Raw genomic sequence first — 144179 nt, 5'->3', positions numbered from 1 at the left:
GATAAGCAGGGTTTTTATTAGGAATAGCAACAGGTAAATATAGCTGAACATGACAGCAAAAAGTGGGAGCAGCTAACTGTCTTCCATACTACATAGAACGTTGACCTAAAGCTGAGAAACCATACAACTTTGTCTGTCTCTCATGCCCATGATGGAGGAGACATGATAGGTGAGTGCCTCGGGTAGACAACAGTTTTAATCACCAGAATAGAGCTTTGTCCACTGAAGTGATGGGGGCTGAGACAAGACTACAGCCAGGGATGCTGGTGGTCATGGCAACCCTTGTATTTAAAAAAGCTGATTCCCAACATTCTGTTAGCTCTAGAATGAAAGAGGGAGAGCTCAGGAGAGGGCTATGGAACTTGGGGAAAGCTGTCTACGACCAAGAGAGGGGGGAAGCATGCTTGACTGCCAACTCAGTGATATCCACGAGTGCCTTCTCTGATTTCCCCCCTGTAAGTGAATGATGGCATTCACCCCAGTGTGGGAATTAGTTTGTCCTTGTTGAAAAAAGGAGAAGACCTGTGTCATAATCCATGAAACTGGGTTTCCTGGATTTTTTTTAATATCTACCCACCCACTCACATACCTGGGATCCTTGAAACAGACAAATCCTCTCTTATTGCATGATTCAACTTCATTATGATTTGCATTTTCCTGGCTGATAAAGAAAAGCAAATAATGACAAGCAGCTCTAGGCAATAAGGGGCTTTACCAAATGAATGTGCTTAATTGGCAAAATGAAAGGATTTGCTCCTTTTCTGAAAGCACACTTCTAAGGCCCGAACCTTAGTATGCCATCCTTAGTATGTCACATAGGCAGGGATTTCATCACAAAGGGATGTGCTGGTGAATACCTCTAGTCAAGACAAGGAGAGTCTTCATTATGAAATAGAAAAGCATGTAATCCTGTGTGCTGCTGGCATGAAATTTAAAACAAATATCTTAAGCTACGTGCCTTTAAGGAAACCACATTTCAGTACAGTACAGCCCTGAGCAGCTTGTTACTCCCCCACTAGTGATTAGTGCTTGACCAATTTCTTTTCATAGGAGCAGTTCAGCATATGCTCCCATAAATCCTATTAGGGTAGCCTCCAACTGCACAGATAGAAAGACTGCACAGAGTAGCAACACAGTTTGTGTGTTTTACACAGTTCCAGTGGCAGTATATGCTACAGGGGTCCCTGTGCACTGTTTTGGAATGGATCTACCCTGACTATGATTCAAAGGCTTCCCCTAGGCAGATCTTTCTCACCAGAGACTCTTGCAAAGTGACAAGAAAAAGAGGATCATGGGTTCTTAAAATTCTTTTCAGAAGAGGTTGTGTTAATCTCCTGTGATGGCAAGCTGGATTCCAAACAAAGATAGCATGAACTATGCATGCCTGTAGACCAGAATATATAGCACTGAAAATTATGATTAAAGGAGAGAGAGCAGAAAGGAGAGGAGTTCTTGTGATTACTGGAAATGACATTTACTCAGCCATTCTACTCACTTCCCTTATATCCTTTGCAAGCCTTGTACCTGCACACAGACACTATTCACACTCCTACATCCTCTCTGATTGCATTCTTCACCCTGGGTGACTTTTATCTGAGCAGTTTTGCTATCTACGAGAATCCTAATAAATCTTTAATCTACAGCCTTCATTAGAACCAACCATCTACTGCTCTAATGTTGATCCCCCAGCCCCTGCAATTGATAACTCAATTATATATGCTTCTAATAAATCTTCGTAAAACAAATTAGAATACATAGGATCATGAACATATTTTTTAACAAAATAAAAAAATTCCTTCCAGTAGCACCTTAAAGACCAACTAAGTTAGTTCTTGGTATGAGCTTTCGTGTGCATGCACACTTCTTCAGATACACTGAAACAGAAGTCACCAGACCCTTCTATATAGTGAGAAGGTGGGGAGGGGTATTACTCAGAAGGGTGGTGGGATTGGGTGATTGGCAGATAGCTGTGATGAGCCTGTTGACGACTCTTAACGACTGCAATAGGTCTTACAGGAAAAAGCAAGGGGTGAGAAGGTGAAAAATGGCTTTGTCATGTATAATGAGATAAGAATCCAATGTCTTTGTTCAGACCAGGTCTCTCCATGGTTTTAAGTTTTGTAATAAGTTGCAATTCAGCAGCTTCTCTTTCCAGTCTATTTCTGAAATTCCTTTGTAATAGAACAGCTACTTTGAGATCTTGTATAGAATGTCCTGGGAGATTGAAGTGTTCTCCTACTGGTTTCTCTGTCTTGTGGTTCCTGATGTCGGATTTATGTCCGTATATTCTTTGGCGTAAGGTTTGGCCTGTTTGTCCAATATAGAGAGCTGAAGGACACTGTTGGCATTTGATGGCATACACAATGTTAGACGATGAGCAATTAAATAGTCCCGAAATGGTATGTGTGATGTTGTTGGGGCCAGTAATGGTGTTGTCCGGGTGTATGTGGCAGCAAAGTTGGCATCTGGGTTTATTGCAGGCTCTGGTGCCAGTGTCCGTGTTAAGTCTGGTTGTAGTATTATTGTGGGTTAGGAGTTGTTTAAGATTGGGTGGCTGTCTGTAGGCAATGAAAGGTCTTCCTCCCAGAGCTTGAGAAAGAGAACTGTCATTGTCCAGGAGAGGTTGTAGATCTCTGATGATGTGTTGTACTTTTTTAACTTGGGAGCTGTATGTGATGACTAGAGGTGTTCTGTTATTTTCTTTTTTGGGTCTGTCTTGCAGCAAGTTCTCTCTGGGTATCAGTCTGGCTCTATTGATCTGTTGTTTAACTTCATCTGCTGGGTATTTTAGTTCTAAAAAGGTTTGCTGTAGATCTCTTAGGTGAGAGTCTCTGTCTGTAGAATTGGAGCAGATGCGGCTGTAACGTAGTGCCTGGCTATATACAATGGACTGTTTGGTATGTTTGGGATGGTAGCTAGAGGCATGTAGATATGTTTGTCGGTCAGTTGGTTTACGGTATAAGGTGGTGTCTATGCGCCCATCCTGTATTTTTATAGTAGTGTCCAAAAAATGTATTTCATGCATAGATTGATTCATTGTTAGGTTGATTGTGGGGTGAAAATCATTGAATTTCTGGTGGAAGGTGTCCAGGGTCTATTGACCATGTGTCCAGATGATAAAAATATCGTCAATGTATTGCAGGTACAAGAGAGGTTTGAGTGGGTAGGAGTTTAGGAAACGTTGTTCTAAATCCGCCATGAAGATGTTGGCATACTGTGGGGCCATGCGGGTGCCCATTGCTGTGCCGCTGATCTGAAGGAACAGGTCATCACCGAATTTGAAGTTGTTGTGGGTAAGGACAAATTGGCAGAGTTTGGTAGCAAAGTCCGCTGTGGTTTTATCTGAAATGGTGTTCCTTATAGATTGTAAACTATATTTTTTCCTTATAGTTTGTAAACTATATATTTTTTAACTTCTGTCATTGCTGGCACAAACAACCGCATTTCTCAGTATGTCTTGGTGGGCAAAAATGGATGCTCAAGTTTCCATGGTGCCTTGAGGCGATCTTTAGGAAGCAACCCTGCTTGTTAAAGGTCTCAGCGTTAGCTTATTACAGCCTTGGACATGCATCAAGGCTTAGCCTTCTGCACCCTCCCTGACTGCATTCTTCTTCAGTGTCTGCATTCTGGCCCTTCCTTCCCATTCCACATCAGGGCTATGAACATAAGCTGCAAAGGCCTAGTGAAACCCATGCTGTGTGCTACATGCTTTCTAAAAATTACAATGCACAGTTATAATGAATCAAGTGGGTATTAGAAGTTGAGATTAATGGGGTGCTGTTGTGTAATAGGTGTGTGGGAGAACAGGAGATTGTGAGGAAGGGCAGGAAGGTTTGAAGAGTGAAGAAATCACTTCGGCCCAGGTTAGTCACTCACCTGCAGCTTTGTGTTGTTGTTGTTTAGTCGTTTAGTCGTGTCCGACTCTTCATGACCCCATGGACCAGAGCACGCCAGGCACTTCTGTCTTCTACTGCCTCCCGCAGTTTAGTCAAACTCATGTTCGTAGCTTCGAGAACACTGTCCAACCATCTCACCCTCTGTCGTCCCCTTTTCCTTGTGCCCTCCATCTTTCCCAACATCAGGGTCTTTTCCAGGGAGTCTTCTCTTCTCATGAGGTGGCCAAAGTACTGGAGCCTCAGCTTCACAATCTGTCCTTCCAGTGAGCACTTTGTAGCCTTCACTAAATAGCAGGGCCTACAGGTGCAGCTTCTGCTGAGACTTAAACTAGTCTAATCCAGCGTTCACCAACCTGGTGTCCTCCACGTGTTGTTGGACTACAACCCCCATCAGCCCAGCCAGCTGTGCTCCCTAGGACTGCCAGGAATTATCTGGAGGGCACCAGGTTTGTGAAGCCTGGTCTAAATCAAATATTGCATCTGAACCAATGGATGTGTTTCCAAAAGATGGATCCTGGATTCACCCCTTTGTTGCCTTCCTGTTACCTGTTTGCTATCTAGTCTTTACCTTTGCTGCTGCTGAAATTTTGATACCCCTTGGGAGGAATTAAATGTAGCACTATGGCAACCTGTTCAGATTGCCAGCCACAGTGATTTCCTCTCTCCTTCCCTTGTGTGCTGTTCTGGGGGATTCTACTGATTTGGCTGAATCAGTCTGGTGGGGGGAGCACATAGGGGGAGGGGTGGGTGGGAAAGCCTTTTCGTGATAGCAGGCACCCTTGTGCTGGCTTCCATTAGCAGGGCTTGTTAGCTGAATCCAACCCCTTGTATTTAGGCACTGAATTCCAGAAATCCCAAACACATCACATTTTGTGATGTTAGAACAGCAGGAACACACATAATTGGGATTGTGGACTTTGTGATCGCTTTCTATAATATAATTTCCCTGCAAAGGAGAAATCCATTTTTTCTATGGTTTGGGACTGTCAGGATTGATGAGGGCACAGTCTGAAGAGATGTATAGTGTCAATCAGATGGTTTCAAATGTTTTATTGTAAACTGATTATCCAGTAGAGAATGTTTGTTGCTTCCCTGTATGCCTGCAATAAAGCTTTCTTCAGAGAAAGTTGGATATCCCAGAGCCAACCCAAAGCATATTGCTGTCTGGAGTGGAGCCCAAATGGTGCTTTCCTTTGTCATACTCAGCGTTGACCCACTGAAATGGGACTGGCATTGGATATCACCCATAGACTTCATAAGAACCTCATTGTTGGATCAATATCCCTTACATTATATTCAGTAATTGGCTGATCATCTAAGTGAGCAACATGACATTGACTGATCGCTCCCCCCAGCCCGATAAATAAAGTATTCTATCCAATTGCTACAGCAGACTGTTATCCCACAGGTAATTCTGCAGTCTCTATTAACAGAGCTCCAAACATGAATTCTAAAACACTTTCACCCAAATTCACACTGTAGAATGAAACTCTGGCAAACCCAGGAGGAGATATGTATTTAAGGGGGGAGGGAAATCCCCCTTTCCTGCTTTGAAATGTCATGTGCTGATCTGTGTAGATGACACCATGACCTTTCTTGCTTCCCTTGCATCCTGACTTACTCCCACCCAACCCATCCCACCTCCCCACCTGCTTTTCAGAAAATAGGTTAGCAGCATTTGCTGCTTGATAGATTGCTAACAAGAGTCTGAGTCTTTTGAAGTCTCTGTGCATTACGATGAGAATGACGCTTGTCGTTCACTTTGAACAGATGCATTGCACTTCCTAGTGGCACTTGGATGATTATACCAGGATGAGATGAAGGCAAGAAAGTACCTGAGAAATAGCTGAGGCCAAATTCTCTTTCATTCAATCCAGTATGTGACTTCCTTTTAGGATTTAGTTATTCTGGGCCAGGGCTGCTGACTCTGTGATCCACCACATTGAAGGCAGCCCATGTAATATCACTTGTTCTGCTCACCCCAGTTCTCTGAGTGGCATCACTTATCCAGGTTTGGTTTGGTTTATTTTGGAAGGAGGTCACAATATAAAGAGAGGTGGAGGCACTGTGAACATGACATGAATTTGGTTTTAATCTTAAAGCCTGTCTTTAGCGCAATGGCGACTTGAATAAACTAATCTGGCCAGTTTTTGCCAGGACTGGATTAAGACCTTTAAAGGTCCTAAACACTTAAAAGATTTGGGTGCCCCCATATATATCTAATTCAAAATAGAAACAATAATAAACCGTAAAATACAATTTTGTTTTTCAAAAGGAAACAAAACCTACTTTTTCTAATTGCAAGGTCTTTGACCAGATCCTCAATGCTAATCTTACGTAATACATCTGCTTCTATTCTTAGTAGAAATTAGGCATCCAGCCTGCCTTGATGCATAGTTGTTCTGTTGGGATTTTTAATATACTTCAACCGAGAAAATGAACACAATCAGCAATTTGTGACCATTAATGTTAGAAATCCAGCAATGGGAAAATTCTGTGGTGCCCCCTTCCCTTGATGCCCTAATTATGTGCTTGTTCTGCTTCACATGTAATCCAGCTCTGGTCTTCACTCAGTGGCCGACCCAGTCATTACCACAAAGGCCACTGCTGTATGTCCAGAGATGGGAAAACGTTGCTCCATCTGGAGGAGGAAGAGGAGGCAGCTGCAGTAACAGCTGACCAGCAATTTACTGAGGTGCTAAAGAATGATGTTAACATGAAAATCGAGTTCATGCCACATCCAAATCACAGCAAGCTCTGTTTCTATTATGTGTCCCTTCAGTGTATGGTGGCTCACCATGGTTCAGTCTCCTAATTTTTTCCTCTGCCTGCCTGCAGTGACAAAAGCAGGAGAGCTGCCAAGCATCCTACAACCATCAAACTGGTGTCAGGGATGGTGCATGGCAAGGCTGGTCCAAGACATTTTGGCACCTGAACTGAACCACAGAATGGCACCGCTCCCCACCCGGGAAGCTGGCAGGGGGAAGAGTGAAGAACTTCGTTGGGTACAAGGGTAGGAGGAGACCAGCAGCACCTTCCATTCACCCAGAGGCTGCTGTAGAGGTGGCATTTGGAGGAGCTACCAAAGAAGCAGTAGATCTGTTGCTACTACTGCAGCAGTGGCAGCAGGTCTGTCCTTGGAGGACAGATCTGCTGCTCTTGTGGATCCTGCAGTGGTCGCCTCACCTTGCCTCATGGGTGGGCTGGCCCTGGTGCACACAGTGGGGTGTGATGAAGGTACTGTACAATCACACAGTGCCATTGAAAGGGAATGAGAGTGGGGCATCAGTCCACATCCTTACTGGTAGGCATCACTTAATGGTAGGGGGCATCAGCACAGTGCAGTGCACAGCAGCAGCCAACAATATCATCAGTTTGGACACATCCATGCAGGCCTGCCTCTGCTTCTACCAAGTGATGCCTGCAAGCCCTGTCTTCCCACTCCTTACACAAACACCGGGTGGTCAGTAAGCTACACTTAGCTTGGGGCGGTGCTCACAGGTTGTGTAGGAAAGGAAAGCAGGAAGGTACCCACAACTGGGAAAAGGAAGGAAACCTCCAGGTACGCAAGTTATTTATTTTGGAGCCCTGAAGTCCCTTGGATGGAGATCCCCTTTTCAACTATTCCCGTGCTTTATTTACCGTACAGACCCTCCAAGTGTCCCTGTTTTCTAGGGACAGTCCCGGAGCTACAGAAGCCATCCCAGTTTCTGATTTGATCCTACAATGTCCCTCTTTCCTTAGGATGTCCCTATTTTCATTGGAGAAATGTTGGAGGGTAATGAGTTATATGACCCTCGAGCCAAGGAAATAAGTAACTGTACAACATTTAGAAAATATCTGAAGGTAGCCCTGTATAGGGAACAGGTTTTTAAAAATATTTAATTCTTTATTGTGTTTTTTATATATGCTGGAAGCCATCTAGAGTCAGATGGGTGGGGAATCATCATCAGCATCATCATCGAATGTTGTTGTTGCTTAGTCGTTTAGTCATGTCCGACTCTTTGTGACCCCATGGACCAGAGCACACTAGGCACTCCTGTCTTCCACTGCCCCCCCCCCCCGCAGCTTGGTCAAATTCATGTTAGTAGCTTCGAAAATACTGTCCAACCATCTCGTTCTCTGTCGTCCCCTTCTCCTTGTGCCTTCCATCTTTCCCAACATCAGGGTCTTTTCCAGGGAGACTTCTCTTTTCATGAGGTGGCCAAAGAGAAATGTTGAATGGTATGTGGGTATTATCAAGCTCCACAGACTCTCTCCTCCCACAGCTATACCAGTGAGCCTTTTCCTGCTGGACTGGAGGCTCCCAGACTCAGCCTGTCCCACTTGCCCCCTGTGCCTTTGAGGCAAAGCCTGACCTCCATGTCCTGAAACAATCACACCTCAGCTCAGGGTCACTGCATTCTTTGACCAAGCTCTCTCCCCCATTGCTACTGAGATGCCTGGCCTAATTGCTTGCTCTGCCTTTGCTTCCCTTCTTAAGTCTCCAGGATTACATTCTTTGTCTCTCTTCCGCTTCTGCTATTTCTGAGCATCAGTAGAAAGTGCATCAAGGCTGGCGCGCCAGGGAAGGGAAATGCTTTGGTAGCAAAGTGTTGGTCCCTTCAAATTGCTTTCCTAGGGGGCCAGCTCTAGTTGCCTAGTCATATGACCTGCCCCTCCCAAGTCAATATTCCCTCAGCACTCTGCTTCTTACTTGCTGTGAGGAAGTTGACTTTCCTGAAGCTCACAGCTTTAAAAGACTGTCCTGTGATGGGAATGCAGTCAGTCTTTGGGATCAGTCTGAGAACAGCCAAGCTCTCTCTGGCAAACAACCCCATTCACAATCTCCGCTCTCTCTCTCTTTTTGCACCACGGTTCTTGGGTGTGATTCATATAACCAGTCCCCATGTGACTGTAAGCATTCCACACCCAAGGAGTCAGAACTTAAGAAGAATTCTGCTGGATGAGGCCCAAAACCCATCTAATTCAGCATCCTGTTTTCACAGTGGCCAAACAGATGCCTGGGGGAACCTGCAAGCAGGACCTGAGAAAAACAGTGCTCTCATAGTTTGGGATTCTCAGCAGCTGGTAGCCAGAGGCCCTGACGATGGAAACAGAACATTGTCATCATGGCTAGAAGGAAGAATGCTGAGTTGGGTGGCAAAAGGGCTTGGCATATTGCTCTATGGAGTGGGGGAAAACTTCCCTAACAAAACAATGAGAATGTAAGAATTGCCTTACTGGCTCAAACTTCACTGAGTCTATCTAATACTCTGTTTCAAGCAGCAATCACCAAGATGTTGGTCCTGATGGCCATTGATAGGCCTATGCCTACTGCCCTCTAAAATTCTCTAATCTTATTAAGTCTACCATAAATAGAATCCACATATCTGAAACGGTTTCCTCATACTTGGGCAAAAAAACAGAGATTGAGTTTGAGCTGTTAAAAGAACGTTTGTGTGTCTGTGTATGACACAGCCTCACCTTTCCTTGCTGTTTTCCTGGCAGTTTTAATTTTAAGTGACAGATTTGTACCATGTGATAAGAATTTTAAGGTCTTAGATATGTAATAAATGTTCATAAATGTACCAAGCAAACACGAACATAAATATATAAACCACATGTCTGAAAACCCTACAGAAAAAAAGTCCTGAACAAACTGACCTCAATTATTTCTCTGCAAGGTCAAAGTGGGAAACCTCCCCATTGTCTTTTCCTTCACAAATCCAGTCTTAAGGGCACATTTAAGATATGAATAGGGTGTGAGCCTGTGACCTGGCTCGAGAACTAAGTATTTATCATTACAAAAGACTGGCCAGGCTCCCCAGGCAATCTAATCAAATGACCATTAAACAGGTAACCTGTCAGACGGGATAAACAAGCCACTCAGATTTCTGTTTTAGACCACCTTTTCTGTTATGTAGGTATGTGGGGGGTGGTCTTAGGCGACACCCCTTCTGTGATGTATGTATGATGTATGGAGGGGTGGTCTTGAGCTCCAGGGCAGGGAATTTAAAATGGCTATATAAGGCCTTGTGCACCATTGTTCTGGGTTCCTCCTCCCTCCTGCGTGTGATCAGTAAAGATCAGGCTTACTAGCTGCTTTGCTTCTCAGTATTCTCTGGTTGGCCTCTGTTATTTTCTCCTGGGCTCTCGGATACCCCATAAGGAAAAGGGCAGATTCTGTTTACAACCACCACCAGCAACTAGCCTTGCTTTTCTTCTGCCCCGTTTCTTCAGCCTGCCTTTTTTAAATATTACTTTTGCCTGCCTCTCTTTCTCTCCTTTAGTTCCTGCTTCTTTCTTTCTTTTGCTTTCAGGCTCACTTTTGCCTCACAGGCCTCCTCAGAAGAAGCCCCCACCCACCACACTGTGGAAACTGTACTTGCGGAGGTAACCCGAACCCTTTTCCCCAGAAGAAGACCCAGCTGGCTGCTCTGATTCCCAGTCCTTTCCCAAGCATGTTGTGACAATGTCCTACAATTCCCTGCCTTAGTGCCAAGCTCCCCATATTCCGCCTGCCTCTGCGGTTCCCTCGTTATCGATAACGAAGTCCTGTCTGCCCAGGGGGCATGGCCAGTGGCTTCTCCTTCTTATTAGTTCCTCCTGCCAAGCCTACTGTGCTCCCTAATGCTTGAAATGCCATTTTGCTAACATCATTTCTGCCAGCCTGACAGATTGCGTTTCCGTGTAAGGCTACACTTAGCTGGCCTGGCTGGGTTCCTGCAGCAGATGCGCTGACACATGACTGGGTGAGGTAATGGTCCTGACTGCATTCCCCCAGAAATCCCAGCCGAAGGCAAGCTCTCTCTCCCTGACTTTCCCTGAGATTTCCTAAAAGCAGGAAGGTAACAAAACCAGCTTATTTCCTCGGTTGTAGCACACAGCAGCGGTGTCCATTATTAAGCAGAGCAGCAGCCAGTAATAAGGCTATGTTGGTGTGCTTCAATCAGCACCGCTTCAAACTGTGCAAGGGATTAGGCGATAATTGCAAATCTCCCATTATTGTCTTGGAATCCAGGCATTTTCATTATCGCACTCTTCTAAGTAATGTGACACTGGCAATAGGGGGAGGTATTCAATGAGATTTTACTCTGAGTAGACCCATCAACATTAATGATAATAATAATAATAATTTATTATTTATACCCCGCCCATCTGGCTGGGCCTCCCCAGCCACTCTGGGCGGCTTCCAAAAGAATATTAAAATACTATGATACATCAAACATTAAAAGCATCCCTGAACAGGGCTGCCTTCAGATGTCTTCTAAAAGTCTGGTAGTTGTTGTTCTCTTTGACATCTGGTGGGAGGGCATTCCACAAGGAGGGCGCCACTACCGAGAAGGCCCTCTGCCTGGTTCCCTGTAACTTGGCTTCTCGCAGTGAGGGAACCGCCAGAAGGCCCTTGGTGCTGGACCTCAGTGTCTGGGTAGAACGATGGGGGTGGAGACGCTCCTTCAGGTATAATGGACCTAATCCATTAATTTCAGTGGGTCTGCTCTAAGTAAAACTTAGCCAAATGCCACCCAGGCTTTATTTATTTTTGGCCACAGCTATAACACTTTTTGTCTGGAAATAGCTGCTCTTAATAAGGGTCCACTGTTGTCTGCGAGTAAAGGCCAATTGTGAGCCCAATGTCATGGTGCTGTGGGTCTTATCAAATAATTGTTTTGATCCTGTGCTGGCCAGTCCTATGGCAGGTTACTCATCTGTGTCTTTACCGAGTCCAGTGGTGCTTTCTCCCTAGTAAGAGTGTATAGGATTATAGCTTTAGTTTCTAAGTGGAAATCAATACAAAGCTTCCTCAGTACATGGCTGGAATTTTAAGAGTACTGTATGAAAATAATTGTATTTATAATACTTCTAAGGGCACAAAAAGCCAAGATACCAGAAGGCAGATATAGATATTATTTTGGGTGTGGGTATTATTTGAAATGGCAAACTTTTATATTACTGTCTAGAACACATCAGTGGATTGAACCTAGCACTTTGTTATTAATACTATGCATCCAGTAAATCTGGGATAGATACATTAAATTATTATTGCTGTAAAAATGTATATACACAAGGATGCAAGAACACAACAAAGGATCAAGAAAGGACAGCAGCTTAAAGAGCACAGAGGAAAAAGAAAAAGAAAAAACCCTACAAGAACAAAGAATAAAGTTACAAGTTTTATATTTCAAAACTTTTTACAAATCATATTATTGTTCCAATAATGCTTAATAAATGCATTGTTCTTATAAACACATTGTGTGTCAAGCCAGACACTACCAGCTTAATCGTCTTGATATCTTATTACATTCTCACAGAAGCAGAAAGCCAATCCCTGTCCCTTAAATTACTAATTGTCTTTTAATATAATTCCCTATGGGATCCCAACCAACCAATGCTTCTTTACTCTTCCTGCATTTTCATTGCCATTGTTAATTTTATTAATCCCAACTGCTCCTTTATTTTTTTCCTAATCAATTCTATTTGAATTGTTTTTTAATTATCTTACCAGTGCCTAGCATGCAATATTTGTGCTGTTGCAAGTATCTGTATTGGGGGCAGTGCAAGTTGAGCAGTTAATGTGCATAATAAGCAACATTTGCACACGTTCATCAGCCCTTATGAAGACTGTGCACATAATCTGTCTATGAAGAGGGATTTGTGCTCATTTCTCAGTCAATGGGCTGTCTACTAGTTCAAGGACTCTGGTGCCTGCAATGTTGCCCTACGGACGAAACCAATGCAACAGCTGAACCAGCAGAAACCCATGCAACAGATTGCACACTCTGTTGTGCCAGTAACTTGCTGATGCATTCTGTCATCCAGCACTTTGCCAATGGAAAAGTGGACACGGCGACACCTGAGGGCTCTGATGAATGTGATGAGTGGGAAGAAGAGGGCATGGATCAGAACGCACCCACCCAAGCTTTGCAGCTGGGACTTTCTGTTGAAACTGTGGGAATGTTCAGGGAGGCAGGAGAGGATATATTGTTTAATTATATCCTTCCCAACTTGTGTTAACAAGTTCTACAATTTAGCAGAGTAACATTCCCCTTTTTAAACTTGCATAGTGGATAACGTCTTTGCCAGGCTTGTATAAGCCTCTAAAATAGGTTTCCTTGGTAATTCCTCTTTATTCCCTCATAAAAAGATAGACAAAACACTGTCTTGTATAAAAGTATATAAAATAGTTTACTCACATTCTGTTCACAAATGGATCCCGGAAGGCAGACTTAAGTTACAAAATATATACACCTGGAATCTATCCCATAAGGAGATAGTTCTTTTGCCCTCTCTTGGCTGCAAGCCAAGAGAGCATCTCAGGCTAAGAAGATGTTGCTTCTTCAAGGAATGGAGTCAGAGAGAGAGAGATGGCTGCCTCTGCTGAGGTATTTTGTTGCCTGCATAGGTGAGGTCATGCCCACCTCTGGTCACATGTAGAAGCAGTCTGTCCAACCCAGGAGGAAACAGGAAGTTCCGAGTGGCTGGTCCAGACATCCCCTTTTATGTCCACTCTAGGAATGTTGTATTTGACTGCTCTGTGTTTCACATCCCACAGAAATCTTGGAGACTCCCTCTTCTTCAACTCAGGATGAGGAGGCAGGCTAGGGGACAGGAGGAAGCCCATAGCACTGTTTGAGTTGTCAGGAGAAGAGGACAGCTAGGCATTGTCTCCTAGACAATGGCAATGCATTAAGAGGCAGGAGCAGACCCAGTCCCCAGGAGTAGTAGCCAGGAGCTTTTGATGTGACAGGCATTCTGACAGGCTGGACTTTCTTTCCCTCTGTTTAAAAGTGTAGCGAGTAGGCAGGAGCCATTTTTGGAACAATGTCATGCTCCTCTGCAGTATCAGATTTCAGCTCCTCATTCTGGAATTGTGATCCCTGGCCTTCTCCCTCAGCTTATGGGATCTTGAAGTCCCTCTCCTGAATTTGTTTGAGCCGCCTTAAGGCATCTGGACCTTTCCTGATTTTCTCCAGCTGCTGAGCTTGCACTATCAGTCTGCTAAATTAAAGCTTGGCTTCTTTACATACAAGACAGTACACCTGTCATTGGTCTTGGATGGGAGCCAGGACACAAGTATACCACTAGGTGACTTTAATTTAGCGCTATGTTGGATATAACACTCCAACTCTCCAAGAGGCCCTGTGGAATGTGCATATATTGATTGATTTTTGTACGTTCTCTGGTTATTGTGCATAATCTCTAACAGACTTTGGGGAATGTGCATATTTCCGCTCCATTCTCTGGCCATTATTCCTAATACCCGACAGGCCTTGAGGAATGTGCATATGTCAACTGAAGTGGGGGAGAAGGTAGATGGCAGCACTGGCGCAGAGCTAGTGCAGTATTCAGGCTGATGTTGCCAACTGATGACAGTGGGGCTTGTCTTAGGATTTGAAAGATCCTAGATGGCTTTGCCCTGCTCCTCCCTATGGATCCCTGCCAGCAGGGATTCCACTAGTAGCACTTCTGCATGTTCACACATGTGATGAATGTAAGCGGGAGACTCCATTGCAGTGGAGTGATTCTGGCATAATTATAAAAGTGGAGCCTGGCAAGGGGCCAACAGAGGCCACCTCTAAATTTGGGATTGCTCTGCTAGTTTCAACTAGGAGGCTACTTTAGCTTCTTTTATTTTCCCCATCTAACTACCATTTACCTTGCTGTTCTGTGAGTGGGAAGCTGGATGAACCCCTGTCTGAAATCCTGGAGAGCTGCTGATATGATAGTCAGTGTAGACAATACGGAGTTAGATGGACCAATGGTCTGACTGAGTGTAAGGCAGCTTCCTATGTTGTACCCAGAAAGTTCTGAGAATGAGTGTTGGTCTCTAATACAACCTTGCACTTCAAACCCCTTCCGTATATGGAATTCCAAGCAGGCAAGTGAGAGAACAGAAAAAGGAGAGGCGGAGTGCTCCATTCCTCATCCACTAGCCCACTTTGTTTCTGTCACTTCCTCTGCCACTAGGACAGACATGCCATGGGCAGATAGAAGGCCTTAAAAAAAACACGGCACTAGCCTATTAATAGATGGAAGATCTAATCATGGAACTTCAGCATTGTCTAGTTTGGCCCTCAGGCAAAATTCCCAGCCTTTGCTGCTGTGAATGCTTGCGATTGATCCTGGGATCTTCTGGCATGCTAGGCTTGTGTCACAGGCCTGAGATGCTCTCTTATCTCTCTTTCCATACTAAAGTCCACAACTATTGCTAGGGCTAGAATGAGAAATCTCTAGATCTGTGCTTGGGTGACTTGTGGTAAGCCCATGTAGCAGAATTACAAGTGTCTGAGCATCCTAACAAATGGACAAGGTATTCTGTGGAGATGGCATCTCAGGGCCACATGCCAGTAGAGTGAAGAAACATTCAATTCACCTGAATGTAGTTAACCAAAAGTGGGCAATGAAAGCCGTGAGGGGCTAGTCTGTGAGGCGGCTAAACCAAGTTGGTTCAGCTACTTTGTTGAAGAGTTCAGGCCTTGAGTTAAAGTCAAGATTTCTGCTGGTTTCAAGGTCCCAGGAAAGGTTTTGCATTCCTTCGGACACAAATGGAGACAGAAGCTAGATACTTCTCAAGCCAAAGTCCTTCAAAGCTTCTGCCTTAATGGACTTCTTCTGTTGTTAGTAGGTCTCCGTCAGGCGCTGAGAAAACAACATATCAAAGAATTTATGCCACAATCTCATTGATCTAAATCTCCAAGAGAAAAACAATCCTAGTAGATTGTTCCTGCCATCTGCCAAGCGAGTTGTCTTAACAACATCTTACAATACACTTCAGGCACTTAAGGAAACCAGCTAACTTTGCAAGATGATACGTACACTTTCCAGTGGAACTGTCACACATTTTGCAAATATGTCATGCGTATTTAACCAAATATTTGATAAATACGTGCAAAAGACAGAATGTCTTCTTTCCCCATCAGGGACCAGCAAATCCAGCATTAGAAACTGATGATCATTTCTTGCTATCACTTTTTAATTTTATTAATACAGTCGTACCTTGGTTTTCAAACAGCTTAGTTCTCGAACGTTTTGGCTCCTGAACGCCGCAAACCCAGAAGTGAGTGTTCCAGTTTGCAAACTATTTTTGGAAGCCCAAATGTCTGACGGGGCTCCTGCAGCCAATCAGAAGCTGCGCTTTGGTTTCTGAATGTTTTGGAGCTTCTGTTTGGTTTTTTTAAAAATAATATTTATTAACATTTTAAAGACTACAAAGGGGAAAAAATAGTTAAACAATACAATACAATACAATACAAAAATAAAAACACCACACAACGCCAACCCCCAAACATTAAATTAACAAAACCAAACTAACACAATTTAAAACACATCTAATAAGTTCAATATCTTAACTTTCATTTACTTGTTTCAACAACCTCCTCACACCTCCCTTTTTGTGTTCCACTTTAATTAACTGTTTCAGCAATTCCTTTCCATCTTCCTCTGTTTTCTGTCCTGTAATTTATCTTAACATATTCTAACCTTATTTTCCCCTTTAATATATAATTGTCTTAACATATTTTAACCTTATTTTCCCTTTAATACTCTAATAATCTATTTGTACTTAATTCCTTGTAACATTTCTACTAAAGCCATATAGCTCCTTTCCAACATTTTACTAACACTCATTAATTTTACAATATTTTTATAAATAGTCTTTAAACTTTTTCCAATCTTCTTCCACCGACTCTTCTCCCTGGTCCCGGATTCTGCCAGTCATATCCGCCAATTCCCTATAGTTCATCAACCCGGTGATCTTCTGTCCAATGCTCTTAACTCTTTTCCAAGTCCCTTCTGCGAGTCTTCTTCATATTTATACATGAACTTTACTTTGTCTTCCACTGATCTTATTTTCCTTTTCCTTCCTTTGAGGCTAAAGAGTAGATCTCGGGGAAACTCCCACCTAAAAATGATTTTATTCCTTCTCGACAGGGCAACCAAATCTCCGTATGTCAGGGGCTCAGGAGCAGAGGCACAGGGAAGAGAGGAGATGGAGAGCGAAGGGGAAGAATCCGAGGGGAGCGTAGGAGAAGAGGACAGTGGACCGAGGGATTCCATGAGCCTCTCCAGCGAATCGGAAGATTCACAGAAGGGGGCGCCAGTGGCCAGGGGTAGGGGGTTCCCAAGGGGAACGCCCCAGGAGCAAGGGGGCAGCAGGGACTCCCAGAGCAGTAGCTGGAAATCAGGACCAGCTTCCCCACCAGAGCAGAGTCGGGGGGAAGAGTCCCAAGGATCGGGGCCAGTGCATTCCCCACCAGGGAGAGAAGATAAGGCAGGGCTGACCACGCCTCCATCAGAAAGTCGGACAACGGAGGAGAGGTCAGATCCGGCCAGTGTCCCGGAAGAGGGAAGCAGTGACCGAAGTACTGTAACGGTTAGGAGAAAGGTCACTGGGCTGGCGCGAGAGGCAAGTTCAAATGTACAGGAGCGCGGGACAGCAGAGAATGAGGATTGGGAACCGGGTCCTAAAGCCCGCCGGAGGGAGGGGGAGGAGCTAAACGACTCAGCGTCGGAAGAGTCCAGAAAGGGCAATGCCCCAGCGGGCAGGAGGACCCAGAGGAGGAGAGAGCAGCGTAAAAGGTGGAGCAGGGCTAGGATCTTAAACTGGTGTCATAGGGGAGGAGACTCAGACGGGACTTCGCCGATCTAGGGTTTAAGACGTAGGGCTGCACGCTGTGGCTTTTCTTTTTCTTTTTTCTTTTTTTCCTGGAACTGTCTGTTTTTTTATTATTATTATTTTATTGGTTTTCCAGCACATATTAAACACATTACAATACATTATACAAAAAACAAACAAACACCTAAACACACACAAATATAATTTCAAAACCTTCTTTTCATAAACCTTACTTCTCCGACTTCCCCATACCTCTCCTTTCTGCATCCCTATTTCTAAATTTCCTTCAGCAAATCCTCACTTAATTTAACTAATTACTCTTTTTCTCCCTTCTCTCTTACCTAATCATTTACAGCTGTAATCCTCTTTTTTCTTTAACCTCGACATTTTAGCATTCATTAATTTTATAGTCATTCTTAAGATACACTTTAAATTTCTTCCAATCTTCCTCGACTGTCTCTCTTCCTTGGTCACGGATTCTGCCAGTCATCTCGGCCAGTCCCATGTAGTCGATCACCTTCGTCTGCCATTCTTCCAGAGTGGGTAGTTCTTGTGTCTTCCAATACTTTGCTATAAGTACCCTTGCTGCTGTGGTAGCGTACATAAAAAAAGTCCTGTCTCTCTTTGACACCAATTGGCCCAGGAGAAACGCCTCTGGTTTCTTATGAAAGGTACATTTAAGTACCTTCTTCATTTAATTATAGATCATTTCCCAAAATGCCTTAATCCTCGGGCATGTCCACCAAAGGTGATAGAAAGTACCTTCAGTTGCATTGCATTTCCAACATTTATTATTGGGCAGATGATAGATTTTAGCAAGCTTGACTGGGGTCATGTACCACCTATAAATCATTTTCATAATATTCTCTCTTAAGGCATTACATGCCGTAAACTTTATACCGGTGGTCCATAACTGTTCCCAGTCCGCAAACATGATATTATGACCAATGTCTTGTGCCCACTTAATCATAGCTGATTTAACCGTTTCATCCTGTGTATTCCATTTCAACAGCAAGTTATACATCTTTGACAAATTCTTAGTATTGGAATCTAACAATTCTGTTTCTAGTTTTGATCTCTCCACCTGGAAGCCAATTTTCCTGTCCGTCTTTCAAAATTTCCACTCTTGACTGTTGTTCTTCTAAGTTCCTCTGGTAGTTCCAACAGTCTCTTATTTTGTTCTTCTCTTTTTTCCCTCCTCTTCCAAGTCCGAAAGCCCTCACAGTTTTAATCTTTTCTTGACCCAAGTCCTGTTCCCAAAAGTCATCAAATTCCTGTGTGAGGAAATCTATCAAACTTTCCTTCTCCAGTTCAGGTAGGGCTCTGATCCTCGAAATCTGATTTTCTTTAAATTCAATCACAGCAGGCATCAACTTATGGTCATCAAATTGCATCTGTAAGGCTGGGACTCTCTCTCTCTCCAATTGTGTTACTTTAGGTTCAACGGCAATAACTTTCTCCCTAGCCTTCTCCGCAGTTTGCCATGTCAAAATAGATTCCTGTGTCAGTTTCTGAATAGTTTCTATATTGGTGTTCACTTTTTGTCCCAAATTGTCAATTTTGGTAGTTACCACATCCACCTTTTTATGAAGTTGTTCCATTGAGTCACTTATCTTACATAATACAACCACTAAGGCCTCTTCTGTCAACATTCTTAACCGATTCAAGGTCCCCAGAATCTCACAGGTTTTTGTCTTGCAGCTGGAAATTCCCCCAGCTCAACTCTTGTGACAGTTTCAAAGGCTTCCTCTAGAGGGAAACAGTTTCTATTTGTATTAGTCCTCAATTCAAACAATAAAGTTAGTTTCAATTTTCTGTTACTTTTACTCCTTTTTAAACGCAGACGGAGACCATGGAAACAATGTATCCCTCTTATTTAAACTATCTGTCAGTGAACGTTCTAATCACGGTCAGTCCTGTTGGCAGCCCGTTTCCAGGATCGGAGCAATGGTATATTAACTCTGTTCGCTCTCTCCTGCAGGTATACTCAGTCCAAAACTTTCCCCCCTCTTCTCCTGCCACCAAGGGGGCATTTAGTATTTTTTACTGATAAAAATTTAGTCCTTTACAATAGGCTTTCCGAGACTTCAGCTTGCATCCTCATTGCTTCAATCTATTTACAAAAGGGGAAGGTGGACTTCCTGTTTTAGACCTCCCTGTTTTGGCACCAAATTAAGACGTTTAAAAATCCAATTCTCCGCTCTACTCACAGGTAGTTGCTTTAAGATCAAATTGTCCACAGGAAAAAGTCAGCGCTCTCCGGCAACAGCTATGCGGCTTCGCTCCGTGGAAGAAGCAGTCAATTCGAAGCACCACGCTGCTCACCCCACGTCTCTCCTGATCCCCGAAACCGGGTTCCCTGCGAGTAGGGGAGGTGCAAAAGGTGCCAGCCGAATCCCACGTTCACAGGCTTCACCTGCCTGTGATTTCTAGTGGGTCTCCGTCTTCGTCGTGGCGGCCAGACCCAGATTTCCACGAGGCAAATTCCTCCCGATCAGAGGAATTCAGCCATTACCAGAGGTGCTAACCCAGAAGTCGTGAATGTTTTGGAACTTCTGAAATGGATTCCGTTCGACTTCCAAGGTATGACTGTATTATATTTTGCTTAGAATATATATAGATGACTTGTCATGCTTTCAATTTGGGTTTACACTGCACGTAACCACATGTGTCCAGGGAATGCAAACTGTATTATACACTGCATGCTATATTATGAGAATCCAAAGCCACTTGCAGCTCCTCAAATATTGTTATGAATTTGAATGGTCTTGATTACTTTGAATTGGTCTCATCACTACTGTTTCACCTCAAGTATCACCTGATGGGAATCATGTACTTGACAAAAGACAGTAATGGTTTTGAATAGCTGCAGATGTGTATTCCTGAATAAAAATGTTACCTGCAGGAGAGGAGTCTGAGAAGGACCATAGCTCAGTGGTGGAGCATCTGCTTTGCACGTCTAAGGTCCCAGGATCAATCTCTGGCATCGGCAGGTAGGGCTGGGAATGATTTGAGAGGACAAGAGCTGTAAGTTGAATCTTTGGGAATTGTTGTTCTCCATAGAGACTTGGTGCAAGATTGGATAGGACTCAGCACTGTTAGGCAATTTTCAACTGCTTGAACTCAATAGTTGATACAAAAGGCCAACTACATACTCTCCAACACCTGGACATCGAATTCCAAGTTACCATCTTCTCATTTTTTCTCATGAGAGCATGGTGGCCATTTTGGGAGCTGTTACCTTGCGAGATTTTGTGCCGTGATTTCCCCCTGATAAAAAAGCACATTTTTACAGGCCTGGCGCCCAAAAAACATGTGTTTTTGTGCACTGCACAAGATTGTGCCTCCCCAAGCACTTTTTGAGGGGCGGGAAATCACATGAGATCACAGGGCCCAAAATGGCCACCATTCCCTTGTGAGAAGAAACAGGATGTCCTGTTTTTTTTCTGGGACACTTGTGGGCTATGCAACTACCCAGGCCTGGTGGTTCTCTGTGTTCCTTCGCCCAGAGCTAGAGCCTGGGGGGCTGTGGCTGGCACTCACCACCATTACAACGTATCTGGAGTTCTAATGTAGCTTTAATCTGGAGCAACTCTCTGGCAAGGCCCCAGAGGCACTGTGACGGAATTAAGTTGGTGAATGCCAGCAGCAGAGCTTAGAATAATAATAATTTATTATTTATACCCTGCCCATCTGGCTGAGTTCCCCAGCCACTCTGGGCGGCTCCCAACCGACTATTAAAAACACAATACTTGTTGGCTGGACCTGCTTTCTTGCTACATCTGCATCTGGCTGACACTGGCAAGGAAACAGGAGGGAACTCAGGGCCCTTCCGAAATTGGTGCTTGCCTGAGATTAGTGGGTGTGCTCCCTGCTTAGAGGAGTATATGATCTGCCTCTATGTGACTCTGGTGCTCTTGCATTTTCATGTTGTTTCAGAGAAGAGGCCAGCTGAAAATGGATGTTCTTAGCAATAAACAGTCTAGGAAAGCAACATAGCTTGAACACAGTGCAGCTGGCATCTCAGTCCTTGCCTATTTTGCTTACTTTAAGATGAAGGCTGGAATAATGATAATCTTTGAGCTAGTATTTAAGGTACTTTCATTTCAGTTTTTTGTGTGAAGGCCCCTTTGTATTTGATGTTGTTGCTTCTGTTTGTACAGTTTTATTACAATATTTTATTTTTCACTGTAATTGAAATTATTTGGATGATTGTGTAAACCGCATTGGTCTGCTTTGCCAAGAAGGGCAGGATAAACATTTTATTAATTAACATCTATACTTAATGAATTAATGGAATAAATAAATAACATATTGCTTTGCAAATCTTTGGGGAGATTAGAACCTGCTAACCAAAATGGCTAAACACATCAAAAGAGAAGAAAAAAGAAAAGTGTTACTCTTAGAAAGTGTCAGGGAACTGCCATCGGAAGGACAGGTGGTGAGAAGGCTTCAGGAGAATAGGAGAGCCTCTTCTTCAGCAGAAGAGGGAACCAGTAGGGGGAGTGCGGGAGCTCCAAAGGAAAGGGAGTCGGAGGGGAGGCTCTGGGATACTTCCAGTGGGAACAGCGAGGAGGTATCAGAACAGCCCTTAAGGACTCCCACCCCCCGCCGGAAACTGTCACGCAGGGAATCCAGGAGGCGCATGTCTGTGAAACAGCTTTTATGTTGGAAACGCTTCCGCAAACGCCCACTGTCAGATTCTACCAGCGACTGAGAGAGCCATGCTCAAGGGCTCCTCTCAAGGCAGGGTTTCACTACACTGAGTGAGCTCTGAGGGATCGAGTTTCAACGCACAAGCAGCTCATTATCCCATCACAGCAATCTGACAGTCCCTGAAAGCAGCTTGTGCAAAGAGAGGCATCATGAGCAACCCAGCCGGAGCCGGAGATGGGGGAGCAGCTGCAGCCGGTCCTAGCCTGGAAGAAAGGTACAGGATGTTGGAGGTACAGTTAGCTCTGCAAACGGCGAGGTTGGAGGAGAGGAGGGCTCATGATGCAGAAAAGGGGAAAGCCGCCCAGCTCTCGAGGAAAGTGCCAGGACTGGTGCAGAAGTTTGGGGGTGATCCCAGGAATTATCAAGCCTTCAGGACTGAGATGCAATATGCCCTCAATCTGCAGTTTGATGATTTTCCTGATGAGGATTCGAGGGTTGCTTTTGTGATTGGGCATCTCGAAGGCCCGGCCAGAGATTGGGTGAGACCACTAATGGCAGCCAATAATGAAGCCCTAAGGGACACAAGGAAGTTTTTTCGCGCCATGGATCTGATGTTTTCCAGCGAGATTGAGCAGGGAGTGGCGCGCAGGCAGTTAATGGCGTGTAAACAAGGGAACCGATCTGTCCGTGAGTACTGGACTGAGTTCACCATGTTGATCCATAAATTAGGATGGGATTTGTCAGCGGAACCGATACAAATGCTGTTCGAAGAAGGACTATCTTCGGCAGTGAAAGACGAACTTTCCCGGGGGCCCAGGGCGGAGTCTATGGACCTTCTGACTAAATCAGCGCTGGCCATAGGCTCACGCCAGGAGGCCAGAGCCTTGGAGAAGCGGGAAGGGAAAGGGGAGCGTTGGAGGGATTTCCGCGTTCCAGAGATGCCAGAGCAGCCTTCTCTGCCAGCAGAGCCGATGGAGATCGGAACAGCACGCGCGCGCGCAATTTCAAACCCCAGTGAAGGGCGGAAGAAGGAGGGAAAAGGCGCCAAGAAATGTTTTCTCTGCCAACAGCCAGGTCATTTTGCCAGAGTTTGTCCGCAAAGAAAGGAATGGCAAGGAATGGCGGGAGCTGTTGGGGAGGAGGGAGAAGCAGCTAAGGAGCAAGTAAAAGCCAACGCCTGGCTGCCACCGACGGGGCACAGCAGCCAGGCCAAGGAACAGTAAATGTGCCCACGCCAGAACCCCCAAGACCAGCTCTTGTAATAGAGGTATTGCTGGAGCTGGCAAACGGACACCCACTAAAAGTGAAGGCGTTGCTAGACTCAGGCAGCTCCTGCAACTTTATGAGTAAGGAGTTTGCAGCCGCCCATCAGATACAAACCATTCCTTTAAAAAATCCGCTGCAGGTGACCACGATTGATGGGAGGGCGCTGTTGGGGGGAGAAGTAGACCAGCAGACTGTCCCCATGACAATGAGGGTGGCAAGACACACAGAACGGATAGCGTTTAATATAGCCACGTTGGGAGGAGCGCCCATCATTTTGGGGATGAGCTGGCTAGCGCTGCATGATCCGCTTGTGGGATGGCATCAGAGAGTGGTTTCCTTTGGGTCAGCGCATTGTATGGGACACTGCACAGAAAAAGGGGGCCAAGTAGGCACTCAGGCCACGTTAGCAAAGATAGAAGCAATGGAACAAGGTAGGGTACCACGACAATATGCAGATTTTGCCGACGTCTTCAGCGAAAGGGAAGCAGATAAACTACCCCCGCACAGACCCTTTGACTGCCAAATCAACTTACTTCCAGGAGCGCAATTGCCAGTGGGCAAGGTGTATGCAATGTCTGACAGAGAGATGCAGGAGCTAAGGGAGTTTATTGACAAAAACCTCAAGCGTGGGTTCATCAGGGAGTCACGAGCGGTGGGGGGTAGTCCAGTGTTCTTTGTAGACAAAAAAAACTCGGACAAACCGAGATTAATTGTGGATTTCAGGGCCCTAAACGCAGTGTCCGAGCCCGTGAGCTTCCCTATGCCCAGAATCGATGACATTCTGACCCGGGTGAGAAAAGGAAAGATTTTTACCAAGCTGGACCTGAGGGGGGCGTATAACCTGATACGTATGAGAAAGGGAGATGAGTGGAAAACCACTATGTTCACCCCCTTGGGGGCATTTGAGTACTGCGTTATGCCTTTCGGCCTCCAGGCGGGTTCAGCAGTATTTCAATCATTCATGAATCACGTACTAGGACCATTGCTGTACAAGAACTGCGCTGCGTTCTTGGACGATGTACTGGTGTACTCGGAGGATGAAGAGCAGCATGTGCGAGATGTGCGAGAAGTACTGAGCAAACTGCAAGAAAACCAGCTGTGGGTGAAACTGGAGAAGTGTCAGTTTCACACCAGGGAGGTGGAATTCCTTGGGTACCGGTTGTCGGACAAGGGGCTGGCCATGGATCCTAGCAAGGTGCAAGCGGTGCTGGAATGGAGGCCACCGAAAACTAAGAAAGATGTGCAGAGGTTTTTGGGGTTCGGAAACTTCTATCGGAAGTTCATCAAGAACTTCGCCCATTTAACAGCCCCCATCACGGATTGTCTCAGCAGTAAGAAGAAGTTTGTCTGGACGGAAGAAGCGCAGCGAGCTTTCGAAAGTTTAAAGAGGGCGTTTGCTTCGGAAGAACAACTCTTACACGTGGATCTGCAGCAGCCGATGAGGGTGGAAACCGACGCGTCTGACAGAGCGGTGGGGGCCGTGCTTCTGCAGCCAGGAGCGAATACGTCGGAATGGAGGCCGTGTGCCTTCTTCTCGAGGAAATTGAACAAGTCTGAGAGGAATTATACAGTGTACGACAGAGAATTACTCGCTGTCCACGAAGCGTTCAAGAGATGGAGACACCTGTTGATTGGAGCGCAACACAAGGTTCAAGTGCGGACAGACCACAAAAATCTAGAATACTGGAGAACAGCCCGAGTGTTGAACCAGAGACAAGTAAGATGGGCGCAAGAGTTCTCCAAGTTCAATTTTGAGATTCGCTACGTGCCAGGGGCTGAGAATGTCAGGGCGGACGCTCTCTCCAGAAAACCTGAGTACTTGGAGGGGGAAGGAGGGGCGGAAGAAAGACATATCATCTCAGAGGACCACTGGGTTTGTGGGGCGGCATTGGTGGGGCAAAGAGAACTGGTAGAGGGTATTGAAAACGATGAATATGCCCAAGAGAAACTTAGGGAACTCAGGGAGACAGGTGAGAACGCAGGGGGGTTTGAGGAAAAGAACGGAAAACTATATTACAAAGGGGCGCTCTACATACCAGGAGGGGAACTAAGAGGGCGGGTGCTTAAGCAGTTGCATGACAGCCCCACGGCGGGGCACTTCGGGCAGCACAAAACCATGTGGTTGGTTACCAGGGAGTTTTGGTGGCCCAAGGTGCGGGAGGACGTGCGGGAGTATGTCAGGGGATGCGACAGGTGCCAAAGAGCAAAGGGAGAGAGGTTGGCGCCAGCGGGGTTATTAGAACCCTTACCCACCCCAGAAAGGCCATGGGAGATGGTATCCATAGACTTCATGACCGATCTACCGAGATCCAAAGGGAAAACCGCGGTCATGGTGGTGGTAGATCTACTAACTAAGATGTGCCACTTTATAGCTTGTTCACATGCAGTGACAGCGGAAGAAACCGCAAGGTTGTTTGTGGAGCACATTTTTAGGTTGCATGGCGCCCCCTTGAGGGTTTTGAGCGACAGAGGAAAACAATTTACTTCTAGGTTCTGGAGGAAACTAATGAGCATGTTGCATGTGGAGGTAAGTTTTTCCACCGCCAGGCACCCAGAAACAAATGGGCAAGCAGAAAGGGCAAACGGGGTTTTGCAACAATATCTGAGGTGTTATGTAAAGGACAGAGAAACGGATTGGGTGGACTGGTTACCTCTGGCAGAATTTGCCTACAACAACGCGGAGAACGTGTCCACAGGGATGAGTCCCTTTCTAGCCAATTATGGGTGTCATCCTCGGGCGTTTCCGGGAGAGGGCGGGGAAAGGTGGAGTGTACCTGCAGCGGAAAATTTTGTTGAAGAGATGGAAGCGATCCACCGTCAGCTCCAACTCAACTTAGAGAAAGCCAAAGAAGAATATAAGAAGCAAGCTGACAGAAATAGGAGGGAAGGCGAAACCATAAGGGTGGGTGACCGGGTGTGGCTATCCACCCAAGGACTGCCGTTCAAGGGAGGGTGTAAGAAATTGAGACCCAAACGGTTGGGGCCCTTTGAGGTCATACAGCAGGTCAACCCAGTAGCATTCAAACTCCGGTTGCCCAGTCACATGAAATTGCACCCAGTATTTCACAGGTCATTACTGTCGCGATAGAGAGAGGGGTGTGAGTGGGGGGAACATGAGAGGGAGGTCACCCGGACACCCGTCATAGAAGAGAGAGAACGCAACATGGATGTGGCAGGGATCATTGATTCCAGGTGGAAGGGGAATCAGGTGGAATACTTGGTAGAATGGGAGGGGGAGGAAGAGTCAGAAAACGCATGGGTACCGACAGAGGAAGTCAAAGACGAGATTTTAATAGAAACGTTTCATCGGCGTTTCCCAAGTAAACCACAACCAGTGGCAAGGTTTAGGAGGGAACACTTCGGGACTACAGATGAGGAAGGGGAATTTGAAGGGTTCCCAGAGTCGGAAGTGGAGGTGGAAACAGATTCCGACGAAGAAGAGGAAGAGGGGGAAAGAGGCGGTAGGCCGTGGTTAGAAGTGTTTGAATCCTCAGAGGATGAGGGGAGTTCCTTCCAGGGATTTTCGTCCTCGCCGCCAGTAAGAGAAGAGGCGGGAGGGGGTGAAGGGGGCCCTGGGGGGGAGGTGGATGTCAGGGAACTGCCATCGGAAGGACAGGTGGTGAGAAGGCTTCAGGAGAATAGGAGAGCCTCTTCTTCAGCAGAAGAGGGAACCAGTAGGGGGAGTGCGGGAGCTCCAAAGGAAAGGGAGTCGGAGGGGAGGCTCTGGGATACTTCCAGTGGGAACAGCGAGGAGGTATCAGAACAGCCCTTAAGGACTCCCACCCCCCGCCGGAAACTGTCACGCAGGGAATCCAGGAGGCGCATGTCTGTGAAACAGCTTTTATGTTGGAAACGCTTCCGCAAACGCCCACTGTCAGATTCTACCAGCGACTGAGAGAGCCATGCTCAAGGGCTCCTCTCAAGGCAGGGTTTCACTACACTGAGTGAGCTCTGAGGGATCGAGTTTCAACGCACAAGCAGCTCATTATCCCATCACAGAAAGTTATGGAAATGAATGAATGGATTTAATGTTTTAAAAATATCCAAAGCATTAATGAGCTTTATTTCCTCGAGTGTGGGCTTTTTCCAAGTCTATAATCTTCTGAGAGCTGAGCAGCCACTAGAGGTGCTTGGATTTCAAGCTGAAGATAGCTCTGTGTTATTCTCATTCCATGTTTTCTTGTCCTGGGCACTCTGAATTATTATGTCTCTAAAGTCAAGGTTATAAGCAGCACTTAACTGGGTGGAAAAACTTCCCTGCTTTCCCCATAATGTAATTTTCTTCTCTCAATTTGATCAGGAAACAAATGCAGAAACTGCTGAGAAAACTAGCAGTGTTTTCTGATAGGATGTGTGTCTTATCTGTTGATATTGTCAGGGTACAATACTTGGAGCATCTTTTGGCTTTCCAGCTCACCGATGCACATGGCTGGCTGAAACCATTTAGATCAGGGATGTCCAACTGGTTGATCATGGGATAATAGTGATCACAGAACATAACACCCCCTCCCCCCAGTTGTATGAACCCTCCTGTGCATTTTTTGCTGCCTAAAGTGTTCATTTGCAGCCTTTTCTTTGGTGTTTTGATCTGAAAAAAAGCTGAACAACTCTGATCTCTCCCTCCGCAAATAGCTCAGCAACTCTGGGCAATTCTTCCCCCTCTTCCTGTTAGTCGCCACCTTGGGTAGATCACTGCCATTTTTTTTTAATACTGGGAGTAGATCGCAGTCCCTTGGGAGTTGGATGTGCCTGCTCTAGATCAATGATGTAGTGCAGGACCTCTGTCTGGGAGATGCTTCTTGATCTTCCTTCCTGTTTATGATGTCATTCCCTTAGTTAGTGTCCTCCATCTCATCAAGGTGGCCATCAAATGTTTGTAGTCATAGTGGTCCTGATTGTGCAGAGTACACATCCCTAAGACGTCTACCTCCATTATCTTTTCCTCCTTTCAAAAATAATGGGAAACTATTTGATGTAATCTTCTAGCTTTTTTTTTTTAAGGACATGCAGTCACAAGATCATAATAACTCTTTAGGAGTTTTGGATTCCTCAGATCTTTTTACTTCTCAATTTTATCTAATTAATTCTGGGACTGAGGGATAATTATGCACATTATGATAATGCTTTCCCCCAGCTAATATTTTAATTGCTAGCTGTCCCCATGCAGGGCTACAAAAGGGAATAAAAAGTCAAGAAGTCAGAATGAGTCATCTGAAGTAGCAGATGGAAGGAGGACTAATTGCGCCAAGCAAAGGGAACTGTCCCTCCCTATATGCACAAGGAATTGGACTGTCTTGGAATGCAAAGGAGAAGATGATTCCAGAGGACAGATTTTGGATGAATATCTTATTACCTATAAATAAAACAATAGCACACTGAGTGGTCCACGGGTGATTTGAATTATTTCCAGTTTTATTTATTTTATATCATATCAGTGATTTATTTAAATTTGTTTCTTGAGCTCTTCCATTTAAAGAAAATAAAATCAGCTCTGGAGCAAGTAAGGTCAAGCCTGGTTTTACTAAAATTCTTGATTCAATCAGTGTATTCCCAATGTACTTCTGAGCCAGAAAACATTAATATTAATTTAGGTCTGTTCTGGAAATCTTTCATCACTTAAGCTTGCTAAGGATTGTTGTTGTTTAGTCGTTTAGTCTTGTCCGACTCTTCGTGACCCCATGGACCAGAGCACGCCAGGCACTTCTGTCTTCCACTGCTTCCCGCAGTTTGGTCAGACTCGTGTTTGTAGCTTTGAGAACACTGTCCAACCATCTCGTCCTCTGCCGTCCCCTTCTCCTTGTGCCCTCAATCTTTCCCAACATCAGGGTCTTTTCCAGGGAGTCTTCTCTTCTCATGAGGTGGCCAAAGTATTGGAGCCTCAGCTTCACGATCTGTCCTTCCAGTGAGCACTCAGGGCTGATTTCCTTAAGAATGGATACATTTGATCTTCTTGCAGTCCATGGGACTCTCAAGAGTCTCCTCCAGCACCATAATTCAAAAGCATCAATTCTTCGGCGATCAGCCTTCTTTATGGTCCAGTTCTCACTTCCATACATCACTACTGGGAAAACCATAGCTTTTACTATACGGACCTTTGTTGGCAAGGTGATGTCTCTGCTTTTTAATTGCTAAGGATATTTAAGTATTAAATTGCTAAGGATATTTAAGTATTAATAACATACACATCACTTATGGAACACAATGTCTCAAATCTGTTTACTTATGAGGCCAGTTCATTCAGGACTTGAGAGGCCTGATCCAGGACTATGCATAGAGCCCATAAACTGGTCTTCAACTATTCAAATGGAGAAGATGGGTCCAAATGGGACCTCTCTGTCTTCAATCCTCCATATGAATACCAAAATTTCCCATCCATGTCCTGATTTTTCTCTGGACTTTAGCCTGAGTATAGTATTTTATTAGAGTAGGTGACATTTGGATGTGCCATTCCTAAGCTGATGGTGGAGTTGTGTCTTATCTTCTAAAGTATCATCCTCTAAAGTTTGATCCATGGTTAAGAAGAATCAAATCAGACCTTGAAGGACAAAAAGCAATGAATTTGACTGAAAGTACAGACAATCTATCCAGTAGTTCAAGAGCAAAATTTTATGCAAATGCATAATTGTTAAACATTTCAAGATTCAAATCCAACATTTATATTTTGAAATATACAATTTTGCAGCTTGGACCTGAGACAAACTTTTTGAAAGTACCCAGTTGAAAAGGAAATCATACTAAGTATGGATCATCTAAAATGACAACTTGTATACCATGTCTGTCCTCATGGCTGGTTATGGGGGTGGGGAGACACAGAACATTGAGGAGATGATTTGCATATGCACCATACATTTATAGCACGCACCCTGAGAATCCTGGGAACTGTAACTCATTAAGGGTGCTGGTTATTGTAGCTCTGTGAGGTGTAAACTACAATCCCCAGGATTCTTGGGATGTGTTTGTGCGCATGGTTTAAATGCAGTCATTGTATATAAAAAAACCTCCACACTCCACCCACGAGAAATTCGTCCATATTTCCGCTTCCCTTTCATAATTTTCCAATGAAATTCTTTTTCTCATTAATTGATGGTGAAAAATGCAGGTGAGATTTTCAACACAGCACTAGTTTTGAGTATACCTTCAAGAACAATGCAAGATTTTCGTGGGAAATAGAGGGAATAATTCCAGGCATTCTGTTCCCCCCCCTTGGGGTACTACAATGTCCTTTCCAGGTGGCGCACTAGTAGTACTAATTTAACCAGCTCTTATAGCTCATTTCCAATAGGAGTTAAGCAGATGTCTGAAGAATTTCTCAGGGTTGAGTAGCATTGTCTCCTAGTGGGATAGAGGCCCTTTTCATTATACCACAGGATGTATTAATTTATTACTTTCAGAGTGCAGCACCTTCACAGAACCATCACTCCTTATCCTGAGCTGTAGAGGAATACATTAGAAAACAAAGTGATTAGAAGGTTATAGTCAAGCACTTTTAGTTCATTTCCTGGTGCCAGAGCACCAGGATAGAAATTTACAAAAAGTCCCTTTATCATCATTGATGTGGAGCCAAACCCCAAACAAGAAGAGCTCAATATAGTTGGAAATAGGTTTCAGCTGCCAAGATTAAAAGTGATTCCAAATAACTCCCAAATTGCAGAAAAAAAGAAAGCTTGGCTTAACTTTGGCACAGACAGTTGCTATATTCAGACCCAGATTCCAATGCTTTCTCAGTTTGACACACAATTTTAATGTATTTTTGGGGGTCCCTTTGTAAAACTCCATTCACCATTCCTTGGTGTGAGACTGTTGTGTGCAAAGAAAAATGCAGGATTATTTATTTATTTTAAAAAAACCACATTGTTTTCCCCAAAAACAGGCCAAGACTTTATTTAAATTCTATTATCTCCCCACTTCACACAAAGAGCCTCACTTCTGCTCTGCTGCTGCATATAATGTGGTTTGATATGCTTTCAAAGTCCTAATCTATCCATGCCAAGAGTTTAGACATCTAGGAGAATGTTTTCAATTACTTCTTGGAGCCCACGAAGGAAAATAAATCAGGAACTGATTTATATTGATTTAATATCCCTCAATACACCTATTCATTATTTTATACCCCTGGAGCTCATTAGAGTCTCCTTCCGCAGGAGAAAGTCTTGGTGGCTTGATCGTTTTATCAGCTGATAGAGCTTCACTTGGTCACACTAGTTCTTCAGAGCGTATAATAGTCTAGAGGGTTTTTGCTGTTCTACCCTAAAGCTTTTAACAAGCATTCTCCAAGGAGAGATTGGCTGACATTTAAAATATAACAACCCCCTGTGATGTGGCAAAGATTGTGTTACACTACAGTAGCTGTGTATTATAGTTATTACAATACAGAGCAGGGAGGCTGGAAACCATACACCTTACTGTGTATCTGTACGCCCTTTTCTATGCACGTAAGCAATAATCTTCCCAAAATAATGCAAAAGGAAGGTGATTCTCAATTGCACATAGGTAACACACAGGGGAAAGGATTAGGTTAAAGGACAAGGAATTAAGTACCGACTCTTTCATTCTGTTTGGTTTTCATATCCTTAACCAATCTGTTTCTCAATTCTTCATGTGTGATCCATGACTTGAAAATAATAATAATAATAATAATAATAATAATTCCACAGTTTCTAAATATTTTGTCTTAGCCTGAGTCAGAACATTTGGTCTGCCCAGTGGATTAAAAGCCTAAGGATAAAGCAGATTCATGAGTCTATATCAGGGGTTGGCAACCTGTGGCCAATGGCTGAACAGTGGAAGGGCACTGGCGGCAGGAGACCTCTTTAGGGAAAGCGTGCCTTGGTTTAAGAACGGTTTCAGTTTAAGAATGGACTTTTGGAACGGATTAAGTTTGTAAACAAAGGTACCACTGTATTCCATAATTAATGTATTAGTATTTAAGATGCCATAAGAGTCTTCATTGTTTTTTGCTACAGCAGACTGACACTACTAAAAGCTTCAGTTATTTGAAACACACACACACACACACACAGTTATACCAGGGGGATGAGAGCTTGTCATTCCCATTCCTATGTTGTTCCAGTGACTTCACTACAGAGACCACAACTTGGTAGTTCTTCTTCCCTAGCTGCCACTAAGTTTGACAGAAACATGCAACCCATAATTTTTCAAATGGAGGTTTTAAACTTCCAATTAGAGGATGATGGAAGGGCAATCGCTTCCTGGCATGACAGGAAAATCAATACCTCCCCCCTCCTTGTAAGATCCCTTTCATGAGTGCCAACAGAGCTTCAGTGAAAGGAGGAGAAATAAATAATTAAACAAAGTAAGGAAAAACGTAGGTATTTCAACATGGGTTGGAATAGAGCTTGGCAAGAGGATGAACTAATTCTCCGTCTGCTAGCCCAGAAGATGTGCTTTTGCGAGGACATGTTCTAAACAGTGCCAAAAAATCCATTTTGAGTTTGAGATTGCAGCCACGAAAAATGTTTTTTTTTTGGGGGGGGGGGGCCGAGGTGAGATCACAGTTACCAAAATGGCCGCTGTGCTCTTGCAGGGGAAAATAGGATGTCCTGTTTTTTCTGGGACACTTGCGGGATATGCAGATGTGTTCATCACTTGAAGGCTACAAAACCGACGGATAACTTCCCAAGTCTGAATGAGGTATTATAGGTGAAACTGAATTTGGCAGAACTTACACATGAGTTTTTTAAAAGTCAATCCTTCTGTGAACCTTCTCTGAATTCTTTTAGATGAGTCATTAAATGTTGCGTAACAAAGCTATTTGAAATCAAGTGCCACACATGTACACATAAACAAACTCTTCTGTGATGTGGAGCTTTGCATGGAATCACCAGGTACAGAGGCGGAGCTAGCTGCTCCAGAACCCGGAGCAGCACCTGCGGGGGGGTGCGCCGCCGCTGCATGTCCCAGGGGGACGGCGAGCATCTCGGGGGCGCTGACCATGGCGATGTCACCCCCCTCAGGGATGACACCCAGGGCAGGCTGCCCCCCCCCGCTCCTTTCTCCGCCTCTGAACAGGTATCTATCTGACCCATAATTTGAATATTTCAGTTCTAGCCATCCTTGTTGTGAATGTAAATTGTTGGGATTTTCATTATTTTTTGTGTCTCATTTTTACTTGTATTTTTTAAAAATGTTTTAGCAGGACATGGTCTCTTAGCATTTTTGCTGCTAATTCTGCTGCTCTAAATGTGGCTCTTTATTGCATTCGTTGTTCCTTTGTAACATTCTGTTTCAATATGTTGCACAGTTGTATTCACAATGCTTTATGATAAGTTGTAAACCACTTAGCGGTCCCTCAAATGTAAAGCAGTATAGAAAAGATGTAAACCAATAAATGAATACATAATATTTGACAGAAGGCAAGTAACATCTGGAGGTAGTGTTCCAGATCGAGAATCTGTATTTTTGTATATGATTCAGAATTGCTGGGGGCTCAGATGGATGCAGGAGGCATAGTTCTGATGGTAATGACTATTTAAACAAACACCCACACCAACACCCACTTCATGTAATGTGTAATTTTGCCTTTAGTTACAACAATTCTAAAACAGAGACTTGATGCATGAATCTCTGTGATGGAAGTATCTGGCTCTTTGGGCAGCTAGACTGGTGACTGGGAGTGGCTGCCGAGACCATATAACACCGGTCCTGGAATACCTACATTGGCTCCCAGTACTTTTCCGAGCACAATTCAAAGTGTTGGTACTCACCTTTAAAGCCCTAAACGGCCTCGGCCCTGGATACCTGAAGGAGCGTCTCCACCCCCATCGTACTGCCCGGACGCTGAGATCCAGCACCGAGGGCCTTCTGGCGGTTCCCTCCCTGCGAGAAGTGAGGTTACAGGGAACCAGGCAGAGGGCCTTCTCGGTAGTGGTGCCCATCAGATGTCAAGGAAATAAACAACTACCTGACTTTTAGAAGACATCTGAAGGCAGCCCTGTTTTATCGTGTTTTTAATATTCTGTTGGAAGCCATCCAGAGTGGCTGGGGAAACCCACCCAGACGGGCGGGATATAAATAAATTATTATTATTATTATTACTACTACTACTACTTCTAAATGACCTGTTTACAGAGCATTCATCCTGATTTGTTTGCAGGGAATTTAGACAACACTGGCTATTTAATGAGCGTTCACTCAGACTTGTTTACGGAGAGGCGTCTGCCCAAACATGTGTTATCCCACACCTCCCCCTGCATTTCCCAGTTATTTTCTTTGTCATAAAAAGTCCAGTCTTTGGAGAAACAGGTTTGTTGTGCAAGAGCTCCAAACCAGCTATAATTGCACAACCTGAATTTGCCAGTAGGCGACTGGATCCCACCCAATAATAGCAACAGTCTGTTGCTACCCTCTTCTCCCACCTCCTCACGTCTACTTTGGCAAATCCAAAATGTTAGCATGTGGAATCTCCGGAGGGGAAACGCTGACAACTTGTGTGTGAAATTTCCCTGAAACTCCCCAATGTTCTCACAGCTGAACAAGCCAGTTACAAGCTGACGCAGTCAGTTTCCACCTTCCAGGCACCGCAGCTGAGGCAGTGAAGAGAAACAGCTCTGGTATACCATATGTTCCAGCAGCAAGCGTGCCGGAGCTTAATCCTTTCCCCTGCTGCACACAGGAGAACACACAGCTGGCAACCCACTGATTTCATCAACCGGCTGACATTCTGCTGCGCGCTGTTGGTGCGCTTCATCTTGCCAGTTCTGCAGGCCACATCTGTCTACCAATCACGAAAGTGGCCATAGTAGGTTCCCATTCCAGGTCACTGGCAGGGCAATTGAGACCTATGAATGAGGCATGCAGACAATGAATTGCTGAGATGTTGCTTTCGTCCCATCCCGTTGTGAGGAGTTCACTGAAGGCATTTTGGGATGACGCAATCATCTCCCCACTGGCTTGAGTGACCTGGGCAAGTATGTTCTTGGCAATAGTGCAGTGTCAGATCACTGGGGTCGGGAAAGCTTAGCACAGCTGCTGCTTGGGCTTGGGCATGAATCATTTGCCTCACTTTCCAGCACTCCTGACATCAGTATGTTTCATCAACAAACACATTCTCCCTTCCTCCTCCTTGGTCCCTATTTAAAGGAATATTCAGCAGTGACACAGATTCCATCTTAAAACCTGGACTCCTTTAAAATTTGCTTTTCCTGAAATGTTTGGACTTCAGTGGCTTTAAGCTCCCCACAGCTTTGCTTCCTCCTACAGGGATATTCTAATTGCTGTAGTAAATTGCTTTACTAGAACACACAAATTGTCTCACAGAAAGAGATCAATGGCCCTTCTATTGCTGCCTCCAAAAGCAGGTCAATGCTGAAGCAATGAATGCTCTTTAAGGCACCTAATTTTGCAGTGCTGTGCCAAAGGGGACGCTCCATTTTGGCACCAGCTGACGATTGCTTTATTATGTCTAGGAGCATGGGGAAGGAAAGCTCTTCTGTCTACTGTCTATCCCATTTAATGCACTGACTGCAGAACTCTTATTAAACACACATACACACAAAGAACAAATGCAAACAAAAAACAGGCAATGGGCTTTTGAATGACAGCCACAATCAGTCATGATGGTAATGAATTTTGTCAAGTCAAGACAAATGAAGCGTAGAACAAATGTCGTTAAACGAATTATTACATGACATAAATGATTCTGCATTTGTGCCACAGTGCATAGAATCCTGAACCAGGTATAGAATTTAACAAGGCTTCTTTTATAAATAAATAAATATTTCTAGTTCTCATGTTGAGGGGGAAACACTGATAACATATAGACAGTTGGAGGCAGGATGTTTCTGAATGAGAGTTGCTGGAAACATGAGGAGAGGAGAGTGTTGTTGTGCTCAGATTCTGTTTGTGGGCTTCCACTAGGCCACTCTGAGAATTGGATGCTGGACTAGATGGGTTACAGGACTGACCAGGTGGGCTTATCTTATGCTGTTATGTACCAAAGGATCAGAAGCAGAAGTCGTTTCAGCCCTTCAGTGATCAAAGAGTGGCTTTTTCATTCTGCACAGCTTAATATCATATTAATATTTCTACTGCGGAACCAAATCAGTTCAAGAAATTATAAACTGTGCTGTGGAACTGGTGTTTTTCTATGTTGTTTTTGTACGGACTTTTAATTGTATTGTGGAAATGGTTTTGCAATCATTTTAACATAAAGGTTATTGGCTATGTTTTGAATTGTTTTTCGTAAGCTGCTTTGTGAAGTGTGGAGAAAGAGTTCAGCACCATCAATTTTGGAGCGGTTTGAATAGATTTGGACTATGGTAATATTAACAAAATTTACACATTTCATTAGATAAAGAAGAGGACAAAGATTCCTAGAAATGTGATTGTCAGGGAACTGCCATCGGAGCCAGAGGGAGAGAGAGGGCTCCAGAGGGATTCCGGAGAGCGTCCCAGGATGAGGAGAAGCAGCCCATCTTCTGGGGAAGGAAATCAGCATAGCACCAGTGGAGAAGGGGGGCAGATGGTGGAATCGGCGAGGCGGTCCCATGACTCCTCGCCGGGGACCAGCGGGGAGAGCACGGGTCCTCCGCTGCCCACACCCTCCTTGCGCAGAAGGCTTCCGCACAGGGAGAGTAGGAGGAGACTAGGCGTCAAAGAGCTTCTTTGCTGGAAGAAGTTCAAGAAACGCCCACTGACGGATGCTGCCAGCGATTGAGACAGCCACGGGCGAGTGGCTGTCCGGACAGAAAAGGTTCACTCAGGCAACCCAGCCAGGTGTGGCGCCGGTTTACGCACGAGCAACCCCTAGAACCATCACAGTGATCAATTTTTATTTTGTTTTGGAACAATGAAGTGCATAGTAAAATAAAGCCATATGATTTATTTACATTGCTGTGACACTGTAATATGATTTTGATTACATTAATCCATAATTTTTAACTTTATTCAATGCAAAAACCTTTCTCCTAAAATATACACTTTTCCTATCTATTATTTGACCTGGAGAACTGCATCACAAAATTCACAGATGTGTGAGTTTTAAAGGAGAGCTGAGCTTCAGCTTCACGTATTATTTCACGAACTGTGCATCAGAACAAAAAATTTCCCTCATCCCTAGGTGACAGTTATTATGTTCTCTTAACAGTCCCTGTGAATGATTTCATTCAAAACTCTGTGAGTGTGTGTGTGCGCGCACGGGTGTGTATGCTACAGTATGGATATAAGGCACTATTTCTTCTTTAAAAAGGAGCAGCAGCAAACAATAAATTGCTCTTCTGTGTACATTGTTTACGTCAACAAGATACTGATGAGCTCATAATTCATGTCTGGGACACACAATAGAGTCCTCAGTAAGTTATAAGAGGGGATCAATAATGATTCAAAAATGGATGCAGTTCTTTTTGTGCAGCCTCAACCTGAGTTCTGGCGAGTTAGCAGTGGAGTTGTTAGCGAGCTGAAGCAGTACATAACCTGGGATGGGTGTTGAGAAGGAGAAACTGGAATTCCTACCAAGGCTCCAAATGTGAAAAGAAAGTCTCTCTGCTTGGAGAAGAAGATACTATACCTTCTATTCTATTCAAGCAGCTGAGGCAACTCAAACAGCAGGGGTGGAATATGTTTCACAATGATCCATAATTGTCTGCAATCCCCCATTTTCCTTCAAGTGCAATGCCAGCAGGCAATAACTAGAGAGACAAAGAGGGAAGCTGTCCAAGAGATGCTGTGAAGCAGAGGATCCTTTTCTTTTACTGTACATCCGATAACAGAGACATGTTCCATGGGAACAATGGACAGGAAAGCACACTCACAAGAGTCATGATGAGAACGCCCACCCAAAGAACAATAACTGATTGTTTTTATGAAAAACATGCACACCCTGCATTTCCACTTCAGTTTAGAGGTGCCTAAATGGCTTCCACCAAAATTTAATACAAACATTTAAGTGAAGAACCAATGTTTATTAAAACAGCATCATCGGATGGAAGCCAATGTTGTGTGCACGGAATACTGCCCATGCAACGGGATTTCCCCTTCCTCTCTTCGTCCCCCACACCCTCAAAATTTGCTCTGGGGGTGGGAGGGGAAAGTCCCATTGTCCAAATGGAAGTCTGCTGTGCTGGCAGAACAACAGTGCTGGATACAACACCTTATAAGTATGCACACCCTTTTCACAGTACGTCATAACACTACACCTACTTTAAATTAATAATTACAAATACCTGGTCAACATTTGTTTGGTAAACAAAGGCCGTGTAAATATGTGTCTATCACATATTTAAAAGGTGGTGTTCTTAGATACAGGATTGTTCTCCCCAAGTTTATATTCCCGTGACAACACCGTGCAGGATCCCTTCGCACAACATAATGCTAAACACATTTATCGACAAGTAAGTCCCAGTGAGGGACGTGGATGGCACTGAGGGACGCGGGTGGTGCTGTGGGTTAAACCACAGAGCCTAGGACTTGCCAATCAGAAGGTCGGCAGTTCGAATCCCCGTGACGGGGTGAGCTCCCGTTGCTCAGTCTCTGCTCCTGCCAACCTAGCAGTTAGAAAGCACGTCAAAGTGCAAGTAGATAAATACCGATAGGTACCGCTCTGGCAGGAAGGTAAACGGCGTTTCCGTGCACTGCTCTGGTTTGCCAGAAGCGGCTTAGTCATGCTGGCCACATGACCCGGAAGCTGTACGCCAGCTCCCTCAGCCAATAAAGCGAGATGAGCGCTGCAACCCCCGAGTTGGTCACGACTGGACCTAATGGTCAGCGGTCCCTTTACCTTTACCTAAGTTCCAGTGAGCTCATGAGACTTTCTCCCTGGTTGCTGTGCTAAGGGACTGAAGCCTGATTGCACCACAGTTCCACCTGTCTTGTCTTGCCATAGAAAATCTGTCAGTATGTAATCAAAGGTGAGAAAGAAGTTGAATGCTGTAAGGAACCAAACTGTCCCTAAACTCATGATGCTCTTTGCTAACAAGAGCCGCGGTAAGGACGTGTTAACTGCTTCCCACACTCTTCCCCAGAGGGTTGGCTATAAACAACTTTAAATAGGCAGATGGTACTTCGCTCCCATAAAATTAAAGCCTCTTTAAATGTTTGCCATGACCAGAAATAAAAGCATATCTGCCTCCACTTCCATTGTGTTCTTTGCTTTTGTTACCCCTTGTAATTGCCTAATAAATAGCCTCTGATTTGATTTTCTAGTCAACTGGCAAGTCTGCTACAGCTGCTGTTTTCAGCTTGTCTGTGCCACAAGGTATAAAGACAGGCATCCCTTTCCTATCTTCCGTGGGTTGGGCCATGTAAAAACCCAGTGTTCTAGTTTTGGTTTCATCAGCAGAATTGGAGCTGATTCTGATCCTTCTAGAGCCTTTGCTGAGCATGAGACTGCAAAAGTCTCCCCTTTTCTATCATCCAGGCTGTAAATATCATTGAGATGTATTATCACCCTTTACCTTGGGCCTTGCTTTGTGTAGAAAGGAGAAGCAACATAATTAAGAATGCCTTCTTAAACAGGGAAAATTATACGTTGAGTAGGACTCTTGAGGTGAAGAGACAAGGAAGGTGATGAGAGAGCATTGAGTGCTCTCAAGCTGTATCAGTGCTGTAGCTGTATGAATGAGCCATCCAGACACAGGTTGCTCCTTAAAATGAAACTCTGGGGCACAAAGCCAGCAACCCGTCATTGCTCTTCATTCAGGGGAGATGCTGATGCTGTGATCATGATTTCTATCTACAGAGCACACTGCGAGGCTCAGCTCTGAAGGCCATGTGCAAGGTACTTCATAGGTAGGCAAACTAAGGCCCGGGGGCTAGATCTGGCCCAATCGCCTTCTAAATCCAGCCCGTGAACGGTCCAGGAATCAGCGTGTTTTTACATGAGTAGAATGTGTCCTTTTATTTAAAATGCATCTCTGGGTTATTTGTGGGGCCTGCCTGATGTTTTTACATGAGTAGAATGTGTGATTTTATTTAAAATGCGTTTCTGGGTTATTTGTGGGGCATAGGAATTCATTCATCCCCCCCCCAATATAGTCTGGCACCCCACAAGGTCTGAGGGACAGTGGACCAGCCCCCTGCTGAAAAAGTTTGCTGACCCCTGCTCAGTGATCATGGAATGCTGTACAATAATTTGTCTGGTGCAAATGATGCCAAGAGATTTAGGTCTGGTATGGAGCACAGTGCAACCTGTAAGCCAGTCTTTCTCAACCTGTGGGTTCCCAGATGTTGTTGAACTACAACTCCCATCACCCCTAGCTAGCAAGGCCGGAGCTCAGGGATGATGGGAGTTGTAGTCCAACAACATCTGGGAACCCACAGGTTGAGAACCACTGCGTAAGCAATCGTAAGTGCATATCCATGTACTTATTGCTCTAGGAGGTGCAGCCTCACTTTGCACACTCGGCTGCTGACAGGCTTTATGTCTGCTGTGGTTTCTTACCTGGAAAGAGTCCTCCTCTCTAATGGGCCCGAGTTAAATGAGCCGTGGAATGCATGTGATGCAGGTGGGAAGGAAAGGCAGGGAGTTGATTAGGATATTACCCGTCTACCAGCAGGGCACCGAGAGAGTCTGCCAGGAACAGCTCTGCTGTGAAGTGGGCTAAAGGGCACAGCTTCAGGCGGCAGACTGCAGGAAGCAGCAGGTGTGTCATTTTAAATTTATGTAATTGTTTTTGAAAATGCTTTTAGTGCATGTAAGTGTATGCATGCATGGGGAGGTCTCTAGCTCCAGCTACTGCGCAGGCTCAAGCAATTTGACCTGCCAGCCTGACAATCTCCTTCCACTTCGTATTTGCCACCTTTGTCTCAGCTACCCGTTACAGGTAGGACTGGTAGAGGCCCAGAACAGAGGCTGACTTGGGGGACTGTTGATCAGAGGAGGGACCTGCTGCATAATCTGTTACAATAGCATTAAGAGTAGAGTCTTCAGGCTCCCCCAGACCATCCTTCACCGCTGATCCTGGCTCACCAGCACCCACTTGAATTTGTTCTCATGCTAAGCAAGCCTGGTGGCTTACTGAGTCGGACTGAGCCCACCAGCAGGCTCAGCAACTGCCAGCCACCTTCCACACTCACACCTCTGTCAACCTTGTCTAGTATGTAGGGAATGGTGGCAATGGAAACAGCACTGTACAGAGCAAGAGTAAAAAAACAACCCAGAAGAACCTGTAGCATCAGGCCAAAGGTCCATCTAGCCCAGCATTCTGTTCTCTCAGTGGTCAATCTGATGCCTAGGAAATCTTGCAAACAGATATTAATCATTCAGCTGAGCACATGCATAGGGCTCTCTAATATATATATATTTTAAGTGCCCAAGTGTGCAGAGTATACTTCGTTGCTCTGACTTTGATTCCGCCTCCCCCAAAACAACAAGAACCATGTGTTGTGGTAGTGTTTCATTGTTTCTGCTATGGGCTGATAAACTCTAGATCTCTTTTATTTATTTTTGTTCCCGGGAATGAATGGAAACGTAATGAACGGCATGTGCAAGAATAACTCAAGCAGTCATAAAATGGCAAAGAGAAGGGAATGGTAAATCAGACATCCACTTGTCGCAGGCTGGCTTTCTTTGAATCACTCTCCTTGGGCAGATTATCAATTTCATTTGCCTTTTCCGTCTTAAACTTTTATTTGGCCTGTCTCATGTGGAAAGATAGAGTGCATGAGCCATATGTTTCAGGGATTTTGCTATTTATTTTCACTGCCATCTCTCTCCCCGCTCTCTCCCCTCCATTCTCTGGAATGACAGGCTGCTCACATTTTACCATAAAGCTCCCTAGTACCAATTCACCTTTACAGTGCTAAAAATAAATGTCGCTCCCTTGGCTTAGACAATGAAAATGGCTTCCCCAGCACTGTTTCCAATTACTTTGACACATTCAGATTTGTATTTAGTTACCGTGAACAACAATTAGCATACCTGAAGAGGACTTTTTGTTTTTAACCGCAGCAGGAAAGATGCTTGGAGTTTTGAAATGTTTGCCGCTTCCCTATACCTAGGCGGCACTGATCTGCTTATATCAAGCCGCTGTTTCACGAGTCCTTTGAGAACTGGAAACCATTTTTGGTGCTTTATAAAATACCTCCCATTTTTATTGCTTTATTGGTTCACTGTCTTCTTGTTTGCACCTTATTTGGGTTTCCTTGCTGTCTATTATGCTGGAGGCCTTTTTGTTGGCAGAGAAACTGTTCCATCTGAATCAGTTGAGGTGCTAGAGCAGTGCTTGGAGGCAGTACTGGGCAGTGGGGTAACAAACTGAAGCTGAATCCTGAAAACACAGAGGTGTTACATGTTCCAAGTTCTCATTTCTGGGAGGTAGGGAGATGGCTTGTCCTGGGTGAGTGAAATATACTCGGAGTCGAGAGTGGATTTCATGCTCTTTATTCAGCTCATAGTGGTGAGGAGGAATGGAAGTTCCCCTAGAATGTCTGCTTTATATACATTATTTACACAATGGGCCCCACGTGATTGGCTAATTCCGGGATTCTCCTGTAGGCCAATCAGATTGCGGATTCACTTCCACCTGGAGCTGGATTGGGTGGCTCCTGTGGACCAATCAGACTGCTGCATTTTGGATCCTGTTCAACTCAGTACATAACAGTGAGACTTCAACCTGCTGGAAAAAGCAAGTCTGCAGCTGACAGAAACCAGCCGTCAATGGGTGGTGCGCAGCATAGAAAAAACACAGAGACAGCGAGTATCTTCAGGGTGGAGGGCAGCTCACTTGAACGTTCCTCCTCTCCCGTATATTTTTTATCTTCCCCTTTTTCTAACAGCCTACGTGGCCATCTGCCAATGTCCCACATCACATCGCCCGATCATGGCTATACAACACTCATCACCATATATGGTATTACTGCACAGCGGGAACATAACTCCATATAAGGTCAATACACTTAATACACTGCAAAGCACGGACATGCCGCGTCACCGAGGTCAGCGAGGCACCACGCAGCACTACAAGCCTCTGCCATGGCTTCATGGCTCCCACATGCAGCTTAATGGTGCTTCTGGGTTCAGCACTGTCACTGGAGAACCAGGTGATTTGGGTGGTGAGGAGTGCCGTTTTCCAGCTCTGGCTGCTTTGCCAGCTCTGGACCCTTTTTGAAAAGAAATGATTTGGTTACTGTACTCCATGCTCTGGTAACTTCCAGACTAGATTGTTGCAATGCACTCTACATGGAGATGCCCTTGAAGATGGCTTGAAACCTTCCTTCAGTTCAAAACACAGCAGCCAGATTCCTGCTGGGGGTTCCCATTTAGATCTTGCCTCAGGCCTGCTTTAACTGCTGCTCCAGTTGCCAATTTGTTTCAGGGTGCTCATGTGAGTGTTTAAAGCCCTAAATGACTTGGGCCCCAAATACTTGAAAGAGTATCTACAGCCTCTCTTGGGTGTTAAAATTGGCAGAGGGGGCCCTCTTTCTTGTCTCACCACCCTCAGAGGTTTTGTGTGTGGCAGCCTAGGAGATGTCCTTCTCTGGGGAACTCCCCCCTCCCACAGAGGTGTTTCTGGCACCTTCGCTATGCAGCTTTTGATGAATGCTAAAGATTTTCCTTGACAATGTAGGGATTTAAAAGGCGGAATTGATGTCTGGGGGGACTTTATGAAAGGTGGCGCTTGTCCTGGATCTTAGGCAAGTCAATAAAAAAACCATGGTTTTGGGGCATTTTCCTAAAAAAAACCTCAACAATTTCGGTGGTTTCCTGGTTTTTGCTTTTTGAAATATGGCAACCCTATCTTTAGCATTTGACTCCTGAGATGTATATTTTTAGGACCCACCTGATTTCTGTGATTGTAAGTGGTTTTGAACTGTCTTAAAAATTGTGTTTTAATTGTAACGCACCCAGGAATTTGGAGCAGCAACAATTTGCACTTACTGAAACCCAGCTATCTTTTGCAATTCACACCTCTCCGGCTTCTGCAATGCAGTTGTCCAGCTGAAAAATGTTTCCAGAAATGTGTATATTGGGGGAACATGTGCACAAATGAAAATAAGATAAAATGCATTATATTGCTTTCATAAATACCTATATTTGGGGAGATTGCTTTAAAATCTGCATACTGGAGAAACATGCACTAAAATGCTGTTGAATTTTTGTGAGGAATATATATATATATATATATATATATATATATATATATAATCTCAAACTGTTGTGGAGAAGACTGAAAAAAGAGAAATAGATAAACCAAAATTGACCAATTCACCCATACCATGGGAAAGTGTGTTGCACATCTTTTTTGCCCCCCTAACAAAAAAGAATAATGACCTGAATTTGCACACTGATCTCACCAGAGGCAATGAAAATTACGGTGGTCATTTGCCCAGAACCCAAACTACTACTGCAGAGAGACTGAAAACCAAAAGAAGCTATTGCTATTCTGCTACCCTACTGCACAAAGTCCAGCTCTGAGTTCTGGATTAGGTGCAGGCAGATTTCCAGACACAAAGCCATCATTTCAGAGGGTCTAACTGGGGGATTAATTATCTTGTCAAAGCCAAACAAGACATTGAAGAAAGAAATTTACCTTAGCTGGTTTGATATACCAGCACAATTCTGGACTTTATGCAAGCTAAAGAAACATAATCTTCAATATTCTATTGGATGATTGTTTATGAGGTGCTTCTCATAGAAACCTTTCTCCAAGTAATCTAAAATGCCCGTATTATACCAAACCAGATATCAACTATGGGAAATATGTTCATTTATGAATTTCACATCATTTACTACCAACTCCATGTTTTCTGTTTTACAATTCAATACTTTCTTTCATCACTTGTAAAAAACAAATAACAAAGCCTCTTACAGAAATTGAGAGGTGCTAATTAAAGTATCAAACACCTTTTGTTTGCATGGAGTCATATTCTGATAAATGATTCACAAGGGGGGGCGGGGAGAGACTTGACAACAAGTTTCAAATAATGGCATGCAAATAATGACATGATTCGCTCAGAGGGACCAAGCTTTTCCATTATTCCTGCTGATACTTTCCATTGTTTAAGGAACACAGTGTATATTGTGCAGAAATTGGTGAGGCTATTACATCACCAAAATTTATGTTTGTGTTTAAATGTTATGTTTCCTAAAGGTGATAATGTGCCATCTTAATCTGCACTTAAATTTCTACCTAGTGGCTATTGTTTCACAAACTTTGAAATTTATTATAACAAACACAAAAGTTTGAGTTCTTCATTTGTTCATACCTTATTTTAAAAGACCTGGTTCTAGCATTGTCACCTCTTTGCTTTACCTCTCTGGAACGCATGGCTAATGGCTGCTTCTGTATCTATCAGTCACCTGGATATGGACCACATCAGTGTTCCACCAAGCTGAGTATCCTGCTGAACCTTCGGCCATACTTAGTTGCAGTGAAGAAGCCAACCCCTGCCAACAGAACCACTGCTTGGAGACACTGAACGTTTAAAACCCACTTCTGACACCTGTGTTGCTTCCATGCTCATCTGGTAGTGCAGTATCCATTCCACTTTTCTTTCCCCAATTCCCCTTTGGATGAGAACTTAGAGGGAATCATTAGATTTGTTTGGTTGTTGTTGCTGTTTTGCTTTTGTTGTTGTTTTTTTTTTTTTTTTTTTTTTTTTTTTTTTTTTTAAGGGATGACATCCAATTTCGTTGCACTGTGCAATGTTGCACTTGTGTAATGACAATAAAGAATCTATCTATCTATCTATCTATCTATCTATTTTCCTGGCTTTTCGCAGGTGTTGCGCTATAATCAATCTTCTCCCTGACCCAGGGCACTGAGCATGGCTGGAGAAGTGCAGGCTTTAAGTAGCATTTCTGGCTGGAACAGAAAACCGCTTTCTTAGCCTTTCAGAGTTGGGCTACTTTTTCTGAACCGTTCTGTAGAGCTGTAGTAGAATGAACTTAGCAGTAGTCTTTGTATTATTTGTCAGAGCTGTGATATCCTGGAGAAATGGACTATAATTGAAGAGATCAAGTTGTTGTTGTTGTGGATGATGATGGTGATATTATTATTATTATCATTAATCAGATCATAGCCTTCTACTAATGTGGGAAACAGAACAGATAGCATTGTTTTAGATGGGCCTGTTTTAATGCCATCATTAAAGGTAAAGGGACCCCTGACTATTAGGTCCAGTCGTGACCGACTCTGGGGTTGCGGAGCTCATCTCACTTTATTGGCCGAGGGAGCCGGTGTACAGCTTCCGGGTCATGTAGCCAGCATGACTAAGCCCCTTCTGGCGACCCAGAGCAGCGCACGGAAATGCCCTTTACCTTCCCGCCGGAGTGGTACCTATTTATCTACTTGCATTTTGACGTGCTTTCGAACTGCTAGGTTGGCAGGAGCTGGGACCGAGTGGGAGCTCACCCCATCATGGTTTAACTCACAGCGCCACCCGCGTCCCATAATGCCATCATTATATTGCTTTAAAATATTGCTTTAAAACATTTGCTGCCTATGAAGAAGCAGCTTTGTGCTCGCTCCTACAATCAGCTGAATTATGCAGTGGATTGAGAGAAGCTACAGATTTGTAGTTGTACACCAAGAGGGCCTCCATGGGATTGTGTCAGCAGCAGCAGCAGCAGAAGGAGGAGGTGAAAGATTCATGTTGATCTGCTGCATCTTCATGCAGATTCCCAAGCTATAATGACAATGAACAAAAGCAAGCAAATTGTGGGGGAACTTTTTCTCTTCTTTTTCTAAATGCCATCAGCTGCAGATTGCTCATCTGAAAAGCAGCTTTGATCCCTGATTCACATTTTGCATGTAGGAAGGTATCACAAGAAAGCAAATGTTCAGCTTTTAATTTTGTGCACCAATATGTCTTGCTGAGCTTGACAAACGGGCATCTGTTTATGCTGTCGTGCTCTCCAAATCAGATCCCAGGAGTAGCTCTAAAATTAGATTCCATCTCTCCTCTCCTTGCAGGACAAGTGCTTAATGTCAGATGAATCAAGAAGAAAACTTTTAAAATGAGGTACTGCGGATGCCTACAGCTTTAAAACAACTGGGGAGGTTGACAATGGTCCCTGTCGCTTGGAAAGCTTCTCCTTTGATTAGCATATCCTCTTGGTTACACACTTTAACTTTAAAAGGAATGCAAATGTTAGAGGGAGAAATGCACATCTGAACTCATTTCTGAACCTGGCCAGGCCACTACAATCCAATATATTTAAGGCAGTGCACAGGCTGAGCAGCTACAAGTTAATGGGGAAGTGCAAAGTCCATATAGACGAGCAGCATGAGAAGCAGGGTCCAGAAACTGTCCAAGGTTTGCACACAGTGGGCCTAGCAACTAGCTAGAGGCCAGTGCAAAGATGCTGTTCCAGCACTCTGGGCCAACGACTGAAGGCTTTTAAACCTGAGCCATTAGAGTAGGGTTACCAGATGTCCACGGTTCCCGGGGACAGTCCCCAGATTTGCAAATCTGTCCCTGGAATGTCCCCGGATTTGCAAATCTGTCCCCAGGAAATGTGGCAGCGGCAGCCTCAGAAGCCCAGAGCCAGCCTGGTAGCGCAGTTGGCTCTGGCTGGCTTCAGGAGCTGCTCGCTGCCGCTGCTGCTGCCACTGCCAAGGGGGGAACCAGGGACATCCGGCGGTACAGATCTCCTGCCCCCTTCTCCCTTTGTTTTGACATATCAGGGGAGGCTCGGGAGTCGCGGGTGGGCGGCCGTTGCCCAGGAGGGGCGCAAGGCATGTGGTTTCTCTGCCAGGCAAGGTGCAAAGCCCTTCTTTTGCACCCTGTGAAACATAAATGCTCTGAGTTTTTAAAATAACTGGGCAACAGCCACCTGCCCGCAACTCCCAAGCCTCCCCCGATCAGTCAAAACAAAGGGGGCAGGAGATTGGGGGAGGCTCGGGAGTCACAGGCGTGTGGCGTGCCATTGCCCAGTTTTTTGAAAACTCAGAGCATTTATGTTTCACAGGGCGCAAAAGAAGGGCTTTGCACCTTTATACAATATGCATGTGTGCTTGGGCCCAGGGTCTTTTGCCTCACCATCCCCACCACTGACGCCTACTCAGTGTCAAAAAAAGAAAAGAAAAAAATCTGGTAACCATACTTTAGAGTCCCATGCAGAACCCAGCTATAAGCCATCAGTGTTGTGTGCAGATTTGGTCTACTCATGAGATGTGGCTTGCTCACAACAAGCATTCATTTACTCCCAAGAAGACCATGTTCCTCATGAGCCTGCATCTTTTTTTGCCTGCACTTCCTATGGCTCAATGACTGCCTCTCAGTCTGTGAAGGGGCTACCTGTGTTGTGAGGGGAAGGTTGGATTACTGTCTCCCCCTGAGGGCCCTGGATCCCCCTGGTCTGCCTCCTGGTCCCCTAGCACAGCTTGCTCCTCTACGATATTTCCCTCTGGGAGCTCCAGGCTGTCCTCCTAAGATTATTCTTCTGGCAGGGACATGACAAGAATAGGGGCATCAATAACAAATGCAGTGCAATCCCAAGGGCATTTACTAGGATGGTAGCTTCCCCACTCGCATAGTTTGACAGGCCCTACATTTTAGTAGCCGTGCAATCCTATAGATGTCTACTCAGAGGCAAGCCCCATTGAGTTCAATACAGCTCACTCTCAGGAATGTGGATGTAAGATTGCTGCCTGAGGCTGCAGTCCGGGACATACATACCTGGGAATAAGGCTGTGTACACATTACTGGCTTAAAATGCAGCTAACTCATTTCTCCCCTGCAAATCAGATGGAAGCTGGTTGAAGGCGACAGGCATCAAAATGCAGTATTTCATAAGAAATAACAGGATAGATATAGATTGTGGCTAAGTGTGTACACTGCTTCTCAAACCAATGGCAGGAGCCAACTGGATGTGGAGTAAACGGGTGTGTACACTGTCAGTTTGCATTTTTTTGATGAAGAAAGTATTGAGCTGAAGTATAGAAATCTTGTCATTCTAATTGATTCAAGAGGGTTCTGCAAGCTTCTCTGTGTGATGGAAACTTCCAGCTTGCACCAGTTTGTAACAGACACGCAAGCTTTTATTCTGCCTGGAAACTGGCAGAAGGTTCCTGATGTTTGGGTTATTCCTTCAGAGAAGGTGAACAGCTGGTTTAAACTGGTTCTGTTATCTCTTTCACTCAAGGTCATGCTGAGTATAATGGGCCAGAAGGAGCCTGAGTTTCACTTTCTATCTTTCTTTTTGTTATGTACTGAGCTGAATCCTAGAACAATAGGATCCAGAACGCAGCAGTCTGATTGGTCCGCAGGAGCCACCCAATCCAGCTCCAGGCCTGCAGGAGCAGCCAATCAGGCTTCTGGAGAAGGTGAATCTGCAACATGATTGGCCTACAGGAGTAGCTGGAATTAGCCAATCATGCGGGGCCCATTGTGTAAATAATGTATATATAGCTAGACGTTTTGGGGAAACTTTCATTCATTGCTACGAGCTGAATAAAGAGCATGAAATTCACACTCGACTCAGAGTATATTTCACTTTTCCTTCTGGTGTGTTCTGTACATAGTATGCTTAAGTGTTAAGGTTTCAGTCTTAGTGTAACTTCTTGTAAGCTTTAAGTTAAGTCTCCTGCAACTGGATTTCTTATGGACAGTGCCAATCCCCAATGTATGAATTTGTGACTATTATGCTCATTAACCTTCAGCAGCAGCAGTAACCTCTGCTGGATGAAATACAATTACCTCTGGTCTATTTTGGGGGGAATCCTGCAATGTGTTTAAGTGTTTACTCTGCTAACTATACGTTGGAGTTTTGCTCTGGATCAATATGAGCAGAATTCATTACATATACAGCCTAAGTCCTATTGAACTAAAATGTATAGGATTGCAATCTAAGTGTATTTTAGATTGTGGTTATGCTGTGCAACCTTAGCCTTTCCTACTTGGAAGTAAGATCTATGGGGGTGAATCAGACTTACTCCTTGGTAGCATGTCTCAGATTGTCGTCTTTGAGCAGCACAGTCTGAGATCTCCTGCGCTAGCTCCACTTCTCATTTCTTCATTACTTTCCTTGGCATGTATTCCTTCAGGAAGTAAGAGGCCCACCAGCAGTGGAGCGAGCTGATTGGGAGCCTGGGGCGGTGCGTGTGCCCTGTGCCCAGGAGTGCAGCCAGCTGTCTGCGGGGCAGGGCCAACCAGGGCAGGACGCTCTGCGGGGCCTCCAAGGAGTCTGCTTGACTCCTTCCACTCAGCTGCCCTACAGCTGAGGGGGTGGAGGTGGTCGGACCGTTTGGGGGCAGCGCAGAGCCTGCGGGCACCCAAGCCACTCCCAGGCCTTATGGTGAGTGCTGCCTGGCATTTTGTCACCCCCTCAGTGGTGTCAGCCGGGGCCCCCCGCCCCCACCACACACCCCTTCCTCCACCCCCGAGGCCCACCATTCCAACCACAGACTTGGGACTCAGCTACACTGGCAAAGAAAAAGTACTTTATAGGCGTTGTAACACTATGACACCAGATGGCACTGTGGAATCCCGCCTTTCACCAATGTGATTTCCCTTTATGAAGTTTAGAACACATTTCCCTGAAGTGCTTTTTGGATGTGTCTAGATCCAGCCTTGCCTTCTTCACAGTGCTCTTATTCTTGGGTACCAATCAACCTAACATGACTTACTTGGTAATTTGCACTTTTCAAATTCAGCATCCCTGTTCCTCCTTACCGATTGTCAGCATTTCAGCTCCTAAGAAAGGGCACCCTCGCAGTCAAAGCCAGTTACTCCATGTGTGCTCTGTTGGATTGGCACCCTAAAGTCTGAAAGGCAGGAAACATGTATATCATCTTTGTCAGAGAGACATGATGGGCTGCTGCTCTCTCCCGAGTGCATGCTCAGTACCAAATCTGGGTTCCCCTTGGCATTATGAATGAAATGAGACTCTTGATTCCAAGTTCTGCTGCCCACAATTTTGTACACCAAATGATTACTGAAATAGGTGAGTATTAGAGCACATGGCTGGCCACAGAATCACAGCCAAAATGAATACATTATTCATAACTTTTTTTTTTTTTTTTTTTTTTTTTTTTTTGCAAATCCCACTCATTCCATAAAGACAGTTTGGCCAAGGAAGCACACAGATGAAACTAAAAACTACACTTTCTAGAACCATGAGCCAAGGTTCTAGTAGGAATCAACAGGCCTTTGCAAAACTAATCCCATGAATTATATCATTTTAGCTAACCAAACAACCACATCGGCTGCTGGGGAAATGATACATTATGTAGGAATGCTGAAATGGTGTGCTTGTTCAGTCATTCCATTAGCCTATCATGATATTCCAGATCCAATGACAAATTTATTGTGTTATTTTTGGGTAACAACTTGCAAGGCTGGCTGGTTCAAATCCAAAGTGTTCTTCATGTCACAGCCTCTGTGCTCTGATTGTGTTTTCAGAATTGCTGAAGCTACCACAAACATTTACATTCCATGCCCAGGTTTTTTTCCTGACACCAGCATTTGTTCTTATTGCATATTTGTTGTTTGCTTCTCTCCAGTCTTCAAGTGATATATATACATATATATATATATATATATCAGCCTTATTGGCATGTCAGTGCTGCCTCAAAGGAGGAAGTGCCAAGAGGGATTCCACCGCTTCTACCCTCAGCTTCTACGAGATGGAGGTAAAGATGCTTCTTGTCTGTTATATAAGAGCACATTCATCACTGAGCACAATGAACCTGGGTCTTCTATGGTCCCCTTAAACCTTCCCCTAACATACACATTTTTTTTCACTCAGGGTTTGGTTGGAGAACTGCATCACAAAAATTGGAGAAGTGCAAATTTCAGAGGTCAGCTACGTTATGCTTTGCATATTTTTTTCAGAGAATGTGAATTAGGTTTGCATTAAAATCTGAACTGAATCTCCACACCCTCCTGCCTATCCCTAGCTACTTCTGACTCCATGTAGCATGCCTGCTGTGCATATACATAGTGATAAAAATCAACTGCATACAACAGACTAGCTATGTAAGCCTGTAAGCCTGTGGATTGGGCAGGCATCTTGTGAGTGTCCTAATGCATTTAGAACAAGCACTACAAAAATACTGACTTTGCCAATGGCTCCCCTGAAGAATGATGCTTTGAGAAATGCAAGGCAGTATCTTTACAAGTGTGTACTGGTGTACAGTATGTGTGTATTCACAGCTAATGAATTCAAGGGCATGAGCTGAAGATTACAAATGGAAGAGCCAACTAGATCATTTTAGGCAGTTGAATCACATTTCCCATCCGTGCCCTGTGATCAAATTAATGAGAAGTAGCGCACATACAAAGCCTCTCTGTGGCACGTATCGGGATACTGCACACAACAAAAGCAGCAAGGGGGAGAAAGCAGTGAGCTGTTGAAGCTCCCCAGGGATTCATTGAGCCTTTGAATTGTCAATATAGGAGTTTCGCTCTTGAAGCTGGAACACTGCAAAAAGGAAAACAAACGACTGACTTGTTTTAGTGTGTTATAATTATGGGATAGGGACGCAGGTGGCGCTGTGGGTTAAAGCCTCAGCGCCTAGGGCTTGCCGATCGAAAGGTCGGCGGTTCGAATCCCTGCGGCGGGGTGCGCTCCCGCTGCTCGGTCCCAGCGCCTGCCAACCTAGCAGTTCGAAAGCACCTCCGGGTGCAAGTAGATAAATAGGGACTGCTTACCAGCGGGAAGGTAAACGGCGTTTCCGTGTGCGGCTCTGGCTCACCAGAGCAGCGATGTCACGCTGGCCACGTGACCCAGAAGTGTCTCCGGACAGCGCTGGCCCCTGGCCTCTTAAGTGAGATGGGCGCACAACCCCAGAGTCTGTCAAGACTGGCCCGTACGGGCAGGGGTACCTTTACCTTTACTTTAATTATGGGATAAATCCAGTCTCATATAACCAGCATGCTTTGTGATTATAAACCTCTGCTGGGGTTCTCTCACCAATGAGTACTTGCCCCAAACCTGGATCGAGACATCCAGGGAATTCTCTTCTCCTTTTACCGCATTCTGTTTCCCCCTTTGAAACCAAATTACAGAAACCATCAATAAGAAGACACTGACTAGGACACATGTGAAGGAGGGAAGCTGTGTTCACCAAATTGGCTTTATAGATCAAATACAGCCGGGGAACATTCTTATACAGGGGATTATCTCGGATGTGGGTTTTCATGATCCAACTCATTGGATACGTCGTGAGGTACTGAATCCAATTTTGGATGTTAATTGGCCACCTGGGGCTGTCTTCTTTTTTTTTGAAACAGAGATGCATCTTTGCTGAGTGTTGTCATAACTGCATAGAGGGAAACATGGCCATGACTCAACTGGGATGTCAATCCAGATGGCAAATTAGAATCAACATTCAGATCCAGCTCCTGAAAATTGAAAGATTTATCCCCAAGATTGTTATTTAAGGAAAATGCCAGGGTGGGAAGAAGGGTGAGTTCTTTTATGACTGATAGATCTAGCTTCTAATCAGAGGAAAATATTTTATTAGGGCTGTCCAACTGCAGTGCTTTGGGGCATTGTGCAGGATTGCACTGCACATGGAATAAACTATATGGATGGCACTAGTGACTGTACTACGTTGCACAAAGATTGGGGGGAAATATGTCAATTAAGTACTGTATGTGAAAAATATTTGTGAGTGGAAGGAATGAAATCATTACTTTATATCAATGTATTTGGACATTATTATAAACTTATAATTTATTGGGTATGTTTTTTTTACACAGTGAGTGCTTACGAAAATTGATTCTAATGTTAATGCATCTAGCTGGTGATAATTCATTGCCGTGCCTCCCCTGATGCAATTCGTCTCAATTTTAGCTAATACAATTTTGCTCTTTGCATTATGAAGGGTTGTGTCCAAGAAAAAGCTAGTTATATCCATTCTTGTATTTATTTTGCATATGCTGCCCCTAAGATTTGGTTTCTCAAAGTCCTCATTTGCAGTGGCTGAGGACTCAAGAGGCCTGAGGCAAAAAAGGCGACGGCTCTGTTCTTCACCAAACATGTGCTCCATCTGCATGTGTGGCCAAAGTCCTGCCAGGAAAAAAAAAGGATAACCCTACTTAAGATGTCCATGGGATCTTTGGGCATCTGCAAGGGCCCCAGTGCCATGGCAGGGCTCAATGCACTGGTATCTCTACCAACCCCAGCAAGAGAGCCATGGACCATAGTGCCCAGGAGTGATGTCAAGTTTCATGGTGCAAAGGGACTGTGGAATTAGTTGCCTGCTAAACTGGCAGCCAGATTTTTTAAAAAAGGGCTGAAACACTTTACCAAGTCTTCTGCCCAAACCTGGATCCCTTTATAGGATTTATAATTTGAAAGTCTGGAATAGTAGTTCAAGGGTTCTATGCTCCTCTACCAACCCCTTATTCAATTTTAATTTCCTCCTTTTCCTTCAAAGAGTTCTGGCTGGTGTAAATGATCTGTTCTCCCCCTCCCCTCCAAATTAGTCCCACAATAACCCTATAATGTAGTTTAGGTCGAAGGAGACTGACTATCACCCAGTGAACCCCACATTTAAAATTTTAAGCCGAGCAGCTCTGGGAAAAAATAGTTTCACAACTGGCTGGATCATGCCCTGTTTAACTGTGAGGCTCTCAGCTTTCAGTGAATTACATTTTTGCCCTCCTGTTTTTACAGAATGGTTTAAAAATATGTCTATAGTTCAGCTACAAATACATGGATTATAATCCATTACAAATTCAAAATAGGTCAGCAAACCTCAAGCTATGCACGGACCCAAACCAGAACCTTTTGGACATGTGAGAGCTTTGAATATCAGCACACCCCACCAAGCGAACACTGTTCAAGTTACCTAGCTTTCGGTGTCTCCTTCATGTTCAAAGCAACAGCTGCCTCTAGTGTTAAATGCCTATAGCTACAGTTTGGAAAAATTGACATTTCTGGCCTTAGAGAAGCTGAAGGGAAGATCAACAGGCATTTTGCTAGCACTAAATCACCCACATGGTTTGATGTAGCATCCAACAGGCAAATTACAAAAGAAGTTTAAAAACAGCAGGTACACATGGAGATTATAATGTACAAAGAAGTTATTTTCTTAATATGTGAGTGCATTTGCTTCTTCATTGCTCTGAGGTAATATATGCCTACTACAGTTTTTCTTGCCATTTTGTTATCAGGTGTGACTCATGAATCCTTTCCCTGGTTTAAATACTATTATTACTGTCATTTTCAAACATTTTCTTGTGTCCCTGCTGTGTAAAAACACAAAACAATTACACTCACTGCCCAGGTTTTTAATATACAGTAGTCAGACAAGGTCCGTTCTGTGGGCTCAGCTGACATCTGGATCTCCCCTCTTACATTCCACTGATGAACAAATACTTTTAAAGGGAAAGGAGATAGTTGGTTTCAACACTAGGTCTTGAAGTCATTCTGCTACTGCAATGGAACTCAACTCATCTGCTCACACACAAATACAGTCAAACCTTGGTTAGAGAATGGCTCTGTTTTCGAACGTTTCGGATCCCGAATGCCTAAAACCTGGAAGTATAATCTAAAATATACACTGCATTATGAACACTAACCAAATAAAACATATTCTCCCATTTTCTCTTTAAGGAGTTATTTCTTCCTTGGAGAAACAGGTTTCAGTTGGGTTGTGACAGTTATGGTCTAACCTGTGGCCTACTCACAGGGGAACATTTGAGATTCTGCCAGGCTAAATATCCTGTGCTTATCAAGTTGTAATTGTTCCATCACTTGTATAATAGATTTGCTGAAGGTTAATTATGCATTTCCCTTTTTAAAAATCCATTGTTGTGCACGGAATTGAATTTTATGAAAACTAAATAAAGAACTTATGTAAGCTCAGCAAAGGAAAGGGGCATTTTGTTGCTAGGGATATTAGCTGTAATACAGTTATTTCACAACAACAGTTCTCCGGACCTGGCATGAATTGTTTTAGATGGTCATAGGACCATCAACACAACAAGCCAAATATTTTATTATATGGCCTGACACTCAAATATTCTAGCAAACATTCTTTGATTGTATGATAGGTTTGCTGCAAGGTTTATTGCAATTAGCGAAAGCCAGCTCTCCAAACCCTATATTGGACAGTTCATTTTTCTGTCATTTTCTTTTTTTTTTCCAAATCCATTTTTATTGAGGTTATACACATAACAAACATACAAACAGATACAAAAGAAAAAATTATAACAACAAAAAAAAAAAAAGCGTCAGGATATACAAGCCAACTTTTTCCTCTCTCTAACTATACAAAGATAGATTAATCTGGCTGTTTCACAAAACAGTAAACGATTAAAAAAAACACACACACACACGCAAAAACCACCTCCTGGACTTCCTTCCATCCTTTTGGTAAGTATCAAATATCTGCTTCCATTACGTATTTGATTTTTAATCTATAGGCCTAAATTCACACGCTGGTAGTATTGTTCTGACCCCGCCAATCACATTAAGCATTTATTCCAATATAGTTCCAGTATTTACTCCAATTTTTCAGAGATTTCTGTTCATCGTGGTCTCTTAATTTACCTGTTAATTTATCAAGCTCAGCATAATTTATCATTTTAATTTGCCAATCATTTATATTGGGGATAGTTTCCACTTTCCAATATTGTGCCAATAAAATTCTCGCTGCTGTGGTGGCATAGAGGAATATCGTTCTATCTTCTTTCTTAATATCTTTACCCGTCATTCCCAGCAAAAAGGCTTCGGGTCTTTTTTCTGTCATTTTCTGGCAGGAAGACATGCAAAAATCAGAAAAAAAACCAGCCCAAACTTTTAATAATGGATTTTATTCTGGGGGGAAACCCACCACCTTTTATATGAAAGTATGAATTCCTGTGCGGTTACAGAAAATTGACACTGCCCCCTCCAGAATGCAAATTACTACAATATTGTTTTAAATACTATTTCAGTTAAAAGTAGATCGTTCTGAATGCCACAAAATTCAGAGGCTAAGGAAACAAGACAATACAATCTCATGATTGACAAGAGACATTAGTTTAAGTCAAGCATTGGTATAATTTATACTCAGTGAGCCAGTGGGCATTCTGCAAGTGACATTTCATCTGCAAGTGACTCTTGCCATTTGTTGGCCATCTGAGTATTCTTATATCAATTTTTAGTTAGCTGCATCAAACAAATGCAAACATAATCAATCTTCTCCATATAAATTAACAATATCACATCAACATTTTGTAAAGCTTATCCACGCTCAACAACAAATTCATCATGCATCCAGTTTTAATACTTTTCTTTTTACTTAGTCTTGAAAATATACTGTATGTTTCAGTTGCGCCTTTGTTGCACAGGCGGGGTCCTATGCCTGTGTCATAAATGCAAATTATTTACAGAAGAGTCTAGAGAAAATAAACCTCACAGTTTCTATCCTGGAACAGAACAAGTATGGACTGTCTACCAGCAATGAGAGTGCGGGTTGGAGATCATGTTCTAAGTTTTAGAGGAACTGCTTTCCCCATTGCCCACCCCTTACTCCTGGTAGACGATATCAGTTCAAAATATTTCAACGGTATACCTGAATGTACATTATATTTTCATACACAGAAATTGAAAAACAGAAATAAGTATTATTGTCTTGCACAGATCTTATACCCAGGTTCCAGTGTCATATGATTATTTGGAATTTTCCAGCGACTTTTCTATGGAAACATCAAACATTGCTATATTGTATCTGCTGGGTTGGAAGCCCCGAATTTGCTAGTTGTGCCTCTGTATTATACGTAGAACATCATGTTCTGCAGATTCACAAGGACAATTACGATAATCTGACTTGATTATTAGGCCTACAAATCCATTCAGCAATTACTGTGTTGCCACTGTTGCCATGTAAGTGTTGCAGTGCTAACTGGGCACAGTGGAATCCATAGCCTGTAGAATTTACTGCTGTAAACTGTAACTGTAGGAATAAATTGGTGGGATTCAAAACATTTAATCACTTGTTTCCAGAGTTAGACGAGCCTACGCTTCTGGAAAGTATTAAACACCATCTCCCCTCAGTGCAAAACAGTGAACTGTGTGCTTCAACATTCAAGGATGGGGCTGCTGATAAACGCTTACTGTGAAAAATCAGGATTGCGGTATTCAGAAAGAGGCAGGGGTCGCATTCTAATTCCTTCCTGCAGACTTTCTTCATCTAACAGACACACTGAAAATAAATTGACCTGTTCTTATGATCTAGGACAGAGCGGAATCCCAGAGGAATACATTTATCAGCCAAGCCTGCCAAAGTAATTTCACTCATTGCTGCCAGATTAGCTTACGTAAGTGAAGCTATTATGCATCAGTCCACAGTTTCTATCTGTAGGATAGTCAGGTAGTACAGGAAACATTGTGGAAAGCCCAGAGGAGTCAACAGATAAATACTGCAGCCTTATTTACACGTAAGACAGGCATGTCCAACAGGCCGATTGTGAGCTACCAGTCAATTGCATGTTCCTTGCCTCCCCTCCCAAAAAAGCTCAACAACTTTGGTCAATGGGTTGATCACTGACAGTTTTTTTAATAGTGGGAGTAGATGGCAGTCTCTTGGGAGTTGGACATGCCTGATGTAGGACACAGCTGTGTTTCCTTAAAGGAGGGTATTTGTTTTTAGCCCTGCCCCCCCGTGATGTCACACCTCCTTCCTCAAATAACCAAGCTGCCCACTACCGAACAGAAACTCTAACATGTGACCTCCCGCTTGTCTGCAATTGTTTGAGGAAGGAGGCATGATACGGGCAGGCAGGACAAAAAGCACAGCCCTGCTACATGTAAACACAATTACACCCTACATGCAAGTAATGAATGAACAGGGCCTGGGTGGAGTGTAGATGTGCTAGCTCCTGACCCAGAGATCCTACCTGTTATTTGCATTCCCAAGCAGGTGTCTAGCTTATGCTTGACAGCAAGCAACAGTCAAGTGGAGAAGAATGGGCTACTTGAGCATGAAGCAAGGGCCAGAAGCAAGCAACTTAATTTGAAGAGCACCTTTGGAGGTTAGGGGAAACTCAGATATATCCCACTGCCAAGTTAATGTCTGCACCATCTCTATTTTGCTTTAGGAACTTTTGTCAGAAGAAATTCAAGCAAAATTCTAACAGGTAAATATCATTTACTCGTTTTATGAGTTACATAGCGAGCATTACTGCCAATGACTCTCATTTCCTAGGTAGCATTACTGTTGCTGTTTGCCACCCACCTATTGCTATAGATGTAACACTAAATCCGCCTGAAAATTGTGTTTATTCCCCTTCAGCGACTGCTAGTTCAAATGAGATGCTATGAATAAAACAGCAGAAGAAGAGCTGTAGGAAATTAATGGGAACCCCCATTGCCAATTGTTAAAACGATATGATATTGCTTTAAGTCGTGAAAAAAATGTAGACAAGCTTTGTATACGTTAAAACAAAACTGAATATAAGATGCAATTAAAGTGACACACTCTTAAAGTATATATATAAAAAAACAAGGACCAAATAGCAAAAGCTAGAATCTGCCTTGACTGGAGCTTAATGAGCAGCTAGCAGAGGCACATTCCTATCACAAAACTGGGTCTGCACAGCTATGGCCACATGAAAGACAAAAAAGAACATGGGCCAAGTAGGAAGCCAACCAGCTATATTATTCAGAGTACAGAAGGATGCCAAAAGTTAATTTTATCATCCTCCAATTATTCATTCTATTTTTCAGCTTTACATGGTATAACACGGCCCAATTCATGACATGGGGAAATGGCCACTGGAAACATTTATAGTGGCTATTAACAAATCAACCTGTCATGCAGCAACAATTTGCTGGTTAAATATCAGTCTACTTATGCCACACAATGTGGTGGTAGAAAGGACTGCACCACCTTAGATCATGTGAAACATTTGGAAGATTCCTGTATAGCAAACAAAAAACAAAATGGCCAATAAGAAGTGAGGCCACAACCTCTTTTTCTGATTTTTTTTAATGTGTGTGTGAGATTTCAAATGTAGTATCCCCCATCTGAAGTGGTACAGTCCATTGTACCACTACAGGGGTAGCTAAGCATCAGCACAGGAGAGAAGTCACTCAATGTGTTAACCATTTACCCTTTGTTGCATACATCAGATTTTACTAAAGTGCCAAAGAATGTTATACAGCATATGTTCATGCAAAAGCCAGCCACAACCTCCTCATCCACCTGCACAGCTCCTCTACCCCAATCATTCTGCACCCATGGCTGCTTTTCATCAAACACAAATGTACATTAGTAGACAAACACGGCTACCTACCTGAATCATTAGGAGAGTGTTAGGCACGTCCATTGGGTGATGACTAGTTCCAAAGACTCTGGCCACACATTTGCCTCTTATAAATATTGTTCAGAAACAACTGCCTGAGAAACCAAAGATGTTTTATTTCCCTTTTTAATGTGAGAGTTTATTGCAAACTCTTCAACAAGATCATAACTGTTTAAGTTGTCATTGCTTTCCTCGTAGCAATACTGATGGCACTAGAACACATTGGAATTTCAGCAGTGTCAGAGAAGAAAGAATACTTGAAGTGCTGACATCTGGAGCTTTACTAAAAAAAAAAACCCCAAACAGACAGGGCCTTTTTTGAACTGCTTGGCAAGCAGCACATTTAAAACAACCAAATTACCACTTCTTGGCTGCTATGAGAAATTCAGATGCCAAAATTTGCATTTGGTTTCCATTTTCTAGTTCAAGTATTGCATGTGATTGCAATGTAAGCAAACATGAACAACATGACAAACTGGCAGCTCTGGTAATTTCACAGCTTACTGACATAAGGCTGGACTCAGGCCAACTTAAGTGTCACTGATTGCAATAGATCTACTCTAAACATGAGTCAGTCCGGATCCAACTCTTCATTTAAAAAGTGTAATAATCCCATACTATTACTATAAGAAATGCTAAAATGTATGTTTCTTACAAACTCAAGATAAGCTTGATCAGATATTATAAATTCAAACAAGCAAGACAAGCACTGTTCTAGAGAACTATGCCATCACACACTATGAAATCATCACTGGACATATTCAGGAATTCAAACCTCCCTGTAAGAAAGGCAAAAACAGTTTATGTCAATGTATCCTTGCTCTTTTGTTGATGTTAACTGGAGATCCCAAAAACTGGGAGAAAAGTATCCCCTCTGTAAAATGCCCCCAGCAGCTTTCCTACCAAGGAGAATGTTTAAAAAAACATGATTTAAGCTGTTTTCCTAATTGGTTGGTGAACACTGAGATATGTTACAAAAGAAAAATCCAAATCCATACTTTTGCTAAATGTTCAGCACCTTATAGCCACTGGAGTTTTTAAAAAGAGATAAGGTTTTTGTGCATTTGTGACTCCAGCTGCTTTTTTTTTTTTGGCTTCCCCTTTTTTCTTGAAGTTTCCAGATGAAGCTTTCATGCATCTGCCTTTGCTGCTGTACTGGCTTCAGCACCTGCATCATCTTCAGAAGGTATGGAGGGAACACTGTCGTGGGAAACAGTGTCAATGCTTTGTGCTTCTGACTGAAGGTGGATGGATACCTCAACAGCTATTTCTTTACCATGGTCATTTACAGAACCATCATCCGAGTCTGCTGTCGGTGAATTACTGCGCTTAATTTCTGGGTTTAAGGGATAGAGTCCATCTTGGACACCAAGGGCTTGTTTGACTCCATCTCCAACTTCATCAGGGTCATCGACTCTCACTGCTTCAAATATCTCTTCCATAAAGGCTCTACAGTTAAGGATGAGCGGCGGAAGAGGGATACTTCTGGCTAACTCTTCAATGTATCGAGCAAATTCCATAGTCTTAAACTGGGTGACTTTGGCCAGTTCCAGCGTTTTGGCAGAGGTAATGATTGGAATGCGTTTGGCAATTTCAAAGGCCTTCTGTAGTTTCTCAGCCCCTTCAGTCCTGAAGAATTCATTGATGGCCTTCTCTGTCTTGCGGAGATGGCTGCTCATCATGCACAGACGTGTTATATTTAAGATCAGGGTGATAGTAAAGGCAACCAGGCAGACAATCATGTAGTAAATGCCCATGTCCCCAGATGTGGAGACCACCCTGAGGGTGACTGAGTAATGGAAAGAGCCATTTTGGGTAGTGACAACACAACTGTATCGCCCCCGGTCACCAAAGGTTACACTTGTGATATTAAGGGTACTGTTAGAGATCAGCCATCTTCCATCTAAAACACAAATACAAAAAAGATTTCAACATTGGAGTTACAGATCATACTTGCATCTTTCCTGATATATATATATATGCATGCCCTGTGAATTGTATTACGAAACTAGCAACACTGAATTGGGAATATGGATAACAACATATGTCCGGTCATTTGCCAACCTACTAGTCAAGCAGGGTTGAATATCTTTACCTAGCCAAGAAAATATTCATCTCATGTACTTGATCTAGGTCACTGGTCTTCAACTGGTGTGTTGAGACCCACTTCTGGGTCACTGCCTGATCTAAGGTGGGTCACACAACAGCACTCCCAACATACAAATATATGGTAAAAAGGAAGAAATAGATCTACAAATGCTTGGGTTAGAGCTGGGTCCTGGGTCTGATTTGGGCAGTTGTTTACATTATAATGTTGCTATCCATTTGCAAAGGCACTCATCCCTACAGGGTGGCCCTTCCCACCAACCCCAATATTACTTGTGAAAATTATATTGTTAAACTGCAAATGTTTCTATTACCAAATGTAGCAAGATCCACTGGATTGGGACAGCAGGCAAATGTGTACTTAAAAGCATGGTGGGCTGTAAAAGCTGGACACTTGGACAAAATATGTGTACAGTGCTATCTCACTTTTTCATGTAATGTTTTCTGCTTTCCCAATACCCTATTCTGGCAACAACAGCAAAAAGGTAAAAAAAAAAAAGGTAAATGTATTGCTGGATTGGACAGAGCCCAGTGCCATGATGGGGATGCAAACCACTCCCTTCCCCAGTCACCAGACTGATCATTTGATGACTGCATAACAGACAATAACCCCCTCTCCCCAGCTGATCTGCATGGCTCAGCTGAGGTGACTGACTGCCCATATGAGATGGTCACATCTTCTGCTGGCATGCAGCCCCTAGAGCAGCGGTTCTCAACCTGTGGGTTCCCAGATGTTGTTGGACTACAACTCCCATCATCCCTGAGCTCTGGCCTTGCTAGCTAGGGGTGATGGGAGTTGTAGTTCAAGATCATCTGGGGACCCACAGGTTGAGAAAGGCTGCCCTAGAGGGTTGAGTCACCAAAAATTATTGCTGCACTGTCGTCCCCCAATCTAAATGTAAATCTGGGTTTGATGAGGTGAGCATTCTCCCGATAAAAACCATGCGATCAGCACATGGATTAAAATATCAAGTAGCTATACTCCTAAAGCAACTAATTTGGAATGAAAACTACTAACTGCTAGAATATTATGTAACAGTACCTAGATTGCAAGTTGTGTAAATTATAGCCCATTTAGCTTCAGCCAAAATCCAGTACTTTAATTTAAAATAGACTTGGATTGTGTTTTAATGTAGGTATGTTTGGGCAGAGAGGTGACGAACCTAGGAAGAGTGGCTTTCCCTTCAACGTCTTCTTAAAAGTGTGACATACAAGAGAACTTCTGTGATCAATACAGCACACCTGGTACATTGTGTAAAGCAAGTCAAACAGTTGTCTCTTACCCTCTCCATCTTGCTTCAGTAGATGCCCTTTTGAGTTGAACCAAAGGATGCTGTTATGCTGACTGATGTTCAGCTTACATTCAATGAAAGCACCGTTACCTTCTTTCACTATGATATCTTGAGGTACTGCCGATTTTGTGAAGGCTTGTAGGGTGGGAAGAAATGATGCATCGAGAGGAAGAAACCTTGACCCAGTAGCAGCTGTCAGGTTGGAGGCCACATTTTCTAGTGCAGAAACACTAGAACTGAGAATCAAAGTCAATAGGCAGCAGCTGAGCTTCATGAAAGCTTGAAGTATAAAGCACGCTGCAAAAAGTTAAGCAGTCTGTATTGCACCAGTCACCATGGAAGATATTGATGGATTCATCAACTTTGAAAGGGCTTTGGGTTTTTCTTTACAAGTAAAGGAACAAACCAACTGAAATGTAAAAAACAAAACAAAAAAAGATGCAAGTCAGGATTCTTAACAACGCAAAGCTTTTTGGCTTTCAAACTCAAATAATTAACAATACAATTCCAGAATGAAATGGCATATAACAGGGAAGGCGAACCCACAGACCAGATTCAGCTTGCCAAGCCACTTACAGTGGCTTCCTTGTCCTCTGTCAAAATCTGCCTCTTCTTACCTTGGAAAAGCGCCTTTCCCCCCTTAAGCAGAAGAAAAAGGCTTCAGAAATAGAAAGGAACACTTAACCAATATTTTCCTTCCCGTATCAGTGCTGGGTAAGAAAGAGGGGAACTACTCCCAGCCCACTGATGTGATGAGAAGGAAACCACCCGATCCTCTGCTGACTGGCTGTTTGAATATGTCTGCATGTCTGCCTGCCTATCAAAATGTGTGGTAAGTGTGCACATGCAATTGAGTATGCACAGCCATGCCAGCTGTTGGTATGCAGTCCCCAGAGAGCTGTCAACCATCAAAGCAGCCCAAAGGTTAGCCACCCCTAGTATAAAATGTTAGTTGTCTAGAGCTGAAAGGAGCTTAAGGTAAATAGGCACAAATAGCAACTTTCCAGAAAAGGAATGGGACCTAAAAACTAGCCATTCTTTCCTTTGGTAGGCTCAAATTATAAACAGAAACAAAATTAAAAGGTCCACTGCATACAACATTCAAGGTTTTGTTCACCCTTGGATTGAAACTGAAAAAGGCAAACCAACCAAAGGAGCAGCTGCCAAGAAGCACAGCTTCTTTGCCTCCAGAAGGTTGATCACCAAGTAGGGCTGGGAGAGGCCAGAAACCCTGGAAAGCCATTGCCAGTCAGTATAGACAATACTCTCTAAACTTGAACCCTTAATGCATTTCTATTCTTATCCTAGCTGCTTCCTTCCTAACCACCTCTTTCTGCAATGCTATCTAACTTCCCAGTAATTCAGAGTACAAAACAGGGCAGCTCACAGTGCTACTACATGGCAGCGTTCTCGTCAATATCTTCAAAGTGCTCTAAAAATCCAGAGTGAACTAATTCCATCCTGAAATATATGCATCTAAACTACAGCAATATAAATTTAATGAGATTTGGTTCCACTATTCTGCTAGTGCAGAGCTCTCTGTTCTGCACACCAAACAGGTGGGTGGGCAGAAGCGGTATCAGTTCCAAGCAGGGGTGCTACTGAGTTGACTTGGGAGCTGTTGGATCTCAAGTACAGATGTACCTTGGAAGTTGAACGGAATCCGTTCTGGGAGTCAGTTCGACTTCCAAGGCATGGCTTCCGATTGGCTGCAGGAGTGTCCTACAGCCAATCAGAAGCCGCGGAAGCTGTGCTAGACTTTTGGCTTCCGAAAATCATTCGGAAACTGGAACAATCACTTCCGGTTTTCGACTGTTCAAGAGCCAAAACGTTCAAGTTTACAGGTGGTTTTTTTTTTTTTTTGAATAATATTTTATTAAGTTTTACAAAAGAAAAGAGTTAACAAACCAACAAAAAACAACAAATATCACAAAAAAAGGAAAAAACACATAAAAAAGCAAATTTAGCATAAAAGAAAAACTCTCTTTCAAATTTGTAACCTTCTGGACCTTATTTCCCCTACTTCCACCCGCCTCCCTTTCTTGTATTCCACTTAAAAAATTAATTCAGCAAAATCATTCGTTATTCATTTTCATCCCTTATCCCTCCCTTTGTACTCTTATTTATCTTAATCACTAGAACTCCTTCGTTTCATTTTCAATGTCCTCAACATTCATATATTTTACAATGTTTTTGTAGGTAAGCTTTAAACTTACAGTTTACAGGTGTTTGGATTCTGAGGCTCCACTGTAATACCAACTGCCATCATATAACAGCATTGACTCAGATTGGGGTGATGGCTGCAGACTCACAGCTTTGTACCTACCTGCTTTATGCCACAGCTAGGACATGCAGTAGGACTGTGATGGCCCTGCCACTTTGTTATGCCTGACCAGGCACCACCTAGGGCTTGGATAGCATCCTGAGGCTGTTATTTGCAACTGGGAAAAATCCAGTTACATTGTCCTTCAAAGACCTGAGATAACTATCAGCAGTAATTGCATATGCTTTCTACTACATTGTACATTGTTTGCATAATGCACAGCAGCAGTTGTAATGGGTCATTGGATTTTGCCATTAAATCCTTCAGTGTTTGATTTATTAAACTGTTTATCCCATTTTCTTTTATGCAAACCCATTACTGTTAAGCAAAGATCTTCTGCTGCAGGGGTTTTTTTTTTCTTTTGAGGAAAAGAGGTTACATTTTTATGACAGAGCCATCATATTTATATAAAACAGCTTCTGTGGCTGATAAACCACTAGGAAGAAAAGACCATATAATGCCCTAAATTTTTCAAGAAAAGCACAGCCATGCATATCATAAAGTAGCTGTTATGAATGAACATTAACACAGGTTCAACATGCTCCATCTGAGCCACAGATGCACTATACCTGAAGACAGATTCAGTCCAGAGTATACGTACTGAGAAGCAGAACAGATGTCTTTCATTTTATCTGCACACGTAAAAACTAACATATGCTCAATTTTATGCAGTGTACAATCATCAGGACTCTCAGAGAACAGAAGGAAGCCTATGCTCCTGTTTCTGCAGCACTTTAAAAATATCTACAATATTGCTGCCTAAATAGATAGTGGAAAAGCAAAAAGTTTAGACTATGGCCCCAAGAGAACAAAAAACAAATATTTCCTATGTTTACTGGATGGCGACATTTTATCGAATTGCAGTTATCCTTCCAAAGAGTCTCACTTTTATCAACTTCAGCAACTCCAGTACTCACAGAACTATTTCAAGAGCAAGAATTTCACTTAAACACGGAGATCACTGCAAAAGCAAAGGATCTTACAGATATTTGAGTTACCATGTTTCAACCCACCCTGCTTTAAGAGCCCTTAAGAATCACTCGCCACATTTGCTAGTTTACAAGGTTTCTTTTTGCAAACGAAAATGTCAAAACTGATATATCACAGAGAGTCAGGTGCTGCTTCATTTTACTGCAGTGATCCGGAGAGACAATATTTACAAAGGTGAAACTAGGGGAAAGAGCATATCCATACTTTTGGAATTTATATTTCTTTCTTTTTTTAAAGACGCTGGCACACCAAATTTCCAAGGTGTTTTAAAGCTGAGAGTAGATTCTTCAGGAGTAGCTCCTGAAACAGCCAGATGTTATGCAGAACTGTGCTTACATATGTACAGAATCAGGCTTGAACTCCGAGAAACATTTTAGGTATACATATGAAGGACTGAGAGGGACACAGGTGGTGCTATGGTCTAAACCACAGAGCCTAGGGCTTGCCGATCAGAAGGTTGGCGGTTGTTCTTCGGTCCCAGCTCCTGCCCACCTAGTTATTTAGAAGAGGGTAAGGCTCCTCTCTGAGGGATGCGGGTGGGGCTGTGGGTTAAACCACAGAGCCTAGGACTTGCTGATCAGAAGGTTGGCGGTTCGAATCCCCACGATGGGGTGAGCTCCTGTTGCTCGGTCCCAGCTCCTGCCCACCTAGGAGTTCGAAAGCACGTCAAAGTGCAAGTAGATAAATAGGTACCGCTCCAGTGGGAAGGTAAACGGTGTTTCCGTGTGCTGCTCTGGTTCGCCAGAAGCAGCTTAGTCATGCTGGCCACATGACCCGGAAGCTGTACGCCGGCTCCCTCGGCCAGTAAAGTGAGATGAGCGCCACAACCGCAGAGTCGTCCATGACTGGACTTAACAGTCAGGGGTACCTTTACCTTTATGAGGGACTGACAGTGTTCAACTTTAGACTTTGCAGCTTTTTGAGTGTTTCCAAGACTCCAAGTGACAGGGGCAAGCTTTTTATTTAACTTCTAAGACTAATTTAATGAATTTAAGTGATCACCACACTGATATTATTTATTAGATAAAATATATATTTTCTAGTTCTACATAATATGGATAGTCCCTGCAATTAAAGCAAAAAGGGGAATCTTGCTGGACTACAATTCCCACCATTCCAAACTACCGTATTTTTCGCTCTATAACACGCACCCGACCGTAACACGCACATAGTTTTTAGAGGAGGAAAATCCGTAGGCATGCCACCCATAGGCATTCCCTCCATAACACGCACAGACATTTCCCCTTACTTTTTAGGAGGAAAAAAGAGAGTGTTGTGGTGGAAAAAATACGGTACTGGTTATTTGTTACTGATGGGAGTTGGAGTCCAACAACATTTGGAGTAGATTTTCCCACCCCTGCTTTAAAGGCCTAGACAAACAGCCCCAAATACTACTCCCCACCATTGTGCAGAAAACTATCCTAATAAACTCTCTACCTAAAATATGCTGTTGATCCTACATACCTGTAATTTTTTTCAACCATATCAGACATTTTTAAATGCAATGCTTATATCTAAGCACTTCAAATGTGTTTACCCATGCCTGACACAGATGCAGATTACACCACAGGAATATGATGCTGAGAAGATGGAATAACACAAAGAAAAACACTGAAGGTTGATTCCAGTTTTTCTGTTTGTTGAGCATTCATCCTGGTTTGCACACTTTGCAGGAGTGGAGGGTGTGTTATACAACACTGGTTTTTATTGGGCATTCTTTCTGGTTTGTTTCTGGGGAGATTACACAACATCGCATCAAGCAATGGTTACCCCAGACTTTCCATCTTCCTATCAATCAGCTCAAACTGTCTTGTCCTGGTGAGCAACCTGGCTGCTGAAGTTTCCAAACCATCTTCAGAGGCAGCCCTATGTATAACATGTGGCAGTAATCTAACCTAGAGGTTACCAGAGAATAGAAACAGAAGTTAAGCTACCCTTGTCTAGATGCAGTGCAGCTTGGCCACCAGCTGAAGCTGATGGAAGGTAATCCAGGTCAGAAGCCACCTGAGCCAGAAGTAAACTTTAGTTTATGGTTGCCATCAATTTGATTTTAATTAATTTTTATAATGTTTTTAGAATGTTGCACTATTTTAGTGTTGTTAGCCGCCCTGAGCCCGGCTTTGGCTGGGGAGGGCAGGATATAAATAAAATAAAATTTATTATTATTATTATTATTATTACCCCTGAGCTATGTACCTGCTCCTTCAGAGGGAGTGTACTTCCACCAAGAGCAGGCAACCTCCTATGCATATGATCTAGGGAACCACCCTCTAACAATGTCTCACTCTTATTTGGATTGAGCTTCAGTTTGTTGGCTTTCTCCAATCCATTACCAAGGCAAGACAACGGTTCAGCACATCCTGCAAATGGTCATCATGGCAGCAATGAAGTCCTGAGCCATCCCAGAGCCAATCGCCTTGGCATGGATGTTGAAGTCCACCAGAACCAGCAGTCTGGGGGTCCTCAACACTGCCTTCAAAACCAGCTCTATCACCTCAGGCAAGCAGAGTGCTGGGTAGGGAGACAGGCAGCAAACCAGCAGAATTCCTAATCTGTCCCAATTGTCCAGTGCCAGAAACACACACTCTAGATCCCCACACAATTGGACAGAGAACCTGGAGACAGAGTTGGAATCTCTATAGACTGCAACAACTCCCCACCCCTAAGTCTGCTCTGCCCTGATGCTGCCAGAGTACCCAGGTGGGCACAGCTGGGTAAGACCAACTCCACCTTGTTCGCCCACCCAGGTTTCAGTGTTACAGACCAGATAAGCCTCCTCATTTGTAACCAGATCATTTCACGGATTGCATCTAGCTTTCCTTTTAAAAAGGAAGCCCAATACAACTAGCAATACAAACTCTATTTATGGTAGGCACTTGGATTATCAAACAGTCACTTTTTCACTGGTCCAACCAGTAAAATTGTGTTCAGCGGAAAAACCAACACTGGAGCCTGAAAAACTAGTAATGCTTCCTCTCCACCATATATGCCAGGCTATGCTCTTGGACCACAAGTTTCCACTAACTCCACCCCAAACTACCAGATCTGAACCTGCTCCCCCCCCCCAACTTGTCTAACTCTGTCCTAACCCATTAGGGAACCATAAGGGTCTGCCTTAACCTCCCAGGTACTGTTCTGACTTACCCGCTTTCTACTGAGTCCATGTCACCTCCAAGCCTGTGCAGGCTTTATCTGCTAGCCCTGCTAAGGGAGTAAACACATGTGTGCTATTATTAACACGTATAAAGTGCCTGTGGGTTTTTTTTTCCTCCTGAGCAGCAAGGTCTGCAACCTAATAGGAAGAGGGAAAGGGGGGGAAAGGAATAGGGATGGACGATGAAAACAAGCACTGTAGTACCTACATCCTCACTAGCTCACTAGCCGGTATGGTCTCTCTTTTGCCCTGCGAGAGGGGAGGCGCAAGTTCCCAGGAGCTGGTGGCGGCAGTGCACGCTTCCTTTCAACTCTGCATGCATGCATGCATGCATATACATGTATACACACGGTTTATAGGGATGCGCGAATACACCACCCTGTGAGCACTGCACAGCTCCCAGCAGCTCACCCCCGAGGCCAACGCCCGCGACGTTACAAATGCGCCCACTAAAACCCCGGCGCGTCGCTCCGGGTCCTACGACACGGCCTCGAACTCGGAGCGGGAGCGGCGCCCGTGACGAGTTACCTTGGCAACGCCCTGTCATCCCTCGCTCGGCCCGCTCAGTCCGCCTCCCGGTCCCCTCCTCTGACGGGCCCCCGCGCACAGCTCCAACCGGGACTCCGGACCTTCCGCCTTCCCTTCCTCACAGCTGCCTCTTCTGCTCCTGCGCGAGGTCCGCCGAGGGAACGGGAAGAGCGACGCGACTTCCGCCCGTCGGGCGTGTTTTTTCCTGGAATGATTCGCCTCTCCCACCCCCACGCGCCGCCGTTCGTTCCTGCCGCCTCTATGGTTCGGAGGACCGTCCGTCGGTGTTTGTGCTGGGGGAGCGGCGCGTGTGCTTGACTTGCTGCGACGTGGCTGCGGTGGGGACGGGGAAGGCCTCTGGCGGGTGGAAACCGACGAGGCGGAGGACCGCGAGTTGCCTGGTGGTTTGTTTGTGTTGCCTGTAAGTTGCGCGACTCTCCTCTACGTGTCCCTGCAACGCCGCCCTGGGGAGCAGCAGGAATGCTTGGCCAAAACCTTCGCAGGAGATGATTGGGGGCGGAGGGCGCCTGTCACCGTCCCCCAAACGAAAGGGCAGGGTCAGGCTTCCCCTTCAGGGATAGGAAGGTCTCTCTCTTGGGGTCCCTCCCTGTGACGGGGCTTTCCCCGTCCCGACCTCTTGAAGCAGCCGTGGGCCTGCCTGTTGAGCATCCGCGGGAGGGAGGAGCGAGAGCCCCGGTGCGAAATCCCTGACCCACTTACGGGTTTCCAGGGGCGCTGCGGGTTTGGGGGGTCCCTCTTCTCTCCCCCCACTGACCCACCCACACCGTTCTCCATTTGAAAGCAGCTCCATAAAGCAGCTCCATAAAACAAACCTCTTGCTTTGTTTGCCAGCCGTAGCCTCAGGTTGATCTTTTACAGTATCAACAGATGCTGCATTTCCAGTACCTGCTGTCCGCCGCTTTCCGGTAACAATTGTACTTTTTTAATAAAAAAAACTTTTGTTTTGCTTTGTTTTTAATGGTCCTAAGACATAGCTCTTAAAAAGTCCTTTTTTATTCACGTTTAGCCTAGCCTTGCAAATAACGCACGAAAGTTAGCGGCCTGCCAAAAAAAGGAGTTTTTTTTAGGAGTCTGCTGGGTGTTGCCCAAGGAGGGGCAGAGATCTCTAGCCTTCCTGCAGCAGCATCTTGTGTTTCTGTGCTAGACACCAGAGGGGATGAGAAGGCAGCTTCCCTGGTTTCTATACTAGGTGCAGAGTTCCTCCTCCAACAGCTCCCTCACTCACCCATATGGTATTCAATGCACGTGCCTATATGTCGTTTCTTGCCACCTATATAGCTACTACTAGCTACCAGGCTATGAGTTTGACCAAACTGCAGGAGGCAGAGGAAGACAGGAGGGCCTGGCGTGCTCTGGTCCATGGGGTCACGAAGAGTGGGACACGATTAAACGACTAAACAACAACAAAGCTACCAGGCTAGTGTTTAAGCAGAAGGCTATTTTAGCTGCTGCCTAATACCCCCACCCTGAATAAAGCCAGTTTTCCTCCCTTCATTTTTATTATTCACAAATAGAATACATCTTGGAATGCACAACAATCTTAAGAAAAATGTTTTGAGTAGCTACTGTACTAACTGGGCCCTGTAATTTCATTATGTAGAATTTCACAACTGGACATAACCTGGATTTTAGATCCCCTATACGTTGGGACTAGTAGTGAGCAATGGTGGGAAGTTTTCAACTGCTATATTTTTCTATGGAAAACACTTTGTTTTCAAAATGCATTGTCTCATAGAATTAGTATCATAATGAATGGGTACAATGCCAAAAATGAAGGGGAAATGTGTGTGCGTCCTATGGAGCGAAGAAGCCATAGCCCCGCAACCCTCTCCCGGCTGGAGAGGTGACGCGTGGCTATGGCAGGAGCCTCTCCGCTGCGCCTTTCCGCTGCTCCCTGACCTGCTCTTTGGGGCTGGTGGTGGGCTTCCCCCCGCCACCCCCAAAGAGCAGGTCGAAAGGAACCTGAAGCCTGGAGAGCGAGAGGGGTCAGTGCACACCGACCCCTCTCGCTCTCCAGGCTTCCAAGGTAGCCGCCTGAACGCACCTTAAACGGCACCTTGTTTTAGAGCGGGAAAACAAGAGGGGGAAGTTCTCCCCCTCTCCGCGCAGTGCCTCCTGCTGCTTTGCTGAAGGGGCGCTGGGCAGAGAGGGGGAGAATTTTTTTTCTTGTTCTCCCCCCTCTAAAACAAGGTGCGTCCTATTGTCCGGTGCGTCCTATGGTGCGAAAAATACGATAACTCCCACATTCCCACGACTGTCCTTGCTAGGGAAAAACATACTAGGATTATTTTTTTGTAAGGAGTGTAGATTGACACCAAAAGTATATATGATCCAAACATGTTAAATTACTCCGCAACATATGTAGGCCACTGGAAAATATTTCAGTTAAGTTTATTCCCGAAAAAATGCCGTTTATCTTTTTAAACTTTTTGTATGTGTTTTAACAATAATTCTTTATAAATCTAGGCTATGCTGTGGTCATGTCCCAAAAGGATAATGAACCCTTGAATGAAGTTGCTCATGAACTAGAGGAAAATGTTCAGAAGACAGAGGAGTCAGAACCCACTGAGACTAATGGAGAGGAAGCTGAGCTTGTGGCTATGACACGGAAAAGGCCTGAAGCGAAAATCTCTGAGCCCAGTATTGTACAACAGCCACTGGGTCAGAATGTACAGGTATTGGTGCTAAGCCTACTATCAGTAAATTCTCATTTACCCCAACAACATTCACATTTTAATATACATTCCCTAGCAGGATTTGGGGGCCAAGAAGATCCATTTGAATGAAGTGTGGAACTGTGAGATGTGGATATCTGTGTTCTACATTTGTCCTCTGTGCTAAATAGTGAGCTGCATTGTTAACATTCATCTTGTTGGACCTGTTTGAGACATAGGGAAAGCAGGAGTCAGACTTGTGTAACTTATGATGGGCTAAGAAGATGTGGATGGATGTAGCAGTGAACAGCACAGTGGCAAATGCCTGTTGTTGATTTTGCTAGCTTACTCTGTTGGAACTGTGGCAGTCTGCAAAGGCTGAGACAAACTTGAGTGCTTTAAGGAAGACGGAACCTGTCAAAAGGGATACAGTGGTACCTCTGGTTACGTACTTAATTCGTTCCAGAGGTCCGTTCTTAACCTGAAGAGCCACTTTAGCTAATGGGGCCTGAAGCATATGTAACCTGAAGCGTATGTAACCCGAGTTACCACTGTACAAGCAATGACCTGCATCCTTCTTTGCTTAATTTTTGCTTTAATTAATTCATTGTTTTTAAAAATTATTTAATAAAACAATATATGGTGGAATCGTAACATTGCATGAACGGGTTCCTGCTAATGTAATGAGACTTCACCTTTCTCTCCTCCCCATACACACCCACAATCTGCTCTGGATGGTACCCAACCCCCCTAACGTTGCTAACGTGGGGCACATGCCCCACAGGGGGGCAATTTTATTTTTAAGGGGGACATTCCAGGATGTCTTATTAGTAGTTAATGGCCTTTTAGGCTTCCTTCACGTTTTGAAAAATAAGAATTTTATGTCATGGGGGGGGGGGGCAATCAGGATTTAGAGTTGCTTAGGTGGGGCATGGCCAAAAAAAGGTTGGGAACCACTGCCCTAGAGCATATTTTGAGGGCATGTGCCTTTTACCGGCTTTGCCTGGTTTGCCAGCTATGACCGTGTCTGGATTGGGATAACTTGGCCGCTGTAGACCATGCACTGGTATGTAGCTAGTGCAGAATGCAGCAGCTAGACTGCTGATGGGGGCAGATGGCCAACAGCATGTGACACCTCTTTAAAACATATATACTGGATGCCCATATGGCAAGGTTCAAAATTCCTGAATGATAAATAAAAATAAAAGTTCCTGTCTGGAAATGAATTTTGGTTAAACTGGATGTTTAATTTCAATAGTACAGTTGGCAATATGCTTTCGTTTCTTCCCCAGAGTTCCAGTTCCATGGAAGAGTCGCAGACAGGATGGGGTTACTGGGGGAGCTGGGGAAAATCATTGCTCTCGACTGCTTCTGCTACAGTGGCTACCGTAGGTGAGGCTGCCCGAAACCTAAGCTATGCAATCCGAATCAAATAAATTGGGTCTGCTCGAAATTGCTTTTCTTTTTCTTTTTTACCTTTAGAAGTTTTTTACCTTTAGAAGTTAAAAGTGACAAGTGCAAAATGTTCTATATAGAAAACAACAGAAGAAAATTAATTAGTGGCAGATTAAACATGGTAAAAATGTAAGCAGCAGCACAGAAGTTGAAAGGTTGCAGTGTGTGCTGTCTCTTAAACAGAGAGGAAAAAGAGGGAAATATTAAGCTACTGGCTTGATTGGGCAATTCATTGTGCTTTTCAAATGCAGCATACTGCCTGAAGCAATTCATCCTGCTGACTTGGCCTCTGCTTGCTTGGTGAAGTAATTCATTTTTCCTTTGGACTAAAGTAACATCTCTGCTTTCTTTAGGTCACGGAATCTCAAATGTCATTGAAAAAGCAGAGACATCCCTTGGGATCCCCAGCCCTACTGAATTATCTTCTGAGGCTAAAGATGTTGGGGAAGGTTGGTTTCTATTAAAAATATATAAACTATTTGAAGTTTACCACGTGTGGTACTATGATGGATGTTGTTGTTTTAATGCTATTACTTCTTGTACAAGGGAATCTGTTATATATTTCCATAGAAGCTGCTATTTTGCTGTCACTAGTTTACTTACAGGTTGTGAGGCTCTTCATAAGTCTCAGCTTCTCTTGCTTCCTTTTATCCAAGACATACACAAAGGAATGGGAGCTACAGCCCATAGCCTATGTCTTATCTAGCACTGACACCTCCTGTATGGCTGTGGGAGATGCCTTTGCACATGAGGATTCTTTGCTGTATGGTGTAAATGACTACTGGTCCCAATCAAATTAAATGCATATTTCTCAGCTTATTGCATGTGAAACTACTGGCGTAGGTTGGCTGGGATCCAAATAATTTCATTACTATTTCCTGCCAACCTAGCAGTTCAAAAGCACATCAACGTGCAAGTAGATAAATAGGTACCACTCCAGCGGGAAGGTAAACGGCATTTCCGTGCACTGCTCTGGTTTGCCAGAAGCAGCTTAGTCATGCAGGCCACATGACCCGGAAACTGTCTGCGGACAAATGCCCGCTCCCTTGGCCAGTAAAGCGAGATGAATGCCACAACCCCAGAGTCATCCATGACTGGACTTAACGGTCAGGGGTCCCTTTACCTTTACTTTTATTTCCATGCGCTCAAAGGGACTTTGAACTTGTTTGAAAGAGCAGTTCCCCATGGCAAGCTATTGAAAATCAAGGGGACTTTCAAGTTAGCTTGTGATGATGACATATGTGTCTGCTTTTGGTCGGGAAGGGAGTGTCACGCTACACTGGCCTTGCCTGAATATCCCTGCATCAAGCCCTAGATACATTGCAACACTAAGCCAAAGCATGGCTAAGCATTGGTGTGTTGGTGTGCAGGTACTAACAGTAAAAACTGCTACCTGCTTCACTCGTTCTGTGATCTTCATGTTGCTGGAGCTCAGCCATGGTCTGGCTTGCTGGTATGTCCAAATCCAGACTTGTGGTTGGTCTCACTCCAGACAAGCTGTAGCCAAGATTTGTTCTTGCCTTGCCGCTTGTGGTTTGTCTGAAAGACACAAACCATGACTATGGATTTGGATGTAACGCTAAGCCAAACCATCTGGGTGTGTGTGTCAAAGCAGACCTTATTTTTACTGTTGGTACTTGCACACGCATGCATTCACAGTAAGCCATGGTTTGGCTTAGCATTATGTGCAACCTGAGTCCTTGCCTAGGATGGTACTGTTACTATAACACCAGATTCCTTCATTGTAGAATGTCAATTGTAAAAGTAGACATGGAGGCAGAGGGCAGAATCCAATATTTGCATTAGGGGACTTTCACCTCCTCTCATCCCCACTGCAGCTTCCTATGCACACCCCAGTTCTATTCTTGAGGGTCCCCTGACCCTCTGGAACTGATTTGGAACTCATGGCAAGGACTGTGTGACTCATGAACTCAAGCTTTGGATTCAACCCAAAATAAAAATAGGACTACTTAGCCGTATTCAGAAAACGTCATTTGGGAAAAAGAAATAAAGCAAAGACACATGCTTTTCCAAGTCAGTTTTCAAATTATGGGTCACAAAATGTTGAACTGCCTTTTAATCACAAGTGTCGAACACAAGACTACAGCTCACTTCAGAATTCCTAGATTTCTATCAAGTAGCTGTTTTATCACTGACCTGAAGTCAACTATGGATTTTGTCACACGAAGATCAGATTGGCAACAGGTTTGTGATATTAAGCACTACATCTGTGATGCTCTACATCCATGTCGGCACTACATCTATGATATTGCATGAGTTTTATGTGGCATTATCATTAATATATTAAAAAAGATGCTTGGGACCTTATTTGCTGCCTCATTTTCGTAGAAGCATCAATTAATTTTATGCAATTCAGAGAGAGAGAGAGAGATCTTAAATTTGGTATACACCTTTATTTGTTTATTTAATGAATCGCTTCCTATAAAGCATCTTGCAGCAATTTCACAATACCATAGAAACAATTGCATATATTAAAAAGGGTAAAGCAATTGCCCAGCAGACATTTTTACATTTCTCCATACCTCTGTTCTAAACCAGGGTGGAGAACCTTTTTGGCTCTTTGACCAGATCCTTATCAAATTAGACAGGTTGTTGTTGTTGTTTAGTCGTTTAGTCGTGTCCGACTCTTCGTGACCCCATGGACCAGAGAACGCCAGGCACTCCTGTCCTCCACTGCCCCCCGCAGCTTGGTCAGACTCATGCTGGTAACCTCGAAAACACTATCCAACCATCTCGTCCTCTGTCGCCCCCTTCTCCTTGTGCCCTCCATCTTTCCCAACATCAGGGTCTTCTCCAGGGAGTCTTCTCTTCTCATGAGGTGGCCAAAGTACTGGAGCCTCAGCTTCACAATCTGTCCTTCCAGTGAGCACTCAGGGCTGATTTCCTTCAGAATGGAGAGGTTTGATCTTCTTGCAGTCCATGGGACTCTCAAGAGTCTCCTCCAGCACCATAATTGAAAAGCATCAATTCTTCGATCACTTGACCTCACAGTGATCTCAGCTGATTGGGTGCTTTGAAGTAGGGACTTCAAATCACCACGCACAGCCCTAGGAGTAAGGAGTGCAAGGGAACTCGTTCACCTGACTTAGCAGCCTTTGGTTCTACTGCTCATCAGTTGATGGGTGGAAAAATCAAAGCCTGCTTTCATTTGCCAATGGACAATTGGGGAGGGGTCAATTAAGGGGCTTGACTGTGCATTGGCAGCTGCTGCATCTCTGCTTGCCCCACACTTGGCACCACAAATGATGTCAGGTGTGGAGAGGTGTGCACGGTTTGGGGAAAATGGCCTAGTAGGTCAAATTTAAATCCCTCACAGGCTAAGTTTGGCCCACACACCACTTAAATCCTATTCCCTTCCCTTTGTTTCAGAAATCCAAAACTCTGAAGAAGGCAGTGATGGCAAAGAAGAGACTGAAAATCCCTCGCCCATTAGTGGTGCATTTGGAATGTTTTCTACCATCTCTGCTGCTGTTCAGAGCACAGTGAGTGAGACTGCAAGCAATATATCAATTAACACCAGCTTATTTTATTATTATTTATTTATTTATTGAATTTATTTGTTTATTGGAAGCTTGCCTTTCATTTTGAATTCTGAGTAGTGGAAAACTTGATTCAAGTGGTTGGTTGATGCTGCGCAATGGCTCATTAAATCATCAAATGATTCTGTAGTGTTGTGTAATATGCATTATCATAACTTATTGGTTGCTAATTAATTGCTTGTGACCTGTCTAGCAGCTGTATATGTTAAGAAAAAGTTTTTGATTGGCGTCTGAGTAGAAGTGGGCATTCTATCCTTGAGATGTAAAATCTGGAATGTCTTAATGACATTCCTTGATAAAGGAGGATTTCTTGCTGCATGCTTAAGACCTGGGCACCTATCTCAGTGAATTCCTTAGTCTAGAATTGATGTTTAATTGGGGTGGAGTGAAATATCCTGAAACTATACAAGTACATTAGCAAAAGGTACATTGCATGGTGCTTTGTGGTGGTAAGGACCTTTGGCTAAGCAATAAAGATTTGGATTTGTAGTATTCTGTGGACTTTGCTAGCCATTAGTGATGTTGCTGAACTTTGTAACACTTTATTTCATTTAGAGAAGTGATGTATTCCTAACATGCTGGTATTCTGAAGTAGCCTATATTTCCTCCCCTAATAGCCTTTTTCCACTGCAGTCTGAGCCAGAAACTACCCCCCTGCTGGCTCTAGTGATGGCAGGAGGAATGTTGCCTTAGCAGCTTCCAAACACAAAGAAGAAAGGGGAAGAGAAACATCCATGCCTGTCATTTCTGCATCTGGGTAGTGGTTGGGGCGGGGGGGGGGGGGGTGCTTCTCAAGGTTGGCTTGTAATCTAACCTGAGAAAAGACTGTAAGGTGTTAGGTGGCGGCGGCCTGGTTTGGACTAATGCAGCACATAGTAATTTTCTAGTTTAATATCGTCACCTTCCACCTTAATGTACTATATGGAGTTCATGCTATATGGAGTTCAGTGTAAAAATAGCAGGGGGGACCTATACCTGGTCAATGCAACCTAACATAGCTTTTTAATCATCTGGCGGTTTTTTTGGAAAGCATTATTTGGTCACATTCAGATCATACATTTAAAGCACATTCAATGCACATTTAAAGTGCATGGGTTCCCTCAAAACATTATGGGAACTGTAGTTTACCACCCACAGAACTGCAATTCCCAGCACCTTTAACAAGTTACAGCTCCCAGGATTCTTTGGGGAAAGCCACGTGCTTCAGATGTGTGATGAATGTGCTTTAATGTATAATGTGGATGTGACTTTTTATTTTTGATCAATAAGCAGACAAAATGGGTCTCACTGGGTTTGTAAAACAAAATGAGAAATATAGTTTGTGCAAACTTATCCACTTCTTACAGCATATAATTATATGCTTTTGAAAAATTATTTGTCATGTTTATGGTTGTTCCAGCATCAAGATAAAGTAGTGTTAGGCTGTGTTTTTCCTTCTTATTGCCACCTATTATCATTCTTCCCAAAGACTACTAAAAACCCCACCCTGCACTTTGAACACTTGACTCCCAGGGCTCTCATCATGTGATTTATATTTCTGACTTGAGTTTTGATCTCTGTTCCTTCAATTTTTTGAATTTACTGACATGCTCTGTGTTTTGTATATTTGTACTTCCAATGCTCTGTATTTTGATGTTTTGAATATGTGCTCTAAGCCTCTTTGGGTGCAGCTCATTGTGGAAATGCAGCACGTAAGTAAACTCCATCAATCAAATGTTTATTCTCTTTCTCTTGCTTCCAACCTTACCCTGCCCCACTTTTAGGGGAAGACTGTTATTAGTGGAAGTTTGGATGCATTAGAATTCATTGGTAAGAAGACCATGGATGTGATAGCTGAAGGTGACCCTGGTTTTAAGAAAACAAAAGGCCTGATGATCAGAAATTCCACACTTTCTCAGGTATTGGCTTCAACCTTCCACACAGCAACAAAGATTAGCTTCTTCCTGGATTCCCTTAATGGCAAATGCTCAGTCCCTAGAGCTGTTCACAGCAGAACCCCAGATATTTCAGGATGAACCTTTCCTTTGTGTGTGTTTCTATATACATGCAGCAGCATTAATGCTTCAACTTTTCCATTTGTAGATCTTGCGAGAGGCAAAGGAGAGAGAAGAACAGCGGACAGCTACTGAGGTTTCCATGGCTACAGAGAAGAAAGCCCATTATGGGCTACTCTTTGATGAGTTTCAGGGTCTTTCTCATTTGGAAGCTTTAGAGATGCTTTCCAGAGAGAGTGAATCAAAGGTAATGGCCCTGAGCAATTTCCTTTTTTTACAGTTGAGGAGGAATAAAAATGAATATTTCTTTAAACTCTGGCAGATGAGCCCTTTTATAGATTCCACACAAGCATCAGTAAATGAAAGCCAGTAAATGCAGGAAAAAACACCTTTCCCTGCCCTCCCCTGCTGTTTCTTTACCCCTTGTGTAGTGTTTTTTATTAAAATAAGAGCTTTCTCGATCTTTGTTGCTCCGAATGACTGAGCCATTGATGGTAAAAATCAATGGCACTGCGAGGTAGAGCAAGTTTGATATTTTTACACACACACCTTCTCTCTCTGCTGTGAGGGAATATGCCAAACACAGAGCTCCCCTTCTCAAAGTTTGAATTGCTTTCCGTAGTCAGCTTGTCATTAGTGCTGCCACCTTAACTTTTCACACCAAATATCAAGCGTTTCTGGCTGATGGATTTACTGTTCTCTTTGTGGCTTTCTTTCCTTTTAAATCAGGTGAAGTCGGTGATAAGCGCCCTCTCCGGAGATGAGTTAGATACTTTGAAGGCCGAATTGGAACAGCTCAAAGAAGCGTTTTCGTTAGCTGAATTTTATGATGATGAAGAGGAAGAAAAGAAGGGTAATTACAAGAATTCCCACTTGCAAAAGTAACAGTAGACTGAATAGCAAAAGTAAAATGACTGAATGGTGAGTTCAGTCATTCCGTTATGAGTGTGGTGCAATAACACATGAAAGATGGAAAACTAAACATATGAACCAGTCCATTAAGTCCTATCAATGGTCCATCTTGCCATTATTCTGTTTCTGACAGTGGACAGTTCTCTGGAAGCTTTGCAGGAGATGCAGATAACACAGGCTGTTAATTGACTACTCTGTGCACTTCCAACTTCTTCAAGTGAATACCTTTGGCAAGATTATCTATGTCATCAGGCTCTTGGTTAATCACTACTGGTATTCTGACTGACTCACTCTTTGAGTCTGTGATCCAAAGCTTAAATGAAGGATATTGCAGTTGATCAGTGGGATCACGAAAACCGCAGCAGAAGTCTTGTGGACTTGCGCAAGAGAAGCACTGCTAAGCTCCACAGGATAATCTCCTTCATCATTCCTGACATAAAGGGGGAAAAGACCATTATAATACAAATCCTTGAGCAGGAGGCTGTCCGTTTTGGTAGATTTTATGGAGACTAAGATATTAGTAAAGCAAAGCTATTTACACAAAAGGACAGAAATGAGTATAAATGCAAAATTCAAATGCAACTTAGTAAGTTTTAATGTTGATGATTAGATGTAGCATTCAGCACCTGTCATCTCTTGCTTTCAGAGGAGGAAGACTTCACAAAGGAAATAGGAGATCTCTTTTCACAATTACGAGTCTCTACAACGCCAGCCAAACTAACCCAAGTGAGTGAGTGTTTTTTTGTGATCTTTTGGCTGTTAGGCACGCCTCACAAACGCTGTTATATTGTATCTTTGACGAGGAAGTGCGTAGCAGCCACATACATAACAAAAGGCATCAGGCTTGTTTACACATTTTTGTCTACTTGAAGAAGCCATGGTCTGAAAAATACAAATATTTAGGTTATAAAACTGTAAAAATAAAGAAAAACTAGCTTTGCAAAACAATAATTACCATGTGGTTAGGGTAGATCAACGTGTCAGTGTCCACTTACCCCAGTGTAAATCTGACATGGAGGGATGCGGGTGGGGCTGTGGGTTAAACCACAGAGCCTAGGACTTGCCGATCAGAAGGTCGGTGGTTCGAATCCCCGCAACGGGGTGAGCTCCCGTTGCTTGGTCCCTGCTCCTGCCAACCTAGCAGCTCGAAAGCACGTCAAAGTACAAGTAGATAAATAGGTACCTCTCCAGTGGGAAGGTAAACGGCGTTTCCGTGTGCTGCTCTGGTTCACCAGAAGTGGCTTAGTCATGCTGGCCACATGACCAGCTATATGCCGGCTCCCTTGGCCAATAAAGCGAAAAGCCTCAGAGTCTTTACCTAAATATGACATATCGGCAAAAGTCGGAAATTGAAAGATAACTATAGCATGTACACAGAAATAGATTTCAGATTTGAAATCAGCATTGAAAGAACATATAAGAACAGTTGAAAAATCTCATGCAAAAGAAAATGAAGGAAAAAAAAAAATGTTCCCCAGTATCCCAAAGGAATACATTTTTTTCATACCTCCAACTATACATAGATATACATGTCATTTTCAATGCTATACATGTCATGTTCAATGCTATATGTCACTTAGATTTATACTCATATTGTACTGCTTTGGCTATGTGTTTAATAAAATATTGAATTCTTGCATTGTGAAAAACAAAGATTATGGTGAAAAGTAAAAAACATGAATTGCAAAAAAACTAGAGCTTACAGAACAAAACCCACTTCAAATATGAAATCAGCACGTCAAAATTAGGTTAGAACAACAGCAGGTGTCAATGCAACAAAAATTTTGTTCCCCAGTGCATAGTTTCGTTCCAGAGGCAGTTGTACTTCCTCCATGTGCAGCATGATCAGGATGGCTCTGCCTCTCCTTTTGGTGATGTGCTGGTGTGTTTCTGCTTCCTCTTGGACAGGCAAGGAACTCTGCTCATGAATTGACAAAAAGCCTCAGCGCGCGAACTGCAAAACAAGAAACGCCGAACGAAGGAGACCAGCAAGTGGGCTCTGGGGATGCTGAGCAAGAGGATAAAAAATCAGTGGAGGTAATCATTTTAACCGAAGGAATATTGCACTGCTGTCTAGCTGTCAATGCGCTTATATCATCTAAGCTCATAGCTGACAGCATGCTGCTTCATGCTTGCAGTTACAATCTCTGCATGAAGCCTGTGGGATGGAATTGGGTGGGAAAGTAACACAATAATTTATTTATTTTTTTAAAGCCAGGAGGCTGACATCTTTTTCTAACTTCTGCAGGAAGTTCACGCATGTGCGATCAGGAGCCTGGCTGAATTGACAGCTTATTCTATCGAAGCGTTCCACAAAACTGCAGCTCTGGTTCTTCACGGGCAGGAGCAAGAGGCGTTAGCCCTAGATCGGGCCAAAGCCCTTTCACAGTAAGGTTGATCACTCTTGGCCACTCTGCTGTGTATAAGATGATAAGTACAGTGGTACCTCGGGTTAAGTACTTAATTCGTTCCGGAGGTCTGTTCTTAACCTGAAACTGTTCTTAACCTGAAGCACCACTTTAGCTAATGGGGCCTCCTGCTGCTGCTGTGCCGCCAGAGCCCGATTTCTGTTCTCATCCTGAAGCAAAGTTCTTAACCTGAAGCACTATTTCTGGGTTAGCAGAGTGTGTAACCTGAAGCGTGTGTAACCCGAGGTACCACTGTGGAATCCTTGTTGCTGGCTTCGATACTACTGTTCCGTTTCTCTTGATTTTGATATTAGAGAACTATTAGGCCAAACTATACTCAAGAGTTGTATCCAAAGTAGCTCTACACCACTCATTTTGTTGATGCAAAAAATTTTGCTTTTGTAATGGAACTTCTACCCTCTCCTCTTCCCATGCACCCCTTTAATCTGTTCCAGAGCAGATTTGGGGAGCGGAGGAAAGTTTCCTTGTGCGTGCATAAATTTTTATGCCAGCGGAATAAGTCCATTGCATACTGCCCCTGCTTATGTGTTGTTTTCCTCTGCATTTTAAAAAATCAAATGCAGCCATGGATTCTGCAGTCTGGAGCAGAGAACTAGGGGTGGGGAAAACAGGGAGGAGGCAGATTGCTTAATACTTCCATCTATTTCATTTGTAAATCACTTCTCACAAAGCATCTAGAAGCGATTAACAACAAAAACATACACAAAAAAAAATTTCAAATCCAATCAGTAGCAACCTGTGCAATGGTGTAGATGGAGTTGTGTTCCTGCTGCAAAGGTGGCAAAGTTCTGACTTGTCTTCCTTCTTGCTTGTAGTGCCAGGAGATCACACCACTCCTTTGGGGCCATGTGCTTGTTTTCACTCCACAGGGGACTTTATACTTATCTCACCACCCGAAGTGGTGGATTGATGAGACAGAATAGTGATGTCCATATCAGCCCCCCCCCCCCCCCGAGGGGAGGTAAGAGTGTGATGCTGACAGATTATTCGAAATATCCCTGTTCCCTCCACCATCTGTCTTTCGAATACAGGCTTGAATTAAGCTTGAAGGAGGCAGATTCTTTCAAAAGAATCTTAATTCATCAAATCACTTTTGTTTTTGAAGAGCGGTTATTGAAAAGCATTGCATTCAAGGAGGAAATTTTCTTTCAGATTGTGTTTACTGTGTGCTGTTTGTTCTTTCTTAGAATGACGATTGTGTTATGCAAAGAACTATCGGCTGTATCTAAAGGCTTTGTGACGTGCTTAACAGCTGCTGGGGTAAGAAGTCAAGTTTAAAGAGTTGTTGGACAATGGCATGATCTTACTTCAGTTATCTGAAAAGCTGGATTTCCCTTTGTTTTGCTGTTTTAAAAGAGGAGGCACCCTACGGTCTCTTGTGGCTGCAGCAGTCAGTTCTAGACTTTACTCTCTATTAAAAGGTTTTTTTAAAAAAAGAAAAGAAGGGGGGGAAATCCATAGGGTGATAATCTAGTTAGTCATACTCATAGAGTAGACCAACTAAAATCATTGGATTCAAGTCCATTAATTTCATAATATGACTTAGTGAGATAACAGTATTTTGCAAACTGTTGTTTAGCAACGTCTGTGGAAAATGTCCATTTTGCACTGCTTATTTTAGAGATATCTTCTTGATTTCTATGTCCCCCCTCCTTTGGCGGCTGACATTGACTGCATATTATGAACTTCCTATTCATAATTCACAGTACTCTTGGTTCATACTGACCTTTTTCTCTCTCAAGTAGCATGATGCCCCAGTATTACAGCTGTTGTTTTAATTTTTGAAAGCTCATCTGAGAAACTGACTTTACTTTGTATGTAACATGTTGTTGATGTGAAATACATCAGAGCTGCATTTTCAAATAATGTGAGATGGATTATCAACTAATCTAATCAGTGTATCTTTAAATCATTTTTGGACTGGAAATCAGATAATATTCAAGAGATTTTGTGCTGTGTTTGGTAATGCAACCTAAAATATCCAATCTTTCCAGGTGGAAGAGAAGGCAGATGTCCTTAACCCTTTAATCACTGGAGTGTTTTTGGAGGTCAGTTGCAATGTACTTGAAAAATTTAGTTAGTTAAACAATGTATATTTTTACTGGCTATGACTTTGTCTGAGGTGGGCTGGCTGATGACTGGAGTGAAGAAAGAATAAGTTGAGAAATCTTGTGTGTGTGTGAATATTGTCATAAAGTTACAGCATCTGGTTCATATTATGTAACTAGTTTCTGAAGTCTCATTACTGAAAGAGCTAAGTGTGGTGTAATCTTTTTCTTGTGCTGATTGGGTGGCAAGTAGAGGATAAGATGTTGAAAAATATTTCTGACTGCTCATTTAGACTGCGGGAGGTTATGCTGTAAAACTTTAATTTGGATTTTTGGAACAAAAATAATCTTTAACACTCCCCAAACTCTTATGGATTGCAGATGTAGAAAGTATATGAACTATCTGCTCAAATGACAGTGGGTGGAGGGTGGGTATAGCTCTTCAGTGAACATGGTCTGTAGGCTACCAGACGGGACATGGCTATATCTCAGCCCTTTCTCCTAGATGCCTTTTGTTGCATAATGTCCCATTATTCCATTGAAGTGGTTGATTTGGGGAGTGGTGGTTTTGAGTGCTGACCAAATGCTAACCTCTAGAATTAGCAGGCACTCTTTATGGAAAGGGCCCCCCAGCGTGATTGCCCTTTTATGTTCTTCTTTGCAGGCTTCAAACAGTGCCTCTTACATCCAAGATGCCTTCCAGCTACTCCTGCCAGTTCTACAGATTTCTCACATCAAGGCTCGTACGGATTTAACACAGCAATAAATCAAATCTCTGCACCTAGAGCAGTGCCCCAGCCGGCATAAACGGCACCTCCCCAGTTCAGCAAAATAATAGGAGCTTGTAACAAAATACAAAACGTTTTGACTGTGTTTCACTGACCAGTAATAACTTGCTGAATGGCCATCATTTATCTGCCTAGGCTAGCAAGGAATATAAAGTGCAGACAACGTTGCAAGTTCAAAGTATGGGGCGGCTTTGTCACAGTGCCGGTTAATGTTTTTTCCCCAGAGGTTCCTGGAGAAAGAATCATTAAGGTTGCAATACTGGGCACAGTTACACGGGAGTAAGTTCCATAGGACACAGTGTGACTTCCTTCCAAGTGAACAAACATGGGGTTACACTACAAGTATGTGTGTTTTAAAGAGATTTCATTAAAGGCCTGGATCAGCCCCTTATCTTCCTAGCCTTGTCTCTTTTATTAATCAAACCTTAGAGACAATTTGGGAAGTCTAAAAAAATCACTCTTCAAGTGACACTGTTTCTTTGAGCTTACTTGTTTGGATAGAACAGAAACTTAGACCAGATTTGGCCAATATACTTGGAATGTCTAGCTTTCCGGTGATCGATGAAAAGTAGCTCAAAGAGAACTAGCTAATAAAAAGCTAATATAGGCTAAATGAACGTAGTTGGTGGTCGTATTTTGTTCCTCTTGGCCCTATCCCAAGTGGCTGAATGCTATTGCGCCATTGTATTCAGGAGTGTGGGATCCCTGCCTAGATGCCTAGGCAAAGGTTTGTTGCTGATTCATATGGACAGGCCCCAAGACTTTCAGGACAGAATTATTTTTATAGAATTATTACTTTGCATTGTTTATATCTTGCACGGCTATGGGAAAGTTTTCCTCCCCCACTCCCCCTTTGTGCTTGCAATTTGGGAGGAACACCCTGAATATTTTTGTATTAAACAACCAAGCAACTTGCTATGATTTGCCCCACTTAGAGAATAAAACGAGTGCTTGACTAGTAAGGGAAAAGGCTTGGGTTGCATCCAATTAAGTCTTACTCATTGAAATTAATGAACTTAAGTCAACATATCTGTTAACTTCAATGGGTCTACTCTGAGTAGGACTAGCATTGGATACAGCCCTTTGAAATGGTATCATGGAGTTGTAGAGTTGGAAGGGTCATTAGTCCAACCCCCAACTTTTCTGTTATTTTAAGAGTGAATTTTCCACCATCTTTATCAGAATTGGTCTATTGCCAGGGTAGTGAACATGGTGCCCTCTTGATGTTGTTGGGCAACATCCCCAATAGGGATGATAGTAGTTGCACCATCTGGAGGGCACCATGTTGCTTATCCCTGGTTTGTTGTAATATTTTTAGCATCCTTTTCAGCCTTCAAACTGCTCTGATTTCTAAATCCTCTGACTACTGGCATACCCTGTTACTCAGAAAAGCAGCGTTGCAGCAGCACACTCAGAATCGTGGCTACATCAGGGCAAACGTCTTTCAGCTTTCGATAAATGTTCTATTGTTTGGGACAGATTCTTTTTCTACCAAAGAATCTATATTTTAAATATGTATGTTTGTGAAATCTGCACTATATTATATAAAGAGAATAAATGTTGTTGTGTGATTCAATAAAGAGAAGGTTTTCCATTAAAACCAGGCTATCTATCCACTGTCTGTAGGATGCAGGCATGCTTACTCCAGGATGGGTCAGCAAAAGGTGAATCACACTTCTTGGTACTGCTCTAAAGCTTGTTCCCTTACATGTGCTTTATCCTGCAAAGGAGTAGCAGGTAACAGTGTTATGTATCATAGTCTGGCAGTCCTGCATATGGACCTTTATATTTCGAAATATAAAGAGAGATGAGAGTATATATGCTCGATAAACTGACTCTGGAACCTGTGAACAGAGAATTTTGCAGAAATTGACAGCTTCTGCGTAAACCATGACTCACAGCAACTGTGTTTTTCATTGTAAACACAAACAAAGGGGGGTGTATTGTTAAATTGCAGGAAAGGGAAAACAATTCCCAAGAGGCATTAATAATTTTAATGGAAAAATCTTCAAGCAGCATCCAAGATCTGTAGTGTGATGAGGGATCTTCTCAGCCTCTTTGGGATTTCCCAGTCCCAGACTGGGCTACTTCGCTCTTCCAAGTTCAGACTATTTATTAACTAGCTATTCTGTAGCAGTAATACCAATTTATTTCTTTGGTGCACTCTACTGTTTGTTTCCTGCTGTTGTGAAGCATCTAATTATTGCTACCATCTGCTTCCCACATAGTTCTGCATTCCCACCTACTCCTTTTTCATGGTTATCCTTCCGCAGAGAAAAAGTAGAACTGTAAATCTGTGCCAAGAATAGGAGATAGCAGTGGCAGTTGTGAATAAACATCAACAAGATCAAATCATTTTTCTTCTCTTCCTGTGTGGAATTGTATTATGCTCTGGCTTAGCAGGCATCACCCCTCCTGCTGCTGTACTCATAAAGAAAAAAAAGAGAGAGTATTTATTCAAATGGAATAATAGTGTGTTCTCTCCAGCAGTTTTCCTTGTTAAATCTTGTTCAAATAAAATATAGAGCACTAGAAAATGTTTTGCACCCCCAGGGAAGAGTGGTCAGTATCCTGCTGCCTCCAGGAATTAAAAACAAATCCTTGCTTGGACACAGTAGGAGGGAAATTGCACTGCCAAATGTATTCAGATTAAATGAGTGTGGAGTCAAGTTATATAAGTAGCAGGAAGGAAATATGATAGACTAGCTTCATTCTCAGTTTTGGAAGGGCATGAGCAGGGCTAAGTAAGGATGGTGTTGCAAAGGTCTCCTGCTAACTCAGGAGGTGATCCTAAGGGTATCTTTCCCCTAAAGAAAAATGGGCCATTGGCCTGATTCAGACCAATTCTGCTTGTCGCCTCTGTGCATTCGTACACCCATCCTATCCCTGCTGAAGGTCTGGTACCGCCTGAAACAACAATGGCTTCTGACGTGGCCAGCTGTCCACAATCTTTCCCCAAGCCTTGCTTCCTACCTGTACACACTTAGTCACATCAGAATGGGGAGAGGGAAGCAAGCCCATTCCCTTTTGTTTTAACGACTGCTCCAAAATTAAAGGGGCAGCTTGGTATGTTTAGTATGCAACTTACTAAGTACAGCATGTAATACTTAAAGAAAAAAGGACAGGAGTGCTAAGCAGGACCAGATGCATCAGATTTAATAAGCCTGTTAAGTAGATTCCATGGAAATCTATCCACTGTCAACAGCTGAGAAAAAATTGAATTCATGTCATATTACGGAGCTGTCAAAAACATTAAGTGATTTTTCCTAACCTGAAACAGAAATGAAGTGTTGTGAATGATTGGCCCCTCAAACAATATGGCTACTGGCCACATTTTCTACAATGAATGACATGAATGTTGTCAGTTATGAACATCTGCTGACAGCGTGGGCTTCATCAGCCAGGCAAGCAACTGGCAATACTCAGAGTGCCGAGAACAAATGGTAAGACTAGAAGCACTTTCTAAAAGTAAAATGTAGTGAAAGTGAAACACAAAGGCGGATTTAGGGCAGTACGATGAGTTCTGAACTGGGTGTTGAGCCTAGCGGGTGCTGCAGGATATCAAAAATATGACATAGTGAATTGATCAGGATGGAAGGCAAGTCGTGGGAGGGTGCCGAGTTTTGGCCTTGCACAGGGTGCCATTGAAATTTGAAAGACTAAAGTCTGCCCCTGTGAAACACATGTGTTACATGTACTTGTGGTTAGGCTTTCTATGATGGTCAAATTAGAAGAGATGATGGAGATTTGCAAGTGGGTCTCCATTCTCCCTAAACGTATTTCCCTCCCCCCAAAAAAGCACCTTCAGATGGAGGAGGAGGGAATTGAGACCGGCAGCCTGGTGCCCAGGAAGGAGGAGAGGGTAGTTTGCCGATGCAAATGTCATCTAAGCAACTGTCTGCCCCCACAAAGGGAAATATACAGGCGCTTGTGTTTTCCTTAATGTGACAACAGAAGTCGGTGTATAATAAAAAATTTCCTCCATGCTAGCAGTGGACAACACATCACCTATTTATCTGCATGGAAAGGCAGATCGTCAGATAAATAGTGACCCTGGAGGGAAGGTGGTGGGTGTGATATTGAAAAGGAATGGGTGTGTTGACTACAGTTTGTGGTTTTGAATGAGGTCATTCTAGGAATAGTAATACTACTGCATACAAATCCACACCCCAAAGATGCCTTTTGTTAATAATAAAATAGTATACTACATTATTCCTAGTTCTCCATCCTAACGTTTCATAATGAAGTGGTATTTCTGGGCAGAAAGCAACATAACGGCTTCTTCCTCTGGCTTCTACTTTATTACTGCTTTGGACCCTAATAGGCAGGTTGCCCTTGCAAAGCAAAGAAGCTGCAAGTGAAACACAAGAGGAACATGCCATCAAGTCACTTGCACAGATGGGATACCTGTCGCTGGAGCAGCAGCCACCTAGAGCAGACAACAAAGTCCACAGTGAAGTTGCCTAGCTCAGAATATTTGTTTGTTTATGGCCTGCAGGGAACAATCCTTTAAAGATGCTGATAGAGTCATACCTTGGATCTTGAACGCATTGGCTCCTGAACAAATCGGCTCCTGAACAATCGAAACCTGGAAGCGAGTGTTCCGGTTTTCAAATGTTCTTTTGGAAGCTGAACATCCAACGAGGCTTCTGTGGCTTCCAATTGGCTGCAGGAGCTTCCTGCAGCCAATCAGAAGCTGTGCTTTGGTTTCTGAACGTTTTCGAAGTCAAACGGACTTCTGGAACAGATTCCGTTCGACTTCCAAGGTACGACTGTATTTCATGCCCCGGAGATGTGTCTATGCTTAGTTCAGATTTTGGACCAGCCTCTCTCACCCTGACCTACCTTGCAGGATTGTTTTGAGGATCAAAGCGGGAGGGGGATATATCTTATATGCTACCCTGAGTTCTTAGAGGAAGGGTGGGATAAGAATGAAATGAGTGAATAAACTCTACGAGCCAGGAGAGAACTCAGGGACATCCCCCCATCCAAAAAGTTGATAAATAAAAAACAAGTTCTTGAATCAAGAGGAGTTTTCACCCATCACAGCTCTATATTAGGGAGAGTGAGGAAGCCAGTGCTGAGACCTGCAGCTTACACTACACTCCTTCAACCAGCCTGCTGACCTTAGGAGACTGCTATCCCTTAAGGTTAGCAAGATTCAACTATCACTGCGATCAGCTCTTGTATGGGGAGTGGGGAGTGGGGATATGCAAGACTGTCCTTTGACTCAGGTGGCCAATAGTATTGGGCTGCCCTGCAGCTGACCACCATTTGATTCAGTGGCTTAATTCTAATTGTGGAGCAATAAGGGAAAGATATCTCAAATGTGACGCAGAATTGTTCTAACTGCTTTGAACCAGACCTTTCTGGTAGAAGGTATGCCAGGATTACAGAATGAGGTTTGCCTGAGCAAGGACAGCATCTACGAAAAGGACACTCCCTGATTGTGTGCGGTGCCTGGGGTGGGTGGAACAAGTTTTTCTTCTTGTCCATGTTGCAATATGGGAGGAGAGAGCACAAATGACAAGGCGGCAGGGACAGAAGTTCCATAGGTCAAAAGAACATTGGAGAGGCAAGGCTGCTTTTCTTTCTTCCTTACCAGGTAAGCTTGCTTTCCTTTACCTGCTTTCCTTTTCTCCCATTAAGAAAATTTAACTTGATTCTCATTCTGTGCTTATAGAAGACACTATATTTTGCATGTGCATTTTGAAGGAGTCTATTGATTTTAGGCTGTTTGCATTACATATCACCTACTGAACTAAGGTTTGGGACATTTTGCCTTGCGGCATAGGTTCTTCACCTTTTAGGGGGGGAAAGAGGCTGTCTCAGTTGTGGATTAAGACTTCACCCAGAGACAAATCTACAGGAGAAATAAAAGTTAGGGCTTGCCAGATTTGCATAGGAAAATAAGCATATGCAGGAAATTTGCATTGACTTTATGTGCCTGAGTTCCTCTGTAGTGGTTTTGCTGGTTTATTCGGCCTTAGCTGGAGAATCGGGAGGAACTAAACATTTCCTCTTTTGCTACACAAAATTAGTCAATTTGCTTATCCAGTGCTGGCTAAATAACAACAGGCAAAACCAGATTCTTTTGTATGTGCTAGGATGATATATACTCTCTCAAGGCAAGTCTCCTGAAGACAATTTAAATCAGGGTATTTAGAGCAACCCCATGGGAGAAATATTTTGTCTCCCATGTAAAAATCCCCTTGCCTTCAATAACCTTTTCACAGTCTTTTTCTCCTACCCCTTCCAAATCCTTACCAGTCCCCTTGATATACTGGGAATGTGCATTGTGTGGCCTTAGGAAACAGGTTTAAATACTAATACCTGTACATTTCCTCCCGGCAACAGCTGCATCACGACAGAAGAATGTCTTCCATTTTAAAAGGTGGGTCACTTTTGCTTTGTATCTATACTGAGAATACTTCTATTAACAAAGAAGAAATTACATGAGGCTGGGTGAGGCAGTTGCCTTAGGCGGCACCTCTGACGCAACATTACGCTATTCGGTTGCCCAGCTTTGCTGTTGGTCTTCCCGGCCTCTAGGAGCAGAGAGGGACTAGTGGCAAAGCTCTGTGGAATGCCTCCCCTCCTGAGTCAGCGAGAAGGGTTCCGCCACCTGGTAGTGTGGTGGGGCTTTGCACTGGCTTCTCCTGAAAGGATATGCAAAACCCCTTGGCCGGTGGGAGGGAGGGGATCTGGAATTCCCCCACCACCTAGCAGGGGAGACTTCTTATGGCTGCTGCCGCTTTGCTGTGAGTTTGTGGGGAGGGCTCTTCCCCCTGCAAGCCCATTCTCCACCTTGGGCCTGGGGGCGGGCCCCATACTCCACCTCAGCATATAAGGCTCCAAGGAGGCCTCGGGCTTCGCCGTGAGTTTGTGGGGAGGGCTCTTCCCCCTGCAAGCCCACTTCACCAGGCCAGGGGGCGGGGCCCACACTCACCACCGCCACAACTTTAAGGACACTGGTGCTGCAGCAGCAAATGTTTAAAATGTTTTTATATATTTTAAAGTGTTTTAAAAGTGTTTTTACTTTTTACTTTGTTGTACCACCATAAACGGTGGTTTTTATCAAGGGTTAGCCAATAATGATGCCCACCAGACGTTGTGAACTCCAGTTCCCATCAGCCCCAGTCAGAATGGCCCATGGCTGGTGGTGATGGAAGGTGTAGTTCAGAACATCTGGAGGACACCTTAACTATCCACTAAAGCAAGGATGGAAACTAGTTGCTCTCCAAATATTGTTGGACTACAGCTCCCATCATCTCCCATACCGGCTGAAGCATCCAATAGCATCTGGTGAGCTATAGGTTCCCCATCTTTGCAAAAAAGCATGGATGCCCAAGTTGTGGCATACGCAACAGTGGTTTGTGGCATTCCTAGACTGAAGGCTGAAGGGCCTTTGGTAAAGTGCCTATAGAAGAGAAGCAGACCTGCAAAGCCTTGGCATGTGGCCCGCTTGGCAAAAGCAAGGATGGCCACCACTGCAATAGTGTTTGGAAGTTTTCTTGGCTGGGGAATGCAGATGAAGGTGATGGATCTTTGACTGCACTTGGTAAACGTCACAGCATCCTTGTTTCTTTGTTTCTCTGTTTTCTTTCATCTCATAACCATTAGTATTTGGGAGAGACGAGAAGGAAAAGGAAAAAGAAAAGGAAAAAAGCAAGAAAGAGGGTGAGAAGAAAGACAAGAAAAAGAAAAAGGAGAAAAAGGTAAGAAAAAGGATGCTGAATTAGAGGTGGCTTTTCTTACAGTTGGGAGGCGTGTCTCCACCCAATGCACATTTACTTGCTTGGTTCCCTTCAAGTGAAGTCCCTCAAGTGAAGCTGTCACCTGTGAATGTCTCATATGCACACATTTCAGCTTAACTCTGAAGTCTGATGTAAGCTGGTTTCAGGGCAAACACATCAAACTACAGAATAGATACAGACTGTGGTGATTGTCAGGGTGCACATGGCTTCAAACATCAGTGGTGAGAGAGCACTGGAGTCAGAGTAAATGGTTATGCATATGCTAGCTTCAGTCTCTTTCATTTGGTGAGACAGATGATTCCTCAGTACAATGTCCTGAAACCCTTTGAGTAGTTTTCAAGTTTTACTTAGAGTAGACAGTGGCGGAGCTTCATGCTCCAGCACTGGGGGGCGGAGAGCAGGCGTAGGCATGGGCGTGGCTGGCATTCATCCTGGGGGCGTGGTGCACGTTCTGGGAGCATGGTGCGCTGCCTGCGGGAGTGTGGTGCCAAGCATGGGCAGGGGGGGCAGCCGCAATGGCACCCCACCAGGATTGTGCTGCTGGGGACGGTGTGCTCCCCCTGCCCCCATCTTCCTCCGCCAGTGACAGTAGACCCACTGAAAGTAATGGACCTTAGTCATGTTCATTCATTACAGTGTATCTACTGTGAATAAAATTTAGTTTACTACTACTCTTTAAAACCATTCCAAATGCCCCACAGAATGATGGTCATTGGCTAGCTTTGTATATCCTGATGCATGAACTTCCAAAAATCAATACAGTAAACACAATCCAATTTTATGAAGTAGCATGGAAATCTTTAATAGCTCATTCATTGTCTGTGCCATATGAAATCATCACATTGGAGCTACTGCAAGCTCGTTTCTTCTGCTCAGATGGCAGAACTATTTATCACTCTGAGGCAGCAGCTGCTCCTGTAAAGCTGCATTGATCCAATTAATTACATGATGTTGCAGTTTGTGAGAATTTGTCCTACAATGGGAGTTCAAATTATAGGTGATGTCAGTAGCTGCAAAGGACTGACCACATTCTACCAACGTCCTCCACGAGGAATACATTTATGCAGATCAGGAAATTCATTTATTTGTGTAACACTTCAAAAAGATATATCCAGTAGTTGCTTCACTTTTATATTCTCTGTGCCAGTGTGAGTCTCGGTGGCAAGAATATAGATATAGGAATGTGAAGGGTAGTGAAAGTTTGGAATAAAGGCCTATGACTGGAGGCTATGAAAGAAGGCTTTAAACTCAGAATCTTTTACAGACACTGGCTCAGATTGTGCATCTTGGTAAACCACTGCTGAGAAGAACTGTTTATCTAACTGTGAGGCTCCCACACAGTGGGTCTGCAAGACATGACATGCCACAATCACTATTCGGCTATGATTCATCACTTAGTTTTCTTAAGACCTTTGAAAGCAAGGCAGTTCAGTTCACTGTTTCCTCCCTGCTCTGTATGTGAGTCAACCTGGGCCCAGCTTGGATAACTAAAGGGAAATTTTTAATTGGGGAAAATGCCTACAGAACTCAGCATTTAATAGGGAGATAGAAAGACGCTGTTGTGAAATGTAGGGAAAAAACAGCTGGATGGGTGTGTAGCATCTTTCAAAGGGCACATGATGAGTGAGCTTTTAAGCTAGAATGAGAGTGCAGTGATTTTTTTTACCCTTTAGAATCCACTTTCATGTTCCCACATCACAGCACAGAAGTCCATGACTGGCACAAAGTGCATCGACACGCATTGAAGTCAAGATGCTAATTCGGCCCCAGGTGCCTTCTTTCAGTTACCTTCTCATCCTGCAAGATGCAGTAGGCTTTGTTCATTTATGTAAGCTTTGGCAAATGTCAAGGATTCAAAATCTCAAAAGATTCCCACCCATTTATCTGCCACATTAAAAAAAAAAAATTCCCCAAATTTGCCATATGTCTGGTGATGGTGATGGATGGATGGATCTGTCAATTTGGGTTCTCTGGTTTCTCTTTCCCCCCATTTTGACTGCATCCACCCAGTCCGTGGCACTGTACAGCTTTCAGCATAGGCTGACAATTCATCTCCTTACCCTGACAGCTGTGGAATGTTGTTTTTATGACCTACCTGAAAAGTATGGCTGTTTAGGGTTGGTGGTTTTTAAATGGTTGCTTTTGTTTAAATTGATGTTGTTGTTGTGTCCTTATGGGGAAGTATAGGTAAGAAATTGGAAAAAAAAAAAAAACAAATATACTGACTAGCAGCAGCTCCCCATGAGTCTTTCCCAGGCCTTTCTAGAGATATCAGGATTGAATCTGATACCTTCTATATACAAAGCTGGGTCCCCCCCCCCAAGCAAGGGGGATGGTTGTGGCTCAGAGGCAGACCAGATGCTTTGTATGCCAAAGGCTGCAGATCTGATCCCTGGCATGTCCAGGGTAGAAGAAGAAGAAGAAAATTAGAAGTAATACCCAACATAAGTGATTGGCAGGTTAAAATGATAAATTATGCTGAGCTTGATAGAATATCAGGAAGATTAAGGGACCAAGACGAACAGAAATTTCATGATAATTGGAAGAAATACTTAATGTATATGGAATCTAAATCTCAGGTGACACTGGCGGGGTTGAAATAACTCTAACAGTGGGAAAGGCCTATGTAAAAGAGTTAAAAAGTACGCGACTATATAATTTATTCGATACTTACCAAAGGAGTGGAGGGAAGTCCAAGGAGACTAACTCAGTTATGTATTTTATTTATGATTTGTGAAGTGGATATAATTTGTGTAAGGTATGTGGTGGATTTTCTTTTTTTGTTTATGTTTTTTCTGTGTATATGTGCAATATGAATAAAAATTGATATATATAAAAAAAAGAAGAAGAGGAGGAGTTTGGATTTGATATCCCGCTTTATCACTACCCTAAGGACTCTCAAAGTGGCTAACAATCTCCTTTCCCCTCCTCCCCCACAACAAACACTCTGTGTGGTGAGTGAGGCTGAGAGACTTCAGAGAAGTGTGACTAGCCCAAGGTCACTCAGCAGCTGCATGTGGAGGAGCGGGGAAGCAAACCCGGTTCACCAGATTATGAGTCCACCGCTCTTAACCACTACACCATGCTGGGAGAGACCCCTGTCTCAAACTCTAAAGAGCTGCTGTAAGTCAGGGTAGATGATGCAAGCCAGGTGGACCAATGGTATGTTCCTGTGACTGCCAAGTTCTGTGTTCTGTACCACCACTGGTCTAATCGCTTGGTTTTTGCTCCCTAGCATGATGGGAAAGATGATGACAGCAGCAGCAGCTCAGACAGCGATTCTGAAAAGGTAATTGGATGCCTGGTAGACTGAATGGGAAGGGGTTCAACTGCTGGCAGGTAGGTAGGGATGCTGATGCTGATTATTATTTGGTCCCATATTATTTTAGCGGACAACACTTTCCCCTCTACCTTTTATCTAGGTTAAAAAAAGAACCACTTTCTAAATGTTTACCTTTCAGTAGGCCTGCTGGAAAGCTAATTAGCAGCCCTGCCTGTATTTACTGCCAATGTACTAGCAGCAGACACAGTCTAGTCCTTTACAAAGGACATAAACCTTTGCCTGGGCTGTACCACTTCAGACTTCAGTTGGGGACTTTCATGTTGCAAGGCACTCCGTGGTATCAACAACCATCCATCTCCTTGACATGCCAGTTTATGCTGTGGGGATTTCATTGTAGAGTGGTACCTTGGTTTATGAACTTAATCCATTCCTGAAGTCCATTCTTAAACAAAACCTGTTCTTAAACCGAGGCGCGCTTTCCCTAATGAGGCCTCCCACCGCCGGTGCCCTTCCACTGTTCGGCTTCCGTTCGCAAACCAGAACACTACTTCCAGTTTTGTGGACTTCGTAAACTGAATAGTTCGTAAGCAGAGCTGTTCGTAAACTGAGGTACCACTGTATGGAGAATCACACAATCACATAACACCCCCATCCACACCCAATGGCAGTCTGAAGTGGTACAAACCAAATGAAGGTTTTAGTGCCCCTGTGGTTTTAGTACTTCTGTATTGGAATATTTATATCCCACCTTAAGATTGGATGATCGTTAAGGCGGCTTACAGTAGACTGCAATAATGTATGGACATTTATAAGCCTGAAACCCACACCACACTTTTAAGTCCTGTTGCCAATGGATGGTCAATTGGCAGATGATTCCTTTGCAGTCCCAGTGCAACTGGCAGCTGAAGCTGAATGTGTTTTTTCTAGCAAGGAAGGGGGGTAAGCAGTTTCCTATAATTGCTCCTTCTTTGGCTGGTGTATGGGCCAGACTGCCCTCCTTCTTGCTATCATCACCCTGTATTTGCATTCTCTGGGCAGATACAGTGAGAAACTGTGTGGTCTCAGGTGCAAAAGCACTTGTGTCGCTGAAGAAAAGAGAAGTAATGGCAGCGAGGATGAAAACTTTCCCTGATAAAAGATATCCCTGCTTGAACTGACAGAAGCCTCTGCCTTTTGGAATGTGGTTATCATAATGAAAGGCGAAAGAGGGTTGAGGGATTGTGAAATGTTCCTCAGCTCCAAATTACATTCTCTCTTCTTGTATGCCGCAGGCTCGCAGTGGTGACAAGAAGAAAAAGAAGGAAAAGGATTAAATTTGGGGCAGCCAACAACTAGCAGAGGACATGAGCTGAGTTGCCTAAGAATGTCTTCAGGGCATTTGGAAAGGAAGGAAGAAGTGTCTGGGTTCAATGCATGTAAAACAAAGTGTATTTGTTTTGTTTTCCATTAAAACTTAATACTCTGTTTAATGCTCCCTTCATAAGCAATCTGCTTCTAGCCTTAGTGAAAGGTGATAATAACTAAATACCATTGTGGTAAGATTCACATTGTGGAATACCCTGTTGCAGGAAGGATGGCATAATCAGCTCTATAAAAGTAAGGTAGCAGTGCCACCAGCTGGTGCTACAAAACTGCTGCATCTATACTCTAAATCTTATCTAATGGATGCTTTGTCAAGCCTTTTCCAGCATGACTCCACAGTGCCCAACAGAAAACAAAAATGCATTAAGCATGCAGGCTAGGCTTCTGGCACTCGTTAAGTAATTATGGAACATGGTCCAATTGTGCAATGGGACTTTCCCACCTCCCCCTGCCCAGCGTCTCCCACCCCACAGTCCCTAAACCTGCTCTGGAAGGTTGGGGGCAACCCCAGAACAGAAGACAAGAGAGGACACAGATTTTGCATATGCTAACGGTTATCTGCACATGTAGAAACAATTACTAGAACCCAGGCAAGTCAGGATTCTCCCCCGCACATGAAGGAAATGTAATATGCATTCTCATAAGGTCTCATCTCATGCTCATCAAACATTTAGCCAAACACGTTTGAACATTCCTGCTGAGTTTGTTCTTAACTAATGACTACTATGGGTATGTACTTTTTTTATAATAAAAAAATTGCTTCACAAAGTGGGGAGGGGAGGATACTGGAAGAGACCTGTGCAGGAGCTGCAAATTAGAAGCTACTATCTTTAATCCTAAATGTCGAACAAGTGTTCAGATGACGTTGTTTGATCCCTAACAAAGCAGAGAAGATCTTAGGGGTCTCAGAGCTCATCAAAAAGTAATGTGGGAGCGAGAGGGGAAATCATAGAACTGTAGAGTTGGAAAGGGAGCCCGAAAGTAATCTAGTCCAGCCCCTGCAATGCAGGAATCTCAACTAGATCATGCACAACAGGTGGCCATCCAACCTCTGCTTAAAAACCTTCCAGGAAGGAGAGTCTACTATTTTCTAAGGGAGACCGTTCTAGTGTCAAAGTTATTCCTGATGTTTAGTTGGAATCTCTTGCAATTTGAATCCATTTTACATAAATGAAGCACGTCTATAAAGTAGAAGGGGGAAGGTGTTGTGGGTTTCTCTGATTCCGCATGTGGAGACTCATAGACTTGGATCACCTAAGTTCCAGTTCCTACTGAGCTCTGAACTTGCTTTGTGGCAAGTCACACTGGTCTCAGGCAGTCATTTCCCTATGAATCTAATGTTGCAGGGGATAAGTGTGGTTATAGGTTTTCTTTTTTCTTTATATTTGTATTCTTATCTTGAAACCCAATTAGAAAAAATGTTTTTGTTTTTTTAAGTCATGTGGATTGACAAGAGAGAAGAGAGAAGCTCTTTGTGCTTTTAGGCATAGGTTCATTTATCATATTTATATCCTGCCTACCCCCCCCGCCCCGCAATGGGAATGGAATGAGCTAGATGACCTTCAAGTCCCTTGCAACTTAATGGCTCTATGGCTCTGGGGTCTGGACAGCAGAACTATTCAAGTCAGGGGTAGCCAATGATGTTGGATTCTCATCAGCCCCAGCCAGCAAGGTCATGGATGATGGGAGTTTGGAGTCCAGCATCCTCAGGAGGTCACCATACTGGCTAACCCCAGCTTAACCTACCAAAGGAGCCTGTTTTTTTGTTATTTAAATTGGCCAAGTATAGGTGATTGGTTGCTGTATAACCTGGCTGTATAACGTAACACCCTTTCCAGGGTTCTAGCCAACCAGCCAATCGCTTTGCTAGGATTGAAAAACACCCACATGTATTTCATTACCCCCTTTGACACACAACCTTGCATAAAATAATCAGTATATAAACCAAATGCCTGTTATATAAGGCATTGAAGGGTGGAGCAGAGAAAGCAAGAGAGCCAGTAATGATTACTTAAGAGATATCTTGTTTACATGCATCCACTCATATTTATATAACCATGTCATCACACACAGGTTTCCTTTAGGAGTCCCTGAACAACAACCATAGCAGCATCTTACTTAATTATAAGAAATACTCAGGCGAGCTCACGCATACAGGAATAATTACAGGATCTCTGTGCGTCAGGCACTGTCTGAAAAACAAAGTCTGTATTGTTGGTCTGCATCTATGTGTGCATGTCATGAAGATCTAAAACTCTAAAAACCATTTCAAATAACATCTGGGTAGCAATGTTGTGATTGTATTCTAATGGATTTCTGTTCTGAACACTCGGGGGAATGTTACGGTAGGGCACCCTTTTGGAAGGGAAGGTATCTGTGGTTTTGGCATTGGGATAGCTATCATGTGAATGACTACCAGTAGTTGCAGCTTGTTGTGAAATGGGATTAATAGTAGCAGCAACAGAAGCACATGAGCCTATTTAGTTTGTAGCGGTCATAATCAGTGTCTATAAAATTTGTGAGCTGGCCAGAAAGCAAAGTTCTTATGAGGAAGAAGAATCAGGGAGATTCTAGTGGCTGGCATCCTTGGGAATCCTTAAACCCATGGCCCTAGTGAGGCATCTAATCATAGCCTGCATTTTTATTGAGGCTTGATCAGGGCCTGTATTTTAAAATGAGCTTAAAGATTTTCAAATGTTCATGCCAGGCAGAAGACCAGCTGCCTAAGAACCTTGGCAAAATGTTTTTCCTCCTAGACAAGGGGGCCCCCTGATTTATAGCAGAAAACAATTCTCAAAGTCAAAGGGAATTACAGGCTGACAGCCAAGGTTACACTGACCCTACATATTACAGAAGATAAAAAAGCAGAGAAAAACATAATTAAGAGTGGGTAAATAGTAAAATAAAACCATGTGCCTCCCATTAAACTTGAGCCATATTTTCCTAAGGTTCAAAGGTCAAGAGCAATGGAAAAGCATCTAGCTGGCAGAAAGGAAGAGAGTATTTTGGGAAGTCTTTTTCTAAAGTTGTTTCTTTCTTAAACTGAGATCCTTTTAAGATTTCTTTTCCTTTTAAAAGGTTATTTATGTTATGTATTAAATATATTGGCTTAAATGTAATTATGCAAAGGAATTAGAAACTAAGAAATGTTAAATCCTTATGCTAGATTCTTATTTCATATAGTTGGAAGAGATCACAGGGGCCATCAGCCACCAGCCCAGCCCCCCCTGCCAAGCAGGAAACATCATTAGAGCATTTGTCAAGCTTTTGTTTAGAGACCTCCAAAGGAAGGAGATCTTTCAATGATGATCCTTGACATCTGTTTAAGATAAAAATTTAAGATTAACCATCTGTTTTGGAGGGCAATAGGGCGAGGTGAGCTGGTAATTAAGGTTCCTTGTTGAGACACATGTAAGATATATTACTACTTATTTGTCATTTATAGATAGAAGAATATATATCTTTTTGTTTCCCATAAAAGGACAAGAGGAAATGGGTGTATCTTTTGTGATTGGTTCTAGCAAACAGCCAATAGGAATTTCAACCAGGCTGATTGGACAGAGGCAGCCACAGGAGGAGCAAGGGGGCTGGATTAAGGAAATATAAGTGCTGGCCAGAATGGCAAGAGGCCAGGCCAGAGCTTGGTAACCATATACCACTGTGCCTCATATTTATTTGTCTGACAAATAAATTATTATTTTAATTTCTCTATTGCTGCGTTGAATATTTCATTCCAGCTAAGCGTTAACCACAAGCAGGGTGCTACACTAGCAAGAGGGTCCAGCACTGATCCCCAGAAACCTCTTTTCCTGTAACTGGGACACCACCTTGCCAGCTTTCCTCCAGTTCTCAAAGTAATTTTCTGTATGACGTGGAGAGAACCAGACAGATGATATATATATATATTTCAAAATTAAATGTAACTATGCTTTGCTATTTCAAGGGATTGAAAAAGCACATGGTCAGAGGCAAGGGTTTGAACCAAAGGACAGAGAAAGGGAAAAAGAGGTCTTCAAAGAAAGTGCGTGGCTTCCTTCAAAGTAGCTTGGGGAGTACAGTTTGTTATGAGTGCTGAGAATCGCAATATCTGTGAGGGGTGAACTACAATTCCCAGGATTCTTTGGGAGAAGTCATGTGCTTCAAATGGATGGTGTGTGAATGTGACCAAAGTCACTTGGGAAAGCAGGATGAGCCATAAAGAGCTGAACTGCAAGCCAGGTCAACCTGACCGGACTTTCATATCATTGCTGAATCAGTCGTTGCCTGCACTTGCGCGATGCACATAATGATTAGAAACTATGTTGATGGTTTTCATGCCAGAAGCGAGTTCTCACAGCTCTAATGCTAAAAGTACAAAACAATCAAAATCCATTTCTGCTAGCAACATGTTTTTGAGATCTTGATTTTCCCCACCTTTTAATGGGCAACATTACCTGCAAGAGTTCCTTTCCCAAAATTTATCAGATCTGTAGAAACATTTCTGTTTTTGTGAAAAGGCTGCATGGTTTTCCCCATGTTGGTGCATCAATTGCATTCTTTCCCAGAAACGTTTCATTTTTCTACAATTGGAACCTGCTTTTTAAATGCACTTGAAGGTACACCTTGGGAAAAGCCCACAGGGTGGGTTGCAGGTCTCTAGGCTTGACCAAAGTGCTTTGGAAGGATATAGAACTCCATAAATGTTTTGTTCTTCCCTTGCTGAGATGGTAGGCTTTGCTGTGACATAACTTGAAAGCTCCTGTTATGTAGCAACCTCCCGACGTGTGCAAAAGCTGGTGTTCAGACTCCCTGTGATTGCTGAATCATTAAAACAAGTATGATTCACTCAGTGCCTTAAGTACATGACGGTGATGGAGGTGAGGAGAACCCCACAGATTACATATTTGTCCCAATTTAAGAGCTGGTTAGCATTTCTGTCTACAGTGAGTTCTTCTAAATAGCAGTCCACCCACCTGCAGGCTTTGGAAAGATGAGAATTTTGCACAGATGATGGAGTCTCATCAACAATTCCCCACAATTCCCTCATGTTTTGGCTTGATGGAAGCCTGCTTCCACTCCCACAAGTGGCGAAACATCCAGGGCAAGGCTGGATGTGTCACGTAACCCTAAGTATTTTATTCTAAGACAGAACTACACGTGCTTACTTAGAAGTACCTTCTACTGAATTCAATGGGACTTCCTTCCAGGCTGGGTGGATAAAAATCAATGATTTAAAAATAAATAAATAAATAAATAAATAAAATGGATTTTAAAAAATTTAAATCGGATTTTTTTAAAATTTAAATTGGATTTTTAAAATAAAATGCTTTAGGAGGAAAAATCTTTCTAAAGATAGTTTTCTATTTAAGTTACGTTAGAGTCCAAAGGCTATTCATCAGGAAATAAGGATTTGTTTCAAGATTTTCTTGTGTTCTAAAATTCAGTCTACGTTTTCTTTTAAATAAACTTGTTTAACCACATCAGTTAAGAAACATGGATACAGATGCTATAATGTTATTCTTTTAGTTAAATAAATTGTTTAATTGTTATTAAGGAAATTATTATTTTTTTCCTTCCAATAAAGTACAGCAGAAAAATTGTCCAAATATAAACAGTTAACTTATTGAACCTCACAATATTTTCATAATTGTATATGTAATTCTAACAATATAAACAAATCAGTAATTTTTGATATAAACTGTAAATACTACTTATTATTCCAAAAAATGAAACCTTCATCTGGTTGTAAATATTAAGATTATACCAGCAAGAATGAGTCTTTCTTTTTAAAAAAAGATTTAAATCAAGTCTTACCTAATAGTGATTTAAACCGTGATTTAAACCGATTTGATTTAAATCAAATCCACCCTGCTTCCAGGTATGTGTGCCGCTGAGAACTGCAGCTTTAGTTTCATCTTGTTGCAATAACTCTGGGACTTAAGATGTGATTGCAACAAGCAGACCAGAAGCATACAGACTCCTGTAAAGAGACATCAAAGGCGTTGATTTGTTATCTGATTCCAAGAGAGAGCCCTAATGTCCTTTACTTTCAAGCAGACTCTTTCTCTCTCAATCTCTCTCCCTCTTTGCACTGGGCCCGGGAGTAACCCGTGAAACACGGTCCAGGACCAGTCTAGAACCCGAAGGTTCCACTGGGAGTCAGTCCGACAGGGCCAAGGCAGGACACGAGGCAAGGACAGGTGCAGGATCTAGCATACAGCAATGTTGCTCCTGCAATCTGGGGCAGGGTCCGACAGCCTTTTATCTTTGTACCGGGTAGCAGCCGGTACTGATCCCCTGGCGACTCACCTCCCTGTCTCGCCCGAAGGTGAGCACTCCTCCTGCGAGTACTCAGGTCTCTCCTTCTCTCAGACTTTAGTCTCTGCAGCTCGGGAGACGTCGGTGGGTTACTAGACCCAGGGGCCGCCTCAGCCTCCCCTGACCAAACCGGTAGTGGGGCAGCTGTAAGTGATGGCCCAGCTGAAGGCAACGAGGTAATACCCGCATCTGGAACCAGGGCAGGCTCAGGCCCCTGACTCGGCCCAGCTGGTGTTTGTTGCAGGGGAACCTGTGCAGATTAGGACTCTTCAGGATCAGGCCCCAGACTTGGTTCAGATGATGCCTGAGGCAAAGGATCCGGTGCAGACTGAATCTCCTCTGGTTCCAAGTCCGAACCTGAGTCCCAGGCCATCACACTCTTGGAGGTCACTTACACATCACCCCCTCCCCCCCCCAAAGGACAGAAGAGGATACAGACTTGCATAAAATCTGCACATTATAATTAAATAGAAAGATGCCAGCTTTAGAAATAATTATGATAAGTTAGATGGGGTGGGGATCCTCTGGCTCATGGGCCAAATTAAACCTTGCCCCACAAAACCATTTCCACCAAAACATGCCCCCCCACCCCTCACCTGACGTCATCAGGTATGGGGCAGCGAAGGATGTGGCTACAAACTTAACCATGAGTTGAAAGTGAGCTTGAAGAATCCGACTGCTCCTACTGCAGTAGCAATTAGAATGATGGAATATGGTACCGTTGAGAATTATCCACGCGAAATTTTGCTCTGAGCAAACGATTTCAGTCACACAATCAGGGTTGCGACTGTATCTGAACATGAAAGCTTTTGGTCGAACAGTACCATAGGGATTGAGATGGTTGGGCAACAAATCCCCTATCGGTACATAAATGCTCACTTATTTATTTATTCTTTTAAAAACCTTACCAACAGACAGCATCTGAATCAGGAAAGAAGTGGATGAAAAAAAATGGCCCAACATTAAAATTGGTGAGAAACAGAAGTGATTTTAAATCTACTGGGGAGGTGGGGCAACCACATTGACTCTTGGATGAATGCTCCCTTGCATACTGGTGCAATGGAGACAAAACAGTAATAGATTTGTTTCTTAATGGGCATGCCTAATAAACCTGTTTAAAATTCCAACGTTGCATGAAGGAAGCATCTACAGTATAGAGATCCTTTTGCATTTCATTAAAAGGTATCATATTCTGTATTCTGTTGTTCAGTCAAGCACCAGTTATGGCCAAATCACACTCTGCAATACTAGAATATATTCCCTAATGAGCACCAGTTCATATTAACTCATACTGTTGCAAGCTTTGGCAGTGTTGCTTGATTTGAAATAGGATTGCCAACTTTTGAATCAGCTGCTGCTGTCCCTTTATAATAGTGTTTTGATCTTACTCTCAAACCAGGGTTTAAACAAACCAGAGTTCCCAAAGTTCAAACATCATAACACCATGGCTTGTTTGAAACCAGTCAGTGAAGCTTATAATATCCATCTTGGGATGTGAAACAGGAAATAAGGGGAGATGGAGCATGTCAGGCTCCCTCATGTTGTGGGAAACCATGCCTTCCAATCACAACTGAAAATAAACTTTGTGTGCGGCAGAAAAACAAAGCAATGGCAGTTTGAATTTGGACAATGGCAGACTGAGAGCTGGAGCTGTCTGAAGGAGGGATGCAACTATTGCTAATGGGGAATCCAAAACAGGATTAGCATTTATTCTGTCTGATGTAAGTTTCCTTGCTCAATATGCTATGCTGGCATATTCGAAAATAACTAGAAATTAAAAATACACCATAATTCTTCACTGTTGTTTTTTTTTAATTGCAAGGAAACAGAGCAATAAGTGGCACACCTCTCAAATTTCTTACTAGCAAGGGAAGTGGGGCATGCCACTCCCTTAAAAAAATACTTTTTTAAAAAAGATGTTGAGTATTGTTAAAATAATTAGATAAGTTTTAGATACGTATTAGATAAATATGTAAGAGTGCTTACGTATACTTTGTGGGTTAATAACGTTGTTATTAATTAGTTATATAACACAACCATCAATATGCCTGGCCCTCTACAGAACAAGCAAAATCAACCAACCAACCAAAAAAAGAGAGGCTGTTAACCTCACAATATCAGGCATGGATGCGGAAACCTTTGGCTGGACTCCAAATCCCATCAGCCCCAGTCAGCATGGCCAATGGAGAGGGTTGTTGGGAGCTGCAGTTCTGCAACATCCCGAGGGCACCAAGTTCCCCTCCCTGAGATATCTGCTTATTTTACTGCATAAGCACACCACCCCCCTCGGTAGCATTTCACATCTTAAAATGCATTTATTCCACGATCTGCATGACGAAGTAATGCGTAGAGAGTTTGTTTCCATGGCAATCAGCTATTCTAATTTTCTTCTTTGAAATTACCCCCGATAACTTCTTTGTGAGGGGGGTGGGAAGTCATGTGTAACTTTGAATGCTAAGGGGAAGGATACATAAGATGGTGTACGATTAGCAAACTTTGCATCAAGACATTGGTAAACTGTGGGAAATTCGTGTTATGCCCAAGAGAATGAAGACAGCTCTTGATTTCCTACACTGAAGACCATTTTGAAAGTCTTGGTTTGGAATGGAGTCCATGGTCTGAGAAAACATTTCCTGTGATGGCTTCTGTGTGGTTGTGGTAACATGCAAACTGGCTCTAAGCTCAGCGATGAATGTGTGTGAACTGTTTTTCTGAGACTCCCTGATATTGTGCCCATCCCAGTAGCCATCTGCCTCTGCCCTCTTTCGCCAGTGCTGACTACAATGGTGTTATGAAAGGTGGCCAAGCCCCGCCCGTCACTCAGCTCATATGCTTTGTCAGGAAAAAGAATGGTGAGGCTCCTTGAGACCTTCTGAGTATTTCCTGAGGCCCCTCGACTTAATTGACTGAAGGTGGGTGTGTCTGTGAAAAGGAACAAAAGAGAAATTGCGACTTGAGACTCAAGCTTGGAGTTGTAAGCAAAAAGCACCTGGAGATCTGGCGTGGGGCAGTGAAAATGCTGTTTTGGGCATGTTTAGTTTGTCTCCGTCCATGTTCTACATGCATATTTGTAAAGAAACTCAAATATTCAAAAATATCATGTTTCCAGTGTTCTCTGCTCCAAAGGAAACCAAACCCAGGTAAGCAGTACCACCACTCTTGCTCACACAGATTCCTCCTTTTCCATCTCATCCATCCATTGCTTGTACTTACAAGTCCCTTGACACTAGTTGATTCTATCCACACATGGCATTCAGCAACCGCAGACCAACACAAATTGCACCCCAAATGGAAAGCAGGAAAGTGCACTATGTGCAGAGCAAATAATTCAATGAAGTTCGTGAAACCTGACATTATATCATCAAGTAATTAAGAAAGTAGAAGACTTTCCCAAAAAACACGTGCCCATTTTAGAGATGGAAATGTAATATTTAAACTTGATAGATGTAAACAAAGGTTCTTATTTAAAAAAACAAAAAAACTTCTAAGAGACTATTAGTTTTATTGCATTCTGAATTCAAGATGGTAGATTCTCCTCACCCTCTCAACTTTGGCAAGAGAGTGGGACCACCTACCTGCCAATCACCTTATGTTCTAATCACATTGGATGATTGAACTTTAACAGCTGACAAAGGAGGTCCCCATAACTACAGCAACTTCCTTTTAATGCTCCTTTAACTGGAGCATTTTTTCTTTCTTTCCAAAGCAGAACTCTCTAGTGCCACTCATCTTCAAGCACTGACAATCAGCTGATCATTGGTGCTTGCAATTTGCACTTTAAAGCTCAATCTGCTGACTGTTTGGAGCTTCAAAGTATCTTCCAATCCCCACCCCCTGTGTTTACGTGTCCCACACCTGATCTCAGGGTTGTGCCTTGGCCCAAATGGTCTGGTGGGCCACATGGAGAAGCCTGGGGGACCTAAAGGGGCCTATGGATTGGCCATTCCATTCCTGTGATGGGGGACAAACAGCAGGGGAACTGAATTATCCTGATGGCTCACAAGTTACCAGATACATGTTATTTAGTGCATTTCTAGTCTGGCCATTTGCGCAAACATTCCAGGCAGTGTTCTTTCCTCCATGTCCATTTTAGCCTCCTCAGAACAACCCTATGAAATTGTTTGGGTCGCAAGGGGAAGGCTGTTCCATGGCCACCCAAGTAAGCCTGACAGCCACCCAGTAAATTATGCCCCCGTTGTCCCCTACTGCTGCGTTGCCCACGCCACACCCAAAGGGCCACTTCCACCAGGTTCTTCCATGGGTCCTGCTCCCTATAAGGGAACAGCTCACCTACCAGCTACGCCTTTCCCTGGCACTTTGGTTCTTCCGAGCAAACTTGCCTGGGATTGCTCATTTCATGAGCAGTCATTTCAGATCCGGAACATTTTGTACTCTGCATGCAAATACTTTCCGGGAGCGTCATTTCACCGGGGGAAGCATAACGACGAAGAGGCAACGCCGAGCTAAAGGGCCATAGGTTGACTAAGGGCTGCCTGCGAGTACACGCAGAGCTGACCCAGGAGACTTGGCCTCTTGCAATGCATCAACTGCGCTTCGCAAGCAATCGCCACTCCCTCCTCCAGGTTGGGGACTTAAAAACAGATCGCAGCCCCCAGAAAAAGTAGGGTCTTCTCTCTCTTTTCCGTCTTCCCTTCCCGCCCCCACCTCCAAACTCCGAGCTGCCCATTTCAGAGGTTATGAAACGCGCTCCGCAATGGCTGTTTCACAACAGGGGCGGGCCGAAGCCGGCAGCCAATGGAGCAGCTCTCCGGCTCCATCACATGGGGCTACTCCACATTTTATGTAATATTCGGGCCTTTTTTGTTGTTGTTTCATGTTTGTGCGCGCGCCTGTGTTCAGAAGGTAACCAAAGGGGTCGGGGGTGGGGTGGGGGAAGCAATCTGCCGAGTGAGCAGGAAAGGAAAAGTGACCGATTGTGCTTTTTCTGTTTGCAAATCCTGCCGCCACGCTTCTCCCCTCCTGCTAACTCGCCCCAAGTTGACGCGCGCGGAGAGGCGGCCGGTGCGCCCTGCATGAATCCAGAGGCGAGGGAGGAAATCGGATGTTCTTCGCTTCTCTCCCAGCCTCTTGGAAAGGGGAGCGGATGGGCAGCGCGTCGGCGAAGTGGCACGATCGCAGCAGGACCCGTCAGAAGAGTTTGAGGAGAAGGGGGCGGGTGGAGCTCGCACTTACACAAGCAACCTCCACTCCGCCCCGGCCGGCACCACTCCAAAAAGTAACCTGCTCGCTTAGTTTCCGCGCAGACGCGGCAAAGGAGCGGCGGGTGGCGCGCTGCGAGCGAGCTTGACTTTTCCCCGGTCGTGGTGGGGACAAAGGGTCATCCTCCCCTGCGCCGCCGCCTCCCTCTGTTTTTGTTTTGGTGTCTGTCTGGATGCATTTGAAAGCTTCTATGTCTCGGGCGACGAGGCTGAGCAGGCACCTCTTGGGTGAAAAGGGATGAAACAGGGGCAATAAAAAAGGGTGGGACGACGACCCGCAATAAACAAAGGAAAGTGAAAGCGGAAAGCTGCTCGCATTGCACCAGCTGCTGCTTCTCGATCCGTTGCAAAGTTCTCCGGAGTGCGCTCTGCGTGGGGAACCTCCGGGGAAGAGCGCTGCGCCTTTAAGAGCGAGCGAGCCACTCGGCTCGTGGTCTTGCCCCCCCCCCCAAAAAAAAAGCAGGAAGGTGAACCTCCCGGCCTTTTTGGGAAAGTGTCCCCGGTCGCTGCAGGAGGCTACTTCCCCACGCCAAGTTGCTCCCACGGGAGACTCGGTTTTCCAGGGAAATCCTCTTCCCACCCCCCGCCCCCGATTCCATCCCCGCACCTTTTCGATGCCGTTCTTCTTCAGAGGCGATCGCCCTTCGGCCGTTGCCCTGCGAGGCACCCTTTAGCCAGCCCCGCTGCCTGCCTGCCCGCCTGTCCTCTCTCTCCGTGGCAGGAGCCATGGAGATTTTCCTGTGCGCCTCTTGCCAGCGGGCTCTGTGGGACCCAGTGACCGTGTCGTGCGGCCATACCTTCTGCAGAAGATGCCTCGGAGGAGACTTGCCCTCCAAGTGCCGGCTCTGTGGGGGGAAGTCCGTCCTGCTGGGATCGCGGACGGTGGCCTGCAACGTCCTGCTGTGTGACTTGTTGGAGAAATGCTTGGACAAAGGCACTCAAGTGGCCAGGCTGAAGACCGACTTGCAGGAGCTGCTGAGAAGCAGAGACTACCGGGCAGCGCTGAGGAGCGTGCAGAAAGGGGTCGCGCTGGGTAAGCGTTGCATGCCCCAGAGATGCCTTATTGGGGACTGGGGACACTGACGGGTCTGGTGGGGGTGGAGGGGCAAGGCAGGTTAATAGGGGGGCTTTGACGGATTTCTTTCGGGAGTCTTGAATTTGAAGACACACACACCCCGCCGTCGCCGGTTATGCAACTTGTCACCGTATCGCATTGTGTAAGCAGCGAGGGACAATCCTCGATAACAGTTTGTCGCCGAGTTCCTCGTTTCCTGCTCGTTACAGGCAAGAGACTTTGCGGACACGGAGCCGCCTTCCGCGTATGCCACATATGCATGTCGCATTCTGCCAAAACGGCTCTTTGCATTAATTTTTTTTTTAAAAAAATATTATTAAAAGTAAACTTTTGGGAAGTTTGCTTCTCTTGCAACTTTTTATGCTGCGCGTGTGTCAAGGAGAAGAACGCGTCCAGTGGCGATGGTGACATCAGAAAATTACTTATACAACGAGGGTTTGTTGGTTTGTCTTTTTATAGAAAAAAGCATGGCTTTGCCTTATATGGCAGGCACAGGCCTTTTATAGGGCACCTCGTGGGACCTTTGAAAAGCTGACCTATGCGAATTGTGCTGCCGGATTTGCTGGATCTGTTCAGGGGTGTGGGGAACATGTGGTTGCCTTTGGCTCCTCTTTGTGGCTACAGAACACAAAAATAAGGGTAGGACATGGAAGCAGCCAGGATTTTTGTTAGGGGGGCAGGCCTTTTGTTGAGGGGTGGAGAACCTCAGTTTCCTATGTACTTTTATGGAATTTTATTGATGGGGGCAGCTCCCCCCCCCCCGCCGGCTAAGTCCATGAGGTAGGACGTAGTCATAGTTCAGGATTACTGGTCATTTCTGTAGCTTTCCTTTCTGAACTTACTAGGCAGTATGACTTGCCCAAGACAGTGTGGGGATTTGAACCCAGTACACGCTTTGCTGCACAAAATAAAAGTGTAGTGGGCAATGCTATTTCTTCCCTGATCATAGAGCTGGAAGGGACCACAAGGGTCATCTAGTCCAACCCCCTGCCACGCAGGAATCTTTTGCCTAAGGTGGGGCTTGAACCCACAACCCTGAGATTAAGAGTCTTATGTTCTACGACTGTGCTGTCCTTCCCTAGAGAAGACATACATCCTCTTTCACCTCATCATTCACATGCCCACTCCCCAAACTAGGGAGTGTTGTGATTTCCACCCCCAAGCTTTCTTTAAATAGTTGGCTGATAGGCAGACATTCAACAGGCTCCTGGTATAGAGAGGCAGTGAAAGAGAAAGCTGCACCTAATGAATTAGCATGACATTGTGTTGGGGGGTAAACATCAAACTGAAGAGGGAGAAACTGTCAAGTGGAGGCTGGATGAGCTTATTCCACTGTGCTAGGCTCACCTGTTTTATGAAACACCTGTGCTCTGCGTTTGAGTCATTGCAGACTCTGAGCTGGTGTTTTATAACAGGCTCTTAACAAATGAAGAATGATGTGAGGGCCTCAGCAATTCTGTAAAGAGATGAAGGTCTGAATCATTGAAGCCTTATATGATCCAGCTGCTCTTGAATCCCACAAGCTCTAGGTCACCTCAACTTTACCAACCTCAAAGGCAGTCCTCCTAGATTCCTCTTTAGGCTTATTCAGGAGGGAACATGTTGCAGGGTGCAAATAACTCTCTGGATAATATAGATTAAAGCTGTAAGTCTATGCATGCTTACCTGGGAGTAAGCCCCACTGAACACAATGTGACTTGCTTCTGAGTAAACCTGCTTAGGACCTCACTGTTAAATCCTTTAATTTAGCACTTGGTTTTGGGGCGTGTGTGTGTGTTTATGTAACACAGCACAAAGATTTCCGTTTCTGTGACAGTAATCAGCGGTTAGCATAAAAGCTAGCCCTCACTTTGGGTCATGAATTTCTTGTCAGGACTTGCCTGTAAACAGCATGTTACATTATTTATGTTTTGTAAATTCAGCAAAATATGCATGACCAGCAGTAGTCACAAGGATTCATTTAGGAATTAGTTGAACATTTATTCAGTTTATTATGGAGAGATTTATATTTCTTGTGTAGAAGTCCAACTATATTCCTGGTTTTACAACAAGAAACTGATTTGAAATTAACCTTTAATTCCACCATGAGCTATAGTACTGGATTCACTTTTGTGTCTGTAACCATTTAAACCACTCTCCCAAACTGCTTAACAGCTTGTTTGTCACAAAATACCTTTATTCTTCTATGGTATTTGCATATAGATAGACAGTGTGTGTGTGTGTGTGAGAGAGAGAGAGAGACTTTCCTGAAAAGGCTGGTCCAGATCAGTGATTTTTTTATTCAGTTGTAAAATCCTTACCCTTTCTGCCAAACTTCTAGCATGAAAAGCTGACTGCGTAGTTTGTTGGAGTCAGTTTGGGTTATCACATTTTTCTTCTGGAGACTCTGTGCCTTTGACAGCCAAGCAGCAGGCAGATATTCAAGAGGTGCAGCTCTCCCAACCACTGTCTTTGTGCTAGGAGGGTTTTTGCATGTTCCATTTCTGCCTGTTGCTTTGCTAGTAACGGTTTAGAGACTTGGTTAGGAAAATAAGGCAGCCCTATGTATTTAGTTAATACGTATTGCCTGTTTGAATGAAAGTGCTCTTTCTTCAGCTCACCTCTTAATGCATTTCACAACAGACAATAACTTCCTTATGGAAACTCACCAAACTGGCATTCTGTTGTTTTCAGAGCCACATTTATTGCTCTATTCATCTTCACGTCATAATTTCTTTCTATTATTGCTTTGGTTTGTGAAAGAAACAGCATGCAATAAAATCCAGGGAAATTGAAACCTTTTCTTTTTAGGCTAGTTTAATGTTTCTTCTCTTCAAAATTATGATTGCTAGGACTCCCACCTCAGTCAAATATTTTCCAGGAGACTCAACTTAAAACAAACCTTTGGGATCTTCTCTGCCTTTAGCAGCAATCCTTTACACAATTACCTGTGAGTAAGCTGCACCAAATTTAAGTGGGTTAGAAATCGGTTCCTACCAATCCCATGTTTTTGTGTAATCCTAAACCTGATTTCTGAAGTCTGAAATGGATTGTGAACAATATTATTTTGATTCGTTAAATTTCCATCTTGCCCTTCTTTGAAAAGGAGCCCAAGGTGGCAAATAGCAATGTAGTAAAACAATAGAATTTAAAAAATGAAATAAAACCTGTTTAAAACATTAAGGACGAGAGCATATGCAAACATCAGGAAGAGTTTTGCATACAATAGTTAAAGGGCAAGTATTGCTGCTGTTTCAGAAATGATTGGGTTTAATGCAGGGGAAATTCTTAAGCTATACCTTTCCCTTTCATCCTGCAAGGCTACAAGGTGGTTCATTTGGCCAACATGCACTTGTGTGCACACCCCATACAGCACATCTGTGTACATACAGACCACACATGAATGCACATAAGCAGGTGCACACACACACCTGCACTGAGCAGAGGTGGTACAAACAGGTAGACAAGTGAACACACAACTTTTACAGATTCAGCTAGGCTCACTCGCCAAAGGGAGGACACAAAGGCAGCCAGGCAGCAGTGTCTCTCACACATCCCCTCAGCAGTGAGGGGCACACACAGACAGACAAACACATTCACACAGGCAGGCAGACCAGTCAAATAAGGGGGGGAATTTCTAGCTCTTTTCCTCCCCATTATACTGCTCTGGGAACTAGAGGTTTCCTTCCACTACACTGTGATAGGGAGGAAAAGCGAGTCTATTCAAAGATCTCTTTCCTTTGCAAAGGAATCTCTTCTTCTGGAGTTGGTGCCATTGGAAGAAGGTCCTGGGGCTCAGGAAATAGGAAGAAGCGTTTTTGGTCCCTGTTTCCTTAAAACCACCTTGACATGGCTGCCACACAAGAGGAAGAAGAGGTGGCTTAGCAAGTCAAGGCAGACGCTGATGGACCCTCCACAGCGGAAACACCATGGAGCTACAATAGGGAGCCCCTTCAACAGAACAGTCACTTTAAAACAAATAAGTAATTATATCCACCTTTTTTTTTTTTTAAAAAAATGGAATGTTACTTGTTTCCTCACCAAATGTTTAGGAGTGATGGAGATGCATAAGCTATAATTATGTGGGAACACAGGGTAACTGGAGAGAAATGGTATTGGTCTGGGATGTGCTCAATGCAGCCCCCTTGTGTTCTTCATAATTCTCTTAGACACAGACTGTTTAAGCAATTAAATCTTGGTCTACATTTTGAACAGTGCGTCAGCCACCTATCCAGCAACCAGTCTTCAATCATATCAAATGATTTAAGACCCTCAACCCTTTATTTACACACACAGGAAGACCTGGATACAAAACAGAACAGTTGAACATCAGGTGTAGATGTTGGGTGGGAGGCAGGTGAAGAAACAGCAATTGATTGATATGACATGTGGCAAGACCCTAAACTCAGGCTGTTTTTTTTCTTCATATTGCAACCTTCATACAAGCAGAAGGTTGTGATGTCACGCGTGTGACAAAACAGGTGAGCAAGCAGGTGAAAGAGTGCAGCTCCACTTACAAGTTAGATCTATATAATCTTCTCGCCTACAGTAGCTTTAGGATAGGGATGAGGTACCTGTGATCTTCCAGCTGCAGGTGATGTTGGGCTCATCAGCCTCAGCCAGCATAGCTGATGGCCAGGGACCATGGGAGTTGTAGTACAGCAACATCTGGAGAGCAAGGTATCCCATCCCTTCTTTAGGTGGCTGTCACGAGCTGCCCCCCCATATAATGCCCCTGTAGGAAGGCCTTGGCTTGAAGCTGTACTTTAGAAACAGGATGCTCTAGCAAAGTGACCTGAGAAATGGCAGAATGTAGTCACTAGAAATGGGAAGGAATCTTATTCTTCACCTCAAGCAGCAAAATGTCTTGGAACTGTCACCCAAGTTGTACAACTGCTGCTTGCGCCTCCGAGTCTCTTGCCACTAAGCAATACCATCCACACAAGATACCAAGCCACCTCAGATTGTTCTAACACAATCCAGACTTCGCTGTGTCACAGGCAGAAAGCAAGAACTGAAGGTACACGCAGTACAGATAACAAGTTGAGCTTGACTATAAACTCACTTCAAATCACCTCTCTCTTATGCTCATGTTGTCAGCATTCTGCTGAGCATTTAGAAGACACCAACCCATTTTACAGATGGATAGTGCAGAGATAGAGATGACTTCCCCAGCACAGCGGGTGAATTAATGGTGGAATACTCAAGCACAACAAACACTAGATCTTGCTGAGCCTGGCTATGGCATAACTTTTTAGTAGAGCATGTTGTGGATCAGGTCTGTAGGGCTATGTAAGAATAGCCCATAAACTGTTAATGGGCCTGAAGAAGTCTGGCAGTAATCTGGCAAACTGACACAATCCTAAATTCTGTGCATCCACTCTTGGTATGCGGCTGGTCATCCCCAAGGCCCCAGACAGGAGACAATGTGGCAATCTTAAGTAAAAGAGTTGGATTCTACAAAGCATGGTGCTGCTTGCAGAAGTAAGGCGCAGAGTTGTTTGGGTGGTGATCCCGATTATACTTGACACAAAGCAAGAGTGGTGCTCAGATTGAATTGCTTATTATATACTCTTATTATATAATGTGCCATTTCCCCTGATGAGACTCAAGGCCGCTTGCAGAATCTGTACCTGGCTACCAGGTTGCCTTTAGACTGCTTTTTCATATATATACTCTTATTATATAATGTGCCTTTTCCCCTGACGAGACTCAAGGCCACTTGCAGAATCTGTACCTTGCTGCCGGGTTGCCTTTAGACTGCTTTTTCAGTCAACCAAGTGGGACAAAATAAACAGTCTCTTCACTACTTCCTCTTCCATCTTATCACCTAGGTTCAAAAACCCAACTGAAAGAAGACATACTTGGGTGCTGTGAAGATGCAACAATGTACCCACCACCTTAGCCCAGTCCATACAACCCCTTACAATGTTGCTTGGCTAGGAAATGGCAAAGGCACTTAAATATTTTGTGCAAGGCAAAGGCTTGGCGAAGGCCTTAAAGATACAGGAAAGCCGCAGGTTAGCCTTCCCTGCTATTATCCAAAAGGGATTTAAGGCAAGGATAAGGATATTATTGTCTGCGGAGTCCAGGGAAAACTTTCTCTTGCTCCCACTAAAAAGTATTTTATGCAACAACATGCCCTCAGGGAACCTATATTTGGCATCTGAAGGGGGAACCTGTGAGCCATGGAAGCTGGGAAAGTGCTGCATTTGTTTGTTATGCTTGTTTTTTATCAATTCTTTATAAGAACAGAATGTACAATCATTGGATAATGCAGACATAAGTGGTAAGCATTAACAAAATAACTAGGGCATATGCCACTAAAAGGTATTTTGATCGGTCCGAAGCTGTAGATTGTTAAAATATTCACGAATGATAGATGTCTTGAAACACCAAGCAAAACAGTATTGAGGCAAAGCTTACTGCATTTTCCAAATGACTTCCTCCTCCCTCCTTTTTTTTCTTAGCCTTGAAGACTGTGCCTGCCTCCTCCTCTAGTCATTTTCACTTGTTCAGTGAACAAGGTCTGAAGGTCTGAAGACATTTTTGTGAGGGGGCAGGACTAGCTGACATAACTCAGAACCACTGGCAGTCATCTTTGAGAATTCCTGGAGAACAGGCGAAGTCCTGGCAGACTGAAGGAGGGCAAATGTCCCTATTTTCAAAAAGGGGGAAAGAGAGGACCCAAATAATTACCGCCCAGTCAGTCTGACATCAATACCAGGGAAGATTCTGGAGCAGATCATTAAACAAACAGTCTGTGAGCACCTAGAAAGGAATACTGTGATCACCAATAGTCAGCATGGATTTCTGAAAAATAAGTCATGTCAGACTAACCTGATCTCGTTTTTTGACAGAATTATAAGCCTGGTAGATGAAGGGAACGCAGTGGATGTAGCCTACCTTGATTTCAGCAAGGCATTTGACAAGGTGCCCCATGATATTCTTGTAAAGAAGCTGGTAAAATGCGGTCTTGACTATGCTACCACTCAGTGGATTTGTAATTGGCTGACTGACCGAACCCAAAGGGTGCTCATCAATGGTTCCTCTTCATCCTGGAGAAGAGTGACTAGTGGGGTGCCACAGGGTTTTGTCTTGGGCCCGGTCTTATTCAACATCTTTATCAACGACTTGGATGATGGACTCAAGGGCATCCTGATCAAATTTGCAGATGACACCAAACTGGGAGGGGTGGCTAACACCCCAGAGGACAGGATCACACTTCAAAACGACCTTGACAGATTAGAGAACTGGGCCAAAACAAACAAGATGAATTTTAACAGGGAGAAATGTAAAGTATTGCACTTGGGCAAAAAAAATGAGAGGCACAAGTACAAGATGAGTGACACCTGGCTTGAGAGCAGTACATGTGAAAAGGATCTAGGAGTCTTAGTTGACCACAAACTTGACATGAGCCAACAGTGTGACGCGGCAGCTAAAAAAGCCAATGCAATTCTGGGCTGCATCAATAGGAGTATAGCATCTAGATCAAGGGAAGTAATAGTGCCACTGTATTCTGCTCTGGTCAGACCTCACCTGGAGTACTGTGTCCACTTCTGGGCACCACAGTTCAAGAAGGACACTGACAAACTGGAACGTGTCCAGAGGAGGGCAACCAAAATGGTCAAAGGCCTGGAAACGATGCCTTATGAGGAATGGCTAAGGGAGCTGGGCATGTTTAGCCTGGAGAAGAGGAGGTTAAGGGGTGATATGATAGCCATGTTCAAATATATAAAAGGATGTCACATAGAGGAGGGAGAAAGGTTGTTTTCTGCTGCTCCAGAGAAGTGGACACAGAGCAATGGATCCAAACTACAAGAAAGAGGATTCCACCTAAACATTAGGAAGAACTTCCTGACAGTAAGAGCTGTTTGACAGTGGAATTTGCTGCCAAGGAGTGTGGTGGAGTCTCCTTCTTTGGAGGTCTTTAAGCAGAGGCTTGACAACCATGTCAGGAGTGCTCTGGTGGTGTTTCCTGCTTGGCAGGGGGTTGGACTCGATGGCCCTTGTGGTCTCTTCCAACTCTATGATTCTATGATAACTATTACCTACTGTTAGTCTTATCCTTCATGAGTTCATCTAAACCCCTTTTAAAGGCATCCAAGATGGCAGCTATCACCATGTCTACACATAATGTATATTTGCAGAGATCCTGCCTCTTGTAGAATTCCTGATTTTGTTTGAGGAACTATGCACTATACATTCAAAGTGGAATCATTCTGCTTTAAACCATTGTCACTTCCCCATATGAATGCTAGTTTAAGGGGGCCGAGAGTTGTTAGGCAATCCCTCTTTCTCTCATAGAGCTGCAATTCCCTCAATTAAGATTGTTGAACCATTCTTGAGAATCGTAGCTCTGTGAGGAGAATAGGGGTCTCCTAACCACCCTCAGCAGGGACGCAGGTGGCGCTGTGGGTTAAAGCCTCAGCGCCTAGGACTTGCCGATCGAAAGGTCGGCGGTTCGAATCCCTGCGGCGGGGTGCGCTCCCGCTGCTCGGTCCCAGCGCCTGCCAACCTAGCAGTTCGAAAGCACCTCCGGGTGCAAGTAGATAAATAGGGACCGCTTACCAGCGGGAAGGTAAACGGCGTTTCCGTGTGCGACTCTGGCTCGCCAGAGCAGCGATGTCACGCTGGCCACGTGACCCGGAAGTGTCTCCGGACAGCGCTGGCCCCTGGCCTCTTAAGTGAGATGGGCGCACAACCCCAGAGTCTGTCAAGACTGGCCCGTACGGGCAGGGGTACCTTTACCTTTACCTTTACCTTAACCACCCTCAGCACCCTTAACAAACTACACTTCCCAGAACTCTTTGGGGGAAGCAATGGCTGTTTTAAAGTGCCATGATACTGCTTTAAATATTTAGTGCAGGTGGGATTTAACTATGCATGCAGCCTTCAGATGCGTAAGGGAGAGGCCAGGAGCTGGGACAGTAGCTGTGATCCTGATTCCCCCTTTCTCCATATGTTCACTAAACACGTGAAGGGAACTTCTCTTCAACCTATGACCACAAATAGTGGCAGTTTGTACTCTGTTCCCTACTGTTTGCATTTTTGGCTGGCCTAGGATTGATTGCTTCTTCTACATGGTATGAGAATGAGGTGTGGGCTCTCAGTCCCCATCTCCATGCATCATACATTTGTATGAAAGTAGGTGCTCTCCCGGATCATCTGTCCATCACATGCTTACGATGTACACGACTTCTTTGTGTAACTATTATTTCTGCATTTGCTGCATAATCAAAGCTTGTCCCCCCAACTCTAAAATATACATTAGGAGCCCATGGCAACACTTGATAAGATCTGTGGGTTCTACAGTGGGATAGTGGGATAAGTTCTTAGAAGCACTGGCAGCTCATGGCTTACTCTAAGGATCTTTGTCATCTTGCGATTGTTGGGTTCCGAAGGGAAAAGGGTTGATTGTGATGAATTTCAACCTTCCAGCTCTAAAAGCATTCCATTGCGCTTTGTTTAGCAACTGACTCTGGGATGATTTCATTGCAGGTTTCCAGATTTAAAGTTAGACACGAGGGTCAGAGTTTAGCTAATTTATGTAAGGGGAGAATGTGACCCGCAGCTCACGGCAAGCAGGCTCCCTGTGCTCCGTGGTTCTCATTCTTTCAACATCTCTGCAATGGAAACTGTTGTTGTGTAATCACTTTTCTGCAGCACTGATAGATGAATCACTGCTGCAGTACTGATAGGTGAATCACTACAGCAAAGGCAGCCCTGTGGTGTTTTTTCTTTTTTTAATTGTGGAAATGTACTGGCTGGGGATGGAGGGGTGGGCTGTTGACAGTCCAAGAACCATGTAGGCTACCAGTTTTAATTCCTCCCCTCTGAGGTAAAATAAGCACAGCTGCATCACTCTAACTCAAAAGCCAGTAGGTCCTGTCATTAAACAAACTGAATTGAGTGACCGTGTTGGTTTCTGCTGAACTGCACAAGAGCATGCTTTTCAAATGAGGGTTTTGGGGCATGAATCTGCACAAAGAGAAGATTATCTGAGACACAGTTCAGATGTTTTATTCTAAATAAGGCTTAAACATGGAATCTTAGCGTTGGAAGAGACCCAAGGGAAATCTAGTCCAACCCTCTGGAATGCAGGAATCTCAACTAAAGCAAGAAAGGGGCAAGAAAGGTGCTGCTATAAACTGAGGGATGTAGACTATATGAGCTTTCTCCCAACCTTGGTAGAATCCTATGCTCATTAATCATAATAATCAATGTTATTTCTATATCATTATCTTTTTTTTGGAAATCATTTTTATTTGATTTTACAAATGTAAATTAATTACAATACCAAATACATATCCATAAAATGAGATTTCTCTGAATCTCGAGACTTCCCCCCCCATCCCCTCCATGGGTTCTATTGTTAGCCTTTCCAACTGCATATTATTTCATAGTCTATGTCTTGTATCTATCCATATTGTCCATAGTATTTGTTACATTACAAACGGGATTAAAATCCTGCTAATGTTTTCATCTGCTTACAGTGGTCTCCTAAATAAATTACAAACTTTTCCAATTCTTTCTTGAATTTCATGTCTGCTTGTCCTCTGAGTTTCCCTGTCAGCTTTGCCATCTCAGCATAGTCTAACAGCTTAGTTTGCTGTTCCTCTCTGGTAGGGAATTTCTATCGCATTATCAATACACATAGCACCTCTTTAAAACTTGTGGATTTTCATCTCTCTCTAAATAAATGCTGATTTCCATCCCGCACCTCTGGTGTAGATTTGTTTTTTATTTATTTACCTTAAGGCATTTGTAGCCAGCTTTTCCCTCCAAGGAGATCGAACCAGCATCAGCAGCAGATGGCATGGTGGGGCAAAGGTGCTTATCTGACCTCCTGGCAGGTGAGTCGGTGCTGCTTACCAGGGTTTTGGGGAAGGCAGTGCAAACACAGCAGCAGGAGACTGGAGTGCTGTATAGGCTCTGCTGGCTCATTTGCCCCACACTGACCTTATAGTGCCTGTGCCTCACCTCTTCCTGTAAGCAACAATGACTCATCTGCTAGGAGGTCAGGGAAGCCACTCTGCTCCACCACGCCATTTGCTACTGAAAGCAAAGCATTAAAACCTGGGAGCAAAAAATAAAATAATATGAGTAAAAAGGTAAAGGGACCCCTGACCATTAGGTCCAGTAGCAACCATATTAAATAGAGACCTCAAACAATACAGAGTGTTGCATCTGTGAGGATAACCACAGAAAGAATCCTGCATTGCAGAAGGATGGACTAGATGATTCTCAGAAATTGGGGATGTATATTCCTGTCTTGCATTCGTAGTCCTATACATATGTACTCATAAATAAGTCCCGTTGAGTTCATAGAGGCTTTCCCCACGTAAGTGTGTCCCGGATTGCAGCCTTAATCTGTGATGGGAATTATTTTGGGCTGTGTCACACAGAACCTTTATCTCCAGTTCCTCATTTCCAACTTCCCCTCCTACTGCAACTTCAGATCTGGAAAACGTGTGTGCGTGGGTGTGTACTGGAAGGAAACATCACTTATAGGTTTTATAGATAGCTGGATTGTATATGTGGTGAATGGGTTTTGGAGATGATGGGATTTGTGACTAGGTTAGGAGCAAACTGAAGTCACCCAAGAAGCCTATCATCTCAACCCTTTTGATGTCCGCTTGTACAGTGGTTTCTCATCCCCAAACCTTGCCCAGATGAACGATAACGCAATGGAAGTTAACACAGTCTAGCTAGTATTTATTATTATTATTACTACTACTGTTTATTAATTAAATTTCTGTACCACCCTTTAACCAAGAACTACAGGGTGGTTTACAATATAAATACACAAAAATGAATGCCATAGTAATAAACAAAAGCAACACACACAGTTTAAAAAGTTTATGTCACCTTACATTAACTTGGGAGCAGGGTGGATAAAAATCAATGATTTTTAAAAAATAAATAAAAAAAATCAGATTTTTAAAAATTTAAATCAGATTTTTTTGATTTAAATTGGATTTTTGAAATAAAATGCTTTTGGAGGAAAAGTCTTTCTAAAGATAGTTTTCTACTTAAGTTACATTATAGTCCAAAGGCTATTCATCAGGAAATAAGGATTTGTTTTAAGTTTTTCATATGTGCTAAAACTCAGTCTAAATTTTCTTTAAAAAAATTGTTTAACCACATCAGTTAACAAACATGGATACAGTTGCTATAATGTTATTCTTTTAGTTCAATTGTTTAAATTGTTATTAAGGAAATGATTATTTTTCTCCTTCCAATAAAGTACAGCAGAAAAGTTGTTCAAATATAAACAGTTAATTTATTAAACCTCACAATAAATTCATAATTATGTGTCTATGTATTCTAATAGTATAACCAAATCAGTAATTTTTGATATAACTGTAAAAACTACTCTGAAAATTTATTATTCCAAAAGCGAAACCTTCATCTGGTTGTTAATATTAAGATTATGCTAGCAAGAATGAGTCTTTCTGTAAAAAAGAAGATTTAAATCAAGTCTTACTGACTAGTGATTTAAATCAAATCCACCCTGCTTGGGAGTGCAAGAATTTGTGGAGCAGGTGAATAACCTGTGGCTCCCCAGATATTTCTGGACTATAGCTCCCATTGGCAAGGGCTGATGTCACTTGGGAGTCCAAATAGATCCCAGGTCCCCCACTTCTGGCACAGAGATTTACCTTGACTACTGCTTCACTAGCAACAGTTCTGAAGTGTCCTGCTTCTGCCTGTAGCTCCCGATGATCTTATGCTGAGACTATGCCGATCGGAGGTGTATGTGGCTTTGCAGCAATACCAAGATGCCCTGGAGGATTTGGAGGTGTTGTGCAGGCAAAAGCCAGAAGAGAGTGAGGTGAGTTGAATGTGCAGTTTGATGTTGTTGTCCCGGACAAGCATCTGTATTTGCCCACAGGCAAGCCATGAATGTGATGGAACTGTGTTCTGTAATAGGCTGAGTGTGCAAGTGAGATACTGTAGCCCTGCAATCAGGTGAAAAGGGAGCAGTTAATTAATGGGCAACCCTTTGCCAAGTTTCCAGGCTTAATGATGTTGAATCTACTAAGCTTATTAGAATGCTTCAAATGATCCTCATCCTCCTCTCTCCCTTTCTCCCTGGCTACCGAAAGCCAAAAAAGATGAATTCCTCACTACTTCTGGAATATTCACAGACTCTGGCGAGGTTTTGGAAGGAAGATATTCTGTACTTGAGGAACAGCTGCCAAGATTGCCTCCCAGTTCACTGTTACTGTCAAAATTTGGTAGACAGACAGTAAACTTAAGAAAGTGTTACCAGAATATTTTATGGTGCTTGAATTATTGGGTGGCAGAGAAGAGGAGTGGCATTTCAGTCTATAACAAAAAACAACAACAAGCACCCAAACACAAAACCCCTCTTGAGCATCTAAGCTCCATGAAATGGCATCCTTAAAAGATCCGTTGTACTGTTTGATGCTTGTATATGTAAGTTTGCTTTGACAACATCTCTGGTAATTTCTCTTTCCCCGGAAGTGTACATGGTCATATGTTAGATGGCTGAAAATCTCATCAACTGGAGCACTGATTTTTGAGAATGGGTATTTGACTATCGTTCTATAAAGTATTATTACTATTAGTATACATCCCATCTATAGCTCTCAGGGTGGTTCACAACATAAAATACATGATAGAAACAAGAACATATACAGTCGTACCTTGGAAGTTGAATGGAATCTGTTCTGGAAATCCGTTCGACTTCCAAAATGTTCGGAAACCAAAGTGCAGCTTCTGTTTGGCTGCAGAAGCCCCATCAGACATTCTGTTTCCAAAAATAGTTCGAAAACCAGAACGGTCACTTCGGGTTTATGGCGTTTGGGAGCCAAAACTTTCAAGAACTAGGCTTTTCAAAAACCAAGGTAAGACTGTATATGCAAACCAATAACCGCCCCCTCTCCTGCAGAATAGGCTTGTGCCAGAGTAGGTAGCAGACATGCATCCCATGATGGAGAGCTTCTCTTGTGTCTTTTGTAACGAAACTTTTGGATCCATGATTGTGACATGGCATCTGTGTAATTGCTGTAAGGTACCTCTGTACCTTAATGGATCACTGCCTTGCCGTGGCGAAGCAGAATAACTCAGAGAAGCTATGAGCTATGCCGTGCAGGGCCACCCAAGATGGACAGGTCATAGTGGAGAGTTTTGACCAAACGTGATCCACCTGGAGCAGGAACCAGCAAGCCACTCCAGTATCCCTGCCAAGAAAACTCCATGGACAAAGACAACAGGCATATAAAACAACAACAACAACAACAACAACAACAACAACCTCTGTACTCTGTATATGCTACAGAGTTTCCCCTTTGCAGCCCAACTTGAACTGAAGCTACAGCGAATAATTTGGAGCACGCAGTGTGCAATGCTAATTCTTCCTTTGAATCACCTGATATCATGTGACTTCATGCGATCTGACAGATGGGTGGAGCTGTTTGTTTGTCAAAGTAGCCCACAGGGGATGAGGAAGTTTTGGATCTGGCCCATTAGCCAGATCCTGCTCCCCCATCTTTGTGCTAAACCCACAGTATCAAGAAGGGTTAGATAGATCATCCAGGAAATTCTTATTGTATTCAAATTGCCAGGAGAAAACAGATAGCACAGGTCTAGCATCGGAGAGCAGAAACAAATGTGTTCACTTGCTGCACTGTGAATCTAACTTCTGAATTGCCAGCACATCGCCTGTAGCCATGGTACAGCTGTTCACTGGTAATCCTAAACGTAGACATTCCTGGCGGCTTTGTTGGGTAGATCTTCTTCGGAAACACACTAACCAAATCTGTCAATGAAGCATTAGGTTTCAAGGATAGAATGTAAACACTGCATTATGCTAATTGGTTCATCTGTCAATCCTCGTTAAACTCGGTGTGCCTAGACAACTCTATTGGGTTAAAAGAAAAACAGCACCCCACCCCAAGAACTTGTCTGGCTTCCTGTCATACACAATCTTCATTCATTCAGTCAGTCTCATAGCTTGTCTGCTAGCAAATTAATAAGGCAGAAGCTATGAAAGAAGATGGAATTCCTGCAGTGAGCACAAGTTGCAGTGGTGAACTGAACTGATGAAGCTGGCAAGGTAAAGGTGTTCGGTTTCTTTAATTGAAACAATACACAGATCAGAAGCATCAGGACAACTTTCAGAGAGAGAAGAAACGATTAGCATGAAATCGCATTAGAGTACAATAATTCATCCGTTGGTTGGGGGTAGTTGAGATTTTCCATGGTCTCAGAATGGGTGACAAGGCTTGTAAAAGTTGATAAGAATTAAAATGGTCTGGAAGTAGAATTGCCTTCTCCCATATGAGTCTGCCCTGCTGGCTTCAGAAACCCTACCAAGTGTACTATGGCTGACCACACAGCCTTTTCAGTGGTGGCATCCTGTCTTTGAACTATCCTTCCTAGATAGATTTATGTGGCACCAATACTACCGTCATTTAAACATAAGCCTGAGAGATCCAGCGTTACATTTACAAACTGCACTTTTAAAAATCACTAAGACTTTAAATAGATTTACACTCCTGCTGTTCTGTTGGGTTTCCTGACTGCTATTCTGTTTATTTTGTTTGCCGTTCATCTCTGTTTTATTTGTCTACCACATTAATTCCAGCTTTTCATTTGACTGTCCATTGATTTGGAGACATTTCTTGGAATAGTGACTCACAAACACTTAAAACAAATTTATAATATGCAGAATATGTATATGTTTGGACTAAGCAAAAATCTAAGTCCAAACCGGAAAAGGAAATGCTTTGCTTCGATAAGATTATTTGGCTTTTGCTTTGAGGAGGTGGGGGTGTACAGCAGCCACAAGATTAGGTTCAGACTAAAATTTTATGCTTGATTCAGGCTGCACCAATCTGAAGACCGCCTAATTCAACTTGGGGCCTTGAGCCTACTTTGTTTTCCCCAATCACTATTGGGAAATAATAACAACAAAGCTACAAATTTTGTTCCATTTTGACAGAAGTGGATGAAGTTTGCAAGCATAATAGCCACTCTGTAGTGGATAAATCCTACCAAATTACAGCCAAATAAGTCCAGCAATCTTCATGCCGGATGTTATACTCCAAAGGGCTAAAAGTAGTTTTGTGATTGACAGCTTGTTCAATATTGCTGCTTTGGGAGGAAGGGCGGCATAAAAATATAATAAATGAAGAAACAAATAAATTCCAGGTTTCCCTTACTGTATTCAACAGGCTTCAACAGCATCACAAGTATGATTTTTGTACTGATGTATCTTGGTTAGCATGTGAATCATAAATAATTCCAAGTCACTGTTGGGAACATAGCATACTGTCTTATTTTAGACCATTGTTCCATCACATGCAGTGCTGTCTGCACTGTCTGACAGAAGGTCTCCAGTTCCCAGGCCTGACTTGGAGATGCTGGGGATTGGACTGGGGCCTTCTGAATTATGCCAAAAGCAGCACACTAAGAGAAGAATATGGAAGTTCGGGAAGTCTGAAGGCTTCAAATTAAAATTCTATGTTGTCTGCTTCTTTGCAGGTCTTCTTTAGGAAGGGAAAGGTCCTCCTGGAAATGGGGAAGCAATCTGAGGCCCTGCTGCAGTTCCAACATTGCCTCACGCTGAATCCCAATTTTCATGCTGCTCAATACGAAACAGAAAAGGTATTTGTTTATTTTAAATAATTTTATGTTCCTTTAAGGTAAAACTTTCTCAATGTGGCTTGTAAAACATAAAATGTGTGTGTGTAATACACAGACACACATATATGTATATAACAGTTTACCTAGACAACACTGCTAAAATGCACAATGGCCATTTGAATTAGCTTCAGCTTAAATTTTGGGTATAAAGAATTGTTAGTGTTGCCATGTCTGACACTTTATTGCCGCCCAGCAAAATAACATGAGATTCTTCATCTGTTTGATCATGCAGCATTGCAGCCTCATGGTTGTGCCTACACGGACTGCTCAAAAACAAAAGATGGAGTATTCATTTTGCTTGGCCGCAAAACCAAAACTAAACTGGCGCTTCCATGTTTACACTGCAAACTTCCCTCCCTTTGATGGCTTGAGCATGAAATAATGCTACAGGACCTTTTAATATAATCCCAGCTTTGAACGGAAATATTTCAATAACGGCAGGCTCAAATGAACCAGACATTAGTATTGCTAGGTGTTAAGAGTGTACAGTAATCTAGGCAATAGGTGCTGTGAGCATCTGTCATAGTGTTTAAAACAGTTTAGCTCCTGCCATTATTATGGGTTAGGAGTAAAACACTCTGGTGAGGTAGTGTGACTGTTTGCATTTCAGAACAGTACACCATTTATGCTGACAGGGGACTTTAGTTTCTGGAGTGGAAATCCTCCAATAATTTGATTTCAGGTGGGTTCTTTAACTATAGTACTACAGTCAAATATATTAGTTAATGCATTGTGATATAAGTATAAGCTTCTGCCTTTACATCTAGTCTCATTGCATGCATATTTTTTAAGGCATGTTGTTATTTATTTTTTTGGAGCTGCAGGGAACAGTTTTTCTGTCCAGTGAAAGGGAAAGACTAAAAGAAAAACGGTAAAGAAACTGGCTTGAAGTCTTGTTTTAGTTGTGGCATCAAAGACTATTTTAATTTGCATTTAGCTAGCTTAGCAATTTCTGACTTAAGAAACTCTTAGTAAGAGAGATAATGGTATTAAAAACCAAGTTCTGCCTTGAAGTTTCTTTTCCTTTCAGAAATAATAGTAACCTGTTTTCTTCTTCTTGCCAGATTCTCGCGAATGACGCCTCCCCTCTTCCAGGCACTGTTATGGAGCTGAAGAGTGATGCCAGTCAGAACTTGAAAGGGTCTAATTCAGGGAAAGAGCTAACTGCCCTTGTGTCTTTTGAAGGAGAACCCCTACAGGTAAGCAGCATGGAGTGGCAGTACCAATTACAAGGCTAGCAGCAGCATGAAAGGGAGGCATGCATTTGAATATCACTTTGGATGGGTGTGCACATCATATAGACCACCTAACCAGCATACATACTGTGTTTTAGTAATTTGCTCTTGGAAATTTTATTCCTGCGTTCTAAATCTGCCTCTTGAATAAGATTCTACCTTTTTGGAGATTTGAGGGTCTTAATAATAGTGGAAAGAAGTAGGGTAACTGTTGTTGCAGACAACATCTTTAGATTTCAATAAAGCAAAACGTTAGACAAAAAATGTGGGGTTTGCATGTATGTGCTTTGCAGACTACAACTGTCTTTTCATGTCTTTCTTCAGCCGTAGTCTTTTTTCTTGGTCTGCTCTGGAAAGGAGGTGTTTAAGAGGATGCTTTTCTTTATGAAATAGGATTTGAAGGGAAGAAAGGAAGTTTGGCTGGGAGAAGATGCTTCTGATCACAGCCAAGCAGCACTTTCCATACCAGAATGGTTGAGGAAGAAGTCCAATTCAGGTTTTCCAGCAGAGAAGGAAAGGGGTAAGGATATATAAAAAAACAATGTTTAGAAGTCAGTATTACCTGGGGAAAACAAAAGGTGGCTACTTAAATCTTCATGGGAGTATGGTATCTTAACCACTATTCTCTAAACTGCACCAGTCAATTTTTATAGCTTATATTAGGGTGCAAGGTCTTAATGGAGGAGCAGAGGTCCTGTCTACACAACGTATGGCAGTGTTTGGATTGTTAACCCTAGCCTTGCCTGGGGCTCACACACTCCCACTGGTTTGCTTGAAAAAGAGCCAGATTGCAGCAACTACTGGGTTCAGGGGTGGCTGGTGTGGTGATGCTATGGAGCTGGCCAGGCAGCGATGGTGCTACTTGGAGCAGGGCAGGATGGCAGTGAGCTGAGGGTAATTGTGCACATTGGTGGGAAGGCCAGATTGGCTCTGCCCTTGCCACCCTGCCCTTTTTGCCACTGTGCCCTGCCCCACCACGGCAGATGTCAGTGATGCTGCTTCCAGGAGGCTGTCTCCATAGTCCACAGTGCTCCTCTTGACTGGGTCTGGTGACACAGCATCCTATTTGGTGTTGTTGCAGGGAAGGGGGCATCAAGTTAACTCAGGCTTCCTCAACCTCGGCCCTACAGATGTTTTGAGACTACAATTCCCATCATCCTTGATCACTGGTCCTGCTAGCTGGGGATCATGGGAGTTGTAGGCCAAAAATATCTGGAGGGCCAATGTTGAGGAAGCCTGAGTTAAGTGTTGTAATTATGAGATGTCAGACACTACGCAGGGCAAGTTTGCAAAATGCTGTCAGGTGGCAGGTTGCCTCTGCAAATCCCAAAAGGCCATTTCACACATTATACCGAGGCATTCATTCATTCCTTTTATTTGTAGGCAGCTTTTCCACACGCTCAAAGTAGGTTGTAACAAATAAATAGGAATGCATTTGAAACAAACAATCCAAAACCAATTTCGTAACGACATAATAAAACAATATCAAATATAACACACCAAAAACTACATTCCAATACTATAAATATAACAACATGCAGCTTCACAGTTTCAGCTTAGTCCTAGAAACACTCCTTCCATGATTTTACTCACAGTCCCTCTCCTGCAGAAGCTTCTTATAAGTCTACAAAGGCGAATGGTAGTGGTGAAGAGCGGCAGTCTTGTAATCTGGGTAACCGGGTTCGCGTCTCCGCTCCTCCACATGCAGCTGCTGGGTGACCTTGGGCCAGTCACATTTCTTTGAAGTCTCTCAGCCCCACTCACCTCACAGAGTGTTTGTTGTGGGGGAGGAAGGGAAAGGAGAATGTTAGCCGCTTTGAGACTCCTTAAAGGGAGTGAAAGGCGGGATATCAAATCCAAACTCTCTTCTTCTTCTTCAAAACCACTCCCATGATGTTACTAGGTTTGCCACTAAGTTACTAGGTTTGCTACTAACTCCCATGATGTTACTAGGTTTGCCACTAAGTTCACATTCAGCAGGGATTCACTTTAACCCTCAGGTTTCTACCTAAAAATGTACAGTGTGAAGGCACCATTTATTGATGCAGTTTCCCTTGTCGCTCCGGTGTAGCTTGAGACCACTGGTCTGTGGAGGTACAAAGGCATGGGTTGTTCCAGTATGACTGTGATCATCATGTGCAAAGCAAAGTTGATGAAGCTGCCCTGTGGACTTGAGGTGGGGTAATGTGTGGCATTCAACATTTCTCTCTTGCTTTTTCTTTCACTAACAAAGATTTTGAAGAAGGGGCATCGGCAACAGGAGCCAAGTCAACCCAGGAGCATAAACCAGACTTTGCAGATCTCTTGAGTCCATCAGACTTGGAATGTTCTCTTTGCATACGGTCAGTTTCTAGAGTTGCTGGATAAAGGATCACCTGTGCACTTTGACGTGAGAACTTTGTGATCAGTCATCTGCTTCACATTCTAGCCAAAGCTTGAAAGGCGGAGAGTGGAATGCAATATATATAATGGGAGGTGTGAAAATGACTTTATAATAGCATTTGAGAATTCAGCGCTTTTCGTCATCACGGATGAAAGTGTTGATAGTCATTTATTTAACAATTTATTAAAATACTTACCATGGCCTCCGTATACATAAGGCAATGCTCAAATAGATTTTATTCAGAATAGACCCATTAAATGGACCTACCTTTAGCATGTTCATTAATCTCAGGGGGTCTGCTATGAGTAAAACTTAGTTGAATTATCACCCATGATTTTGAGTCGGGATACATACTTCACATAAAACAACACAGACACAAAAATAATATAAAATTAGCAACCCTTATTTATTTATTTCTAGATTTATATCTTGTTTTCTCTCAGTAGATAGTGTTTTAGACTGAAAACTGCCCTGTGATCATTAGATGAAGGGTGATATAGAAATTTAATAATAAAAATACAGAGAAACTGAGCAAAGCTGATCCCCTGCATCTCTGCCTACTTCTGCTGAGTTGCATGAGGTTGGGCTCTGTGCTGGAGCTTTGTGAGATTGTGAGATTTGGGTTCATTTGGATGTCCAATTAAACACACACCTTGTCTGCCCTTTTTTATGAACCTTTTCCAGCCTTTCCTTTCCTCGTTCATCACGGAAATGACAGAGAGAAACCGATGTGAATGATGCCCCTGTGCTGATCTCTTTCTCTCTCAGGATTTAAAAGCTTAATTCTCCCAAGCCTTGCCAAAAGGCTCATGGCCTGGGGGATTTATGCCTGTAATTAGGCAATATCCTTATTAGCAACTTTGTCACCCAGGCTTATCCACCTAAACTTTAGTTAAGGGAAATGAGATGACTGCATGCCAGTGCAGTCGAGGTGAGGCTTGGTGATGCTTCCTTCAAAATGGAAGAAGGACCAATGGGAAATGCCACATGCTGTCGAAGAAAATTCAGTGGCTCCTTGTGATGGCCTACAGTGCCTATTTCTCCTTGTTTCGTAGCAAAGCAATTTCTTCTCATGAATGAGGGTGATGTTGTGCCTTATGAACTTCTGAAAAATTGACATTGAAAACATGGTTGGCTCGATACCAGGCCATGGACAGACAGACAGCAAGCCTTTCTCAGTTAGCTACCCCATGCCACCTTGGAACATTCTTGGATTGCCATTTTACCACATAAATGAGGAGGTGCATGATCTGTTGGGTGCACCAGTGGCTGGAACAGTCTGTGTCACAGTTAAAGTGTGTGATATTTATTTTATTTTTACTTACAGTGGTACCTCGGGTTAAGAACTTAATTCATTCTGGAGGTCCGTTTTTAACCTGAAACTGTTTTTAACCTGAGGTACCACTTTAGCAGGTGGCACTGTGGGTTAAACCACAGAGCCTAGGGCTTGCCGATCAAATTCCCGCGATGGGGTGCGCTCCTGTTGCTCAGTCCCTGCTCCTGCCCACCTAGCAGTTCGAAAGCATGTCAAAGTGCAAGTAGATAAATAGGTACCGCTCCAGCGGGAAGGTAAACAGTGTTTTCGTGCGCTGCTCTGGTTCACTAGAAGTGGCTTAGTCATGCTGGCCACATGACCCGGAAGCTGTACGCCGGCTCCCTCGGCCAGTAACATGAGATGAGCGCCACAACACCAGAGTCGGTCACGACCGGACCTAATGGTCTGGAGTCCCTTTACCTTTACCTTTACCTTTACCACTTTAGCTAATGGGGCCTCCCTCTGCTGCTGCATGATTTCTGTTCTCATCCTGAAGCAAAGTTCTTAACCCAAGGTACTATTTCTGGATTAGCGGAGTCTGTAACCTGAAGCGTCTGTAACCCGAGGTACCACTGTATTTATTAAATTAGTAGACCGCCCTTCATCTGCAGATCTCAAGGCAGTTCACAACATAAAAAATACAATAGGAAAACACCAAATACCATATCAGCCTGAATATAAGCTGCGCTTTATTCCCAAATGAATTGCTTGATGTTATCAGTCAAAAAGAAAAAGCAAGTTTTATATAAATGCTTGGGATTTTCAGCACAGCGGATTTGTGCACATACACACACAACGTGCAGACATGACTCTTGGAAGACAGTGAAGCATGACACACAGTACTCCTTTTCCCATAACAATGTAATGATCTGTACTAGAGATTTTTCATTGTTAAGAAATAACAGTCATCAAAAATTAGCAATGTGGCTTCAACTACCAAACTTTCTGCAAATGGACATATTTTTTGGTACATTAAAAAAACAAAACACAACTTAGCCTTGTCTGTGATGCTGATTGGGAATTCTCTTGCCACCTGAATTTTTCACGTTCCCTTTCTTCCCCTGGTTTTTCTGCAGAATGTTCTTTGAGCCTGTGACCACACCTTGTGGCCATACTTTCTGCAAAGAATGCCTGGAGCGTTGCCTAGATCATAGACCCAACTGTCCACTTTGCAAACAGAGCCTCAGAGAGGTAAGAGAAATCTTGCAGGATGTGTGCATAATGGAGGAAAAGGAAGGTCTGGATTTGTGTTTAATGTAACCTGAATTAGAGCTTTTCTTTGTGCTTGAGGGGAAAAGATAATTGTAGATTCTATCACTGTGAGTAGGTGATGGCATTTATTCAATTCCATTGTTGACCTGGATAATTGTTAGAAAAAGCAGCATGTTACTTAAGTGAAATTATGACAGGCGCAGTGCTATGGTAGAAATCGCTGCACCTGCTTTCTTGCTAGGATCATCAGACCAAAAGGTACTTGGCTCTTCTCCAAGTGCTAAATCAATGCGGGTTTGTTCAATATTGCCAGGTATGACTTGCATAGATAATTGTTGATTAAATGCAAACATTATATTTGCATTAGATGTGGAAATGATTAAATAATGCTTTCAGCCTCCAATTAAGAGGGTCCTCTGAGCCATAGGTTTATTGCTGAGCAGATGACATTATTGAAATGGGAAATCACATAACACATCCCATAATGGAGAAGGGTCAATAGCAGACACAAGCAAACTGGCCTCCTGTGAACAGGTAGCAAAGTAATGGAATAGGAAAGCTAATCTACAGACACGAGGCAAATACAGCCCCCCCCCCACCTTGGAAACATCAGCTTAAGTTATTATATGGATGCTATAGATATGGTTTCTGTGGGCCATATCCTGCATAGGTAGAGGTCCCTCCCCCCATGCAACAGGATTCACATGAAGAAAAGAAGCAGTTGAGATGATGAGTGAACAATAGCTGTAATTTCCTGCTTCAGAAGTAGGCTGCCTTATACTGGTGAGACCATTTGCCTACCTTGATCATAGAAGAGTAGAGTAGAGTTGGAAGGGACCCCCATTATCATCTAGTCCAACCCCCTGCAATGCAGAACTATTCCGCTATCTCATACAGGTATTGAACCTGCAACCTTGGCATTATTAGCACAACGCTCTAACCAACTGAGCTATCCAGGACCAGTATTGTCTACAGTGACTGGCAATGGTTTTCTAGGTTGTCAGGCAGTAGTCTCTCCTACCTGGAGATTCTGGGGATTGCAGATGCTTTGGCCCTGAGCTACAGCCTTGCCCTGATTTAATTCCACAGAGTAAATGCTCCCACACCTCAGTTTCCATATTCTCTCCTTCCTCTACCTGAGTTTTGTGCTTTCTAGACTTACACATAGACAGGAGCAGCTCACCCTGTGGGCTGGAACCACAGCACTAGCCTCTTGGCAGCAGCGCCACAGGAGGGGTGGGTTGATATCCATGTCAGATTTGCTCTGCTGCTGTAGTCATGCAGCCCTGAACTTTCCACCACTTTGCCCCTCCCATTAAGTGGCAGTGCCAGGAGGTTATTGCTGCAACTCTGCCTCACTTGGGCGAGGCTCTCCTGAGAGTAGATACTGGTTTGTTCATCATGAAAACAAGAAGAAAGAAGGCTGTGATGTGTGTTGACTCTAAGTTTTTTTTTTTTTAAATTCTAGGTAGCACAACATAGACTCTTATAATAAGAGGGAACTGATCTCAAATAGCGGCAATATCAAACATAAAAAAGGCACATGCCTTTCTCCTTCAAACTGTGTTTGGAAGCCCTGTAGATCTTTGTTTGAAAACATGCTAACCTGGAATTCGGTTTCTGGTGTTGAGATGTATCTGATTTGTGGTCTTGGCTGTCAAAACTAGATAATTACATTCTGTTAAAAAAAAGAAAAGAAAAACCATTCTGTCGTCTAGAAAAATGCGCAAGGACCTATACCTCTCAAAAAAAGAAGCCTTCCCCAATCTTGTTTCACCCATCATCCCCAGCCAGTATGGCCAGTGGGCAGGGATGATGGTAGTTCCTGTCCATGGACATCTAGGGACCCAAGGTTGGGAAAGGCTACTTGAAATGGTGAATCCTTAATACATGCCATAATGATTTTTCTTCCTCATAAAATGAAAGTGATGCCTTTGGGAATCAGATGTGGGGAGAGTGGGATTAAAGCCAGGTCCTCTTCCTGGGCTTGCCATAGGCAACTGGTTAGCCCCTGTGAGAGCTGGATGCTGGACTAAATGGGCCTTTGCCATGATCCAGCAGGACTCTTCTTACGATGTTATGGTTTCTTCCAGTACCTGAGAGCTGGAAAATACAACACCACTCTTCTGCTGGAGGAGCTCATGATGGCTGTCTTCCCTTTACAACTTGCAGACAGGAAACGCGTCCACCAGGCTGAAATGGCAGAACTTTCAAAGTAAACAGAGACTTTTGCTTTCTGTTTTGTAGTGTCAGGGCTCAGGTCAGGCGTAGGTGAGCAATAAAACAACAGATCTCCAGAAGTCAGTAAAGTTAAGTCTTCATTCAAAGTGAAACAGAAGCACTCCGGCCTAGTACTCCCAGCCACCCTTCTCTGCAGGTCTTTCCCAATTGAGGCAGGGATGAGGACTGAAGGACTCCACTTTCCCAGTGTCCACTAATGCTCCTCTCTCCCAGGGTCTTTCCTAAGCAGTCTCATAATTCACCTGCACACGACTGATTTCTGATCAGCCTGCTTCATTTCCCCGCATGTCCTAGGAGATCAAGGGGAGTTGTGTGGAGCTGGAGTCTCCTGGGCTTCTTCAGTGTCCTGTCTCTCTGCCTCCTGGCCCCACACCTCTCCAGCCCGCTCTTCTGTATCAGAGTCTGAACTGTCCTCTGCCCCCAACTCTTCTGCTGCTGGATAGGCCCATTTAGCAGGAGGAGGATATGGGAGAGCAGTGGCTCCATGGCTGTAGAAGTGCTTGGGGCCTCAAGCAGTGTTGGGCTCTGGCAGCAATGCTTCATGAGGGCCTAGTGTCTCAGGAATCAGATAAGATATGTAGCAGTTCCAGTGGGCCCTGCCAGGGCAACTAGACCCCAGAAAATGTGAAAGGTGTGAAAAGGACAAAGTGAAGAGTAAGGGAGAGGATCAGTCTTCCCCATTCCTTTGGCAATGACTGCCTTTCACAGCTGCCTAGATTCATTTTGTGTGAGAGAGCTTGTGCCGCATCTCTAAGTTGTATAACTTTACATGTGGAACATACACCAATTTGGCACTCTCCAGATGTTTTGGACTACAACTCCCATCATTCCTGATGAGAATTGTTGCCTGAAACATCTGGAGAGCTCCAATTTAGCGAATTATTCACATGTGCACACGCACAAGTAGAATTTATTTTAGCCACACTGAGAGCATGTAATTATGCTTCTTTCTCCTTCCTTCTGCAGCTTGACTAAGAATATCCCAATCTTTGTGTGCACAATGTCCTTTCCAGGCATTGTGTGTCCCCTTCATGTGTTTGAGCCTCGCTACCGCCTCATGATGCGAAGGTGTCAGGAAACTGGCACAAAGATGTTTGGCATGTGTATGTATGAGAATGGGAAGAGGTAAGTGGCAGAGAGATCCTGGCAGAGTGGGGCTGATCTCTCTAATCCCTTTCTTCCTCTATTGAACTTTAGTTGAGATTCCTGTATTGCAAGGGGTTGGACTAGATGACCCTAAGGTCCCTTCCGACTCTACAATTCTACAATTCTTTTATTCTATGAAACCATCTCAATATTGGTTTCCTTCTCTTCAGTTTTGCTGATTATGGCTGCATGCTGGAGATTCAGAAGATAGCATTTCTACCTGACGGACGCTCTTTAGTGGATACCATAGGCAGACGGAGGTTCCATGTTTTGAGACGTGGGCATAGAGATGGCTACCACACTGCAGATATCGAGTATCTGGATGATGAGAAGGTGAGTAAGGTGCCCCATGTAGCTTATGGCTACAGTAATCATAACACGGAATAAGACAGAGGCAATAAAGTGGCATCTCCTCCATTGGCCGTATAACTTATGCGCCAGCTTTGGTGATGGGGTGTATGTGGCAGGCATTCATCTTACTGAGTTACTAAATCATTGCAATGACAGGTGCACTTTGTTGATTGAAAGTTCTGTGCAGGAGAAATGCAAAACTAGTAGGTTCCAATTAAGGAACTTGAGCTGATGTGTTAATCTGCCTTTCAACTGATTAATCAAATTAAAATTTCAGACACACAAACGTGCCCTTTTAGGATACTGATGGATGTGGGAGAGCCAATTTATTGTTAGAAGGAAAGGCCACCATTCAGTGCGGATAATAGGAGACATCTTTGAAAACCAAAATAACCTCAAAAAGGAGAGAAGAAAGCATGGCATTAACTCTCAGCTTCACCAGCTAAAATTTGCCCACTGCCAATTAGTTACCTAAAGCTTTAGTTGGTAAAGGTAAAAGGTAAAGGTACCCCTGCCCATACGGGCCAGTCTTGACAGACTCTGGGGTTGTGCGCCCATCTCACTTAAGAGGCCAGGGGCCAGCGCTGTCCGGAGACACTTCCGGGTCACGTGGCCAGCGTGACATTGCTGCTCTGGCGAGCCAGAGTCGCACACGGAAACGCCGTTTACCTTCCCGCTGGTAAGCGGTCCCTATTTATCTACTTGCACCCGGAGGTGCTTTCGAACTGCTAGGTTGGCAGGCGCTGGGACCGAGCAGCGGGAGCGCACCCCGCCGCAGGGATTCGAACCGCCGACCTTTCGATCGGCAAGTCCTAGGCGCTGAGGCTTTAACCCACAGCGCCACCTGCGTCCCTAAAAAATCAAGTTGACATCCCTTTAAATCAAGGCCTTGTTGTTCGTACAGAGCTTTTCTCCCTCTTTCCGCTCTTCTTATCCTTCCCCTTCCCCTTCTCCATCACCTCCACTTCTTTTGTTCTTCCATCTGCTGCTCTCTCTGCAAAGGTGGAAGGAGAAGAACTGGCTGAGCTTCAAATTCTTCATGACTGCACATACCAGCTAACTCAGAGATTTTATGAACATGGAGACACCACCTTCAGACAGCTTTTGATGCACCATGGACCTCTTCCTGAGAAAGAGGAAGATATACAGGTATTGGCGCTTTCTCTCTCCAGGCTCCTAGAAATGGGAGCTGTCCAGATTCAAAAGCACAGTGTACTAGTGAAACAGAGGGAAGGGTCAGAAAAGGAGATAAGTACCTAATGATACAGACACTCTCGCATCCCATTCTGTTTCTCATTTTGCTGAAAAATCATGGGAGATCCAGTCTTGTTAGATCTGGATGGCTGCAACAATGTGCAGAGTGACTTGCACTGGCATGCATCCTATTTCCTGCAAGCCCATTCTAAGAGCCTAATAGAGCATATACACTGTAGGTTTGCACTGGCCTAGCTGCCTTCCCAGTGGGCAAAATGCTCACAGGATTCTACATACAAGATGCGTCGACCATTTATTAGATAACATAATAAGGTAAGGAACCAGTAGATGCACGGCACTCGTGGATAAAAGCAGCATTGACTTGCATTACTAGAAGGCTAGTTTTAAAAGCATTGAAAAAAAATTGCCGCAGTTCATGGAGTTGTGTTGGTTTTGGCCCCTCATCTCAAACTCCCCTTTAGTGAAGTGACAGCTTGTTGACTCAGCCTAACGGGGATACTTGGCCATTGTTAATGTTATGCTTTTCACACGTTGAACTGGCTGTGCCTATGGCGATGCAAATGGCCTGCTGCCAAGTTTAGCAACAGCCTTGTTTTGAAAGAGCTCAGGAACAGTGCGATCATTTGCATCCTGTGATTAATCTGTTCCATCTTCTTGCTGGCTTGCAGAGATGCAGGAAGTTAAGAATAGCCTTACTGAGATCAGTGGACTGTCTCAAAGACCAGTAGCCAATCTCTACAGGTGCCTGCCAATCTTGGCTAAATTGTGTGGGAAAGAACACAATAATACTGAAGGAATGAGGTGAAGATAAGACTTGATCCAGTGTGATCCAGTGTTGAATTTCTCTTTGTATACCAAATGAGACTTGGCTATATATTAAAGCGCCAAACAGCTCCTCCAGTTCCTTTACATCAGCCTTTCCCACTGTGGTCCTCCAGGTGTTCTTGAACCACAACTTCCATCAGTCCCAGCTTTACATCATAAGATTTTCAGAGCAGCCTGCCATTATGGATAAACTGATTCTTTGCTGTATGTACAGTGGTGCCCCGCAAGACGAATGCCTCGCAAGACAGAAAACTCGCTAGACGAAAGAGTTTTCCGTTTTGGAGGTGCTTTACAAAACGAATTTCCTATGGGCTTGCTTCGCAAGACGAAAATGTCTTGCAAGTTCCTGCGGGTTTTTTCCCCTCCCCCCCCTTTTCTAAGCTGCTAAGCCGCTTATCCGCTTATCCGCTTATCCGCTAAGCCGATAAGCCGCTAAAAGCCGCTAATAACGCTAATCTGCTAAGCCGTCAATGGGCGCTTGCTTCGCAAGACGAAAAAACCGCTAGACGAAGAGACTCGCGGAACGGATTCTTTTTGTCTTGCGAGGCACCACTGTACCTTAACTGTGGGAATGTAAAATTTGGTCCACTTGTTAACTTGCTACCCAAGACCACTAAAGTAACTTTTGACGCCAACCTTGAACTTTAGACCACACTATGTAATCTTCAGGCATATTTGATCAGCCAAGAACAATTTTACAGAAAACTAAGCTCTTGCATTGGTCTCTCAAGGGACATGGGATGAATCGAAATATTTGTTTTCTTTCCCAAATTTATTTCTAGAGCATATGTTTAAAATATGTGCACACTGCTAAATAGATAAATGGATCTATTTACAAGCTTTTCTTTTGGCTTCCCAAGAGACATTGCCTAAATTTATTGCCTGGGAACTAAGCAGGTTTTTTAAATTACAAAAAAGGAAAAGGAAAAAGGAACTATTATGGTATTTTCTTTTTCGAGTGTGTGGTTCATTGTTTTGTTACTAGGTTTTTTTTTTAGTATGTCAAGTAAATTGGATGCTAAGCAGTTTAAGATTGTTCACTGTTTAAATTCATGCAAAGTTTTAAAAAGTAAACTTTTTAAATGCAATACATCCATTAAATATGAACTTTTAATGCATATTTCCCATGAAAGTAAACTTTAATTCTTTTGATGGGAAATGCAGATTGCAGTATTGGTTGTGTGATTTCCTAGAGAAAGGCTACTTAATATTTGGTCAAAGGACAGTCGTTGGAGGGCTTCTGTTTCCATATCCATGGAACCAATACACTGTCATCCCTATTCATGCATTTTCCACAAGATGCTTCATCTTGGGCTGTGCAGCAGAGGCAAGAAGAGAAGTCTGCAGAAGGATTTTCTACCTGATGTATTTTTAAAAATCCTGGAAGTGAAGGACTTTCCAAATCAGTCCTGCAGCTATTTTCTAATTCATAGTAGTAGTGGGTGGGCTTCTTTGCACTGCTAGTTCTTCTTATTAAATGAGTGTACAATCTATGTACCTGTTACACAAATAGTTGAGCTGTACCAATCAATTTGCATATTTTTTCATACAAACACTTGTACATATGTAGAGACAGTTTGTTCCTGCATTCAGTATAGCATGTGAAGAAGCCTGTTTATTTGGGTAGATTCTTTTGTCCTATTCTACCCAGTTGGTTGGTTGGTTAATTAATTAAAGTACAGGGATAATTATCTTGTTGAACAGCACAAAACCTGCATATCTTTATTCTGAAGCAATATGGAAGTAGGAATTACAGCTCTGAAAGAAGGAACTCTTTCCTATCCTCAGGAGTTCTCAGCCCTTATCCTGATCTTAAGTGGGGAAGGGGCACATTTCCCAGTGGAGTTTGGTTCCTGTTGTTATTTTCCCCCTTACTGTTCTTATTTAGATAATTTCTAGGCAACCTTTCAATATTGCACTCCAGAGCAGCATACAACCTGTGAGATGCTTACATTGAAAAGGCATAAGAACGAAACAAAGATAAAAAGCACAGAAACAACAGCCGTATGTTCCTGAAGGATTCTATTTATTTAAGAAATCTATGTCAGAAGCTCACAGGGTGGGCTTCCAACTTAGTAACATAATAAACAAGACAAGATGCCTACATCAGACATCACTGTTGCAGGTGGGGAATGCAGACTAATTAGCCGAAGAAGGAACAATCCCTCAGTTATTGCAACTGAACAGGCCATAACTGATTCCTCCATGAAGTGATATAGAACCCCTAGCACAAGGAGTTAATGTATTTTCCCTTGTTTTCTCACAAGGCATCTCCAGATGGACCAGTTTGGTGTTGGTGGCTTATCTCCATCTTGCCCCTTGACTTGACCCGCAAATTGACGATCTTTTCTGAGACCTCCCTGAAGGCTCGTCTCACTCAACTGAAGCATATTCTGAATGTCATTCTGGAAAGTCGTGACTACAACAGCTAATTCTCAAGCCTCATTCCTTAGAGAAGTTGTGTGCATATGCATATATATATATATATATATGCAGAAACAAAGTGGGTTTTTGCTGTATTCACCTACCAGTTTTCTTTCTGGGGTTGGGGTAAAGCCTTAACCTGTTCTTCTATTTCTTTATTTCTTCTGTGTGTTTCAGTTACTTCTTTTCATTGTAGAACTGATCAGCAATAGGCCATGAACCAGATAACTGAAACTGTTGTGCAATAGTATCAAGATTCAATAGCAAAGATGTACCGTCCACAGGAAATATCCCTTGAAAGACTTTTAGTTGGCCTTGTTGGGTCTAAAAGAATGCAGTGATCTAGATGTGAAATCTGTCCAAGAAACCTGACTACCATTGTGCTAAGTGAAGAAAGTTCTGAGCAACCACATCCCTTGAAAGCAAAAACCAAAACCCCACCACGAATGCTAGGACTTCCTGGGCTTTGTCCTCCTATGTCATTTAATGATGCTTGTGTACAATTATTCAAAGCTCTACAAAATGTATATCGTGTATATTGTGCCATTTCTTCAACTTCAACTTAAGCAATCTGCTTGAGGTTACAGAGTAGGATAGAGAAAGACAGGATCAATACAGGTATCTGTATTTTCTTTTCTTTTCTTCGGTTGTTACCTCAGAAGGGAGCGACTTTCCTCAAGGCCACTATGCAGGAGCAAAGGGTTAAAGCCTCTCCCTTGCACCTCAGCCTCAATTCAAATTGCACCCCTTAACCCTGCTAGCTGCATTTTAACTAAAGAAAAATTCTGTGGGAGAATACACCACAGGAGTCATGTGTGGCTTGGCCCTTAAGACATTGTAAAGAGAAGAAAACTGTGGAGAACAAGGGTATAGACAGGGATAGAGAAATTGTGGACCTCCCAATGTTGTTGGACTAGAACTCCCATTAACTGTAGCTAGTGTGGTCAATGGTCAGGGAATATTAGCAACAATAGCCAAAGATTCCCCACCCCTGCTGTAGTCATGTGATAACCCCCCCCAACTACTTCTACATAATGTGGAAGTAACACTCCAAAGCGGTATAATTAGGGAAAGGCTGTTCATGAATAAAACAATGTAACTTCTAAAAGATGACTGCAGAGAGATTTGAAGAAGAAAATTTAAATTCTGGAAATCACTTCTACGGAATGGAGCAAAGAGCTAAAACAGTTGCTGTGGTCTAACATGTATTGGCCAAGAATCACCCTACATTTGAGAGCATCAACCAACAAGGCTAAGGCTTCAGCTCTGTTGCACTGCCTAGTTATTGTGTGCCTGGCTAGGCAATTACGTGAAATACAAAAACACCTTGAAATGCCAGCTGATTATGAGTTTTTGTAACCAAGGCAC

General features: G+C 43.5%; 3 protein-coding genes and 1 long non-coding RNA gene across 9 annotated transcripts; 3 read left to right on the top strand and 1 right to left on the bottom strand.

Annotated features, from left to right (window-relative positions):
• Nucleotides 1-57065: 57065 nt before the first annotated feature.
• Nucleotides 57066-71086, bottom strand: MFAP3 (microfibril associated protein 3). Of its 3 annotated transcripts, XR_013836520.1 has the most exons (4): nt 70952-71086; nt 63948-64365; nt 60550-62461; nt 57066-58457 (listed from the first exon to the last, which is right to left on the bottom strand). XR_013836520.1 is itself a non-coding variant. In XM_079968303.1 (3 exons), exons 2-3 carry the CDS (start codon nt 64228-64230, stop codon nt 61689-61691), a joined length of 1056 nt encoding a protein of 351 aa, XP_079824429.1. In that variant the 5' UTR covers nt 64231-64365; nt 70952-71086; the 3' UTR covers nt 57066-61688. The 3 variants fall into 3 exon arrangements, 2 of the variants coding, with proteins under 2 accessions (XP_079824429.1, XP_079824430.1); XM_079968303.1 differs by having other exon boundaries at nt 57066-62461; XM_079968304.1 differs by lacking the exon at nt 70952-71086 and adding an exon at nt 70414-70736 and having other exon boundaries at nt 57066-62461.
• Nucleotides 71087-71222: 136 nt separating this feature from the next.
• Nucleotides 71223-88412, top strand: FAM114A2 (family with sequence similarity 114 member A2). The gene is made up of 14 exons (XM_079968261.1): nt 71223-71372; nt 73439-73647; nt 74919-75018; nt 75435-75530; nt 78472-78584; nt 80405-80539; nt 80724-80882; nt 81365-81488; nt 82194-82273; nt 83456-83584; nt 83796-83935; nt 85164-85236; nt 85971-86024; nt 86689-88412. The coding sequence occupies exons 2-14, from the start codon at nt 73453-73455 to the stop codon at nt 86788-86790; spliced, it is 1500 nt and encodes a 499-aa protein (XP_079824387.1). The 5' UTR covers nt 71223-71372; nt 73439-73452; the 3' UTR covers nt 86791-88412.
• Nucleotides 88413-92401: 3989 nt separating this feature from the next.
• LOC307211606 lies at nt 92402-99316 on the top strand. Of its 2 annotated transcripts, none has more exons than XR_013836524.1 (5): nt 92402-92417; nt 93083-93206; nt 94436-94530; nt 97805-97858; nt 99124-99316. It is a non-coding gene; the product is annotated as an uncharacterized lncRNA (long non-coding RNA). The 2 variants fall into 2 exon arrangements; XR_013836525.1 differs by having other exon boundaries at nt 92403-92417; nt 93049-93206.
• A 9827-nt stretch (nt 99317-109143) lies between these two features.
• LOC307211559 (LON peptidase N-terminal domain and RING finger protein 1-like) lies at nt 109144-143822 on the top strand. Of its 3 annotated transcripts, none has more exons than XM_079968258.1 (12): nt 109144-110132; nt 124504-124622; nt 128303-128425; nt 129529-129663; nt 130093-130219; nt 131933-132041; nt 134474-134588; nt 136703-136824; nt 137817-137975; nt 138167-138329; nt 139350-139496; nt 142655-143822. In XM_079968258.1, the coding sequence occupies exons 2-12, from the start codon at nt 124518-124520 to the stop codon at nt 142817-142819; spliced, it is 1470 nt and encodes a 489-aa protein (XP_079824384.1). In that variant the 5' UTR covers nt 109144-110132; nt 124504-124517; the 3' UTR covers nt 142820-143822. The 3 variants fall into 3 exon arrangements, with proteins under 3 accessions (XP_079824384.1, XP_079824383.1, XP_079824382.1); XM_079968257.1 differs by lacking the exon at nt 109144-110132 and adding an exon at nt 110278-110374; XM_079968256.1 differs by lacking the exon at nt 109144-110132 and adding an exon at nt 110383-111763.
• Nucleotides 143823-144179: the final 357 nt, after the last annotated feature.

The sequence above is a fragment of the Podarcis cretensis genome (assembly GCF_951804945.1).
Source record: "Podarcis cretensis genome assembly, chromosome: 2".
Classification (NCBI taxonomy): domain Eukaryota; kingdom Metazoa; phylum Chordata; class Lepidosauria; order Squamata; family Lacertidae; genus Podarcis; species Podarcis cretensis.
This window is presented reverse-complemented; position numbering and strand designations above follow the sequence as displayed.

Bases quoted from the DNA above. Each gene is read 5' to 3' on its own strand.
- MFAP3 (XM_079968303.1), bottom strand. From the start codon at position 64,230: ATGAAGCTCAGCTGCTGCCTATTGACTTTGATTCTCAGTTCTAGTGTT. The intron at 62,462-63,947 runs GTAAGAGACAAC...TTTGTGTTTTAG, and splicing joins ACTGAAGCAAGATGGAGAGG to ATGGAAGATGGCTGATCTCT.
- FAM114A2 (XM_079968261.1), top strand. From the start codon at position 73,453: ATGTCCCAAAAGGATAATGAACCCTTGAATGAAGTTGCTCATGAACTA. The intron at 80,540-80,723 runs GTATTGGCTTCA...TTCCATTTGTAG, and splicing joins GAAATTCCACACTTTCTCAG to ATCTTGCGAGAGGCAAAGGA. The intron at 81,489-82,193 runs GTAATTACAAGA...TCTTGCTTTCAG, and splicing joins TGAAGAGGAAGAAAAGAAGG to AGGAGGAAGACTTCACAAAG.
- LOC307211559 (XM_079968256.1), top strand. From the start codon at position 111,457: ATGGAGATTTTCCTGTGCGCCTCTTGCCAGCGGGCTCTGTGGGACCCA. The intron at 137,976-138,166 runs GTAAGTGGCAGA...CCTTCTCTTCAG, and splicing joins ATGTATGAGAATGGGAAGAG to TTTTGCTGATTATGGCTGCA. The intron at 138,330-139,349 runs GTGAGTAAGGTG...CTCTCTGCAAAG, and splicing joins AGTATCTGGATGATGAGAAG to GTGGAAGGAGAAGAACTGGC.